This window comes from Trichogramma pretiosum, unplaced genomic scaffold, assembly GCF_000599845.2.
Source record: "Trichogramma pretiosum strain Unisexual culture from Peru unplaced genomic scaffold, Tpre_2.0 scaffold25, whole genome shotgun sequence".
Classification (NCBI taxonomy): domain Eukaryota; kingdom Metazoa; phylum Arthropoda; class Insecta; order Hymenoptera; family Trichogrammatidae; genus Trichogramma; species Trichogramma pretiosum.
Genome location: NW_019641621.1, coordinates 55,138 through 199,316, shown reverse-complemented (window position 1 = coordinate 199,316; position 144,179 = coordinate 55,138). Strand labels below are relative to the sequence as shown.

At 42.4% G+C, this 144,179-nt stretch overlaps 3 protein-coding genes across 5 annotated transcripts; 2 read left to right on the top strand and 1 right to left on the bottom strand.

Moving 5' to 3' along the window:
* Positions 1–27,175: 27,175 nt before the first annotated feature.
* LOC106654035 lies at positions 27,176–31,670 on the top strand. The gene is made up of 5 exons (XM_023458872.1): positions 27,176–27,354; positions 27,524–27,677; positions 27,840–30,492; positions 30,625–30,909; positions 31,294–31,670. Exons 1-5 carry the CDS (start codon positions 27,176–27,178, stop codon positions 31,668–31,670), a joined length of 3,648 nt encoding a protein of 1,215 aa, XP_023314640.1.
* A 13,085-nt stretch (positions 31,671–44,755) lies between these two features.
* LOC106654170 (eye-specific diacylglycerol kinase) lies at positions 44,756–70,178 on the top strand. 3 transcript variants are annotated; one of them, XM_014373901.2, is made up of 11 exons: positions 44,756–48,686; positions 50,563–50,704; positions 50,775–51,418; positions 53,856–54,253; positions 58,285–58,664; positions 59,651–59,966; positions 60,497–60,683; positions 61,852–62,166; positions 62,897–63,169; positions 64,228–64,391; positions 64,624–70,178. In XM_014373901.2, exons 1-11 carry the CDS (start codon positions 46,906–46,908, stop codon positions 64,671–64,673), a joined length of 4,650 nt encoding a protein of 1,549 aa, XP_014229387.1. In that variant the 5' UTR covers positions 44,756–46,905; the 3' UTR covers positions 64,674–70,178. The 3 variants fall into 3 exon arrangements, with proteins under 3 accessions (XP_014229387.1, XP_023314616.1, XP_014229388.1); XM_023458848.1 differs by lacking the exons at positions 64,228–64,391; positions 64,624–70,178 and having other exon boundaries at positions 62,830–62,918; XM_014373902.2 differs by lacking the exons at positions 62,897–63,169; positions 64,228–64,391; positions 64,624–70,178 and having other exon boundaries at positions 61,857–61,941.
* Positions 70,179–71,383: 1,205 nt separating this feature from the next.
* On the bottom strand, positions 71,384–97,267 carry LOC106654034 (cytoplasmic dynein 2 heavy chain 1). The gene is made up of 35 exons (XM_023458849.1): positions 97,019–97,267; positions 96,567–96,925; positions 95,310–95,472; positions 95,045–95,223; positions 94,837–94,949; positions 92,764–93,006; positions 92,460–92,680; positions 91,306–91,707; positions 90,985–91,226; positions 90,563–90,895; positions 90,351–90,417; positions 89,906–90,242; positions 88,099–89,345; positions 87,421–88,032; positions 87,110–87,353; positions 85,787–86,705; positions 85,534–85,713; positions 84,086–84,899; positions 83,859–84,007; positions 83,511–83,786; positions 83,113–83,387; positions 82,203–82,331; positions 81,842–82,090; positions 81,294–81,778; positions 81,039–81,173; positions 80,255–80,694; positions 79,110–79,935; positions 77,100–77,560; positions 76,340–76,583; positions 76,103–76,256; positions 75,593–75,830; positions 75,186–75,500; positions 73,721–74,178; positions 73,334–73,629; positions 71,384–73,241 (listed from the first exon to the last, which is right to left on the bottom strand). The coding sequence occupies exons 1-35, from the start codon at positions 97,265–97,267 to the stop codon at positions 72,588–72,590; spliced, it is 12,708 nt and encodes a 4,235-aa protein (XP_023314617.1). The 3' UTR covers positions 71,384–72,587.
* Between the last annotated feature and the right edge of the window lie 46,912 nt (positions 97,268–144,179).

The following is a 144,179-nucleotide window of genomic DNA, read 5'->3' as shown; positions in this document are numbered from 1 at the left end:
CTTGAGAAGTTCTTTTAACAGTGTATCCATAAAGTTTGCAATCCTCCCTCAGCTTGATCGAGCAAGCGCCCACGCAATTGTAAACGCTGAGAAGGTGCTATTTTAAAGGGCTTTTTTTCCATTGAAACGCGGTACAGTAGTTTACATCGCGTTTACCAAAATTTCATTATTATTTTTTTTAGCTTTGGATAATCCATCAGTTCATTACGATATAAGCATTTCTTACCGAAGAATCCTAGCCAATGAGGAAAGTGAGAAAGATACTGAGCGATAAGGAGCCACTATAAGCGCATTATATGGGAGGCTATAGGCAGGTAAAGACTGCGTGCGAAAATAAATAATTGGACGAGTATCGATTTGTTAATCGATATCGTATACCGCGAGTCAGATCGCGATTATATATATACGCATCCATTCATGCGTCGCGAGATTATCGCAATCGGCGCCCTGCTGTACCATACATAATAAACAAAGGCAAACGAAATTGAAACGAATCGCGGTATATAAAGGGATACAGTGACAACAGCAGCATCCGCATATACATACACGCCATCGCCGAGAAGTGAGAGTTTGACGCGCTGACGAGATTCATTACATGGCTCATGTCGTATGGTGTATAAGGAATACATACGCACCCGTTGTATGTATATGCGTTATGTGTATAATGTAGGTGAGCGTGGGAGAGCTGGACAGGTGGTGCTGCTGTTGCCGCTGTAGTAGCTGTATATATACGCAACAAGGAGTGTTGCGCTAGTACAGGAGCCCTTACAGTCGTCCTTTTCCTCCAAGGAATATCTCTCCCTGTTTACGCGTAGCAGTAGCAGCAGCTCTCTCTCTTTCGAGCAAGGTGCTGCTGCTGCTGTCGGGGTCTATACAGAGCTACAATGCGTTACACAGAGGCGCGGGGGCGCGAGAGAACCTGTGGGAAAAGACGCGCGCGACGACTCGACGTAGACTTACATAAACTCGCAATATACACGTATGTATGTGCGCATACGTTTACATATACGTGCACCAGGGAAATGACGCTCGGATGTACACGTATATTAGTGTACGTGCGGTGGTGGTATATATGTACCCGAAGAAAAAGAGACAACAATGGAGAGGATTCCTCGAGCAAATGGCGATGAATTTCACATTCGCGGTTTTTCATTCCGTACTTAAAAAGTAGCGAGTTTCTTCTTCTTCTTCTTTATTTCCACTCGGAGTTGTGTATGCACCTCCACCAGACAAGAGGACTATCTACCGAAGTTCGCACGCCACGTTCAAAATGACGTAAAAATCGTTGGAACTTCGATGAGAGAGAGAAAGAGCGACATGTGTCGGGGAGCTGGGAGCGCTAGAGAGCTTTGAGCAATACAACACTTCTATCGAATTCTGCAATACTGCCAGCGATATAAATAGGATATCTTGTACGCATAGAGTCGAGCTTTCGTTTCGATTTACGCGTAATCGATAAGTTCTTCGGACGTCGATGTACAAAAGCCAATTAACGATTTTCACGCGCTCGACACCACTCTTTTATTACACGTGTTTCTGGCATTGACGTAACGCGAGATATATTTACAATAATATTTTTTGCATCGAAACTTGCGCAGCACGATTATCCAGTTCGGAGCGGAAGATTAATCGCGAGACGGGACAGTACGACCACACGTCGTTTTCTTTCGCGCGCAGGGCGCACATATAATACTATGTTATATTGGCAATTCTCTCTGTGGCGTCGTGTGAATGCAACGACGACGACGACGAAAACCCGACACAGTGCACAATGTAATGCAAAAAGTTGAAAAAAAAGAAACGAAAATCGCGAGCATATAACGCAATATTTCTTAACGGCAGGAGCAGCAGCAGCAGCAGACCGGGCAACGGCATTGGAAAAAAGGTCTACCTTGATTTACTCTATATAGCTGAGGGAACCGGAGAGGAACCTTTTACTTTTGTGCATGTGCATGTGTGCTATGTACGTCGTGTGTTGCGACACATACACACACACAGACAGACAGACATTGGGGCCCCGGCGCGAAGCGATCGCAAAACTGGTCTTTGTGTGGACCGTTGAGAGAGAGAGAGAAGGCGGACGCGAGGAACAGCACAGAGCACTGCTGCAAAGAGGAAAGAAAAAGAGAAACTACTGTAAGGCTCTCTTTTCATGTACATATATAAACAGCATCGAGCAGTATAAGCTTTTTTTTTTTTTAGGCAACCCCGCTTGCGCAAGGTCACCCTTTTACCCAGTTACGAGTATATACGCGTCCTGCGCGCAAGAGACCAGACAAATGGATTACGTACGACCCACACACGCGCGTCTTGAAATCACCCACACGAATGCATACGTGGGCCCCTGCGAAAGTGCAAAAAAAACGTAGACATACGAAGCAGTGGTTACATGGGGCTGGGCCTTGTATGTATATATAGGGCCCGTAACGTTAATTGTTGTCGTGATTTCGGCAACCTGTCTCGGCGTAACGCGCACCCATGAGTATTATTATAATGTATGCACGTATCGTAGCCCCGGGTATTCTAATTTCTACTCGCTACTCGCGATGAAACTCGATGAAGTTTACTATAATACGCTGTTACCTATATAGGAATATGTATGATAGGGAGGGTGGAGGGGGAGTCCTTTTGTATACACACGCTACGAGAGACAAACGATCCGCTGCTGCTTCTAGTAAGAGTGAATACATAAAAACTCGGAGGGAGAGAGCAAGGACATGAAAAGGGAATTATTATTTTCTCGCTCTTGTGTGTACTACTACTACTACTAACACCTACGCACACGCACACGCACGCGCACGCTTAGTACAGAGTAATAGTAGTGGAGTCCGTCAAGCTCGGCAGACAGCTACACTTTAAAAACGGGACTCGCGCGCTGTAGTTCGCATAGTGTATATAGGTACACGTATGTTAAAGTTGCTCGCGCACGCACGCCGCGGAGATATGGGAACGTAACTATACATGGGATGCGTTTATATAGCGCGAGAGAGAAACGACGAGGACGGCGAGCAAGAGGCACTCAAGGCTCACGCAGAGAGAGAGAGAGCGAGGCGTATTATGTCTGCGCGCGGATGCGTACGTGCAGAGCGCAATATACATATAATAATATGGGTCCTGGATTTTTCTATATATAATATATATAAGAGATGCCATTGAACAGGTCTTTGTTCTGATGGGGGTTTACGTATGTACTCGATGATACGTCGTCGTAGCGCCTGCGACACCTCGGCCGTTTCAGCAGAGAAATTGATTATAATCGAAATTACATAAGATATATACGAAATTATTATACGTCAGAAGGAAAACATTCTATTATCCATTTGTATCACGAATACGACTTTTTAACTCTTATACATTTTCTGCGATACTTTACATTCGGGTTGCGAACTTTTCGCAAGCTCGCCATCTAGGTATTTTATCACGAAGCTTTGAGACAGCGTCGAATGTGAGCCGCTGCCCTAACACGACTCACGAATCTATATAGGTGAGTACGTAAAATGCAACGAAGTAAACGCAGTGATATCGTGCCTAAATGACTTTTCAGAGCCCCGCAAAGCTTTTAGAATGCCGCTACTGCGACGTGCCTCGACGCTGCTCGCACACACATATGCACGTTACACGCACTCAAGTTCCAATATATATATAGGTGCACTTGCTAACCTGTTTCGCGACGTCTGCGTTTCGAGCCGCGCGGCATACGGCACTTCGGAGTTAAGCTCGCTTTTACGACGACGTCCTATATTATAATACCGATTCTATACAAGTACGGCCGTCGACGCGTGCGCCATCGATCATTTGATTCTTGGCCGCAATATTTTTAGATATGATATTGAACCGAGGGTTGACGGTTGCGACGAATTTTTCGTGCCATATTCGTTGCTATTACAATAATTGCAGATCGTCGATTTTTGCGCTTTGTTACACACTCGTTTGCTCTGTCGGATGGCGGACATGCTTATATCCACCTCAGGTGTTACGTATACACCATATACTATAGCTCGTGGTGAAAAAATGTCTCTCTCGAATCATGGCAAGTGCACTCGCGTATAATACGGCTGCACGCCGTCGACACAAGTTTTGAGGATTCGATCCGATGGCATAATATAGACAATATCAAAGAGTCATTTGACTATATATTACGCACCGATATAACGTAGGAAATCTGCCGGCGCAAGTATAAATGAAACTGCTGCTGCTGCAGCGAAATCACTCGCAATCAGCGCATACATACACGAAACGAGTTACGAGAGAGGAAAAAAAAGAAGAGAACCAGAGAGAGAGAGAGAGAGACAAGGAGGCCCTGTTACCAAGTGCCCGCAGTGCGCAGGAATAATACACGTTATAAGGCACACTGCAGAGCGAGTCTCGCCCTTGGTCGCGCGCGCTGCGCTAACAGTCCTTTGCTCGAATTGCCGTTCCGCAGAAGGACGGCCTCGTCGAGTCGGGCCTCGTTTTACTCTCCAAGGCGGCGGCGGCCTTCTCTCTCTCTCTCTCTCTCTCTCTCTTTTCCTCTCGTTCTCTCTACGCCACGGGGCGACTTGTATCCCCGATCTCGCGCATCTTCTCGTGCGTATCCTTGCACGCAACGCACGCAACGCACAGGCAGGCAGGCAGGCAAATATAGGTATCATCATCATCGTCGTGTACGTATGCGTGCATCGATGCATATAGAGTACCATAATATCGTGTGTGGTGTACATAATAATAATCACAATGATAATCATAATAATATAAGTGCAGTTCTCGAGCTCTCGAGCGAAAGATGCGAAGGATATCGCGCGTATAGTGGCGCTGCTGCTGCTGCTTCTCTCTCGAAGCTCTCGAGCGATCGGTATATATAAACCTTTGGCTGTGCTGCGAGCTGCATGAAACACGGCGGTACTTTATCGCTGTTATAATACCTACTATACTACTACTACTACCACTACGAAGCTCTGCTCTCTCTCTCTCTCTCTCTTGCAAAGCTGTGCAGTTGCGCTGCTGCTCTTGAGAGCTGCTCTGCCTGGCTGCGCTGCGCTGCGCTGCACTGCACGAAGGGGAGCTGGTTGTCCTTGGACTCCCGCTCTCGCGAATCGTACGTCGGCCTCTCAGTCAATGACCGGCGCATTCCAGCGACGATCGCAGCAGCAGCAGCAGCAGCAAGAGCAGCAGAGCAGCTCCTTCTCTCGCTCGCTCGCTTCGCCGTTGCATCCGAGGCTATGGAGAGGCTCCGGTACTTGCACACCGCCGCGTTCTCTCTCTCTCTCTCTCTCTCTTGCTTCTTCTTCTTCTTCTCCTTCGCTGCTATATACCAGTGTGCCTTTATAAGAGCAGCGGAGTCTCTTGCTGCACACAGCCTTCGCGGCAACTTTTCTTATCCGAGTCTCTCTCTCAGCTCGCCCGTTCCTCGAGCAGCGGTGGTGAGGTCGGCTGGCTGCCTGGCTGACTGTACTCTCTGCACACACATACATACATACACAGCTAACAAAACGAGAGAAAGGATTCGCGCCGTGCCGCGCGCGGATCCAGAGCGGTACACTGCGCTCGAGTTATGCGTTCCAGTCGCCGTCCACTGTAAATACGAGAGCGCGAGCCGAAGCTCGTTTTTTTCTCTTTCTCTCTCTCTCTCTTTTTTACACAAACGTATTACATGTACGAGATATATACCAGCGACGTCCAGACAGCAGTACAATGCGTGGATGTGTGCACGCGTCGAACGATCGACGATCGCGGTCGTATCGTCCTTTAAACACGCATCGTTATAAAGGCGATTCGAAGCTGCCGCGAAGGTTTTCGCTTTCGCGGGTCTTTTTTAAATTCGCGCTTTATGTTCTGATCGATCGATTTTCAATTTCTGATATGCGTATGCGTTACATAACGAGAAATACCGACGATTGTCGATTGTAAAAATGGTTATCGAGGAGCGAGATACCTCTGAAATGAAAAAGCAGAGGTTCGATTTCGAAATTCTCGATTTTATTTGCACGTGAATAACTTTGGTACCAGTCCATCTACAGAGTTAAATTTAGCCGCAGAGATTACAGCTCGCGCATGCCATAATAAGCATACACCTATATACGCGAACGAACAAACGAGAAGAAAATCCAGGATCTATTTTTAGAAGCCGAAGAACAAAAGAGAGGCGCGAATCGCGTCGATTTACATACGCGCGTCTAAATTCATAAATACAAAACTGCATGCGCCGATCTTGCGTACTACAGACACCCAGAGCTCAATAAGAATCGACATCGGTACGGCGTGTCTCGAGTCACGGGGTACATCATCGCGCGAGCCGCAACTGTACCATATCGTACCCTCGTCGACTATTATTTTCTCGCTACTGCTACGGCGATAATAATATTTTTCTATATAAAAACGTCGTTGTTGCTCGCAGCACCACTCGGAATCGGAGGAAAAACCGCAAAGCCCATAAAACGTTGCTCTGGTTTTTTAGCTTGAGGTTAACTCTGTACTATGCTTCCTTCTCTTTTTCTTTTCCTCCTCGTCGTCGTAGTCGTCTTTAAATTTAATTCGCTGCAAGAAAAGTCATCAAGCTCGATCAAGCGCGCGCACACAGCTCGACTTTGCTATAACGTCGGTCGGCCGGGGAGGCTTGTGGTACTGCAGCAGCAGAGGCTCATTGCAGTCTTGCTGTATATATACGAGCCAGCCTCTGACTTCTGCGAAAAACCGGCTCTCTTCCCTTATATCCACTCTCTCTCGCAGCTATACTCCAGCACTCGTCGAGTCCATCCGTCCGTCCGTTTCGTTTCGTTCGATCTTCTTTGATTACGGACATTCCACCGCTGTATATAAGTTTGTACACGGCTCGCACGCAGTTGCGTTCATGCGCCCGTCGTCCTTACTATATATAATATATATAAAATACCCGATCGGTTGACTCGTCCGAGAGACTTTATCATCGTCGTCGTCTCGCAGTTTCAGCTTTAAAAAAATGGACGGATACGACGACGAGGACGGCTATTATCGCTGCGGTTCCGGGCGTAAACTCACGGAGTCGTTGATATTTTCGGATATATACCTTCGACGCGAGATACTTATCGTCGTCGTCGTCGTTGTGTATACCTCGAGTATACATCCTCTCTCTTTCTGTATCGTTGCGATACACTACTACTATAGCTGCAACGATGCCGCTGCCGTTCCGAGAAACAATTGCGTCAACGAAAGGCGCGTACTATACCCCCAGCTCCGTTAATGACATCCTAATAACTTTCTGCGATATAAGCCTTTTATAATATACTTGGGACGGGGCAATCGTCGAGCTTTAATTATCGTTACGAAGCGAAATTCATTGCTGTCTCGAGTTTTATATACATACTGGTCGCGAACAATCGGCAAGACACTATAGTTGCAGCGGGGGGAATGCACAAAAAATCGAACTAGGCTGCACCGAGATGCCATACGCGGATGTTATATCGAACTATAATATCGTGGAAGACATAATGAGCCGATCTCTCGGCATGTATTATACTATATACAGGTACAGTCGGTATGTATCTTATTATATTATATATATAATATCGTCGTCGCGCTACGGAGATCGACTATCGAGATACATGCACGGCGCGTGTTATATACAGTACACGCTGGCACGCATATGCATTTATAGGTATGTACGTAGCACGGGGCAATTAAGAGACGATCCGCCGCGCATGCCATGCCAACCTATATATCGAGTATAGGTCGATTTGTTACGGGAGCAGGGGGAAAAAAGGGAGTCCTGCCGAGATTACCGTATGCGTATGTATATACGTATACGCGAGCGAGTTTCTGCTCGCCCTGCGGTATATGTATGCGCTTGCACGCACTCACACACACACACACACACACATACACACACACACACGAATATATAGTTGGTGTGCAAGTATATACAAGTCCGTAGGCGTTGCATCTCTTAAGCGCGTATATACCCACACACCCATATAATATAACGATGCGCGTGCGTGTGAGGGGCTCTGTATATATAGAGCTGGTTCCGCAAGTCGCGAGCTCGCTTTTTAAAACGCTTGACTCTTTTACACACATATCTTCTTCTTCTTCTTCTTCTCGCTCTCTCGTATAGCTCCGTTGATTCGCACAAGTTTCAGCGCCAAAAAAAAAGAAAGAAGAGAGACAGAGGATATAGAGAGCACAGCAAGCGGTTGCGATTCGGGGCCTTTTATTTGTGCTGCTGCTGATGCTTCTGCTACGTGTAGAGCGAAAAACCTCGCGGTATATATAATACGCATGGCCTTGACCGTCCTGCGCGCCGCCCGCCCGCCGCCGCCGCCGACAACACATAGCTGCTCTCGCTCCGAATGTATATAAAGCGACTATGTGGCGTTATAATACACCTTCGCTTTAACGCAGCGCTCGTGTGAGCTCCGCACAAAGTCAGCTCGCTCATATTGTATGTGTTTGTGTGTGTGCGCCTCGCACTCACCTCACGCCCCCATCTCGTTCGAGAATCTCGCGCAGAGTCTCGCTGGTATGGACTCTCGGGATATAATGTAGCGATGATGTCGAGAAATTCGCGATCGCAGGACCCGAGATTCCAAAAACTCTATGACGAAATCTCGCTAATACAACATTAGCTCGACACAGGTATCTTTTTGCAAAGATCGAGTCTTGCTTCTTGCTGTATACTCGGGGGATATGCTCCAAGTCGACTCTCGCGTCTATCTCACGCCTTCGAGCTCCGTCCGTATATTATATACATACATTTCGTGGAGAAACAACCTGTTACCTCTTTTATAATATTACGAGGCTTTCGCGCGCGTTAGAAATTTGGGCGCGCTTCGATATACAGCAGCAGCAGCTTTGTAAACTCCAAAACTAGTTTTTGCGCGCGGATCCCGCGTAGAGCGCAGACAGGTACCTCGTTACGTCACGTGTGCGGTGTGGCGGGCGTCTCAGACTGTATTACATTATATTGTACACTGACACAAAGAGGACCTGCCCGATATATATTTATCTATATAACGTAACGTGTGTGTCTAAACTCGGAATGGCTGTTTGGAAATTAATACACGCGCGTGTATGTTTGAGCTTGTGCCATCTTTTCGGGTAAATTTGCAAAAAAGCTCGTAAAAATCAGGGGGGGGGGGGGCTTGGACAAAATGAAGTTTCGCAAAGGTTTGCTTGGGTTAGCTCCTGATTTCAATGTCAAAAATCATTCGAGCCAACAGAGTTATTTAATTTCTTACCAGTGGGCTGAAAATTTATTTTTAATAACGTTTCATTTTTATAAACTGCTCCTTTCTAGTATTATCAGAGTAAAACATGGAAGAAAAAACCACACAAATCTCAGGTATTCGCGCTTACACGCCATACCGATCCCTCGAAGTTCATATAATTTTGCGCAAGCGCGGTGCAGCTGTTGTTGCTGCTGCTGCTGCCTCAGTATATAAAACATGCTTCGAGTATAAAAGCTTTGTAGCTGCAGCAAACGTGCGATTAGATTTTCATGGTCAAAGCCACTACTACGCTCGCTGCGCTATAGCACGAAGGCTCACTGTATACTACTTGGCTGTGGCGGTGGTGGTAGCGCGGTGGTCTTTGCTGCATTTCTCAGCCGTTGCGTTGCAGCGCTCGAGATATTCCGCGAGCTCGGCTGGCTGCGCTCGGCTGACTGTGTGCGCGCAGGTATATACAGCAGTTACGTGGTTGGTTCAACGTATAGGCCAAGTGCACACACAACTGCAGCTATGTAATATAGGCAGGCACTTCGTGTGCCAGCGCAGCAGCAGCAGCAGCAGCTCGGGCTTCGAGAAAGAACAGCGCGAGGAGAAAGGCACGACGCTCGCGGAGCCGCAGCTCTCGGAGGACGGCGACGACGACGAGGAGGAGGAGAAGGAGGAGAAGAGAAAGAAGATGCGGAGCGAGGAGAAGAAGAAGAAGAAGAAGAAAAGAGAGAGAGAGACAGAGAGGCAAAGTAGGTAGGTAGGTATATACACACCATAGCGAGGAGAGAGGAAGCCGCGCGAAGCACACGCACACACACACTCGAACCAACACACAGGAAAGAGACGACGAGGACTATATGGGTATATACCTCGGCTAGATGCATCCGAGCTATGTAATAACGAGTTGTGCATACGAGTTGCCTATAGGCTCTTTCTACGAGTCGAGCTTATATAGCTATAGGCTCCACGATGCGGCTTTATGTATACCTGTGCGCCGCTGCAGCACGAGCTTGTGTGAGCTGTGTGTGCAGCGCACCTATTACACGGGGGAATATCATACAAGTTCTTCGCCCGAGAGATGTTATAGAACTGAGTCGTGGTGGTAGTAGAGTATATAGTTGCCTATTTCGTTCTCTCTAGCTCGTTTATAACTCCGCGAGGCAGCAGCAGCAGCAGACTCGCGGTGTACGATACACGTACACAGCAGAGCTGAGCCTGGACGAACTCAACTGGCCTCATTTTCGGTCATGCACCTTCCTTCTTCTTTACCTCTTCGTCGTCGTCGTCGTCGTCGTCGTCGTATTCTGCTTCTCTGCTTCTTATACGCCAAGAGCTGCTCTGTGTATCCGCGCGTGCAAAACCGACTCGATACAAAAACAACTCGCGATTCCGCGACTCTAATAGTAATATCGCCAGCTCACTTCCTCATATTTATTTTCTTCGTATTCGCGTTATTATATTTATTTGTATATTTAGCCGACTGCACTAGCGATCTCGGCCGGCTTTCGTCGATCGGTGTGCAGCTCACGCGCATCGTCATTTTTTTATTATTATTATTATAATATTACGACGTATACGATACGTGTGCCTCGAGCGCGCGTGCTTTCGAGCGCGAGCTTTCGGGTTATAATACGTATTAACAACGGCCCGTGATCATCGTCGCGCTGCATGATTCAAAAATTTCCAGCTTATCTTAGTTAAATCGATCAATATAAATATCGTTCGTTATCGATCCTCGATCTATGCGCTATTTTTATTGCACGCACATCGTGAATTCTTCGGAGGCCATCGAGCGTATTTGTTGATATTTATATACGCCGCATTAAAAAAATATATATTTGAGTGCGTCCAGCGTACACAAGGTAAATATACGCGAATGTTAATTTTACTGGCATGCAAATTTCAATTTGAAAGTATGATGACATTTTTGTTTAATGTATAATAAGCTATAAATCCTTAACTACTTCGTGCCTGCCTCGCAAAAGGATACTTTAATATGATAATATTTTTATTTTCTTCCACGACGCTTCTAATCTTAACGTGTTGAGAAGAAGAAAAAAAGTCGTGTATGAGATTTGCTTATTCATCGACTCGCCGCGATTAAAGCTCGCGAACAATAGTCAACGCAACCGACAGATAAACATTGTTCTCGCGCGATAATGCGTATATATAGCCAAAGTACACGTACTCACGCACGCATGCAACAACCCCCTTATAGAAGTAATTCAAGTACTACGCGTTATATCGAAGGAGCTGCATATACATGTATGCGCAGTTGAGAAAACGATATTATATACCCGCACCGCGCACGGCTCGGGTAATCGTTCATCTTCTCTCTCTCGGCTCTCATAGAAAAACGAAGAGGAATAGAAGTGCACTACGCGCACGGGGGAAAAAAATAACGCGCGCGAGCTCGTGTGCGTGAGTGCATTGCGATTCGAGCGAACATCGCGCAGAGAGTGTGTACGCAAATCGCCAATCGATCTCCCCCTTTGCGCCTATGTCACGGGGCTCTCTGCGCCAATGCGCATATATATACGTATGCGTGCGTGCACAGTGCATTATAGAGAAATATGCGCGTATAATGGCAGCAGTATATAAATGCACGGGCGCGCGCGCGCGCGCATACATACATCGGCTCTTAATATATAGGAATATCGAATGGCGATCGGTAAGCGCGCGGAGGCTAGTATTTATACATACGCGTAGTATCCTTTCGAGAGAGAGAGAGAAGAGGAAGAAGAAAAAAAAGGGAACGTACATAGAGTTCGATAAAATTACCCAAGAGGCGAGGAGGCAGGCAGGCAGAGTAGAGAGAGGAAGCTCGCGATACATAAACAAGCGTGCGCGCATATACGATACATTACGCAGGATCTATGCGCAGCAGCGAGTCGCCTGCGAGCTTTTATGGCCATTAGATCTTATAATAGTCCTGTACGCGTATAGACACGCACGTATAAAAGGCAGAGAGTCCCCCTTACAGCTTTCATATACATACAGCGAATGTATTACAGATATTTATATATGAGCGATGCGCACCATACGTGCGCTATATATGTATATTGTATACGGTTGTAAGTTAAGATGGCGGCCCCGTGCACGCTGCGCTGCCGTAGCTGCGTGGCACGGAATTCGATATTACCTCACCGCTTATAATACTTGCGCACGCCAAGAGAGAGAGAGTACATAACGCAGCGCAGCGCAGAGAGGGCCCGAGTTATTCGCCGAGCAAGCGCGGAGTGCAGCTTGGAGAGGAGGAAACTGACTTTTTTGCATCGTGCCGGAGTAGAGAGAGAAAGAGAGGGAGCGAGACCGTGGCAGTGACAGTGGCTTTTACATGTACGTGTGTGTATGCACTCACACATACACACAGACACGCAGACAATCGAGCTGAGCCCGAGCCGCAGCGAGCGCGCTTACGTGAGTGCGCCGGAGCTCGGCGCTTGTTACATCGTCGTCGTCGTCGCAAGTTCCTTTTTGCCCGCGCAGTTTCGCTGGACTGGACTTTTAATTCTCCTCTCTGCTGCGACGCGATATATATCCTTTCTCTCGCTGCTGCTGCTACTGCAGCCGATCTCTTTTTATATACAGCAGCAGCAGCAGTATGCTCGCAGAAACGATCGCGGATCGATTATAATAGGCTATTGCTCTAGTAGTAGTAGTAGTTCGTTCGTATTCTCTGTATGTATAAGAGATAAAACGCGAAGGAGAGGAAATGGATGTAGAAAGAGAGCCAAATTGGACATTTTTTCCTAGCCTCCTTTGTATTTTTTACCCCATAATAATAATACTATGTTTTGTTTCTGCTATACCAATACGAACGCGAGCGACATTGTTTAATGCAAATCGCAAGCCGCATGGAAAGAATCCAATTACGGATCAATTAAGTTTAAAGCTCGCGATCGGAGCAGCAGCAACAAATGAGGATCCCCCTTTGATATCTGCACTCGCGTGCGCACAAATGCACATGCCACAACAATGCGCGCGGCGCGATCATGACGAAGCGATAACGTTTCGCTATAAATATATTTGCGCTAGCTTGTGCACGGTGCGCAGCAGCTGCTGCTCTCACGACGCGCTAGGGCACAATTCAATTCACAGCTCGTCGTCGTCGTCGTCTCGGTGCACGCTATCTCTCTGCTGCGGCAGATTTTCTCGCTACTTACGTACATATATACCCCACAGCACGTCGCTCCTCGCTTTGTGTCAATTAAATCAAAATTGCACTTGCGCGTATTATATATATACGAGGTTTAATCCTCGTAGCGTTGTATACACACATTCTCGTAAACGCGCGCTGCCGCCGCTGATCTTTTTCTGGAAATTCATCCTGCCGAGCTTCAATGCGCGTCGTAATAACATAAAGCGAAGTGCGATCGAGGAAACCGCGCGCGTGCAGGGCTATTATGGACTAGAGAGAGAAAGAGAGAGATCGGTATATTGCGGCAGGGATTTCCTGTCGAATTGTTTTACCGCCAGGTGGCAGCCGTCGTATTATTTATCTACAGCTCTCTTATGGAGCTTTAATAAAAACATCGAGCAAAAGAGTATAAGCTTTTATAATAAATAATAATATTTTGCGGCCGCGAAGCTAGACGATGCATTGTTTTCCAGCGTATTATATATACGGCGCATTGTGTTACACAGAAACTCGACGCCTTTTTTACGATAAGGACCCAGCTCTGTGTGAACGCGACTCGCGAGAAAGAATTATTGTTACTCGTTCGATGTAACATAAAAAATACTTTTTGAAGATTATCAAAGATGAACACCGCGACGATGGTGTATACTACGCTTTAAAAACGAGATTTAGATCGAGCGGAAAATTGAAATTTCACGCTGTATCGGCCCGTAAACGAGTTTATATTATTATATTACAGCTCCGGAGGCGAGTTCAAGTTCAGCGCCACGAGAGAATCGTAAAACGATCCGAGAACCGGACACACTAAAACTAATTATTTTCGTCTACTTGTGTACTGCACGCGTTTGTAAAATTCAACGCGAACTCAACTCTTTTCCGCGGAATATTCGCTCTGACTCGAATTGAAACGAAACACGCACACACACCGAGAGCGTGTATACAATGATATTTTTCCGTCCTTTCTCCGTTTCTTATACGTTCGTCGAATAGAGCCAGCCGCGAGGCCTAGAGAGAAACACGAAAATGGCTGAGAGAATTGAGATAATACAGAAGGAAGTGCTCCACGAGTAGTAGACAAAGAGAGACAGAGAAACGAGTAAAATGTACAAAAGGACATTCACCTTTTTCCCGACAAAGCACACACATATACTACGAGAGTCGCTGCGAGAGGCCGCCACGTTTGTGTATGTGTGTGCCATTACACAATCGCAGCCGCGCGATCCAACTCGTTCAAAGAGAGCAAGAGTCACGAAGTCGGATCTAGAGAAAGAGAGAGAAAGAGAAGTGAAGCGAATATTTCGCGTTGAAGAATTTAGAATCAGCGTACTCTTTTTTTCATCTAATATATGTAATGCACATCAGTATAAAGAAAGTTGAGAAATACATATTATGGAATTTCGTTGTTGTTATACCTGCCCGTGACCCCGAAAACTCGATGCTAGTCGTATATTTTAGGATCGGCTAAAGGCATTTGAAAAATTAACATGATTCAAGCTAGCGTCTAATACGACGCCAAACTCACAAAACGTGTTAATTCTTCGTGTACAAAATTTATACGTATTACGATCGTAATTTATGCGCGCGCAAAGAGTAAACTCGAATGCGAACACACATAGAAACGATCATAAATGCGCTAAAAACGACTCTACGTTAAAAAGGACTTTGATTTGCATGCATATGTTTCTTTTTCTCGCCGTTCGCCGCCGCCGGTCAAATGCACGTTATTACATACTTTGCCCATAAAAAAATAAAGTAGTCACTCATTAAAAGGTCTGCGCGAGCAAAAAAGCAGATGGCAAGCGAGCGACTATGCGGCGGAGACTTTAACGCGTGTAAATAAAAGGCGTGCTCTACTACTACTATGTGCGACGCGTAATGTGTTTCAGCTGGTGCACGCAGCGATTTATTCGCGCTCTTTAATTCGCGATGATTCTAAACAATAATAAAGTAACGGATCGTTGCTGCCGCGCCGCCGCAGCGGGGCAAGTTCAAGTTTACGAATGTCATCAATTACGTGGCAAAATAATGAGTATACGCCAAGGTGACGCAAGCGTTTATATTTTTCTTGCCTTCGACATAAAAATCATAATAATCTCTGCGCGTACAAGTGCCAGTCGCTTGTGCGAGCGCTAAGACGTTTACCGACGCGCAAAAAAAGTGTCTGTACACTCTATACAGGTACATACATAATATATATCACGTAGGTATACCTCGTATACTCGAGACACACACACTCGGCTCGTTTTTTTTCTTCTTCTTCTTCTTCGCACGCACGAGGCTCGTTGTCGCGCACGTGGATGTCATAACGAAGCGGGCAAATATAATTTCGGCTAGGCCTAATAAGTCACGAGGTCGATGAACCTGCGTGCCGCGCGGGTCGAGACTCGCTTTTTTTTGCCTCGCCTAGTTATTCGTGTTTTTTTTTTTCTTTCGTCTAGTTATGTGTGTATAGCCGAGATGGAAGAGCAATGATTGAAGCCTCCGATCGTGTCTGACAATTATCGCCGACGAGAGGATATAATGATTATGATCTGATAATCATGCGTGCGATTATTCAAAGATTTATTCATGATTTACCTCCCGCGCAAGTATAATTACTAGAAGCTTTTGAATATTTTTTGTATTGATTCGTCTCTTTGAAAAGATTTTCCCATGAGATTCGTAGCTCGAAGATTGCATTTTTCATAATTAAAACGGAAACTACGCTTAAATTAAATTATTTATCTAACAAACATAAATAACGAGCTCGAGTCATCGAAAGAATCGATCAAGCAAATTAAGCTTCCCTCGTGAAAATGAGCCGCACGAATGCGACGATGGATTACGCGATCGACATAATTCATGCTCGCGCGAACGAGTCGCATGGTGTTAACACTTTTCACGCATTTTAATGCTGCATCGAGGAATTTCGGTTCGGAAATTCCAAAGCGACGCGGGCACGCAAATCCATCCTCTTGCGTATTATACATATACTTGTAATGTGTGTGTGTGTCTGGTGAATTTGCGGGCGCTGATCGTGCTTCAGCGAACTGCAGTGCGTACGTGTGTGTGTGTGCACGCGGACGTAAGTACACGTAAATTTATTCTCTACATCTCTCTCGCAAAGACTCAAAAGTTCCGAGGCAGACTCGAACGACGACGACGACGACTCGCGCGCGTGTGTATACGCAATATGTGTGTATGTACGCATTATCACTGCGCTTATATACTCGGTGCTGCGTTCATGTATGTAAGTAGGCCGCAGCCGTCTTGTACCGTTATTAGCCCGGCGCGCATACAGCTCGGCTCTCGGCTCGTTCGCTGCATATAGCATGTATGAAATAACTACGCGCCGAGTGTACCCAAGTACCACATATACACATGTTGTTGTACACACATAGAGCAAAAGAGCAGCAGCAGCAGCAGCAGCTTTGCTGCGGTATATAGAGGATACGTATCGAGCATTGGCGCATTCCTCCTCGCACTACTAGGTGGAACTCGAGTCTATATTATATAGTCTCTCTCTCTCTTTCCGAGTGTGTGTGTGTGTATGTGTCTGTGCGCCAAACCCCTTTCGGAGTCAGCTATATATACGCAGTGTGCTTTAACTTGGCCGCACTGCGATGCACATACTGACCCATACGCATACAAAACGCGTACTAACATATGCATATGTACGCGAGAGAGCTTAATCATTCCGCGGACGTTTTTGTCCGCGGCGAGCCTAATTCCGCATGAAAGAGAGAGACGAATTCAGGCTCGTCTTATGTGTGTATGTTGGCGTGGCTCGAACGAGCGAGCGAGTATAAGTACGAGAGGCTGTTTAATATGTGATTCAGCGCGGCAGGGAAACCTGATTTTTCGCATTACTTTTTGACGCGCGGGCAAACACACACACGCATTTCGTCGAAATTGTCTCTCTCGTGCTTACACTGGGAGAAAGAGGTGGAATCGTTTTTTCCTTTCTCTCTTTCTCTGCTCGATGACGAATCGCGCGCGTGAATACGTGACACTTAACTTCGACAGGTTCAAATTCAAATTGGCTCAAATTTTTTAATTATTATGCTCACCAGTCACGATGGTGGGTTATTCAGAAAAAAAACTCTGCCGCGGGGATTTTATGATTTTCTTGCTCGGCTTGGTAAGAGCCTTTACTCTCATTTTACATTATTATACATTTGGCATAATATAATGCCTCGATAGTTCTCGAGCGAAGCAGCTTCCATCTGTATTCTTTACGTATACAGCTCCCACGAGCACAAACTCGACGCTTAATGAGTCGCTCTATGCCGATAAATTCTTTTATGTCTAAACATTATAGAATATATCTAATGAATGCGAAATTCGGACCTGTCTCTATTTGACCTAAGCAGATTTACTAATGACTCTTCTGTTAGCTGACCCAATGTTGAGTGCTTTATGTATTAGATGCTAACACGGATTACATCAGGCGAACACAAATAGTCACGTAAGACTTAAAATTTGAAACTTTCACTTCACAGGTATTTTCGATGATTCCACGGTGATGTACGTGAGATCGTGTATTACATTTACATGTCAATAAATCGACCAACACCAATAGAAATTCGCATGGTCCCGCGACAAGTGCAAATCACTCGAATATGAATAGGTACTACACAGCGCCTATTGAATGATCATCAAGGGTTAAGTCAATCTGATAAATTTGAAAATTAAGTGTGAACTCTGTCGACACTCGGGCGAGAGCAAGTCGAAGCGACCGTACGAGCGCGCGGTATATACATTGTGCGAGGAGAAATTCTTTCATCTTGCTTTCGTCGATGCGTGTATACATATGCGGCAAGCGAGCGTGCGCGTGCCCGTTTGCACCGGAACACTTTTGCACACCTTTAAAAGTTACGCATTAGCTCGAGATTGCGCAACGCGAAAACGAGAGAAAAATTATCCATACGTAATCGTTAGAGTGCGAGTCTACCCCCAGTTTATGTACGCGAAGGCTAGTGTTGATTAATTTTTCGTCTGATCGCGTGGATGCGATGATTTCGGAAAAAGAATAATTCGTCGATGTCTTTATCACAGCAGCGGAAGCAGATTAGGGATATTTCATTCTAATCACTTGCATGAGCATGAGTAATACTCATTGAGTATCGATCGCATCGAATTTTGCGTTCTGTGACGAGTAGAAAAAAGTTTTGTCTATTTATTGTACAATCGATTTTGAGTTTCTTGAAATTTTTTCAACTGCTTTTTGACCAATTAGTCTAGTTCTAGAACTTTCAAAAGAATGAACTCAACCGTGCAACATCTTAAGAGTAATTATTTCCATTGCATTTTCTTTTAATTTATACAATTTTATTTTTACTTTGCTACTTGCAGATTTAACAATAAGGATACTCGCCATCTATTGGTAAAGACTTGAAACAATACTATCCTATTCGAAGTGGTTGAAAACTTGTCGGAATTAATGTTAATGATAGTACAAAATATTTAAAATGATTATCTTTTGTTCATTAGGACATTGTTAATATTGAGTATTTCTACTAGGGTAAGTTTTTAAACGTGTATTTAAAAATACGCATTATTTTATAAAACATCACAATATACATTCAGTGTGCATTTAGTAGGGCTTACAATTACAAATAAAAACTGACGTTAAAATGAATCTTTTCGTAAACTGAATTTTTCATAATAATCGAACTTTTCACGATTACAGGTATTAGAAATATCATTAGTACTAGTGAAAATAATTGTTCTTTTTTTTCAAAGCTAAGAAAGTGTTTTCAACAAGTTTGCTCGACAATTGATAGTAAAACTAATCTGAATGCGGGTTCGTGCACTTTACAGGCCAAACGATACGGTTACCCCATTCGGCATTTCGATCGAAATTTTTCATTTCCGCCGCGTGTAAAGATAGACCCCGCACGTTGCGTCAAACTAATATAGAAAGATCGCGCAAAAAATTGCGAGCATACATATTCGTTAAATATCCAATCAATATAAGAAGCAATATTTCTTTCAGCTGCATTTATTATAATAAGCAAAAATGAAAGTAATTCAAAGTCGAATGGAAAATTTTCAAGAATCCTGTGCCTCGCGAATCGTCGCAAAAGTCTAGCCAACTCCTTTATACCTCGGGATAAAGCACCAAGCAGCAGAGAGAGAGCCTGTCATTGCCGCACACGTAGGTACCAAACACAATGTATCCGCTCTTGGCAGAAAGAGAGAGAATAGAGAAAGGGTTAGGAAAAGGAAAAAAGGGAGGGGTGGGGAAGGCGAGAGAGGGATAAGTCAAGCCGCGAGTCTAAAAAAGAGAGCAAGACCTTCTATACGCGAATAGCGGGGGGGAGAGAGAGAGGGAGAGTGAGCGAAAGAGAGAGAGAGAAGAGGGAGGGAAAGATTTGCCTTGACCTCGAGTAAAAGGCCAAGATCGGCCAAGCGTGGCCTATGCCTAGAGCTCTGCTTTGTAACATTGCTACATGCAGCAAGCAGTCTTGGCGTAGAAAAGAGATTCTCGCTGTGCGAGCTAGCTAGCAGCAGCGAGAGAGAGAAAGAACTCCGTAAGGCCACCACCACCACCACTGCGAAACTCTCAAAGTCAGAGCCGTGGCAGTGAAGCGGCTGTGTGTGTGTGCAGAGAGCTTTAAATGCAACATACACATGCACGTAGTATATAGCCCCTAGTATAATGCACAGCAGTGAACGCGCGCCTTCAACGGTATTCCCGCACACTATTATAGCAATCTCTCGCTCGTGCGAGGCGGCATAGGCAGCAGCAGGTAGGTAGGTAGTAGGTAGGTAGGTATAGGATATGGTCTATAGGCTTAAAGAAGAAGAAGAAGAAGGAGAGGAGAGCGCAAAGCTTGCCCGACGAAGAGATTCGCGAGAAGCGCCTCGCTCGCAGAGAGGTAAGAAGTATAGAGTAGAGTATAAGGGAGAGAGGAATCGCAGACTTTATAAGTAGGCGAACGTAACTGTTTTATTTAACCGTCATGGAAAAAGCCGCTCTTGGCTTGCGCCTTCTACTACTATCCTATCCTGCAGAACGTGGCATAATGCAGGCGCAGCGGCGATCTCTTTCTATATGCACTGCGACTGCGACTGCTGCTGCTGACGCTTCTCTCAACTCGTTACGTAACGTATACACGTCGAGTAAGAAAGAGAGAGAGAGAGAAAAACACAGAGAGTGAAAATTTTAAAGCCCCGCTGCTGCAGCGACGGCGGCATCAGTCGCTTATATTCCTATTTACCTATAATAGCGCGATAGCCCACATACATCAAGCACAACGGTGTGTGTGCGTTAAGCTGCGCTGTACACCGGTAATACAAGACAAGACATAAGGCAAGCACGAGTAATTTAATTCAACGCGCTTACCCTTTCGTATAAGTGCGGGATTTTTAATCGTCGTGAATTTGTAAAAAAACTTTCGAGTTCCTTATCAGCGCGATCCACATATAAGTAAGTTTTGAATGAAACAGCAGATTTGGTATGATTTTTGGCAAAGACAAATACTTCCGGCGTGGGTTTCTTACGACGAGTAAAAGTGCAAATAGCTCCGACTAACTATTCTCCTTTTTATTTTTTAATGCTTCGTTGAAGGATGATTAACGGGTATATAATATACAAAATATATATAATCACCGCGTATTTTGAGGCCATTGAACTCGTAAAAATATATTATGTGTATATAGACGGCGAGAAAAAGTCATCGCACCTGAAATCACGAGTGAGCGAGCGAGAGAGAAAGGATTTTTTAAAAATAGACCGAGTCATCTAAAATGAGTCTCAAGGTTTGTTATTGATGACGAAGACGACGACGACGATTTTATTCGCACGAAATGATTGTACGTATTTTTATTTACGCGCGATTTCATTGAACTTGCTATTTTTTGATTCGTATTTGTAGCAATCGAAACTCTGTTTTAGTAATATACTTTTTGTTCATATAGATTTCATTTCAAAGCGAGAGTCGATTAAAGGGAGAAGGACAACTTCTGTCACATTGTGCACCTGTACTTCATAACTGCGTGCGTCAAAACCATCAAAGGGATACTCCAGTCTAGTCTAAATTAAAAAATTGTCGATCACTTGTTTGATGGTGCAAAGGCTTGCCTGAGAACAACACAACGAAAAATAAAGGAATGCCGCCCAGATTGTACACGAGAAAATATTTATTCGGAATTCTGCAACCGCTCCGACACCTTTCAACAATTTTATTACGTTCTCTCGGTTTAAAATTTCTTTTGATCCGTCTCTCTACCTCTCTTCGATAGAAGAGTACACTTCTACACAGTCGGTAGTGTGTTATTGTTTTATTTCGCGCATAGTTTACGCGAGGCACGTATACCGTTTTTTTGAATATTGCCTCGGTTGCAATTTTGCGAATAGCGTATATATATTCGCGCGAGGAAAAAAGATATGTAGGTAAAGCTCCGGTGAACTGCAGCATGCGGGCGCAAAAGTAATTTGCACTCCTCGCGCGAGCAGCAAAGGAACTCGAGCTGCTGCTGCTGCTGCTACTGCTACTGTGGGAATCGCGTTTAAAAAGCGTAAATTAGTTTTTAGATACGTATACGCGAAAACGCTTCACATCGAACCTCGAGCGTTGGATGTACACAGACACATATATAACGAACCAAAGGAGGGGCGGGTAGGACGAGACAAAATTAATTATCGTCCGTGTCTGTGTGCGTGTACGCGCTCGCGTTACGCAATTACTCATTGATTCGGGCCGATCGATATAATCTTCGGTTCTTTTAAAATTGCAGGCTCCGCGGGTGCAGTGCGTACTTCGAGTTTTTTTTTTAAATAACCCGTGGCGGCTGTGACCCACTTCGAGGCCAGAAAGCGTGCACATTCTTACGTAGCTTTGTACAACTCCGGGCGCTGAGAGAGACGGTAGATTTTTCACATGACGCGCGAGCGCGGGGTGTTCGTCGTTACATCACCCGTGTGTGTGCGCCAACACATTGCGGTATAAACATTTTCTCACAGAGCAGCAGCGCACAACACAATGTCAATGGTAAAATTGAGACCATTAAATTTTAATGAAGGAATACGTCGTCGTCGTCGTCGTCGTCGTGCGCCTCGACGAGCTATAAGAGAGAGATATTATGACGTTAAGCGCGTAATTTTATGCAGTTGACATGAAAAATAATAATCTCGAATAATTAAATCCTTTTCGATCGCTGCGATCGAGAGATGTTGTAAACAAACGAGCGAAAAAAAAGGAAGGAAACCGAGCGAGCGAGGCAAAAAAAGAGAGCCGATCGCGAATGACTCGTAAACGCTTTTATAGTCACAACGAGACGCGGTATTTGTCGTGCTACATAAACGCATTAAAAATTTATTTTAGTTCAAAAGTACCTGAAATCCCGTAAGCTCGTATATACACAATTCATCAAGCTTCTTTCGCACGCAATTACGACTTCCTCTTCATACGTATGCGCGCGCGTACGTAAAGACGCGCGATCGTTTATTCTTTTTTTCTTCTTCTTCTTTACTCAATTATAGCAGTATAATGGCAAACGCGCGAAGCTCCGCGCACGGTGCAGCAGCGGCTCTATCAATCCAAGAGTGGAAAGACGACTAATTATGCATAATTCGCAAGGGAATAATTAATTGCCGTATATATAAGCAAGCGTAGCAGCAGCAGTGATTTTCTCAATAAAACGTAATCAACGGAGGGGGGAGGACGGAGACGAGACAGACAGACAATGCTTCGCTAAACAGAGGATGTATTATACGCGAGGCGCGAGGTAAAATCGGGAGAAGCTCGATCGAGGGAAAAATTGCGCGCGATACACAATGCGAACGGCACCTGAAGGAGCGAAGAGCGCGATATTATTAAGTAACACGTCTCTAGATGAGCTCGACGCCAGGCCAACAGCGGTGCGTATATATTTACGAGTACAAAACTTGGTTGTCTGCGATGTATGCACTATGGACGATTGAACGCAACCGTACGAATAAAAATATATCAACGAGTTACTTTAGAATTTATGAATTCAAATATCAATTTCCCAGACTGTTTCGCACATGGAGAAAACCTTTCTGAGGACAAGTTGAATGAAGTTCACCAGGAATATTTTAAAAGTTCTGCTTCGAACAGAGGCAAATGCTGTACAACATCAGATGTCTATAAGATACTTTCAGAAACAAAAAACGTTTTCTATGCATTTTTCAAAAAAAATGTGGTTGATGATAAAAGGAAGCCACGCTTTGACTTATACATGTATTATCACTTTGCCACTTGCAGTTTCGCAGATAAGAGACCTAGCCATCTAGCGGTCGAGACTTGAAATGACATCATTGTATTTAAAGTGACTGAAACTTGGTATTCTTTTTATGGAAAAAATTGAACTATCATTTCAACATTATTTAAAATGCGCTTCTATTTGTTGCATAATTGTAACAGACAAATCGCTAAAAATAAGCCAACGAACGGTAATACATCTTGAATCCCTTTTCGATTTTAGGACATGAAACGAATAATGTTGGGTATTTCTATCAGTGATATAAATTCAGAAAAGTCAAGCAAGCCGATATAAATCGCTCTCGCTCTTTTTGTCCTTGTATTGCTACACGAGAAACGCAGTAAAGTGAAAAATTATCCCTATTTTTCTTTTATCTTCCGTCGCAATTAGATGATTCCGCGCATAGCGCTTACGCTCGCTCGGGAGGAATTAAATCGAAGGAAAAAGTATAAAGCGCTCCTATCTATCCATCCTTTTTTTTTGTCAAACAAAACTGCGCGAGCGGACACACAACGAGACGCGAAAACGCCGGAGGATCTACGGGCTACGGCTCGCGGCATCGTCATCATCGCAGCACTACACGGGCAAGTGCATCAAAGGTACATACAGCGCGATGGTGGCTAGAGTTCACCTAGCCGTGAATTTTGCAGCGTCGAGGCAGCAGCACACGAGCAAAGCTCGCAGCAACGACCAACCTAACCGCGGCTCGCGTCGACTCGGCGAAGGAGAAAAAGAAAATGTTGAAGGCACGAAGAGAGAGAGAGAGAGAGGAGAGAGAAGTACAGACTCGCGCGCACAATAACTATACAATGCAGTTCGCAGACACACTTATATGTGTATATAGATAGATAGCTGCAGCTTTGTGCAGCTCTATAAACGCGAAGGAGAAGAAAAAGGAATAGAAGAGAGAGAAGAGAAGAGAAGGGTATATTATGTACTATGTATATGGTGGCTGTTGTAGAGTTGTGCAGTTTCTCTCTCTCTCTCTCTTTCTTTGGCAGCGCATAGATATTATACATGTGCACGTGCATAGAGAGAGATGCCTTATACGAGTGTGTGTGTTTGTGCGCGTACTATACACACAGGCATACAACACACACACTGCAGCGTGATCATCGCGCGCTTCGCGGGCTCTTCGTCCGGGCAATGCTCTCACAAGCTGCTGGGGCCAACTAACGGTCCTCACCTCCACTCTCTCTCTCTCTCTCTCGCGAACGCGCGCAAACATCGCTATATATGCGCTACTACCCAGGTATATGATATACCTGCGTGCGTGTGTGACTGTGTGTGTATATGCAGACTCTTGGACTTTAGCTTGACCAACAACAAGTAGCAGGCAGTAAGAAGTGTCCAAGTGCCCGCGCGCACTGGAACCTTCCTTTTCGTCGTCGTCGTCACTGCTTCCAGCTTTATTTTCTCGCGTTTCTTTTCGTCCGCATACATCTCCTGCCTGTAGTGCCATTATACGGCACCCCGCAGCTATGCCGCAGAGAAGAGCATTATTGATGTCGCGAGGTATACACATGACACAACGCTCGCCGCCGTACCGCCATCGTCACACAATGAGAGTGAAACATTATGTAATTTTGCATAATTTTGTGTGGGGGATTACGCGATCGACTTTGCATCGATCGAGCATCGATTTTTTGCCCTTGACGCGATGGATGGGAATGAAACGAATACGCGGAGAAGAGTTACTGGTAATTTATATAGGTCTGATGGCATAAAAACATTTTGTGATAATTTGTTATAATTATATACTTTCGAGTTTTCCCAAAATTTAGAAAAATTTTACGAAAAAATGTATTTTTACCTGAATCAAATATATCTCTCGAACTTAATCTTTACCACAAAAGCAAAAATTTGAAATGCAACTATTTCAATTATTTTGACAAGTTGATTTACTTGCATTACTAGGGTGCTATACCCTCTTTTATTCTTTTGTATTAAGTAACTTATAATGTGAACAGAATCAAAGCGAAGAATCATGCGTGGCAGTGCCCCTGTGTAAACGAGAAAACCGCTCTGCACTCAATCGTTAAGTATTCGAGGGATAAAACTGCTCGAGAAATTAAAATTTATCCGAGCAAGTCGCAACGAACCAGTTTTTGATTTTAGGGCGTGATAAAAATATAGCTTTTAATTGCATGGAATAAAAATTATATCGTAGCACATTGACGGAGATTCGTTTTTCGAGTTTTTCCGTAACGCACAAATGCGTAGTTAATGCACAAAGAATGTTAAACTCGAATTACCTGTATCGACTAAAAATTGTTTAAAAGAGGTATCGAACGCGTTTCGAGATTCGAGGTATCGAACGTATTTCGAGATTCGAGGTATCGAACGCCTCCACAGGGGGCGTACTCTACAACGAGACGTAATTCAAAATTCACCGAATTTTGGACGTACCGAAAAAATGGCCTAAGCAAATTCTCTTTGAAAGATTCAATTCATATTCAAAAGGTCAATTACGAAATTCGAGCTACCTCAAGCAAGAGGATGGTGGTTGAAAAACTCGTTCGAATGCAACTTCGATCAAAATGCCTGACCGTTGTATTATTTACGTTGGAAAGGAGATAGGGTTGATACTGACTGTTAACTATCGATATTCATCGTAAACTCTTTGAATGTCGAAATCGTTCTATCCTAAATGATTAAATTCGACGAATTCGCGTTAAAGGCGGGGGGAATACAGGCTTTTCCAGCAAAACGAACGGATCACTGCGAGGGTCTCTCCAGCGACTACCGAGCGGCCATATTGCCGCTTTTTTACTAGTTGCATATCTGACTTAACTTACTTCATGAACGCAGTGATTCGCATACATCGAACACATAGTGACATGGTTGAATCAAGTCCGATGTACATCTACAGCCCGTTGCGTCCTAAAATCCAGGAAATCACGGAGTTGCTGCTGTGCTGCGCGCTCGAAAGGTAAACACTACACAGTCTCTCTCTGAGAAGCACAACAATATCACCCTTTACTCGCGCGGGAGTCTGTCTCTCTCTCTCTCTTGAAACAAAACAACATATTGGTCACTGCACTACACCGCCACAACGTACGTAACTCGTAAGTAAGCACATTTCGTCAGTGGTCAAGTTCTTTATTCAGCATAATATGCGTATGCGACGCACGCGAATATATCGATAGGTTCACATTACCAATACTTCCACCGAGATAAATCAGTACAACGTTCGACGACGCATATGCAATATTATAACGACACTTCAGCATCACTGCACACGATTTCTTTCGTGCGTGTATGCGTCTACACTCGTTATTGCCGGCCGGCACGGCACGCACTGGTCAGTCCCTCGCACTCGCCGCTGCTAACCGTCGTCTTATCGAACGCTCGGTGATTTCAAATTCGCGTTCTTTTTGATCGATCGTTAGAAGTGTTTTAGTGAAGTTATTTTATCCTTTCTCGTTCGTTAGAAGTATCGAGTGTTTCGAACATCATCGTTTCAAAAAAAAAGACGTGTGTGTAACGTGTCTGTGCCCGTCGATCGACGTTCGTCGCATCGACGATTTAGCGGGAAAGTCGCTCGCTCGCTCGTTTGTTCTCGAGCGGTTTCATTTCGAAAATTCGAACGTGCCTGCAGTGACCCGTTGATACTGCAAGATTTGAGACGATTTTTTCAATCATCCTGGACACGATGGCGATGAGATTGCTGAGGACCTATTCGACGGGTTCGTCGTCCTCGTCGCTGGATTCGTGCAGTACTTGCAGTACCTGCAGCAGTAGCAGCTCCTCGAGCGCGTCCTCTACGAGTTCGTCCGAGGCGAGTTTCAGCTCGCAGAGCACCATCGTCAATGATCCAGCGGATATTAGAAGGTGAGTATTTTGAGTTTTGAAGCACATTCTGAAGTGATCGAACAATGTTCTTTTTGCAGAGACAAATTTGTGACTAAATTTTAGTTTATCGATACAAATATTGAAATGGTAAAATTACAAACCAAATGAACGAATACACTCTAATATAGTTTTTATGCACTTTCAACAGATTTGGAAACACCAAATACAACTACTTCTGGATTGAAATGAGAGCCAGATCCAATCCTAGACTTCCGTATTACTACAATAGCAAAAGTCAAGCAGTGGTCTGGAACCGACCTGTACCGAAGAGCGTCAGACTACCTGTTTTCATTGATAAATGGGTAATAAAATTGTATCTAATTTAATCTAATATATCTTGTATCTATAATATCTTGTATAATATCTTGTATCTATAATATCTTGTATAATATCTTGTATCTAATTTAATAGAGTAACATATAAATGTATATAAAAAACTATATTTATTTGATATTTTTTGGCAGGGTGGATCTCAACGATTATCATCAGAAAACGAGGAAGATCTCAATTTATCAGACGTAGAAGCTGCTCATCGTAAACGTCTAATTCATAAGAAAAAAGAAAAGCGACTTCTCAAAAAAGGAATGACTGGAATTCTTACAGTCAAACAAGTAACGAAAAATACAAAAATGATGAATACTCTGTGGAAATTATATAGAATTCCAGGAGAAAACATTAAAGAAACTACCCAGAGATTATTTCCTACTGAAGATTCAGAAACCAATCCAATGAATGAGAACGAAAAAAATGAGCCATTGAGTAGATACAAGGCTGCTTTTGAAAATGGTTGCGAAGGTGATAAAATTGATGGTAATGATTCTGACTCTGATGATCCTGATGGCGTTTGTAGAATTATTAGACAAGAATTTTTCACAAAACATCATCACTCGGACTCTGACAATGAAGAAAAAAAAGATGAAGATGAAGAGTCTGAATCTGAAGAATATGAAGGTTTTAGTTCTGGAGAAAGTGAATATTCAGAAAGTTCAGAGTTTGATGAAGAATTAAATTGCAACAATGTTTTAAATACTCAAAATGAAATTTTTAATGACTTAGACACCATAGAAACACAAAATAATGATGATGATTTTGATCATGACTATGAAGTACAATGTGAATTGTTAAATATGTTAGATATTGAAATCACTGAAAACAATGAAAGTATACCTCTAGTAGAGAATCTTACGCATACTCCAGATAACACTGTGTCAAATAGTGATACAAAAAATAATTCAACTTTCGATAATGTCACATTAACTAAAGAATTGTTAAATTCATTTTATCATAAGCCTAAAAGTGCTAAAAGAAAACGTCAATTATTATTGAAAAAAAAGAAACGAAGAGAAGAAGCGCTGGCTAAAAAATTACAATTGTTAAACCAACACAAAAATGAAGTAGAAACAGCTCCTACAAATAATGTCACCGACGAAAGACCAATTATATGTGAAATTAATGGAATTCGTACCATTAATTATAATTATTTACCATCATCTAAAATAAATGTACCTGAGGGGCAAAAAATTTCAAGATTAAGTGATAGTAGTGATGACTCTGAAGATGGGGAATGCAAAACCGCTGATGCTGAAAACAAAGAACAATCAAATGAAAATAGTACCTCTAAAGATGAATGTAACAATAAAGGAAAAGAAAAGAAAGATTTAGAGCTACGGAATTGGTTTCCTAAAAAACGCAGAAAAGTAAGAAGGAGAAGTCAAAGTAAATCTGAAAGTTCATGGCATGAATCAAATTCTTCAGCAAACTCTGGAAGTGATGACTCTGACAGACCAAAGGCACAAATGAAAAGAAAAAAGTTCAATGATGAAACAAACAATAGTCCAGCAGTAAATGTAATTAAAAAAGAGAAATCGTCAAGAATCCCACTACATGAGTGTGTAAATGTGAATGTTAATGGGGTAAACCATAAGACATTATCTGAAAGTGATGACTCAGATGAACCAACAGTGAGTATGAAAAGAAAAAGGTTTAATGAAGAAACAGACGATGGTCCAGCTAAGAAGGTAATGAAAAAAGAGCAACCTCCAACAATTGCACAAAATGAGTGTGCAAATTTGACTGTTGATGATGCAAACCCTAAAGAAGTTTCTATGGAAATGCCACTTTTAAAATCTCAATCGTGTAATGATGAAACTTTTGATAAAACAGAAGTTTCAAAAACAGTTGAAACTTCAATTCAAGCGGAACCCAAAAATTCAGTTGAGTCTGATATGGAAAATTTATTTAAAACTGTTGTTGATGATTCAATTGAAGCTGCTCTTGCAGTTGAAAATTTAATTGAAGCTGAACCTTCAATTGAGTATGATATTGAAGATTTAGCTAAAACTCTTGCTAATGATTCAATCGAAGCTGCTCTTGCAGTTGAAAATTTAATTGAAGCTGAACCTATAAATTCTGTTGAGTATAATATTGAAGATTTAGCTAAAACTCTTGCTAATGATTCAATCGAAGCTGCTCTTGCAGTTGAAAATTTAATTGAAGCTGAACCTATAAATTCTGTTGAGTATAATATTGAAGATTTAGCTAAAACTCTCGCTAACGATTCAATCAAAGCTGCTGTTGCAGTTGAAAATTTAATTGAAGCTGAACCTAAGAATTCAGTAGAGTATGATATTGAAGATTTAGTTAAAACTCTTGCTAATGATTCGATCGAAGCTGCTCTTGCAGTTGAAAATTTAATTGAAGCTGAACCTAAGAATTCAGTAGAGTATGATATTGAAGATTTAGTTAAAATTCTTGCTAATGATTCAATCGAAGCTGCTCTTGCAGCTGAAAATTTAATTGAAGCTCAACCTAAGAATTCAGTAGAATATGATATTGAAGATTTAGTTAAAACTCTTGCTAATGATTCAATCGAAGCTGCTCTTGCAGTTGAAAATTTAACTGAAGCTGATTCTGGTCTGGAAAATTTAGAAAATGCTTTTACTCAAAATGAAATTGAAGCTGCTGTTGCAGTCGAAAATTTAATTGAAGCTGAGCCTGATTATGCAATCAATTCTCAAATTAAAGATTCAGTAGAACCTTCTGCTAAAAACTTAATTAAAACTGCTTTTGATCTTGCTCTTGCAGACAAAGACTTAGATTCAAATGATTCTGATTCAAGTTCAACTTGTTCAAGAGCATCATGTTCATGTAAAAATTCATGCTCATCATCTGCAGAAGATTCACCTGATGAAGAAGTTTCTTTGAAAGAAAATGATGATAAAATTCTGCATGATGATAATGATGCAAAAGAAAATGAAATGGTAAAAGAGAACAATATTGAAATGAATCAAAAAAAAGAAAATTTGGAAAGTATAAATAATGATCTCTGGTCAGAAAATAAAAATATTAATGATAAAAGTAGTGAAATATGCGTAGAGAATAAAAATGTAAATACTGAAAACAATGAAAGAACTGCAGAAAATGGAAATTTGAATGACATAACTAAGGGAATACACGCAGAGAATGAAAACTTTGATAAAGTAGATAAAATGTGTACAGAAAATCCTAATTTAGATGATGAAAATGCTGAAATGAGTATAGAAAATAGAAATTTGGATGATGAAAATGATAAAAATAATGAATTAAGTGCAGAAAATAAAAATTTTCATGATAAAAATAGTGAAATATGTGTAGAGAATAAAAATGTGATTGCTGAAAATGATGAAAGGAGTGCAGAAAAAGAAATTTTGAATGACATTAATAATGGAATAAACACAGAGAATAAATATTGTAATGAAGAGGATAAAATGTGTACAGAAAATGAAAATTCAGATGATGAAAATGGTAAAATGAGTTCAGAAAATGAAAATTCAGATGAAGAAAATGATAAAATGAGTACAGAAAATGAAAATTCAGATGATGAAAATGATGAAAATAAAGAGATGAGTGCAGAAAATAAAAATGAAGAGATTCTCACAGATGATGAACATTCGGTAGATAGTAAGTCAGAAAGTGAAAACGATGAAATACTTACAGATGATGAATATTTGGTAGATAAAAAGTCAGAAATTGGAAACGATGAAATACTTACAGATGATGAATATTTTGTAGATAAAAAGTCAGAAAATGAAGAAGATGAAATACTCACAGACGATGAATATGTGGTAGATAGAAATAAAGAATTTAGTCCAGGAAAAGAAAATGTCAAGGAAGGAAAAGATAATGTCGTTATAGAAAATGATGAAGCGTGTGATAGGAACAATGGTTTGAAAGAAGAAAATGGTGAACCAAGTGCCTCGATAAAAAATAAACTTTTCAAAGGTCTGAAGAAATTGATAAGTAGTATAAATAAATGAGATTATTGTTATATTGTAATTGTATTTTATTTTAATAAGTTAATTCTAATAGTTAATACATTAAGAATTTGTTTTAATCAATTGACATTGTATGTTGATTAAATTTGTAAGTTTGAAAATGTGTACAAATTACCTGTTCCGTTCTGTAGTTAAACCTTGTTATTTAAAATAAGTTAAATAAATTTAATTTTTGTAAATGAGCATTTTTTATCTTAATATAAAGGTCCTTTTGTAATCCAAATGTTTTCTAACAGAATGTAATTTCACACAAAGATATCGCAATTATTAAAGTATCAGTCGAATTTTTTCATTATTCAATACGAATTACGGGTGCATAGTTTGATTGCAAACGATCAATACTGATCTAGTTCTCTCATTGTCAAAATACAGCTCTCGAGAAATCGCATGTTACATTTCAAGTAGATTTATCGCGTGCATACGACCACGCGCTATCGTCAATTTCTCTCTCTCTCTCTCTATGCGTTACGCGCTCGAGTGAGCTCTCGGGGCTGTGGGGCTCTTGGACGCGCAATTGAACGTGTCATCTCTCTCTCTTCCTCTCCGGTATCAGGGTCGCCGTCGAGCGGAATCTAATTAATAATTACATCACACGCGCGGTCAGAGCTGCGTAGAGAAGCTCTGAAGGATCTCTCTGTCTCTCGCGCGAGAATGTCGCGTAACGATCATCAATCGCGCAAAAGGGCAGGACACAGCGATTAGAGATGGATTTTGTATTTCGTAATTATTATCGCATCAGCGATAGTAAAAAAAAGACAAATCCTTCGTCTAGATTTGTTTTATATGCGCCCCTAAGTATTGCATCAGAGAGAGGAAGAGAGGATGAAGTATAATATAATATATATAAAGAATTATACGTAATAACGTGAGGTAATTACGCGAGACATATGGCAGACGTTACCTCTCTCTCTCTTTAATATGCTACTATGCGAAGAGAGAAAGAGAGCGATGCGTCGTCGTCGTTGATCTATACTGCAACAGACTCGCGCAAATCAGACAATATGCGGGAATGCACGTGCGCACGTATACGTATACGTATCCTACATATAAAAAAAAAAGTTATAATATTATGCAATGCATGCGGCATCGGACGCCGGTTATTGGCCTCTCTCTCTCTCTATATCGCGAGGGGCCTCCTTTTTGCTTCTTTCTCTCTTTATGTACACATAATGTATTTGACGATGCGGATATGTAATATACATACACACACACATGACGACCACCGACCCCTTGATCGTGATTTTCTTTTACTTCCGAGGGACAGAGAGAGACTGACTGCGTTCGAGCATTATAAACGCGGAAGCTCGAGGTATGCATTTTATTATATGCAGTGTGTGTACTCAAAAACCGATATCATCGCGATGATCCCAGCGCGCACATATTGGTATGTTATATTTGTGCTTTTCGGATGTGGCTTTTTCGGTGGCGGGTGAAATTATCAACCGGCCATTGGGCGGCGCTCTCTCGAAATTTTTTTTCTTCACGGAAGTTCCGTGTGTGCATGCGGCTACTGCTGCTGCTCTTTCTCTCTCACCGGGCGTGGGAGGACTACTCCCTGCTCACCACTGCATGTTTGACTTACACATATGGTCATCTCTCGCTCTTTCTCTCTCCTGATTGAGGATTGATTCGTGGTATATGCATATGCCCGCTGGTGGTGGTTGTAGTACGTACGTCAGTCCTGCTGCGTTACACAACTGCGCCAATCGGCGCGGACAATCATTGCTCGCCGCCGCCGCTGCCGATTCGACATGCTGCTGAGGTTTTCGCTGAACTTATTAATGCCGTATGCGTATATGCGTATAAAGGGTTGAGAAAATATTATAAATCGCACACAGGTCGGGCCAATCTCTCGGCATGTCCGATTTCGGCCTCATTACGTGCAGATTCGCCGGCTCGAGGAGAGCGCGTTATTATTATATGCACATATACACACCGCAGAGAGTTCTGGCCAGCATATGCTCTTTCGTACAAAATTATTCACAGAAATCATACTTGTGTACGATGATCGGGTGCGCGCTTCTTTTTATAACTCGATTGAGAATAGGATGTATATTTTTCCACGGGTTACGAGAGTTCATAAGTTTTATACGCCTTTTATGTGGGGTGTATACTTCGTGATTAGGAATATTTTTTGGATGAAATTATGAATTTAGCTGTCGTTTTAGCTAAGAGTTTTCCAGCTTTTCCTGTAAAATCTAAAGTTCTATTTGTCACAATTTTCTATGAAAAAAAATTTGATTTTATCTGAAACAAGCGTAAGTGATTTGGATATAATAGAATGTAATTGTCAAATTTGATGTTGCATCAGTGATCACACAGAAGCTCGGGAAATTTCTTCTAGTGTAATGTTTTCGTGAAAAAGTCTGTTTCGGAATCATCGGTGATACCAACGCCACCTACGTAGCTCCAAAGTCAAGCTGTAACTAACTAAAATACCATTTGATTTTTCAGTCCAATTTTCACGCCAACTTTCGTCAAAATACCGTTTAACACATCAACTTCTCGTACACATTTACACGAAAGTTTTTCTCCACGAATTCGTTCATTTTCACGACGGGTTTACCCACGATATCGATTCTACGTACGATAAATAGCCTCAAGTTGGTACGGATAGTTTCTACGTTATCCTACCACGATACACGCCGCGACGCCGCGAGCACCGATCATCGATCCACTACGGGCTGGACGTATATACCCACACTCGCACACGCGCGATGCGTTGCACACACGCTCGCATAATATCGTTTAGTTAATTATATGCCATCCTAATTACTCGACGTCGATGCGACGACGATTGTTACCTAATCGATGTAACTGGATTTTATGTAATTTAATTAAAACAAACAAACAATCCGGAAACCGATATGAAGTAATCTATAGAACTCGTGATTAGTTTTAGCAATTATAAACGCAGCAGCAGCATCCAATGCAACGAGATCCGACGCGTTAAATAATCAAAATTTATTTTTCGAGTTCGAAAGTATTTTCTTGATTAAAATTGAATTAATCTTCGAAGAGGATCACCACCACCGAGTATCGTTTTTGTCGATGCTGCTGCTGCGTACTTGGCTGACCGAAAATTCATTCCTCTCGTCGCCAACGACGCTGCAGCTCTTGAGAAATCTCTTTTGAGCGCCCACTTTACGCGGCGTTAATTGCTCATTACCACGGGTTTAGACGTTATTATTGTTCGATGGAAATTATCTTGAGAATAATTTTATTGTTACCTTAGATTTATAATACAATTAAGAGTTGAGAGCTTCTTCGTATATAGCGTCAAAATTGAATTTTTGAAGTGCAATATGGGACATTTATTTCTGAAAAGTCGAACGTGAAACGTATACCTTGCAGATCTCGAGTACTTTTTAGGGACATTTTTCCAAAAAAGTACTCCGTTCGCAATAATAACTACACCCCAATCTGAAAATTATTAGGCTCGTACCTACGAGATTTCTACACAAGGGTTTTGTGCTTTGCTGAAAATATGCTGATCATTAACCCTGTGTGCAGCTCTCTATACGTCGGTTTTGTTTATACTCTTGTGCTGCTGCTGCTGCTGCAATGCAACGTACGTCTCGCGGAAAAAACGCACACACATGCACACAGGGTGGTAGTGGCCTAATACCTTTACGAAGCATTAAAGTAAAATAGAATTGTATACCAGGCTAGGCTTCAGTGAAACCCTAGGAAAATCGCGAGCTCGTCGTCGTCGCGCGCGAGAGAGCCACACGACACTTACACAGTGTGTAGTACCACCTGGCCCCGGTCGACACATGGAGCCATTCGTCGATAACGCGAAATATCGCTCGCATCCGTCCAAACTGTTGTTGCCAATTTTGTCGTTTTTTATTACTGTTGTTGTTGGTTTTTAGTTGTTACTGTTATTACTGTTGTTGTTGTTGTTGTTGTTGTTGATTGTGTTTGAAGGAAGACAAGCATGGCTGGGGAGAACGAGCGCGACGAGGACGAGGACGTCGTCGACGATGCCGATGGGTAGGAAGCAGAAGTTTTTTTTTTTCATACGACTTTTCGTATTCACCCACTTTTTTATTTTTACTATCCTGTATACACGTCCCGTCGATATATATTTTGGCACCGAAAGTATATTCCCGTGTTTCCGAGTAAATTCCTAGTAAATAACACGATATACATAAATCAATTCCATTTATTTGTAAATAAATTGATTAAATAATCTATATAAAATCGTAAATCCGACTGTCGTCGACGCCATCGTCACCCTCACCTCATAATTTTTTAAAGAAAATCTCTCCCAATCCTTGGTTGAATTCATCTTGCAATTCATACACTTGTAAATTACAACGATACATCAATCACACGTACAGTGTAATTACGATCGTCACTATACGTTTTTTTTATCTCGATATTCAAAAACGATTACACACACACGTGCACAAATTCCCAAAAGCATACATTAATAGTTACGATACGCGAAATAAAAAAAAACAACAACGAGGCTGAATCATATCCATGCATTGTGGCATTATAGTTTTCACCGCACTAAAGGCGACGGTCTTCTTTTATCAATATTTCTTTTTTTTTTTAGTAAATACATACATATATTACCTGTACATATATGTATATATTCTGTATATTATTATTATAATCATGTACATAAGGTTATAAGCGAAGGCTACTTACTCTCTCTCTCTCTCGCGTGCGATGATATACTCATTAAAAACGCGAGATTAAAGAGCCGAAGAAGGATGTTTTTCTTTCTTACGTTACGCGCGCAGTCCGCGTTGATGAGAGGATATCTCTCTGCTATCCCCCTACTCTTTTTTCTTCTCGTCGTCGTCGTCGTCGCTCGCGTTATTACATAGCTTTTCATGAATTATTTACACGTTTATATCCATAATATTCAGCAAAATGTTTGTTGTGCGCGCGAGAGAGGGAATTTAAATCGCAAAAAAGCTTGGCGTTTTTTTTTGTCATCGTTGCCTCGCGCGACTTCTAAAGCTGCATTATACGCTCCGCGCGTGGAAAATTATCTACATTAGGTCATAGGGAGTTGCTGCTGCTGCTGCCGCTGCCGTTGTCAACTTATACGCACACGGACGAATTCTAAACTCGGACAATGCGCGCAACAATTGCCACGCTCGCGTTGGCTCTCGGTTGCTATATACCGCTGCTGTATATATGTGTGTATTATATTATTACATAAGCGCTGCATTGTTTGCAATACGTAAAAAAAATTACTACGAATACTGCTATTTTTCAACTATAGTAGAGTATCTATATATATTTAGTCGAGGTCGTAATCAGACAGACGCAGAAGTGGCAGCGACAACGCACTCGTGTATATATAATGCACACATTTATAGTGCGCCTCGACGACGACGACGGTCAGCGACGTTCGCGCGATATGTCTATAGCAGACTGCAAAAAACCGGTTGTCTTGTCATCCTGCAGTCCAGCTGCATATATACATATATGTTATTGCTCTCCTACTACTACTGCTCGGCGCTGCACTGCGCTCGGCAAAATATACGCGATGCACGTGTGAATATCGCGAGGAGCGCAGCACTCCGTATAGTAGCCGTGTGTAGAGCCTACGTAGGTGTTTTTAGTTTCTGTCGTGTTGCACCGCGTCGTTCCTTCCTCTCTATATGTACGTCTCTCTGCGCGACACGCATTCTTGCCAAGTCAGTGCGTCGACGTCGATATTGTACTCGTTTTCGCGTAAGTGCATCGCGTAAATAATAATTGGGAACTTTGGAATTAGGTAGATTCGAGACACCATGAATTATTATCGTTGCTTCTTTTGATCTTGTAAAATCAACGACGTTTTTGTCAACGATAGTGTGTGTAATTTCTGTGCGCAACGCTATTATACATCGCTTCCTTCGTTGTTTCGTGCATGCAAGTGTGTATGAGTATGTGTGTGTGTGTGCCTTGTACTTCTTCAAAGGACGACGTGTGCCTTGGCTTGTGATATAAAGCCGGGGGAACGTATAACCTTCAGCAGCCGCCGCTGCTGTATAGTAATGCACGCTCCGAGTATTATAGTGCGCCAGCTTTGTAGCGGAACAGAACTGTATCATTTTAATTTTATAATAACGCGCGCAGACGACGACGACGACGAGGCTCTGTGTGTGTGCTGCTTAACTTACCTACTCTGCACTACGTTAATTTAAAATGTAATTTCAAATTCTTACATTAGGTCCTTGTGAGCTGCTGCTATACATGATACGCGCGTGGTGTGTTCATTCGATTTTTCGATTCAACGGGGATACATTTATTTTTTACGAAATCGCAATGATTACACGTATACGTGTCTTTTAATAGAAGCATTACTCTCGATGAGCGTATTTACGCGCGAATTCAAAGTGGTCGGCGGTCGATGAATTAATTATCAATTACAAATAATGTAATGCCATTTCGGATTTAATTGAACTACAAGCGCACGCGAGCGCGTACTTTATTTAAAATTAAATATTTATGCATCCGATAAATGGACAGCTCTCGAGTTTGCGTTGTTTGAAAATGGATTTTAACGCACGAGAAACAAAAAAAAGTACACCCCGAGTGCTCTGCATCGCGTTGTTTATCCGCGTGTCGAACTATAATGAATCGACTTCCAAAGAGGAGTATACAGAAATAATCGAAAGAACGTAAATAAAAAAAAACAATTTCGAAATACATCGATGCAGTCAATCTCTCTCTATCTCTCGATAAAAAAAAAACTTTCCATCCAGCGTTGGAAATATATTTACTCGTGCGCGCGAGAAGATTTTGAGTGATTGACCATTTTTTTCGATTACACGAAATTTCATTCCGCAACAGTTTTCTCTGTGATGTATACGAAGCGTGAACGATGTTGGGTGGTGCATAGTATTCCGTGAGATTTTTTTTTTGTCGTTATTACATTGACCCATTTTGTTGATACGCTTGGCGTAATTTTATAAAATTTCAATATGTAAACGATATTCGAGTTGCAGTATGTACTCCGCACTCGATAGAAACTCGGTATTACGTGTGTACCTACTTGAACGAGGAAAAATCAAAATACACAATGATTTATCTTGCATGATCCGTAATACAAATGTACATAATGCTGCGCGCAGAGCTACTTCTATATACGTGCAGCGGAATAATTAATTGACTATAATTGCTGGATGATGTTAGGATCGGGAATCGGTATACAATACTAAAACACGAAACGAAGCTTCGATAATAATTCAAAATCACGAGCGCGCGGGTGTACTCGATAGATTTTATATTTACACACAAATTCGATACAGCACAGTTTATTGCCGAAGCTCCCGATTACGAGGAAAAAAAAAGAAAAGAAGACGAAGGAAAATTAGCCGCCACGTATAATATGTTTAGTAGTAACGAACGAGCAGTGACTATAATAATAACAATGAGTTCGGTGCATCGGTGCTGTGAAAAGAAAAGTGTGGGTGCCGCCGTATCGTCGTAGCACAGATGCGCTGCTTCGATTGTTTTCGGCGCGGAAGCCGCCGCTCCTGCGTACGAATTTCCGAATCGACGCAGCCGTCGGCTTATGGCTCGTGGAGACCACTGTCGTTGGACTATCATCAATTTAAGTGAGTGAAGCCAAAAAAAAGCAACGAATTTTCCATGCCTCGAATTTTCGCAAAAAAATTTCACCGGGTAATTGCGACACTTGATAAAATTTAATCCGATGAAATTCGACGGTTTTTTTTTCTCGCGCGTCAGAAAGAGCGTGTGCGTTTCGAAAGAAACGCGCGCAATTCTCTCTATTAAGGCGACAACAAGTGGCGCCCGGCGGTGTGTGTACGCCGAGGAAAAATCAAGCGAATTAAAAATAGATTAGCTCATATACCGACTCCTTGAAAAGAAGAAAAAATGCCGTTGCCCGTGAGAGTCGAATGAAATAAAAATTGCATTCGTATGTATCTAGCTATCTCCTTTTAAAGCGTTCTCTTCTTGGCTAAAAAGCTGCGCCGCGCGCTCATGATCATTTTAACTTAGTGCGCGAGTATGTGTGCATGTTTCTCAGTCCAAAGTAGGGCACGTTCATTTGAAACTCGGCGAGTGAGAGAGAGCAAAAAAAAAGGAAAAAAAGTGCAACTCGATACAGGGAACAGCGAAACGTTGTAAAGACGTGTCTATGCCGCGTGTACTACGGAACGTACTTACTGCTCGTCTTCTCTCTCTCTATACATGTATATCATCTGGGGGGTATATCCTGCACGTGGGTCATTTACACACCCACTTGGGCTGGCTTCTTTCACACACAAAAAAAAAGTAGAAGAAGAGGAGAGAATAGAACGAAAGAAAAAACTTCTTTCTGGCGTGAGCGATATATAGACGTGTAGTATATACGCCTTCGCGCATTGACACATACCTATACGGACACCGAGAAAGAAACTCATCCGCTTCTTCTTCGTTTTTTTTTCTTCTTTTTTTTTGGGCGCTTTAAACTTCAACTCTCAATAGCTTGCAATTGACGCTCAAGTTGTGCGAGCTTAGGTATCCATATATANAAATGTGTATCCAAGTTGAAGGAAAATGTACAAACTGTACTATCGTTTAGCTTTTCATTTTCTCTCTTTTTCCTCGAGTATTTTTTACTTTTTTTGCTACACGAACGTACAGTACAAGTGCAAAAAAAGTATCCTTGATTTTTTTTTTCGGTAGAAAGAATGCGGTTGTTTATTATTAAAAATAATTAGAAAAAAAACCGTTTGATGTAAAGTAAACTTTTATTCCTCCCGTCTGTGTGTGTGAGTGTATTCGTGCATGCACGAGCACAAGGTAGAAGCACAAAACTTACGCAATGTCTTTTGCCAAGAAATTAGTTACCTGATAACAAAAAAAAGTTCTTTGTAAATGTTGCTCTTTTTTTTTTTTTTTTAATCTCTTCAAGTTTATGTTTAAGACTATGTGCGCTCGTGAAAACTTTTAAACGAGCACCAGCGAGACAAAAAAATTATGCTTTATGGAACAAAAACGATAATGAAAAAAAAAAAGAAAAAGTAAAAGAGCGGAAAATATTCCTATTAAGAAAGTAAAGTTTTTTTATCTTTGGAATTATATTCGACGTTGAAGCCGTGAAAATGATTAAATTAGTATAGCGATGGTTATCCCCGACTGGATGAGGCCAAGTCGAAGATTGATTTCGGAACTCTGTGCATTATTGTCCGAATTCATCGACGAGAGAATCGCTGCGATATATCAGCCGCAATGACTGTGTGTGCGTGTGGTCGAGCTCGAGATTAATTGCAATTTTTGGATACGTATATAATACGGAACCGCATTATGATACGATCTCTCCCCCCCGGGCCAAGCGTGCCAAGCACGTCCAGGCAATATCCTCGTTTCGCTCATATAGTTGACCAATATTATCTCTATCTTCTCGTCGTGATTCACGATCGCACCCGCTTCAAAATTTATACTACCATTTTATCAAAAACGCGCGAGTAATTATCTGAAAATTGACTCTCTAGCCCTCCCTTTGAGAAGAGCTGTTGCGAACACCAACAAAAGTTTTTGGGGCCAAGAAACAAAACAGGACACACGACACGACCAAGAAACACGTCAAACATACAATTAATTTCAACACCCCCCCTTCAAACGACTACCAAAGACTCGACGTGATTTTTTGTCATGTTGTGTGTGTGCTTTATAGGTTGATGGGCATGTCACCGGGGATCGGCTACAAGGTGCAGTTCGAGCCCGGCACAAATTTGCGCTGTCGCGAAGATAAAAAACCCGAACCCGAGCCGGAACCCGAGGACAGGTTGGCCGCCTTCATTCCACAATTATGATCTTTTAATTCTTCCACCATCTCACTTCTTCTGATAACCTCGAGCGCGCGCACACACACGCACGCACACGGTCGTTTATATATATAATATTTTCACCGCGACGCGCCGCAAGGCCATCTCCTTTTGACGTCTTTAAACGAAACGAGAGTTTGAACTCTTCCGAGTGTATAGTATAGTGGCAGATTGAGATCGAACACGTTTTCACGGTTCCAATTTTCGGCGGGTTTTTCAATCTTGCGAGCACGAGAAAGAGAAATAAGAAAAAAAGAAAAGGAAACGGACTCGGGGAGAACGAGTTTCTTTGCTTGTAACTCGGAGAAACTATCTTTTCTCGGCAAAAGTCCGAAGCTCTTTCATTGGTCGATGTTTTGACACTCGTAAGCAAAAAAAAAAAAAAAAAACAATTTTTCCATTTAGAAAAAAAAGTGGATTGCAAACAGCAGCGCACAGCTTTATCCGCGATGTAATAGAAAAAAACCTTTTACGCGCGCTTGCTCTCTCTCTCTCCATCGCTATATCTATCCGTCGACCGAAAAAGGTTTTCTTTTTTTTTACATCGAAAACGCAAAAATCGGGTCGTTTCGTCGCTGTGTGCCGTACACAACAACGTGCATACGTCGCTCACGCGCGTAGCAATTTTACACGCAACACGCAGAAGCTTTAAGTTAATTTGCGCCGGGCGTTGTAACGCGACACTCATTGAACGTGGCGTTTTCACGTCCGTCGCGTATGGCGTATATACAGCAGCAGCGCACCTATTGTATCGCGCGCGATTTATCCATTAATTAAAAATTAACGCGTCGTGCATTATGAGTTACTTCATTAACGATCGCGCGCGAATTATGGATGAGTTTTTTTTACGTTTATTTAAAAATTGAAGCTACGTAATTGATGAAAACGCATCGATTCTTTCGACGCCATCTACGTTTTCCCCTTTACAGACGAGAAAAACGTGCACACACACACACACACACATACATACAAATTCGTCCCGATTTATAAATGCATACTCGATCGCGCCGCAGCGAAATTGAATTTCATTATAAACACTCGCCGCGATCTTCTTTGCCCCGCAAGCCCAAAGGCTTTATACCGCTGCTGCTGTATGTATACATAATACTACGTGCCGTAAATTCTAAGCTTGCAAAAAATTCATCGTTGACTTTAAACACACAACTTCTTGAAACCTTAAAAAAATTCGTACACGTATCGCCGTTCAATTTTTGATGATACGCGCGTACATAATATACGCAGCGTGGCGTAAAAGGAGAGCCTCTCGGCTCGTATTCGCTCTTCTCGAGGCGCAACGGGGCTAGCTACAACGATATACGAAAAAAAAGCTCGCGAGAATTCCACGCAGGTAGTAGTAGTAGTAGTGGTGGTATCATTTTTCGCAAACTACGGGCGGCGCGTTATAAATTTTTAATTAGCCAACGAACGCGCGATTAAAACGACACATGCGTACGTGTTTCGTTCCCGATGCGTTTCGGTTGTATTATATCCTCAGCCGCGTGCTGTGCAGCAGAGAGCGAGCGAGTGAGTAGTATAGTAGTTGGGAGAGAGAGAGAGAGAAGCCGTATTAGAGTAGAGCAGCAGCAGCCGCTCTCGAGCTCGTCTCGTCGTCTGTACTCTCGCTCGCTCGTTCGCTCGCAGCGTTGAAAAATTGATCGAGCACACACGTGGGTGGACGAGTGCGCGCTCGAGCGTGTTATACCGTATATATATACACACAGCGCCGCAGCGAAAGCATCGATTCATCAGTCGGCTCGTTTAGCGACTCGTACGTAGACGAGTTGCTGCTGCTGAAGCCAGTCCCAAGGGGGGAAAAAGGAGAGAGCGAGCTTGCAGCAGCACATGCCTGGTACAGGTAAAAGACGTAAAATATATCTTGTGTGTGCGTACACGCGTGCATAACTGCTACTACTGCTGCGTAATGCAGCTTCTATTATACCTTAACGTCTCTGTCTTTACCTTCGCGCGGTGCTACTATATATCCCTGAACTCGACACTATGTGCTCCCGAAGCGGCTTTTATATATATTACACATGCGTGTGCTGTTATACCGAGAAGCTATTTCATATACGTATATATCGCGAGCCAAAAGCACAGCGAGAAAGTTCGACTTCTTATAATGCGCGCGCGTACACACGAGAGAGCCCGCCTTTTTTTCCACATCGTTCAAAAAGCTCGAGTCTAGATAGCGAGCGAGCTTTTAATTTCTCTCTCGCTCGCTCTCTTTGGTTGTGGAAGGGCTCGGAGCTTTCGCATAATATATTATATCCCAACTTTGGGATAAGTAGCTAGCTACCTACTACTACTACACAGCTGACTTTGGCAGTTAGTTCGGCAGAATTTTGCCGCGCGCACAGCCTAGAGTATATTATAAACTCGACTGTGCTTCTGCTGCTGCTGCTGCTGCACGAGTCTCGAGACTCGAGCTTGCGACGACTACGACGAGCTTTCGACGGCGTGCATAACAATTACGCCAGCAGCTATATACGGTGTATTATGGTATATGCACACGAAGTGCAGCGCACGCGTCACGTGCACACACGTGCATGAGCAGTAGCAGCCGCGAGCTCCCGCGATATTTCGTGTTTTCTATAAATGTATATAATGTATACCTCGATGGAATAAAACAACGAGGCGATACATTTCGTTATATCCTTTTTTTTCCCCTGCTTTCGAACAAAAGATTCATCGTCGCGCGCGCCCACGTGATTTATTCAATTGATAATTCGCCTCATTTTTTTTTAGCTCTCGTCGCGCGCGCGCACGGTTCGCCGCTCTCTCTCGAGCTAGCTCGCATATAGTATTATATATTATGTAAAATACGCATCGCGCATCGCATTTACCAGCCTCGATGCCGTGAAAACGGGCGTGTATATGTATACGGGCAAATATGCGCTGTATTATACGCTGCTGCTGCGCTTTCTCTCTATATTATGATCAATGTGGTTACATATCGCGTACGCGGCTCTCAAGCTCGCTCCTGTGTGTACACATCGCACGTACACATAAGCGTATATTCCATATATCTACGGAAACGTAAGCTCGTACAGTCAGCTCGCAGCGCATATGTAGCTTGTAGCATCAGCAGCAGGTATAAGGTACACATAGACGTACACGTATTACGTATATACGTACAGTTTGTGCCGTTGCTGTTCGCTGCACCCCCGTGTGGCCCCAGCAGCAGCAGCAGCAGCAACAGCAGCATGGATGGAGGGATTGGGTATATATACAGAGAGAGAGAGAGAGAGAGAGAGAGAGAGAGAGAGAGAGAGAGCGGATCCACGAAACGGCGCATGCCTGACCGAACGACCGACGTCGACGGCGCCCTTACTTTTCCCTCCTCCTCCTCCCAACTTTCCTCCTCCTCCTCTCGCCGTCGCGCAGCTGTCTCTTTCTAGCTCGTTGCTCGCGCGAGCTTTTGGCCATGCTCGCACACATACACACAGGGAGAATTGAGAGATGAGCACACGAGCAGCAGATCTGTGTGTGTGTATACGAAGGTCCTGTGGGTGTATGTGTGAACGAGCGTAGATTGAGGCCACGCGAAAGCGAAACCGTGTGGAGGGAGGGAGGACTCCTCTACACACTCGCATATACACGACTCTCCGATGGAGTAAAGACTGACTGAAGCGAGCGTCGTCGTATGCTGCACGTCGCTTCGCTCGCGCCAGGCTCGACTCGCCTCGCTTTTAGCGGTATGTCAGTCGCCTCCTTGCGCTCTGACCCCCCGCATCGTCGTCGTCACACGGGGGTTGCTGCTGCTGCTTTCGCCGCCACCGCGTTGCTGCTGCCGCGCCTCCTAATAACAACAACGTGTGCAACGATATAAAAAAAAAATAAAAAACAAAAAAAAACAACACGACGACTCGTGACACACAACGCAAGTTCGCGAGAGCTGTCGCCGTTGTAAAGAAAGAAAGAAAGTAAATAAAGAAGAAGACGACGACGACGTGTTTACAACGGGGGGGTTGTTGCATTTTTTGTGCAGCGACGAGGCGCCGCGTGATGTGAGTCGAAACTCCCTCCTGTGTGTCGCTGTGCACGCGCGCGCCACGAGATATTATTCATATATACACACATAGAGAGCAGAGCAGTCAGTAGCGCAGCGGAGCAGTAGTACGAGTCCGCGTACTCGTCGTCGAGGGGTCTGCTGCTCTTGCTTTCTCTCTCTCTCTCCCTCGACGATTCATGCGTCAGCCAACAAAACACACGTTGAGCAGCAGTAGCAGACGAAGCGGAGCTACGTGTGTTTATACTACTTGCACTCTACTTGCCACAACGTACATATATATATATATAAAATTCGATCGATCGATTTTCTTCTTCTGCACACCGACCGACCGACCGACCGACCGACCGACCGACTCACGCGCGCCCGTCTACAACCCGACGATATATAACCCTTGTGTATACATTTAGAGCAAAAAAAAAAAAGGAATGGAGCGTGGACAAGTAGCAGCAGTCAGTATATAGTCGACGAGTGTCTACGGAGTGCATTTATATACATATGTGTTTGTTTTTTTTCTATCCATCGCTCGACAGTGCAACAGAAGCAGCGAATAAATAAAATAAAATAAAAATCCACTCGACGATGTGTTAACGGGCGAGAGGGTTTCGTCGTCGTGTCGCCGATGTAACGAGCGCGCGCACAGCTGTTATTGTCAGCTGTACCGTTATGGATAAAAAAATATACATATAACGACGTACGGAGGAAACAAAGGAAAAACAAATCAGTTTTGGATAGACGACGACTTCTCTGCCACTTATCTATGTGTGTTAGCTGCTATACCACTACTTTATATATCATATACGACGACGACGACGACGAGTGCAATCGATCTGACACGACCACGACACACGACGCTCTCGTCTAGTGCTGCGAATGTGTCTCGCTATTATATATACGTAAAGTGTGGCAGAGTGTTTCTGTGCTTCTCGCGTTATATATAGAGACGGCGCGGCAGTGTGCTCGCGCTCACCTGTTCGCTTGGAGTGGCCTGTGTGTGTCTGTGCGCGTGAGAAATATCAGTCACGTGCGCGGCTGCTACGACGGGCCAATGCCTTCTAGGAAGTCAGACGCGCCATCGCGACCAACCGGTCTGATTCTCGGTCAGGATCGTCGTCGCACCGAGAGCAACAACGACGATTCGCCGCCGAGCTTTGTACGAGCTTGAGATTCCTCCTCACCCACGTGTCCGAGGCGAAACGATGACTCGGTGTCCCGGACCGAGTAGCCCCGACGAGGCCTGCCGCTGTTCCCGGGCCCTCCTGCCACCTGCGTACAGCCGCCTGCAGACCAACACAAATTTCCAAAGTAGCAGAAGAAGAAGCAGCTCAGCCACGTGGAGCCGGAGCAGCAGCAGCAGGAGACGCTCGGCGGCGGCACCGAGGTAGTCGGCTGGAGGAGGCTGCTGGCAGCTGTGATGCAGAGGCTGCGCTCGACCTTCAAAAGGTCGCGCACGCCGACCGGCAACGAGATGAAGTCCCAGTCGAGCCTCGAGGTGCCCAAGCAGGTGCGCTCGGCCTCCTTCGACGAGATACAGCTCGAGGCCCAGCGCCAAGAGTCCTCGTCGTCATTGTCGTCGTCGTCCGCCACCAACGCCGAGCTTCGCTCCATCGCCAGCATTGCCATGGCCACGAGCAGCAGTCTCGCGGTCTCGTCCGCCCTGTCGTCGTCGTCGTCGGCGACTGCTGCTGCTGCTGCTTCTTCCTCTTCGTCCTCCTCCTGGTCGAACCAGTATCAAGGATGGGGACAGCAGCAGCAGCAGCAGCCACCTCCGTCGCCGACGCCGACGATGACGTCGTCGGGCCAGACCTCGCAGTCACCGCTGCCCTCGTGGTCCGAGCACTTTGCCCAACTGCATGGAGCTGGAGCATCGGCCGCTGCCGCCGCTTCCGCCAGTACCGGTACTCTGCTGCGGCGATCGGCCAACACACTGAGACCTCCTCCGGGCGGGGGTCAGCGCTCCAAGAGCTTCGACGTCGCTTCGGTGGGTGAGCATCGTCATCATCACGGCCACGGTAGCCACGGCCAAGGTCCTTCGCTGCTGGATCGCTCGGCCTCGACGACGAGCTCGATCGCCATCGACCGCGCAGGCGGCGGAAGCAGTCCCAGCCACACGGGCTACGGCTACTCGCGCTGGAAGAGCAGCGCCGAGCGCGACAATCCACCGGCCCAGGCCTACAGCTGCTGGCATTGCGCCTGCGTCGACGAGTACCGGGCCAGTCTGCAGCAGCAGCAGCAGCAGACCCATTTGACCGTTGGTGATTCTGCCTGGGGCGACACTGACGAGCCCGACAATTACTCGTACGACGACGACTACTACGACAACGACGCGGACGAGGAGTGCGACAGCTTCAGCGGCGGCGGTGGAGGCGGCATCGGGAGCAGCGGCGAGCTCGCCGACTTCGAGCCGGGACCGCTGCAGCTGGAGCGCGACGCCAGCGACAACAGCTACTACTTCGTCGTGGTGCGCAAGGCCTACGAGGACTCGTGCCTGGGCTCGGCCGATGACGGCTCCGAGCTGGGCCTCGAGGCTGGAGAAACCAGCGGTGGTAGACGCGAGGGAAGCCCCGAGATCCGAGTCACCCTCACCCCGAGCACCAGTCTGCCGGAATCCGAGCCTGGTGGTGCTGGTGGCTGCGGCTTCGAGTCCGAGGAGGCTATCGGCGGCGGAGGAGGAGGAGCCTTCGACCTGGGCCCGGCGACCAGCAGCGGTGGTAGCAGTGCCGCCTCGAGGCAGCGGCGACGCTCCCTGTCGCGACAGGAGGCCCTCGAGCTGCCGATACTGCTGCAGGTGGCCGCCGCCGAGAGCAGTGGACCCGGTGACAGCAGTCCCGACGAAGACGAGCAACAAGCCTCGCCACGAGAAATCTCCACAACGCCAACTACCACCACTACCACCACTACTGATCAGGACGACGGCTCGGGCGGAACGCCGAGGGAGCGCGCGGCGAGCGCCGAGAATCCGGCGGCCGGCCTCGTGGTGCGCGACATCTTTCTCACGGTGCCGGATCTGAAGCGCGATCGCGCCGCCTCCGTGGACTCGTGCTTCAACAACAACAAGAACGGCAAGATCGAGACCTGCTACTCGCTCCAAGTGCCCCAGCAGAGTCCGCGATCGAAGAGCGTCGACATCGTGCTGCCCACCGACGTGCAGACCCGCTACACGGCTCTGCTGCCCGAGGACGCGAGATTCTTGGGGTATATTACGAATCTCGGTTGTTCATTTCTGTGTTGTTGTTTTTTTATTATTCTCCGCATGTTTTCCTATTATTATTGTCGTCATGATTTTTGCCTCGATGGAGTTCTCCAGTTTCTTTTCTCCGCACACAATATCATTTTGTTTTCTTTTTTTGCGGCACGACAAACACGTAGCGTTCTCTCCCTCTCTCGCGATATATTATATACCCGCCGCCGCACACAACAGTAGTAGTTACCGTTTGACCTGTTGGCCTGCGTGCGTTGTGGCGTCATGCGCACATGTTACGTTACGCGTTGTGCCAATTGAGCTTACACGTATATATATTTGTACCATTACTTTTCTTTCGCATCGGAAAACTCGTGTACACGTATACCCGCGTATTTCATCGAAAAGGAAATATTTACGCGTTAAAAAAAAAAAGAAAAGGGAGCGCGGAAAAAAGGGCCCTTTGTAAATAAAAATTTAAGGTAAACATGGTGCACCGTATGAATTTTGCCTCCTCTTTTTTTCCATCCCCATCCGTTTTTCGATATTAAAAATGTTGTTCGGCTACCTCAAATAGATTTTCGAACGAGCTTAAGGGCATTCGTGCACATGTATTTTTTTTAATAAAAAAAAGAAAAAATAGAAGAAGAGATTACGCGTATAGAGAGAGTTTGATCTGCTGAACATGAAATTTACAGTTGGAAAGTTCTTTGAATTTTTTCAAGTATAAACATTTTCGAAACGTTTAAAATTCAACCGGCCGAGAGTATAAACGCGTTGGAATAGCCGAGACCAACCATTATTGCGAACATTATATACGAGGAGAAAAAACTATTTACGACGAATGCTCGGCAGCTGCTGCTGCTATTTTTTTCTTTTTTTATTTCTAGGGTAAACTGATAAATTTTAGCTATAAAAATTTCCCGCGCAATTGAAATAAGTTTAAGTTTTTTTTTATACATATATCAACGTGTACACGTAGGATACAATACGACTTGGGCCGCGTTTATGACGCGTCGTTTATGTGTATGTGTGTGTGATCCGATACATATATCTATACGGAATAGCTAATAAACTTTATCTCGCGGACGAGTCGTCTGGTACAATTTATAGTAGTGTATCACGATGAAAGACGTCATTGGTTATGGATGAGAGAGAGAGAGAGAGAGAGAGAGATCTACTCCGTATGTCCTCGATCAAAAATTCGAATATTCGCTCTCCTCGTAATGGAAATGAAAATCCTTAATTAAAAATTTAGCGCTTCGGATGGAGATGATATAAGTCCTTCGACACCTGCGAATACTTGAATATTGCACGAGAGCACGTCCCTTTGTGGCGCGGTGGCGTAGCGATTCCCACCTGATAATCTACTAATTAAAATTTAAAAAAGATCGTCTCTCTCTCTCTCTCTCTCTCTCTCTCTGTCGAATCAAGAGGATTCTCGTATTATATACTGTATAAAAAAAAATCGCGGCGCGATGTAATGTACCTTTTAAAATGCAGCTCGAGTAGCCGTGGAAAAAATGTTCGATTAAAAAAAGATTTATCGAGCCAAGTCGAGAGTGAGTTTATACATATGTACGTATAGAAAACTTTGGAAATAGGCGTTATAAGGAATTAGCATTCATGAAGTGTCACTCGTTCGATTTATATCCTTACATTGAAAATTAACTAATCGAAACTTTGAGACGACGCGTAACGAGTATCATTTTTCACCCGGAATCTCTCGAACAGGAAATTGGACGGGAAATTTTATTTGCATGTTTCCCATTACTATGATTATTACTGCAATAATTTTATGCATGTCGTTGCATGATTAAATGTTACATTATTTTATTGTTTACCTATTCTAATTCGTCCTTTGTTCTGTCGTTCTCTCTCCCTGTGCAGCGAAAAAGACGACGGAGGAGCGGGAGCTGGCCAACGCGAGCTCAGATCGACGCCCGACTGGAGCAGCACTTCGCTGAACGGCGAACATCTGTGGGTGCCGACCGCGGCTTCCGGTGAATTCTGCTACATCAATGACTGCTCGGTTAGTTTCTCGAATCTCTTCCTTCAAATTTCATTGATATTTTAACTTACATCGATACGTCTGCTCGCAGAAACACGGGGCACGTCTCAAGTGCTCGGCCTGCCGAGTCGTCGTGCACACGGCCTGCACCTCGGCCCTCAACTTCGCCTGCAAGCCCTCGTTTCGCGACGTCGGCGTGCGCCAGTATCGCGAGCAGAAGGTCACCCAGCACCACTGGGTCCATCGTCGCTCCCAGAAGGGCAAGTGCACGAATTGCGCCAAGAGCTTCCAGTCCAAGCTGTCGTTCAGCAGCAAGGAGATCGTCGCTGTGGGCTGCAGCTGGTGCAAGCAGGCCTATCACAATCGCGAGTCGTGCTTCAACGCCGAGCGCATCGGCGAGGAGTGTCGTTTGGGCCTGCACTCGTCCATCATGGTGCCGCCCTCGTGGATCGTCAAGCTGCCCAAGCGAGGCGCCTTCAAGAGCAGCCTGCGCAAATCCCCGAAGAAGAAGCGCGGACCCAAATCCAAGGAGGCCAAAGGTGGAGAGGAGGAGAAGGAGGATCCGCTGAAGCTGTGGGTGGTGAAGCCCATACCGACGAGCAGCGTCACGCCCGTCCTCGTGTTCATCAATCCGCGCTCGGGCGGCAATCAGGGCGCCAAGCTGCTGCAAAAGTTCCAGTGGCTGCTGAATCCCCGACAGGTGTTCGACTTGACGCAGGGCGGGCCGAAAATGGGGTCAGTATATTTCGTAATGATCGTTAATAATTTTCATTCGTTATTTTGTGTACATTTATTTGCGGCTAGAGACAGCTTTGAATTTCGCGAAATTTTCATTAAAATATTGTTTACCGCCTGCAACGTAGTTACAATACACCGACTCATTACATTTACATGCGTATGTACAAAGCCACGTTTCATTGCGTAATTAGCAAACTCACAACGGATATTAATTTCCACCTTGTCAATTGTACGTTGTTACATTTAAAAAAGAAAGCAAAATGTAAAACATTGTTTTTTTTCCTATTTTTTTTGCTTTTATAAAAAAGCACAAATGTTGTAACCAACGCGTAATACTACTACTACTACTACTCCGCCGCGTCCCGTGCTAAATGACTTTGAAGCAGCAGACAGAGCTTACAAGAGTACGGCAGCGACGGCAGTTTCCTGTACAAATATACACGACTCGTTTGAGGGAGAGAGAGAGAGAGCCGCGAGGATTTTAACGGGCACGGCTTTTACCCAATTAAGTTTTCAAAGTTTTTATTCGCGCGCTTGCTAGCTAGCTCAGCTCAGCTCGTTTGCTCGTGCAGCAGTAGAGCCAGCCGCCAGGCAGCGCACACATAGTTAACATATATAAGCAATATTGTGCCGCCGCGGTCCTTTGCGGGGACGAGAGAGAGAGAGAGAGAGAATGAGAGAGAAGGCATTTTAATTAAGACGACGACGACTCGATGCTCGATTGCTTAATCAAAAGTTGAAAATTATTTCGGTCACGAATCGCAGCGGCGGCAGCGGTTGTAGTAAGTAGTATAGGCAAGAAATGTATATGTACTTACTTGCTACTATCGAGGTTTCTTTCTTTCTTCTTTTTTTTTTACTTCTGCTACAAGTGCTTTTCTTTTTTTCAGCATATATGTATATAAGCGTGGTACGAATCGTTTCAGCTCAGTTTCACGTATGCCTTTGTCTATATGTACACACACACACACGTGCATACCTTTTTTTTTATATATCTCACGTACTCGCCGCCGGGGGTATTTGCTTGAATTTTATTTAGAAAAGATAGCCTCGGTGCGAGTATACACACACGTATATAGTTAAAGTGGATATCGAAGCAATACGTGATGATGATGATGATGATATATATAGACGATCGATGCCGAGTTAGAATTTCAAGAGTTATTTCGAGAAATGGTTCGAGTATCTTGGAAACTCACCTTTTCTTTTTCTTCTACTTCTTCTTCTGCTTCTCCCTCTATTCTTTCGACGTGTGTGTTTGTGTTTGTGTGTGCTCGCGGTGGCAGCGGCATGCTCGCTCGCTACCGCGATCGATCTACTTCGAGCTAATAATTTTTTTTTTTTTCATAAAAGGTAGCCGTGACGCGCGCGGGGGTGGCACGCGCGCGCGAACAAAAAAGACCCGCTGAAACACCTTGTTTTCATCTCGTTAATGCGCGCCTATACACATCTATCCAACCCTCCCCCACCCACCCGTCGCCGCCGCCGCTTATTCAGTGTATATAAGGCTCTCGCGTTATATACACATGCATATGAAAGACTGTGATCTATTTTCGCTCTCTGCCGTCTGAATTATTAAATAGGTTTGTCCGACTTTCTCGCGAGCTTTCTTTCTCTGTCTCCTCCTCCACCGCTGCTGTACTGTCTCTCGCGCTTACCTTGCTTGCTCAATTGCTTTTTTATCGTCTCGAGGGGGTGAAGAAATAAAAAAAAAGTACGTATATATATTATAAACAAGGAAGACTCGAGACTCTGCTGCTGCCTTGGGACGTAGCCGCGAGATAAAAGAGCTTTAGCCAACTTTATGGATTTTCGCGATGAATGCCTCGATATATATTTATACTTCATCTTGAAATAGCTACGCGCGCGCGGCGCCTCGGCACGCGGAAAAGTAGTCGGTATAACGATATTCGAATTAGCCAAATAATAAAACTTTCTCCGCTCGCTCGCTCGCTAATGCTTAATGCCTCATTTCCGCCCTTTTTCCAGCCCTTTTTCTCTCTCTATCTATCCCGTGTACCTGCGCGCGAGCGCCATTCTCTCTTTTTCTTTCTCTCTCTTTGACCCTTTCTCCTCTTCCGTGTAAGCTAATTTATACACGTCGAACATGAAAGAAATAAAAGAGCGAGGAATAGTAGTAAGGCAGCCCTGTGTACCGCCGGGGATGGGCTTTGATGAGCTCGGTACATGCGGGGGCTATATTCATCAGCGAATGAAATGCTCTCTCTGTGAGCTGCGCTTTTAGCTATAGACAAAAAATTCATGAGACAGCAGCTGCTGCTGCCTCTTCTTTTACATTTTACAATATGAGCTTTACGACAAAAAAGGATTCAAATGCTTCTACGCGGATGTAATCAAAAAAGCTCGAACGAAAAAAAGGGAAAAGATTAAAATTTGTCATTTTATATTTTAATATCATTTTTCGTCTTTTCAGGCTGGAGCTGTTCAAGAAAGTGCCAAATCTACGAATACTGGCGTGCGGCGGCGACGGCACCGTCGGCTGGGTCCTCTCGGTGCTCGATCAGATCGGGGCGAATCCGGCCCCGGCCGTAGGCACGCTGCCCCTCGGCACGGGCAACGATCTCGCCCGCGCCCTGGGCTGGGGCGGCGGCTACACCGACGAGCCCATCGGCAAGATCCTGGTGAGCATGGCCGAGAGCGAGATCTCGATACTGGACAGGTGGCAGCTGCTGGTGGAGCGCAACCCGGACGCCTCGGGCCAGGACGAGGACGCGGCCAAGGGCAAGGAGAATCTCCCCCTCAACGTCGTCAACAATTACTTCTCGCTGGGCGTCGACGCCCACATCGCGCTGGAGTTTCACGAGGCCAGAGGTTGGTGTGGTTTGGACGCGGCATTTTTTTTTTTCGTTTGCGATATCGCCCCCGGTGGTAGAGACGCTGAATATTAGCGATGACTCGATCACGGGAAAGTGAATAATTCGAGATGTTTAAATTGAATTGCATTACCATCGATTGACTTTTTCTGTTACATATTTCAGTTACAGTTAAAAATATGAAGTACATTTTAAATGACCTAAAAATGGTAATTGATACTACTTCAAGTCTCCACCACTAGATGGCGAGTAGCTTTATCTGTAAACCTGCAAGTAGCAAAGTAAAAACATTTGTATAAGGCAAAGCACGTTTTGAAAAAATGATAAGCTTCAATCTTGACTTGTAGTTACTGACCGGCAAAAAAAACGCGGAGCATTATGAGGCCATAAAATATTGAGAAAAACGTTACATTCGTGCGTTTCTAGCTCTAATAGCCATTTCGTGTCCAAGAAACTTTTATCGTCGGCCAAAAACAAGCCATCGAATATCGAGCACTTCTACCATTTCATCCCGCGGATTGATTCGTTTTTGTCGAAACAAGCGCGCAACTCTCCTCTGCCCTCGAAATAACTCCGTATCTTCGTCACGCTTACCCGCGCGTACAAAACTTTTATAGGGTACAAAAAGCCCGGCCCGATAAACTTCAAAAATCTAGATCAATTATAGGAGATAAATCACGAGTATTATCTAATCTGCCTGTACACGGTCGATTGCTTGCATCAATTCTCGCGCCTGATTGTTCCCTATAATAGCTCCACGGAGTGCAGTGCGCCGCTCGATCGCCTATCTCTCAGGCAGTAGTAGTGGAAAAACAAAATAAAAAAAAAAGCTCAAAGTACTACGAGATAATAATCGAATCAGCGTGTAACGATCGGATTACCTACTACAACTACTACAACTGCCTATCCTCGTCGATGGTTGTGTTCTCTCTCTCTCTCTTGCTCTTGTTGCCCCGTTGCCGCGGCCTTAAAGTTCATGCCTCGGAACTTAATGCTCTATTAGAGGCTGGCGCTGGTAGTGTGCGCGCGCGCTCGGGGTTGCGCTTTCGCGTGCCGCCGCTGCCGTTACTGACCTAGTAAACGATATATATAAAATTTTTTTTTTGTTCTCGCTCGAAAATCATCCAATCTCACCCGGTGCAATTTTGATATTGTAATAATGCTGCGTTCGCGATATACGGTGCACATCGTATATACGCACGTAATAATCATTTTCTCATTAATCAAAGTTTTAGAAACTAATTTAGATGTTCTTAATCGTGTTTATACTTAATTATAGCATTGTGAGATTTAACTTTCGGAGCTAAAGTAATTGTTAATTATAATTTTCCCTACGCGCATTTTGTCTCACGCGATATATCGCTGAAAATAAGTAGGCTGACGTATAGGGAATATCGCGCAGTCGTTCCTTTCCTTCTTCCTTCCTTCCTTCCTTCGTTTTTTGTCCGGAATATAAAATGTGCAGATGTGCGGGGGTAATCGCAAAGTGATAATTTCATCGCCGCGAGTATCCCCGAAGCGAGCCAGGAAGTGTTGCAGTAGCAGCGTTACGTATACGCTCGTGACAGCGTCGGCACTTAAGAGGCGAAACATAATATAGCTTTTACGACGGAAGCGAGAGAGAGGGAGGGAGAGAAAGAGATGTAATACACAAGCTTGAGCTTTCAGACTTTTGACTATACCATCGTTGTCTTGAGAGGAGGAGGACGAAAGGTGATGAAATATACATAGATATATTATGCGGAGTAGGAGAAAGTGTGACTGTAGCGTTTAATTCAATTTGTCATTAAGAATACATTACACCGACGTGAGCGCGCGCCCCAGTCCTAGCCCCAGCAGCAGCAGCTAGCCTTTGAATCGCTTTGGCTGACAGGCTTTTAAAGGTGCGGCGTCGGTGGAAGCAGCAGCTTTTTACAGCGAATATCTATCTCATTTATTATGACAGAAATTCGTGTACATCCGCGCGCGAGTAGAATTCAGGAAAACTCTTTTAACGTTTTCTCTTTTTTTTCGCCAAAGGGGCAAAATGTAAGCTTTTCGGAATTCTCCCCCCTAGTAGTTTGCCTTTGATTTTTCTCTTTTCCGCCCCCTTTTGCTACTACCACTACTACTAGTGTAGTAGTAGGGTATATCCTTTTGATAGTGTAGCTGTAGCGTAGAGCGAAAACTCAATGGTTCAAGTAATCTGAATTGCAAGTCTTGTGTATACGTGTGCGATATTAGAGCGGGGTACTATATAGGGTTTCCTCTCAACTACTACTACTACTACCACTACTCTGTGCTGCTGTTGCTGTTACTGTTGCTGCGCCATGTGTATCAGAAATAAACGCGCGAGAAGAGAGAAAAAGAAGCAAAAAGAAAAAAAACACACACACAACTTTGTCTGGGCATGTTTAATCTTCCATGTTCCATTTACCGTATCGATTTCCAAAGTAAATGACTTTATTCGCCTGACCGAATGCAAGGAAATTTTTGCATTTCGCGCGCGCGCCGCGGCGCGCTTATATACCCGGGAAATAAACTACGTAAAAGCTCGGCGGAGCTTTTTTTCGCTTTTAACTTTTCGCGGAGATAAAAAATAAAAAAAAAACATTTTTTTTTCGTTTCGTATATCTGGGGGGCGGCGCGGGGGAGAAGCTGGGATAAAAATCTCGCAATTTCATCGCTAAAAGCATAGATCGGTTGGTTCGTTGGGCGCAGTGGTGCATTATATAGCCATAGTAGTAGTAGTAGTAGTAGCAAAACCAAACGCGTCATCGACAACGTCGTCGTCGTTGCGCCAATTGCATATTCATATTGCATCTCGCTCGCCTATATATAAAGGCGCCGCAGCAGCAGCAACGAGCATATCGTATTCATCCCATCTACGACTATTCTAGATAATAAAGTTTATATAAAAGCCCGGCGAGTATGTATAGTTGCTGCTGCTGCTGCTTCTTCTTCTTCGTCGTTTTCAGGTACAGCTACAAGAGAGAGAGAGATACGATATTTGCATGTAAATTGGCAGCGATTTTCGCGCGACCATACCGCGCCGATTTTGAATTTTCATTATTACACAAACCTCGTTTTATCCTATGTACAGCGCGTATATCCACTTTTCTTCGGCAGCCCATCTCGCGAGCCCTCGCGAGAAAAAGTTTTTTTCGTCGTCGTCGTCGTCGAGGTCTCAGTGCATGTGTCAAAACTTCGGGCGAGCGAGGAAAAACTCGGGATGAGAATACAATTTCACACTCGTCGCGGATGTAAAAATCATAATAATACAGTCGTACAAAAGCTCGGCTGCGGGAGGGGGATAAATAAGCAATCGAGAGTCGAAACTATTGTCTCTCTTCGCACATATATATGTTCGCCCGGCCGTCCTTCGTTATCAAGGTTCGATGAAAAAAAAAGAGAGAATTTTCCACTTCGTCGGTATATTTTTCCTTTTCATTATATCCACACACACACACACAGTATACTCCTCTCATCCTTCTCTCTTTTGTTAAAAACTTAATCCATATAAATTGATGTTGAAACAAAGTTTTTCAATTAAAGTTTACATCTGCTTACGCATACTTTCTCGCATAACGTTCGTTAAATAACGGAATAATAATTCTCGCTCGATCTTGAAATATTTTTTGCGCGCGCTCGAGAGAGAGAAGATCACGCGCGTACGGTAATGTAATGAAAAAATTTTTCAACGATTCTTAGCTCAAATATTATTCCAGAGCCGACGCGTTTATTCAGGCGTTTTTTTCTTTCTTCGTTAAACTCATCTCGCTCGCGAGTACGAAACCGAAAAATGCCCTAGCAACAAGTTCGTGGCGCATATAATGGATTTTCTAAGCCAATTTCAATTAAACGATAAGAGCTATGGTTGCTAGTAGTAGTAAGTTGATGTTTAGGAAATGCGTCGGCACTTTTCGCGAGGTCACGCCCCCCCTCGCAATTTGTCAACTTTGATCGATTCAAGAACAACACGAACATTAATTACTTCGACAACCCTCGTATATATATCGAAACGCAAACACGTCAACTTCTTCTTCACAGAGGCACATCCCGAGCGCTTCAACTCGCGCCTACGCAACAAGATGTTCTACGGCCAGATGGGCGGCAAGGATCTGGTGGTGCGCCGCTGGAAGGATTTGTCCGAATACGTGACCCTCGAGTGCGACGGCCAGGACGTCACGGCCAAACTGAAGGAGCACCGGGTGCACGCCATACTCTTTCTCAACATCGACTCGTACGGCGGCGGCACTCATCCCTGGGGCGGTGGCATGGGCCGACCGCCGACCACCGAGGACGGCTTGATCGAGGTCGTCGGACTGACCACGTATCAGCTGCCGCTGCTGCAGGCCGGCGGCCACGGCACCAGCATAGCACAGTGCAGCACGGCCAAGCTCGTCACCTCCAAGACCATACCCATGCAGGTAAAAGAAAAAATAAAAAAAAATTACGATGATAGTACGGCGTTGCGAGTATTACTACTATCTCTCCCACCCACCCCCGCAAGCGCCTAGTCGCCCATGGGGGAGTTGAAACTTTTAGTTAATATCGCTTAACCGCCGCGCCGAGAGCGCGTAATTAGCTTGCTCTCTCAAATGAACTCTAGGATGGGAAAGAGATAGAGATAGATAGAGAGAGAGAGAGAGAGATCGGCGAGTTGAAAATTTCAATTACCCGAAAGTTAAATGAATTGGGGCGACGACTATGAGCAGCTACTGAATAATCAAAGCTCTCTCTCTCGGTTGCGTACGCGCGCGGGGAGGGATGAAATTTTATAACGCATATATATAAACATGTATCGTGTACGTACGACGACGATGTGTGTGTTTACCGATCTGTGCTTTGTTTTCAATATATATACTCGCATTCGCGGCAATAAAAGCGCAGAGAGAATAAATATAAAAATGCACACGGCATACGTACGACGATGAAATGCAGAGTGGGTCCTCGGGGCTCTCTCTCTCTCTCCCTCCCTCTCTCTTATTCGCTTCGATATCGCAGCTCGTGTAATTCGATTATCCGAGGTTTCGTTTCGCTCGATCTCGAATTCTCGTTTCTACTCGGGTTGTTGTTGGTTTTTTTTTCTTTCTCTCTATCTCTCTTTTTTTTTATCCATCCAAAGCTGCGCGTCGAGGCTAACGCGCCAAGCCAGAGCTAGAACAGAGCCAGAGAGAGAGAAAATCTCATAAACGCCGGTCAAGCCTCTCTCTCTCTCTCTCTCTCATCATTCGATATTTGCCCCTCTGTCGCAGAGTAGCCGCTTCTGCTGCAGAGAGCTGTCTGTCTCTTTGACGCGCGTATAACATGCAGTCCGTGCAGTTTGCTCATTGAAATAAGAGCCCCCCGTCGGTTAGATCGTCGCGATTTATTCGTGCGTGCGTGTGTATTTATTTTGTGTATCGTATCACAGGTGGACGGCGAGGCGTGCCGACTGCTGCCCTCGATCATCAACATGAACCTGCTGAACAAGGCGACGATGCTGGCCAAGAGGCGCAATCAGGGCAAGCCCAGGCAGAAGGCCGCGGAGGTCGAGCGTCTGAAGCTGCCGCTGATGAAGATACGCATGCACGACTACGAGACCTTCCACTCGGACAAGGAGCGACTGATCAAGACCGCCCAGACGTGGCAGTCGGAGCCGCTGGAGCTCGACGCCGGCATGGATCTCGAGTCGCTGAGGAATCAGCTGTCCAAGACTCTGCCCATGGACAATTGCTGCTTCCTCGATTGTGAGTATATGATATACATATTTTTGACTCTCCGTTCGGTAGTTATACATATCGTGTGCGATAGTCCCACACACACACACACAAAACCGGATCCTTTGAGACTTGCAGTACCGCAGCGGCGGCAGCAGCAGCACGAAATGAATTCTAATAATCCGACCACATTGTAACGTAACTGACAGCCTATCTATAGGCGTCGTTCACCGCAACCAGCACTGCTGCTGCTACTGCTGCGCTGTGCACTATCAATGCAATAGCCCAACAGCAGCAGCAGCAGCAGCAGCAGCAGCAGCAGCAACAACAATAGCAACGTTGATAAATGTAGTTAATGGTCGAAGCTCCGCTCCCCGTGTTTGACCCTATTGTATACATACACATACATACTGTAATTCTCTACCGTGCGCGAAGGGCCACGATCCGCGTGTAATTACTCTACTATATGTATATGGCTGCGCGACCAAAACACACACACACATGTGCACATGGATATACGCAGCAGCTCGACTTAATTATATTTTCCGCGTTGTTTCCAGCGTGCACGGCCGAGCGATTTTTCCGAATCGATCGCGCCCAGGAGCAATTGCATTACGTCGCGGACGTCGTGAGCGAGGCCATCTACATACTGCAGGAGGGCCCGGCCGGATCGTCGTCGTCGCAGGCGGCCAACAACAGCCAGCAACAATCCCAGCAGAGTCACGGCGACAACGCCAATATGTCCAGGTATGTGTTGTGTAGTAGTACACAATATCCCTTGTACGCGATGATGATAATAATAATAATAATAGGACGCGATATCGAATGTACTCACGCGTGATCAGCAGCAGCAGCGGAAATGTGTGCCACATTCGAATTTCGGGGCTTGGTATAGTGTGGTAGTTAGAGTAGCTAACAAAGTTTCCGCGTTATGTAACAATACGCTTCTATAAATACGCGTACATGTAGCTGCGCGCTTGACCAATTTTCGGTGCAAAATGAACGAGCGGGCAATAATTTATACCCTCCGCGCGCGCGGCGACACACACATACACGTTCGTTACCTAGTATACCGAAATACGTATATGTGTGTAGCAGTGCGCACCGCATTCGAATTATAAATTATCGAGTTTCTCGCGCGCGTTTCCTCCTACGGAGTGTTTTGTGTGTTTGTTTGTGCTAATTGCGACGAGGACAACCGGGCCACTTGTCGCGGCAAAAAGCTTATGTAGATCTTGTATCTCTCCCTCTCTCTGTTGATAACACCGGGACCGAGACTATTATAACATTAAAGCCCCCTAAAAAGACATCTCTGCTTGAATGTGCTTTTGAGTATAGAAAGAGAGAGAGAGAGGGAGAGGGAGAGACAAGCTCTAATTTACATGCAAATATAATGAGACGAGCGAGCGAGCTTGCGAGCGCCACGGCTGAATGCCCTTTCGCTGCCTGCGACTTTTTCCTTGTCTTCTTACTCACCCCCTTGTTATATTATTATACGGTATATATATATATATATAGTTCATTAATTAAATCGAAATTGGTCGGGCGCGAGAAAAAAAAACACATTTGAATAAAACATCATTAGTCCGGGTGTTCTAAAAGCATCGCTCGCGCGTGCCCCGGTGTTTCGGATATAATTCACGAAGAAAAATGCGCAACGTAGAGAGAGAGAGAGCTTGCGACGGTGCATTTTTTTGCCCGTAAGTTCGTGTAAATACACGGATCTCTCGAGTTCGCTCGCTCGCAAGCTCATTGAATATTCATGAAAAGTACAGCTCACCGATGACGATATTATTATTATATATTATACATTTAAGCAGGTTTAATATGCAACAATGACGAGAGAGATATTTTGTTATTTTTTGTTCGTTCTTGTGTTCGTTTGTTTTTGTTCTGCTGCTGTTTATTTGTAAAGAGAAGAGCGTCGTAAAATGCCATCCGGCGAGCGAAAATCACGCGGCAGCGACACGAATCGCCATCAATCGGACAACAACAATTACGACGGTGGCGGTGGCTCGTACTCGGCGCGCTCGAGACAGGGAAGCAACCAAGCCGGCGGCAGTCGTGGCAGCTTGACGGCCGATCAGCAGCGGGAGGAGCGACGCCGACCGGGAGCCAGCGAAGGTGGTGCCTACTACGACGGACCGTCCAAATTATCGAGCAACAAGTCGCATCATAGTCAGAGCAGTCATCATTTCGTGCAACACACGCCCGGCTCGGCCTACATTTCGTGAGTATATGTATCTGGGCAAATTATTCTCGCGTAATTGAAGCCTCTCCGTGGACCTCAAAATAGTCGGACGATGCGCGCACACGTACCACTGAACGCGCGCCGAGAAAGCCTGATGTTTGCTCGCCGCTGCTCGGCTTATCACGGAAATTTGCGCGATGTGTGTTCCCAGCCACACGGCTCTTTATTTTAATTAACTGCCGTCGAATTAAATGTCCATTAAAAATAATTAAATAATTTTTTAGTTGCGACTTGATCTTTTTTTTTTATTTCGTAACACAAAAGTGTCGGAAGAATGGCAGAGCGGGAAAATGAATAATGATTTTACTTTTCACGGATCAGCTGACGTGTAAAAATTACGCGAGTAAGTGAAAAAAAAATTAATCCGCGCCTGAAACAAAATGCTCAACGTTAATAATAATGGTCCAATGACCAAAAAATGACCATTTAAAATCGATTCGTTTGTTTTTGGCAATTTCCCGCTTGCATTTGTGTCGAAAGTATTGAGCTTATTTTTCATTGTCTCAAAATGACGAGTTCACTGTTTTCAAAAATTTACTTAAATACGATAATACCACTTCGAGCCTCCGCCACTAGATGGCTCACGGACCTTTTTCGGTAAATCTGCAAGTGGTCAAGTGAAAATATTTGTATAAGTTACAGCATAGGCATATCAAATTTTGAATGAATATATTTTATGGTATGTCACCGCACGCACGCACGCACACAGACCCCGGGACAGACTGTTCGGCCTGAGCTCGGAAGTGCACACCTTCAGTCACGAGCTGCTCGAGCGCACGTCCGACGGCATCCTCAAGGTGGCCAAGTCCGGCGACATCGTGGGCCTCAAGGATCTCCATCAGCGCGGCTACTCGCTGCTGTCGATCGACGCCCAGGGCCAGACGGCCCTGCATCTGGCCTCGGCGGCCGGCCACAAGGACATCGTGCGCTATCTCATCGCCTGCGCGCCACCCATCATCCTCAACATGGTCGACAACGACAAGTAAGCGTCCCGCTTCTCCGTATACGCAGCTCTATCTCCTCCTCTCTGCCACTCGCTTAATCGTAATTTCTCTCCCGCGCTGGATATATTCATTGGACCGCGAAGCTGCTGCCCACTTCAATTCCTCGGCGCATTTCAAGTGTATACTGAGAGAGGGAGCTCTGATCAATAGTCATTCATAATGGACGATCAATGGAAATTGATATTAGAGAAGAGAGAAAAAAAAGCAGAGCTCTATTTCCGTCGCTCGAGTCGATTTTTTTTCCTTTTTTTTCACTAGATTAAATCGGTGCAAATCGCGCAGCCGTATTTATGTGCATTATGTTTCGTCGGTTTTTATAGATTTATCGAGCCGCGCCGTTTGTGAATTTATGCATCGAGCGAGAGATACAATGCAGCGGCGCGCGATGTAAAACGTTGGCGCGCGCGCGGACTTAACGTATTATATACGCGATACTAAATACATATACAGCTCTCGATGGGTAATGGGGGGTGGGGGATTGCGCGCGTCGATCGATTAATATAAAAGATTGATATTCTCTGCGCCCCCGTGTCGCGCGAGTCGAGCGCAATCTCCATTAAAAAGCTCGACACCGAAACGGATGCAGTGTAGCAGCAGCAGCGGCAGTTCTTTTATTTGCTATATCGTATCGAAAAGCTTTTCTCTCTCTCGGGGCGCGCGAGCAAGCAAGCAAAGCACACGATATATAGTAGTGTAGTATATAATAACAACGCACCGAGAGAGAGCTCAGTTATGCTTTTTACACATCAAGCTCCTTTTTTTTTTCTCTCTTTTCGTATAATGCAGGCACACGCGTGCTTTATATTCTCTCCGGCTCGTGTGTGTATATTTATATATGCATGAGCGTAATCAATCATGCATCATAATATAAGAAATGGGTGCAGTGGCAGGAGGGGAGGAGTGAGGGAGGCTAATTAAAAAAGCGACCCTCGTGTGCGTTATTTTTCACTCGCTCACTCTCTGCTTTCTTTCTTTCTTTCTCTCTGTCTATGCCACACACACACACACACATATCTCTCTCTGTACGCACGCGAAGGGGTCAGACGGCGCTGCACAAGGCGGCCCAGCAGAAGAAGCGATCGATCTGCTGTATGCTCGTCGCTGGCGGCGCTCGGCTAACCGTCCGCGACCTGGCCGGAAACACGCCGCGCGAGCTCGCCCTCGCTGCCGAGGACCACGAACTCGCCGCCTACCTTCAGAGTGAGTATACGTACATTTTTTGTTGTTGTTGTTGTTGTTTTTTTTTTACGCGTTTTGATATCTAATTTTGCGAGGCGCGTTCTTAAAATATTATATAATTACATTAAAATCTAGAGCATCGAGTCAAACGGGAAGCCTCGAGTCCGATCGAATTCGATCGTTAAAAATATGCATTTATATATACGCGTGTCAACGAGCAAATTGTGATTTATTCACCGTTAATCCCGCACAGGTCAAGAACAATTTCAATTAATGACCGAAGAAGGGGGATATATGTCATAAATACGCTTTAGTACGAGTCGAGAGAGCGAAGATGAGAGACGAATCGAGAATAACGAAGAACAAAGCGGCAGCACACAGCCTTTGGCCTTTGACACGGACACACACAGACACGGACGTTACTGCTGTGTCATAATCTACGATTTTTTCACACGTACTTGCTGCTAAAACTTCGTCGTCGTCGTCGTCGTCGTCCGAGGCCACGTTATAATGTATATAATAGAGAAGAAGAGCCTCCGATCAACACAGCTGCGAGAGCCGTAGTAGTTTCTTCTCTCTACGAGCGACAAAAAAATGTCGTCGTCGTTTGCGCGCGAGCATTCGAGAGATAGAGAGAGAGGGCATTTCTCTCTGTGTCCCGGGAAAATTTCTCTCTGCGCGCGCGGGATAATAACAATCGATGCGACTCGATCGACGATAAAGAAAAAGCTGCGATGCGCGCTGCAGCGACGAATCAAAAATGGAAAATAGAAAAAAAGTACGTAAAAAAAAAAATAGTACGTTACGCACCTCGAGGGTTGAAAAAAAAAGAAGAACAGAAGAAGAATTTCTAAGCAGAAATGCCAACTCTCCGCGACGAGAAAGAGTGGCGTGTGTATTCCTCGTGCGCGGCCCCCGCAGGCTCGAACGAAAAAACTGCTCATGCCGCTGCTGCCGCTGCTGCTGCTTCTGAATGGGAGGCAGTGCGCGGTAGAAAAAAAAGAACATTTTATCAAATTGAAGTAAAATTAAAAAAAAAAAAAGAAACTAAAATAATGATAAAACTGTACCACTCACTGCGCGTTTACTTACGTGGAATATATAATATAATTCGTTATATTAAATGAATGTGGCGCCGGAGCGGAACGAGCGAAATTCATTTAAAGTAAAATAAAATAAAAAATAAAATCTCTCTCGCCACGGATTTTTAAATATTCTGCATTAATCGTATAATTCTTCGAAACTAACGAAATGATTAAATCGAATGCATTTCTATAAAGCGTTTACACACTTCATAATTATTATAAAGTATAAAACGATAATTGAAATTAATGATTAATGATAAACATTAACTTAGATAATTAACGGAGAAGTAACAGATTAACAGCCAATTCGTTTTCAACGTCTTCGACGACACGTATATTCATATCACTGGACTTTTAGTCGATAAATAAACGGGTGGAGAATTTTTCCGAACGAACACGTGTGCGTGATGAAAAAAAAAATGATTCGTCGAGATGAGCCCTAAAAGATCCTCGGGGGTACGGTCAAAGTTACGGTTACCCACTTTCTGATCGGCGTTTTTTTACATAATCGATCGCTTTTTTCAATACAATTCAAAAATCAATGTCGTATCGTAATTTCTACCTCCAAAAGTTTAAAAAACAAAAATATTATCCTCGTAAAATTTGTGATTTTTTGTATAATACATGTAAATGAACGGGTGATCCTACACGACGGGTTAGAGTTTGGTAAAACGTAAAAGACAAAACAAACACCGGTATTATTTGCATCGATCGATCGAGTTGATACAATATTATCAAACGACACCGTAACGGACGTTTTTTAATAAAAAGTCGCGACGCAACCGTAACGAAACAACAGCAACAAAAAAAGCAGGGAAGAAGAAGCAACAAATAAAGAACAAGGCAAGCACGACTAGCGGGTATTCGATTCAGTACCAATTATGTAAAAGAGGGATCAACGTACGAACACCAATTAGCTATTAGAGGCGGTCTATCGCTGAACCATTTAAAAAACAAACTGTTATTATTACAAAAAATAATACTGAAAATACATTGTTAAATAATATTTAAAAAAAAAAAAAACGATTACGTATTATTAATAATAATAATAGTATAAATAATTACGAATAGATTATTTGTGATAAACAAAATAAAATTTAAAAAAGTCTTGGATCTTGATGTGTGTGTATCATAATATCGAACGTTGCGGTACTATATTATCGCGTGTGCGCGCATTCACGACCCGCAGATCGAAATATCGTTGTAAATTGTAATATAGATAGGCGTAATAATGTATATTTATGAGGAGAGCGACTCCTTGCTCTCGGCCCACCCTCGTCTCTTTGTTCTGATTGTTTTGTCTTATCATATAATATAAAAATAGGCATAATATAAATATAAATATGAAATATCGTAACGAATTGTTATAGCACTGTACACGTTGAAAAAATTCGAATTCTTCGGTATAACGAGATATCGAGTTGTAAATATAAAATTATTATTATTATGATATGAATTAATAATGAAGTATTTCGAGAAAGTGCTGAAACCCACTTGGGCAGTAGAGTAATATAGTAGCCGACGCGTAATGTAAGTCGCCTCTAACCTCGTTCCGAGAATATGTACTTGTCGTTTTGTCAAGATCAATCCGTGTTCTTTTTCGAAAAAACTTGTCCGAACGATAATTTTTATAGATCAAATATACTTATTATTTTTAATTTCTCTTTCTATCCGTCGCGACTATCGCTCATAACTACTGTACGTGTATTTATAATTCGTGAGTAAAATTTTTCAAAGATCGCGTAATTGACGTATATAATATTTGTACCGTAAAAAAAAAGAGAAAGAAAAGTATTTCAATGAAATCTCCAACGATTCAATAATTCGCGGATAAACCGAAATCGCACATTTTTACGTATTCAAACTGCAAACTCGTGGTCCAGATATTTAAAATATTTAATCTTAATTCCAATAACTGCACCAAATATTCCTAAACGATAGATTAATTCAATTCGTGTATTTATAAACTAAATGTATATTTTGACCTAAATTTATACACCAACATAGATTTAGATAAAATATTATTTAAATGTTTACAATACGTACGTTTCTTATACGACTATTAGTTTTAACGAACAAAAAACAAACTGCTCATGTACTAATCCTGTTCTCGTCCAATTTTTCCGAGTATTTGCAATGTGTCAATAAGTTGAAAGTCGAAGCACACCAAAAAAAAAGCTAACTCTTTGATCGGCGTTTGACACGAGCGCTAGAAATAAAAAAAAAAGCGGAGAGTGTTTGATAACCAATCGAAAAACAATCGTACTAAAAAAAAAAAAGATATTAACACAACATTGCCTTCCTCTATCATGAGATTATTAAGAGAAAACAAAAAAAGTTCGATCAGCGTGTGTGTGTGTTCCTCGTATCCTCTTTTTAGGTTTTGAAAGCAATAAAAGTCGCGACAATCAATGAGTAAAAAAAAAATATGTATATAACGTACACACACGCCGGCCGAAAAGCTATACGACACACAAGAGTTAATTATATACACCTTCGGGACGACGCGTTCGCGAACTCTGAGCGCGTCTGTGTCATTGATTTTACTATTTCGACAAATTGCCACCGCCACTACACACGTAATTATGCGTCGTTAAATTATAAAAACAGTCCCACCGGTTGACCGAATTCCATTTTTTCTCCTTCTGCATTTTGTTTTTATTTTTGTTTTTGTTTTGTTTCGCTACTGTTAAAGATGGTGCGGCGTCGTTATTTGTTGAATCTTTTACTTTTAGAAGATTAAAAGTATAAAAATGTATTGTTCTTGTTGTCGAGTGTGTGCGGGAGAGTGTAATGTTTGCCTCTGGTCACTAGAAATTAACTTTTCATTTTGACATTTTTGTACGGACCAATGGTTGAATTAAAATTGACTGTTTTGATTGTTAGTCAATGTGCCCGTTCTTTAGAAAATCGACCCCAACTGTGCGCGCAAATAAAACAATTGCCCCGATCCGATTGGTTTATAATTTATTTATCTATGTATTATTCACGATAGCTTGAGTTGGGTTCACTCGAGCCCACACTCCGTTGCTGTAAGACGTAGCGAATGTTATGTATTGTGCAAAGAAAGATTTTTTAAATCACGACAATTCGTCCGTCCCCAAATGTAAAAAACAAACATCGAAATCGAGTCTATATACGAAATCATGATTTTCTATTTTATCGACTTGAAAAAAAAATAAAATAAATAAAAACAAGAGTCTTTGTAATACACACGGAATAAACCGACGGCGTGTGCAAGTACGGCAGAATGGGGATGACGATTACAACTTTTATGAATTAGAACCAATGTTTCACGAGTTATCAAGTGCACGGATACGTAAAACTTTCATCAAACTGAAAACTTGACGTTTTTTCAAATGATCCAAATTTTATACTGGCATTATTAATACGTATGAAAAGGGGAAAAAAACAAACAAACTATAATGCAATTATATACTCATTGAGCATTGCATCGTCAACTTGGAAAATCCACTGTGATATCTACTCTCTTCTCCATTATATAATTATATCTATTAGCTATGTATTTCTCGGGACTCGCTCGGTTTTACGCGCGCGGTTTTTCACGTCTAGTCCTCTCCGCTGCTCGTTTCGACAGCTCGCAAGTTTCAGTTATAATAATTTTCTCTCCTACGCGAGTATATATCTAACTAAAAAAGGTTGTGAAAAAATTTCGAGCAAAAGTTGTAAAACACACACTCACCCGCCCCCCTGTTCGGAAAGGAATATCGTTTCAAACTTTGGTGGCAAAAACGTGTACCTCGATCCTTGGGCCTTTTTTGCCTCTAGTCAGTTTCAAACTATATCTATTTTTTGCCCTCCGCGGGAATAATATGTACTTACTTACTTACTTACTGGCGGGCACGCGTCGTGTGTCCCCCCTTCCGCCCGCGCACCACCTCACCCTCCCGAGACATGTAGGTCGAGTCGAGCGAGTTCCTATTGTAAAATTGTATAACTTAAGGAAATTATAGCAATTTCTACAAATACATAAAAGCGCGTATGCATATATGCATGACATGTTAAAATCCTTTCAGCAAACACCAAAGTATTAAAGCGAGTGTGCGTGTGTGTGTGTGGGAAAATTCAAACAAAGTACGTAAAAACGACCGAGCGAGCATGAATTAACTGCTAATATAGTACTTTTAATAATTACATTAATATATTGAATAATAAAGTCGAACGAATCGCTATAAATATCGTTGTTACGCAGTTGTACATTTCGTCGTTTGATTTCTTATCGTATATTAGAACAAAAAAGAAAGAAGAAGAAGGGTATGCTTGTGCGTGTACATAATGTTGTTGTGCGTATGATAAATCGAAACCTCCTACATATACGAAACCTCGAGAGATCACTACCTTAGTAAGTTTATCGACTATATAGAGAGTAACGTAGAGGAAGGAAAAATAACGAAACCATTATATATATTATTAACGAGAGAGTTACTTTCATCGTAAAAAAAATCTTTGTTCTTCCACACGTCCAAGGTTGCGTTTTTTGTAAAAGGAGTGTATATCGAGTAATTTAGAAGAAGAAAAGAGAAGATAAATAAATAGCGCCTCGGCTCCACTGCTCGCAGGATAATATGATACGAGGGACGATGCGCTTTTTTTCTTACGACATGTACCGCACGTTGTTGTTTTACACGCGTGACGACGCTGTTGCGTACGATATGTATATGTATTTGGGAGCACGTCGCCAAGGCGCTTTTATATATAAAAAGTTAAATCTTGTAATACATAGATAAGAGTCGATATATATTATTTTTTTTACCCACTTTGTAACGTTTAAGTCTCGGAGTTGACGAGCGATGATCTTGAAAACGATGTAAAAATTTTCGTCTTCTACATTTAATTAGAGTTTACTACTTATACTACCACTACTACGCGAGACGTGCGCGTCGACGGATTTACAATTGTTAAATTATATATCGTTGTTACGGCTATTATTATTGTATTTTTCGTACGATACATGAAAAAAATTACGTTGAAAAATGTATAACCCAAGAGTGAGTTTGATTTCGTTCGCCTCGTGCTTGTATTTATAGCTATAAATCTGCAACTTGGACTTGAAAAAAAAATCTGTCTCGTTTACGAACTCTACTTTTCTCGTCCTGATACGTTTTCCATTATACAGCGCGATGCATTTATCAGAGGAGAGCTGCTGCTGCCAAGCTGCAGCCAGAGCGCGAAGCGAATTAACTCGAAAAGTCGGGGGTAAAGCCAGTTACGAATAAATCCTCGGACAATTATATTTTATTTTCCCCGAGAAATCCTATTGTGTATCGCTGATCGATGGAGTCTAACTTTTCGTATTTACGTACAGGTATATTACCCACGGACGGGCTCGTCATCAACGCGGCAATTTAGCTTTTCACTCGGTTATATTATTATTACGTAAATCTGGGGAGCTCCGAGACTTCCTGTGAATTCAATCCTCCGAATCGTCGTCGCTCTGTACGTAAGACACGCGTCGTTTTCCAAAGTAATATTATATACACATGTACAACGACGAGAACTCGTGATATAAATATATATCGAATTAAACGCGGAGCGACTGCCTCGAACTTGAGAGTTGTTCTTTGGCTCCGCGTCAGTCGCTTGTATAGCAGCCCCTCAATCTTCTCTCTCACTGCGCCGTGGCTGCTGCAGCACTACTCTACACTGCGCGTATATATAATATAACTTCTCTCTGTTGCTGGTATATAACGGCGAAATCCATTTAAATGAATGAAAAGATATTGCATTGCCGCTTGGGCGTCGTTTTGTTTATCTTTCCGGAATCGTGGAGACTTTTACCCCTAATTTTCAATCGCGAATTCGTATAAACGCCGCAATATGAACCGAAATTTTTCATTTGATTATACGAATATATACGATCCTTACCGCATGAAAAAAAGGAAAATGATTTACATTTTAGCGTATTACTTTTTTTTGCGCGCGAAATTAGCATGAAGCCGAGTTATATCCCAATCGTTATCAACTTCGGTAGTCGCGAACAGAGACTACCGGATGACCCAAAATACAGGACCAATTTTTAAATTGAAAGACGAGCGAGGCTATGGTTTTTTCAGCACCGACAAAAAAAGGATAACACGATATTGATTATGGATCAGCCATGAGTCGGAGCAAGACAAAAAATGAATCAATAGTCGCACTCAAATTATTGACAAATCCAAATGAACAAATATTATATCATATAACATAGGTGCATCTCCACAAACCTCTAGCATCCCAGACTGTATAAATTTGTATATCGTGAATATGTATAATTTTGACGATGCTATGTTGTATTATCATGTAAGGAATGCGAGTGTGCGCGGTATATATGTGTCTCTGGCATGATTTTTAATTAATCCAATATTGTATTTTACAACGTGTGTCTTGACTAAACATATATTTTATTATATAAAAGAAAATAAATAAAACAACATTAGCGTAGTTTAGAAAGACTTATTCTATACTAAAAAAAAAAAGAAAACTCGATACAATGAAATTACGGCGTATAGACAATTATTAGAAAGAAGAAAAAACAAACAAGATACAACTATAATGAACTAATTATTATTATATAAATATTAAGTATGAATAATAATAATAATAATAATAGTAATGAAAAACACTTACGAGAAAAAAAAGATACGTGCGCAGGTAGCATATAAGTGTGATTTTGCGAAAATGTAGTCACGATTCAAGACGACAAAAAACTGTAACGAAATCATAATAAACAAAATGAAACCTTTCTGCGAAGATAAGTACGAGTATGTAGAATACGAGAAAAAAATTTTAATTAATACTACAAAGTATATAGTTATTATATTTCGAATCACGAGAAAAAAAAACAATCGTTCAACGCAACTATATTTTCCTCGACAACATGTCAAAAAAAAAAACGGTTTTACTTCTTATAGTCATTATATTTATTAAATTTTACGAAAAATAAAGCACTTTACTACTGTAAAAAAAATTCTCAGTGTTGTTGATTCAATCCTCGAACCCCTTATACGCCTCTCTTGAATTTATATATTCCATCTAGAAAAAATATTTGATTTTCAGCGATGCATACACCACTCGCGCTTTAATTGAAAACAGATGCCGCCACTGCGCTGCGAGAGACTTCGCACGTTGCGCTTCAATTGGATCTCAAGTGGAAATTGACACCCCTTTGATGCCAGATATCCTTCTGGTCTTTGATGTAGGGCACGGGCAGCGATACGACCAGTCGACTCTTGAACGCGTCCGTGTAGACGGGCACCTCGAGGGCGTTGAGATCGTTTCCTAGTTCTCGATCGTCGTCGCTCCACGGATCGTAATCGTCGCGACTCTCCGCCGACTCGTTATCCTTGACGGCCACAAAGGCGATCGAGCAGTTCTGCACCAGTAGGCTCGAGCTCGCGCTCGCCGTCACCTCCTCGAGGACCCCGGCCTCGATCCTTGCCCCGGTTAGTAGGAGCCCATCCAACTGTACGGCTCGTTTCCAAGCGTCGGTAGTAGTGTCCTCCTCCTCCTGCGACTCGTTGTCGTTGTCGGTCCATCTGGCTCTCAGACGCAAATTTTCCGGAGCCACCGCCTGCTCGCGAGCCGTGTGCTGCTTCAGTACCGAGAGGAAGGCGTCGGGTCGAGAGAACCAGGCGAGCTCGACTCTATCGGGTAGACGATTACCACCACCACCAGCACTGCCGACGAGAGATACGAGGCTACGATAGCGCGAGATAAGCTGGTTAACGAAAGCCAGCGTGTCTTTGGGACCCGCAGGCCAGGCTACGAGCCAGCTCTTGGGTGTCGTCTGCGAATATATACGTATGTCGTGAGCTTTTGCGACCCTATATGTTTGATTTTCAGCTTACCACGAGATTTAAATTTCACACGTATACGTACCGTGAGGTCGTCGCGAGCCGCGCGCAAAGTTTCCAGATCCGCGCGTACCAGTTGCAGCAGTCGCCTGGCGGTGTCGATTTCGTCGCTGAAAAAGCAGCTCAGCGGGTCGTTAGTCGCTGCCGCTCCTCTTTTATCATGTCTGCTGCTTTGGACGCGTTGCTGCTGCTGCTGCTGCAGCTGCTGGTCGACGGCTGCCACGAGATCCTTGATAGTTTTTGCCAGGGACGAGCTGGATGATGACTCGCCTGCTCTGTTGTTGCTGCTTCGCTTCGTTTTTGTATTCTGCTTCATGATGTCTGCGAGCGATACAATGTAACGATGTTATTTATTAAAATTAATTAATCATCGTCGGAGCTGCGCTTGATACATCGTTTTATATATACGTACCCTTGAGATAAGCCAGAGACATTTCTGCAGCCGACTTTTCCCAGGCGCGATGCGCGTTCGCGGGCAGTCCGAAGTACGCCTGTATCGAGTCCGCCTCGTCCAGCCTGTCGACGATCAGTATCGGATTCTCCTGCACGGCGCGCGGCACACCGATGACGCTGCCGAGTTTGCGCCTGCCCGAGTACGTGTCGCGGCACCACAACGAGCGCAGCAGGGCCCTCAGCATGCGCATGTCGTGCTGGTCCTGCAGCTGACCGCCGTACACGGCGACGTCGAGCAGACCCCGATCCGACTCCCAGTCCGTGTAGTCGGCGTCGGCGGAGCCGCGCAAGCTCTCCTTGCGGCGTGTCGTGGAGGAGGAGGCCGTGCCGGAGGAGCGCACGACGACCAGCTCGCAGGCGGCCTCGAGGTCGGCCTCGCTCCAGGCGTACGACTTTATCCAGCCTTGAGGCACGAATCTGTATAGCGTGTAGAAACAACAACGAGGTAAGGTATAAGGTAAGGAGAAATAGTGCCAGTCATTTACCCCGAGGCTTTGCTCGTGTATTATATATACGCTGATGCTGCTGCAAGGAGCCGCATTAAGGTAAGTTTGTGCTTTTATCTGGATAAGCCGATGTGTAGTAAGAGCAGAGAGAAGCAGTTAGATCGCGGAGGAGAAGGAGGGTGGGAGGGCACGAGTAATCGTCTTTTACGAGGACTTATCCCTCGTGCAGTATTCAATGGAGGATTAGACGGGCGAAACATACGCGAAACGGAAATGAATTGCAGTACTCGTTTGCAAAAATGTAATAAAAACATTAAAGGGGGAGGGGCGTATGGTATCATTGATTTTTTTATGTATTTTATTTTACTATCTTATTTTTTTTATGTATTTCATGATTTTATTACTTTGCCGGATCAATCAACACTAAATCTTGTTTATGCATTGATCGAGGAATATGCCTTATTTTCATTCAAGACTTGAAAATTTGACCACGGCTTATTTTCGGTAAAACAGGATAGTATGAAAAAAATCTTGATAAAAGCACACGATCTCAAGAGCATTCTGTGAAAATTTCATCCAAAAATTTGCATATTTTTACCTTCGAGAGATAATCTACGGACGAGATATGAAAATTCTGGTGAGACACGTAACTTACAGCAGGATCATCCGATACGAAAAATTCAAAATGACATCGTTAGTTAATCAGTTTTTTAAAGTGCCGAGATATTTTGATTGATTCAAAAATTGGTTTCTTTATAACAGATATCGAAACGAACAGTTCAATATTTACGTCAATTTGGCTTTGATCGAACTTGGAATATAAAATTAAATAAAACAATCGAAATTATTCAATTCATAAATTACAACGACTTTCGCGGTCCACTCCTTCCATAATATATCACGCGAAGTTAATTCCCTCGGCAGTAGCAGCATCATTTCCATTGAATTTATCCATTATATAGCTCTTCTCGCTCTTACTTGCGCCTCTCCTGCAGCACGGCGTGCAGCCAGGCAACCAGGAGGGATTTGCAGGGATCTCGGAGCGCGGGCTGTCGCTGCTGCAGCTGCTGCAGCGAGCGCCTGACGTTGCGCTTGACACCCTCGGGCGGCTCGTAAGCCAGTTTCAGGCATAAGCCCGCGAGGCCGGGATAAAAGCCACCCACTCCGCATTCCTCCGTGGTCAGCCAGATCCTCGTGCGGGGCTGCTTGTCGAGGGAGCGCAGCAGTGCGTCGAGACGCGGCAGCCAGCTCTTGGCCAGCTGCAGATTGCTCAGCAGGATCCAGCTGCCGTTTCTGTGGATATAATAAGTGTACGTATATACAAAAAGTAAATAAATCTTCTATTTTTCTTTTCTTTTTTGTTCACGGACACGAGTACTACTCACTTGCAGGCGGATTCAAGGGCCGCCTCGGCTTGGCCGACGTGGCCTTGACTTAGCGACACCTCCGCGAAGCCGCCGCCGCCCGCCTCGCGCGTGACCGCCGCCTGCGTCGCGACCAGAGCCCGCAACTCAGGCTCGGGATCCGCTCCAGGCGACAGCAGCAGTAGCACCGGCCGACAAGCCGTGTTTTCCTCGGCTATCCTCTTCAAAGTCCACGCCGGAGGCGTCAGACTCTTTACTCCTGTATATCGTATACGTGTATATATAGTAGGGGGCAGGGCAAGGCAGAAAAAAAGAGGAAGAAAAAGAAACATTTTATCTTTAACTACTGTGAATACTTTCTTCTCTTTTCGCGTGTAGGTGTGTGTGTGTGTGGGCGCTTTGGGCGTTATTTTTCTTTCTTTTTTGTGCTCGGACTGTGCTGTGCGGTGAATTATACAAACTAGGAGGAGAAGAGAGAAAGAAAATGTTTTCCCAAGTGGAAAATTACACTTGCTGTAAGATGTATAGTACCTAATTGTTGGGCCGCCCACTTGGCCAGGGCCGTGTGCAGATGCTCCGGGTGAAGGGCTTGCACGATCAGCAGCTTTTCGAACTGCGTCAGATCGTCGTCCGCGTAGATGCTCACGATGTTGTTCGTCCAGCTGGGCTTCAGTTTATTAGCCATCTAAAAAAAAAAAAATAATAAATAAAGCACAATGTCGAATGTATCATACAGCGATTATTTTAAAAAAAAAGTGCACTACCCACCTCGGGCAAAGCGCCTATCAGAGCTTTAACGGCCGTCCTCTGCTCCGGCAAAACGAAATTGGGCACGTTCCGATCCGTCGCTGGTCCACCCGCAGCGTTCGCGGACGCCGCTTTGCCGCTCAACAGCAGGGCCCGCTGCTCGTCCGGCACCGAGCTCAGCGACACGGCCAGATGCAGAGCGAGCGCGAGTCGATGCTTCCTGTACACGGCGTTCGTGCAGTGATGAAGCACCAGAGTTATCAAGCTGCGGAGCAGAAAAAAAATTCAGTATTTTCATTATTTTCTCTCTTTCGGGGAAAAATGTTGCTCGTTGCGGTGAATATTTTATAAATGTAATCTCGGGAGGTAACTCTATCGAGCTTGCAAGCACACACAGAGAGACTGACAAAATATGCTAAACACGGAGAAAAAAAGAACTGTATACGTTTCGCCGTGTAACGTATAATACTGAAAATTTGAGTAACGTGTAAAAAATTTACACGATATTTTCTCCTGTGATATAAAATTTCATTTCGGTTTTCGCGTTATATATCCCGAGCGTACATGTGTGTGTGTGTGTGTGTGTGTGTGTGTGTGTGACAAAAAATATGCATGCGTGGCATGAATTTTTAATGTTCGCCGTTACATAATGCATTTTTCACTCCGGCTCTATATACGGCGCGCTGCTTGACATATTTAATTTCAGTCGCGTATGATATTTTTCTACAGCTAGAAAATAAAGGCGGCGCAAAAACGACCACCACCACCGTGCTGCACCCACGTTTTTTCCAGGCTCTTCTCGCGCTCGTCCTTGGCAAGTGCCCTCAGGCCCGGCCGGGCCCGCTCCGCCTCCAGAAACATCTCGGCGAGCTGCTCGGCCGTGAACACGTAGAGCGAGCTCAGCGCCGAGAACGCGCGCACGAACTTGTGCAGCACCGCGCCGTACTTGGCCAGACGCTCGTGCTCCCTGCTGCGCTTGGCGATGTCCTCGAGGTCGCGTCTGCTCTGCTCGAGGGCCCGATGGATCTCGCGGGCCTTGGACTGGGTGAGCTCGAGGGTCGCGAGCAGACCCGGACCGCCGCTGCCGTTCGTTGATTCCTGAAGAAGATCTTGGCCGCGAGCCGCGCCCAGCTGAAGCAGCAGTTCCTGGCGAGCGGCGTCGATCTCGCCCGAGAGCTTCTCCTCGCGCTGCAGAGCCTCGCGACGACGCTGCTCGATCTCCGGCGTCTCTTGCAGTATCGCCTATGGGCAATTGAAGTACATATTGAAGATACTCAAAGATGAAATTTTACAAGGAGAGTCTAGTTTTCTCTCCGGGTCACTAAATGTTTTGAAAATTTTTGTGTGGTCTCCTGATACCTAATGATAAAGTTCTCTGTAGTTAGTTTAATCCAATGGGTCCTTTATTCAATTTTAATAAATAATCCATCTAATAGTGTCATATTATTAAACACTAGTTCATACTATTAAACTGACTGTTTCTTAATTTTCACCCATTTTCGACACTCAATTTAAGTAATTTCTATATGTTTTGAGAGTCACATTATTTCATCATAAAATGCTGCATCAAAGTATTCAAGGCTTGGAAAGATCAAAGTGCCAATATTTTTCAGTCAGTTGGACTTGCCTTTTTTAGCCTGATACCATGACGCATTATCATATGGTATTTATTAACATTAAATAATGTTGAAAACTTCAACATGCTTAAAAATGTTGTTACGGGGCCCAATGGACCAAACTAACTATAAGGTATTAAGAGACCACGCAAAAATTAGATTCAAAATTCAAATTTAAACATTTTGATTTCCGTATAAATTGAAGCCAGCATTCGCCACTAGATGGCGAGTATATCTCTATCTGTAAATCTACAAGTGGCAAAGTCAAATTAATCGCATAAATCAAAGCTATTATAGGAATGGCAGTAGTTGCAGGCGGGCGATGTTCCATAAGTCGTCGCAAATTGTTGAGTGTTAGGCAGGCCGCGAGAGCCAGTGAGCCGGAGAGGAAAGCGAGAAAGGTAGCCGAAAGAAATAAACAGCGGCAACAAATACCGCTGAACTATAAGGCAATATTTATTGCGATGACCAAGTGTGTGAGCGGCTGCAAAGATTATAGCGCGGACTGTCGCGAGCGGCTATGCTTACAGTTGCGTTCGGGGCTGCGGGGCAAACAAGAGCGACGAGTGAGTCGTGCTGCGGCTATGGCTCGACTTTCGGCCTATACACACAGCAGCGACGCGAACACCGCAGCTATATTTTGGAAATGAAAGTTTAATCGATAGGATCGTTTTGAAACAAATCCGAACAAATTCAATCATAATTGGAGCCAGGATTCGCCACTAGATGTCGGGCATCTCTATCTGTAAATGTGCAAGTGGCAAAGTCACAATAATCGTATAAATCAAGGCTGAATTTTGAAAAAAAAACGTAATGAGTTGCGGCTGATTTAAAACCTAATCAAAATTAATTCCCATCGCTAGATGGCAAGTACCTGCACCTGTAAACCCGAAAGTGTCAAAGTGGAAATAATTGTATAAGTCATCAATGCGGGCGACTGGATTTATTCAACGGTGTTTCTTGCTCCTTTTTGTTTGACGTTAAAAAAACATGTATGAAAATTCAATCAGAATTAAATCCAGTCTCCACCAATAGATGGCTTTGGCTGTACGTCCGCAAGTGGTAAAGTATGGTTATACTCGAATAAAGTGAATATAATTACATGAGTCAAATGATTTGACTTTGTTATGATTTCTCAGAAAGGGAATCCAAACATTGCACGACTTAAAAATCACCTTATCCACGAGTCTCTCGACCAGGCTTCGGCTACCGGCGCCCAGGGCGACCTTCGTGAGCAGCGCGTCGGCCTCGCTGGGCAGCTCCTCGGCCAGATTCTCCCTCCTCGTGGCCAAAAACAGACGAAAGCCCTCCTGTACGGGCAGCTGCTTGTCGGCGATCTTGAGGGGTCCGCCTCGCAGCAGAGGCAGCAGCACGTCGGGCAGTCGCTCGTTCATCTCCTCGACGAGCAGTGGCTTGCCGAATCGCACGGCGAGCTCGACGCTGGTCAGGAAACGAGGATCGCCCGGCCGAGTGGTCTCGAGTCCTCCGCTGACGCCTTGATTGGACTTCAGCCAGGAGACAGCGACCCCCGATGGGTCGAGAAACAGGGGGGTGAGCACACCCCTCAGACTTCGACAGGCCCCGACGAAGCTCTCCGTGTCGGCGGGCAGACCCTGGGCTCGCCACTGCAGCTTGTCGCGCTCGCTTATCAGCAGCTCGATGGCACGGGCGCGCTCCTCCTCCTTTGGCTTGCTGCTCGAGCCAGCGGGCTGCTCGTAGACCAGCAGAGCAGCCGCCTGGGCCGCCTCGAGGCCGACTCTGCGGCGACGCTCCGTAAGCCGCTGCAGCTGAGCCTGCCAGTCGGCGTGCTCGGCGTCGAGCTTGGCCAGCAGCGCCCGGGCCGTGGCGAGGCTCGACTCGGTCGCCTGACTGCGTAGCTCGAGCTCGGCGGCGCCCCGAGAGTGAGCGGCGAGCTCCTCCTGCAGCTGGGCGACTTTGCTCTCGACGCTGTCGAGGCCGCTCTGCAGCTTGCCGATCTCGGCCTCGGCGGCGTTCAAGCGACTGTAGAGCGATGTTGCGAAAAGTAATAGAAATTTTAAAAAAATACACGAAACAAATTACTGTCTAATTATTATTATTTTAAGAAAAAGTCCTATTCAATTTTTCAATATTACTGTGTTCATTGTAAAAGACTTTATATTTTCAGCGAAACGTTGGATGAAAATCGATAAATTGCCAATAGATGGCGAACGATGACTTTTTGGTAAAACTCTTAAGTTCAATGACAATGTGTTACGCTTATAAAGCCAATGGCAATGTTACGCTTATTCGTTCTTTTATTTTTTTAAAATTTTCTCATCTCCGGGTTATATATACTCACTCGGCCAGTACTCGCTGCTCCTTCTCCAGCGGGGCGACCTGCAGCACGATCTTGCCGTACTGCAGATTGGCCAGCACCCAGGCGGCCAGCGGCGCCGCGGCGACCGACGCCCTCCTCGCAGTCTTCTCCTCGAAGCTGTCGGGTCGCTCGCGCACCAGCCGCTCCACGGCGTCGAGGCCCTGGGCCGTGCTGCGTCGCGCGTCCCAGCCCCTGATCTCCTCCTTCACGCCGCGCTTGGCCAGGAACGTCTTCATGCTGTTCCACGAGGTGTCCTTGATGCCCATCAGCCGCAGCACGCCCTCGAGTACGTCGCGCACCGCGGCGGGCGGGGCACGCAGCGAGCGCACCTCCGACAGGGCGTCCGAGCTGATGCCCGCGACGGCTTGCGAGGCCTGATCCACCAGTGGTTTGACTTTGCCGAGCTCGAGCTCGATGTCGGCCTGTATGTGTAGGGAGGAAATATTTTTTAGTATACGAAGCAAGGTATAGTTGGGTAAATTTATGATAATGTCTGTCGGGTGCAGCAGCAGCTCGGTTCCCAATTAGGCTCTCTCTCTCGCATCATCGTCATCGTCGTCGTCGTCGTCGTATAATATACATAATGCGCGCCTCAGCTCGAGCGCGTCATATAATACATTAAAAAACATTACAAGAGGCAGCAACAGCAGTGCACTATACGCTTTATAATCGTATAAACATCGCCTTATAGTGCGCCGTATAACGTATTATAATACACGTGTATATTATATTTATATATATGTCGCACACAGAGAGAGACACTTACCTTGCGTCGCGCCAGCTCGACACTCTCGCGCTCGGTCTCGGCTTTCAAAGAGGCCATCTCGCCCCTTTGTCCCGTGGCACCTCGCATCGTCGCCGTTATCTGCTCCAGCGCCGCGTTCGCCCTCCCACGCTCCAACTGCAAACACACATAGCATACGCAAGTTTGAGCATAAATTTGCATACCAATTACGCAGCAGCGCACTTGAAAATTTCGCAGCTTTAAAGTCGATATCGTGTGTGTATTATAATATAATACCTCGAGCTCGTGCCTGTGCTTGCTCGCGTCCTCCTCGAGCTTGGCCACGCGCTCGCCGGCCTCCTTCAGCCGATCGATGCCCGCCCGCAGATGCCTCAGTTTGGCCGCGGTCTGGCGCGACCAGGCCTCGCGCAGCTCGCGCCACTTGCGCAGCAGAGCGCAGAACCGAGCGGGGGCCTGTTGACGCGAGGCCGCGCCGAGCTGACACTCGATCAGCTCCTTCGTGCCCGACGATCCTTCGTCCTTTTGCTCGTCGTCGATATCGTCGTCGGCGATATCGTCGTCTTTGCTCGTCGTGCTTTGGCTTCGTTTCTGGTAGAGCTTGACGAGCTCGCGCAGATAGCTCTCGGTGAGCCACCAGTCCCTGCCCTGACTCTGGCCCTGAGTCTCGGCGCAGCAGCGCGACAGATTCGAGCGCTGCAGCAGATCGCCCCGAAGATCGTTGGCGTCCACGACGATGGCGACTCTTAGGAATTTCCTCAGGCCTGAATGCATCGAAAGTTTCGATGTCGTTTTCTTCGATTGATTTTCAAAAATATTCTACTCACGATGATAGAGAAATTGTTCCAAGTTCTTGGAGAACTCTTCCCGGGCTGCCAAGTCGACCAGCGGCACCACCAAGCCATCCAACTCCTCGGTACTGTACAGACCGGGCAGTTCGCCGTGCGACACTATCGCCCCGATCAAAACGGCTATGCCCTCCTCGCGCAGGTGATTCTCCTCGATCAGCAGGATCGTTCGCTCGCCGTCGATGCCGGCCGACTGAACGGCATTTTTTATCGCAATCTTGGCTCTACCTGAAAAGCGATATAATATATAATGCGTGTATGTTATCGCAATTATTCTAATATAATTTAGCACGATGAGAGCGGATTAGATGGAGAATTATGTCGGGCGTATAATATTAACCTGGTCCGGAGCTTATTAGCTTCACGTTGGAGATGACGGACACGACTTTGACGGCCCACTTCCTGCCGGCTCCCGGTCGTCCGCTCAGCAGAATTCCACGGCGCTCGCAGCCCCACATCCAGCTGATGTCTGCGATCAAAGTCACACAACACTTGCGTCAGTCTCGTCGAATTTCATCGAGATGCAACGTGAAATATTTATATATAGTAATTAAACCGTAACTCGAGGTATTTTTCAAGTTTTAAAGTAATCTACCTATATATATATACCATTTTTAGTTTAGTTTAATACAAAATTTACAACATAACAATTTGTTTTTAAACTTTAACAGAGAATTTGTATTATAATAGCAATTTAGTTTTTCTTATTTGGAATCGATCATGACATCTATCGGTCAATTCTGAAAATCGTCGTCAACTAGTGCGTCAATGGGCTTTCTCTTGTTCCACAACAATACTTGCTTTATACTATACGTACAAATAGTCTTAAAATTAGTAAAAAAAATACGTGTGAAGTTTTAAAGAAATTTTTCAGGACTTTTCGTAATTTCGTAAACGATAATTTTTTTGGTCAGTTTCAACGCGAAACTATAACAAGAGCTTGTACGATTGTACAAGATTTTTCAATGAACAGAACAAGCATTAACGAAAAAAATGAGATCTGAGAACTGATCTGTGACAATTTGAAAAATACGTAAAAGTGGCAACTTTTATACCTTCACTTTACACCTTCACTTTCAAACTCACCAAAAAATAATTACTTTCGTAAGAACGATCATTACAAGAAAAAAAAATGAATATTAATTCACCGTACCGTTCGATACACCACAGCTGTATCCCCATACTATCGTAATTTCAACCACGCGCACACAGCGAGATGTATATATATAAATTAACGGCTCTCGTATTACCAGCGGCAATCTCTAATAGATACGAAGTCACAGTCGCAGAAATTGAGTCGCCCTCGCGGATGCATCGCATGACTGCGTTATCGGTTTCGCTCTTCCACTCGGATTCCGATAAGCCGGCCAGGCCCGCTGCGTGATTGCTTTTCCAAACGTATAACGTAGCTGCGTCGTTGGCGGTGGTGGTGGTGGTGGTGCGTCGGTGTGTAGCAGCCCCCTCGCCGCTACCCGCCTGAGCCGAGACGATCGTCTCTAATCGCTTCTGCTCTTTCGCAATCAATCTGTGTACAGATAGCAGAGAGAGAGAGAAACGTAATTAATATTGGATCGATTATTAATTAAATTCAATTAATATTGCGTTAATTTTATTTGTATTTTTATAAATTGTACAATAATTAATATACTTGGGTCGGAAAATTCGCCGGGAAGCGTCGATGAGGTAGCCCGTTAAATCACCCTCTCTGTCGGCCGGTGGATAATACTTCAGAGATTCGATCCACGTGATAACGTCTCGCGGTGTCCACTTGTTGTTGCTCTTGTCCGAGGACATCTCGAAGTAAGCCTGCACGACGGCCGTCGACACTCTCGATATCCACGATTTGAATTGCTTCTCGTTCGCTTTCAGATGCTCGCTCAGATTCAACTCCACGATTACTTTCAAATCTTTCGGTTGTATTTTCCTGCAATCACGAGATTACGTATTAATTTTGTTATATTTAATTAATGATAACGAGATGCGAAACGATTCGTACGGCAAATAATGCGTAGCCAATAAAGAATCGAGCCTAGGATGAAACTTGGCTCCGGTATCGCTGGTGCACAACAAGCTCAGCGACACTTTGGCGAATTCCAAGTCGTCCTCGTAAAATCCTCCCTCTTGTATCAATTGCCTCAAGAGCTCCTGCGAATTTGGACAACGAAAAATTCCTCGATACTCGACATTCAAACAATGTAATATCTATTATTTAATTTATCACACCTGAAAATCTTTCGAAGCCAGATGCAGATCCTCGACGACGAGTATCAAGTTCGCGCCGTTCTTCGGCTTGTAGCTGCGGCCCGCCGAGGAGTCTAGCTTGACGCAGGCACGCTTGAGCCTCGACAGCAGATCCCTCGGACCGTACAGTGACGAGGCTCTGACCAGGGCCAAGACTCGGCCGTCGGATTCCTCGCGGCAGAGAGCGACGATGGCCGAGACGAGGGCCGTCTTGCCACAGCCCGGCTCGCCTCGCAGCACCGTCGCTCGGCCGGACTTGAGCCAGGGTAAGGTGGCGTTGACGCCGCGCTGCATCGGCCCCGAGAGATACACGGGTCCGTCGTCGGTCTGCTGAGTCTTGGCGTCGAACGCGAACGGATCGAGGGTGTCCTTCTTCTCGTTGTACAGGGCGTCGTAGGGATTGTGCGAGTCCGGACACCAGACGTCGGTCTGCTGATACAACCACCGAACGAGCTCGTCGCGAGCCGACTGATCCTCGATCTGACCGCAGAGCGCAGTCACGTAGGCGTAGGTGCATCTGGCCTGAGTCGTGGCCCGGCCGAAATGCGGCAGAGCCGCCGAGAGCAGACCCGCCGCGGACTTCTGGCCCTGGGTGGCTTTGGCGACTCGATCGACCACGGCGGGAAAGTAATTCTGCAGCGCTTGGCTGGCCGAGCTCGGTAAATCTTGGGACGCGGACGGCGGCGGCAGGTGCTGGATCAGAGATTTGGCCGACAAGGCGCCCAGATGAACGATGCCGAGACGCGACACGGTGGCCGGACTCGCGCCGGATAATTTGTGAGTTTCGAAGATGAATCTGCAGGATAACGAAACGATGCGTGAGTGTGCGCGGGCTTCGCGCTTGGAATATAGTTTTAAATAGGCAGGGTAGTTGAAGTTAGTTGAAGTTACGGCAAATGACCATTTAAACCCGGTACTGATTGGGGCACGAAATACTAAGTAATTTAGTGATGTTAATAATTTTTCGAAATACGATGCTTTGACTTATACAAATATTTTGACTTTGCCACTTGCAAGTTTACGGATCGAAGTACATCGCCACCTAGTGGTGGAGACTCAAAGTCGTACTATGTTATTCAAAGAAAATAAGACTTGGTTTTTTCAAATTTCTCTAAGCAACAACTTATATAACTTTAATAATAAAATTTAACCCACTTATACTCTACTGTTAATTTCTATTATTGTATTGCAGCGAGCGCCAATTGGGCCATTCTGTATTCTATGCTTAATTATAATGAGTTTTTATTATATTTATACTACATTTGTGAGAAAAATCTGTACTTATGATAAAACAACTATATATACGACTAAAAAAACTGTTATGTAAAGTACTTGAAAATCGTCATTTTCAGGTCTTTTAAAATACGCCTAATATTCGTGATTTGGTCATTGACCCGCTATGTTGAGCATTTTCACCAGGGCCCATTTACCTCGTTTCGTTGCCCAATTTAATTCCAACGCCGTTCGGTAGAGTCAGAATACGATTGTCGTCCAGAGCCGAATTCAAAGACTCGGCCCAGTCGGGCTCTACGTCGCCGTCGAGAACGAGCCACAGAGGCTGATCGCCGAAATTAGTGATGACGTACGACAAAATGCCCTCCTTGTACTCTCTGAAAATCAAGCATATGGTAATTAATTTTTCTCTAACTTATTGTACATCGATCGACAAATGTACACAATTACCTCGTCTGCGAATCCACCGTACCGAGCAATCTCGTTTTCGGTATAGCTCCGGGATAAACGACGAACTTTTTGACGGCGCTTCCGATCTTCTTCAGCGCCCGAGCCAGAGTATCGACGATCAGAGTTTTTCCGCTGCCCGCCGGGCCGACCACCGCCACGCCGCTTCTGCTCTGCAGCTGATCGTTCAGCTGTATGCATCGGTTGACGATCGTCTTGGAGTAACCCTTGGCCTCGCATATATCCGCGAGCGCCGCCTGCAGCTCCTTGTTCGTGCGCAACGACGACTCCAGTATCGAGCTCTCCACCAGAAATATATCGGCCAGCAGCTGCAAAAACTTGGACGCGTCTCTCTCCACGAGTTTCGGCATGATCGATATCTTGATGCCGTGCAGCAGCCTCGAGCTTTCGTCGCGATCGTCGTCCTCGTCGTCGATCGAAAATTGTATCGCGTTCAGCACCGATCTGAGGGCCCGCAATCCCCAGTCGTAGTGGGGCTGCTGCGACAGCAGCTTTTCCGCCGCGTCAAACGTCTCGATGAGCTTGTTCGACAGACTCGCGACGTTCTCGAAGCCGTAGCACTCGAGCAGCGAGCGAACGATGTACTCCTTGTTCGGATGGGCCATGCCGATGGGTCGGAACAGTCTCGCCAGCGAGTCGGGCAGTTTGCGGCGTCCGCCGTAGTCGTCGCCCGCCGGATTCATCGTGACGAAGAGGCAGCAGTGCGGATCGACGCCGATCTCGAGGCCGCCGAGGCTCGCGCGTTTCTCGCCGTCCCTGATGGCCTCCTGCAGCGGCCTTATGAGCATGGCCACGGCGCTCATCGTGCCCTCCTCGAGGCGATTGAACTCGTCGAAGCAGCCCCAGGCGCCGGCTTGAGCCAGGCCGCTGAGTATGCGACGCATGCTGCCCGCGTCCATGCCTGTACGGTATCCGAGCGATGAGGGGAAAAAGGATTAAAATGTTAATAATCATCTTACTCGGAAACCCTGATAGATATTTTCAATATTTCATTGCTTCTTTTTTGGTACGTAAATGGGCCATTGAAACTATTTAAAAGGCAATTTTAAATTTCAATTTAACTTTGAAAATTAATGTTGTACTTTTGATGATATTGAAATCGTGCTCTGACTTATACAATTACTTCTACTTCGCCACTTGCAGATTTCTAGAAAAAGTTAATCGCCATCTATTGGTCATTTTTAGGTCTTTTAAAATGCACTTGATATTACAACGGTCACTCTTTTAATCGTTTATTCATAATTAATATTGAAAATTTCTTGCAGGGGTAATTTCGATTGGAAAAAAAATTTGCTCATTCCTGACCTTCGTCGCAATTGAAGACCAGCACCCGCCGACCGAGAATACTCCCGAGGGCCTTGACGCTCTCGGTCTTTCCGGTGCCGGCCGGACCCGTCGGACTGCCGCCCAGTCCCAGTCTCATGGCCTGCGTCAGCGCCAGATAACACTTCTCCGTCAGGGGCGTCCTCACGAGGCCCACGGCCGCTCCCTGGTACTCGAAGCGATAGGCGAACTCCGCCTTGGAGCAGCGTATCAACGCGTCGCCACCCTGGATCAAAACCCATTTCTCAAAAATTCTCAAATTAATCGTTCGGTAATGGCGACGAGTGTATTACGCTCTTGTAAGTCCTCAACTGACGCTGCCACGTCCAGCCGAGTTTCTCCTTGTCGCCGGCCACCCTCAGCAAGCTGCGCACGATCGACAGATGATGCACCGTCTCGAGCAGCAAATTCTTCGCCTTCAACGAGCCGATCGGATCCTCGCTGCTCTCCAGACTCCTGTAGCGCGAGCGCAGATTCTCCAGGTGCTTGAGCAGATTCCTCAGATCCGCGACGCCCTTGTCGTCGTCCAGAGCCGCCTCGCATCTCTCGGTGAAGCGGATTCGCTCGCACAGCAGCAGTATCTGCGTGGGATACAGCGCGATGTCCGGCTGTTGCTCCAGCAGGCAGGTGTTGAGGCTCTGGCGCAAGGCGTTGCGCATGCCCTTCTCCAGGCTGACCAGCCAAATCGGGAACGCGTCCGTGCAGTCGACTTTTTCCGTGAGCTTGAGTTCCTCGCCTTCGGGCGAGACGATGCTGGATATCTTGTTGTTTTCCATCTTGACCGAACCCAAGCTCTGGAACAGCTTGGACAGGTGCACGTCGAATCCTTTGCCCTTGCCGGATATGAGCTCGAGCAGATCTTCGTCGCTCAGGAAGTACAATCGCGGGTAGGCGGATCTCTTCTCCTGAAGCAATAAAAAATTTAAAATAGTATATTTTTTAATTCACTACTTTTAAAGTAAAAAACTTACCTCTAAGAAATCATCCAAGCCTCTCTGGCACCTATCCATCAGATCCTTGAGACTCGTCAGGGCGTGAAAGGGCAGCTTTTTCAACGACGGTATCCTCGGGTCCTTGTAGATCTCCGCCATGAAGTACCTGAACTCCTTGTCGACGCGGCTCCATCTGCCCTGGTCGCTGGGCGCCGCGCCGCTGCTCAGCACGGGCTCGAGATAGACCCACTTGCGCTGCACGACGCTCAGGCACTTGAGCCGGTCCTCGAGCTCGGTCAGGGCCGACTCGCATCGAGCCGCCCTCGAGGCGAATCTCTCGTAGCCCGCGGCGCCCCGCGCGCCCTCCATGATCAATCTCAATTCCCCTGCTCTGGTCAATAAAGTGCTGTAGTCGCCTACCAGGTGGATGGAATTGTTACGGCTGTCCTTGGTCGGCTGAAGCGGCAGTACGGTGTAGCTCTCCCAGGCCTCCAACTCGCTGAGGGCCTGGCGGATTCCGCTCTCGGCGCCGGCTCGTTTCGTCACCTCCTTGATCCTGTCGTAATTCGTCCTGATCGACTGGACGTTGCTCAGCAAGTGCTTGAGGGTGATTTCGTTGGTGCGCCTGACGTCGAGTCCCAGTATGTCCTTGAGCTCGTTCCAGTGCTCCTCGGCCAGCTCGTCGCTTCGCAGCACCTGTATCAGATCAATGTCCTCGCTCAGGGACTCGATCTTCTTCTCGATGAACGAGTGAAACTGCTTGGTCGTTCCTTTCTCGTTTTGTCCGTCGCTCCGACGCTGCTGCTTCTCGTTCGACTTGATCTGCGCGCGCCAAGAGTCCAGCCAGTCGTACAGCTTGGGAATTCTCTTCTTCACGATCGACCACTCCTCCTCCTCCTGCTTTCTCAGCTCGTCCATGAAGTCGCTCTGGAGCTTGCAATTGATCTCCTCGGAATTGAGCTCCTGCTCCATCTGCTCGACGATCGCCTCGTCGCTCGCGAACACCTCCTCGATGTCGATGTTGAGCTTCTTGCAGTCGTTTATCAGCGTCTGGCGCTGCTCCGCGATGCCGGTCCACTTCTCGCGCATGTTTTCCAGCCAGTCGGGCGTGATGGCCTCGGGTCGCTCGAGCCACTTCGACACCCATCTCTCTTGCTCGTCCCGAACCGCCAACACCTGATGGTTCAGATTCACCTTGGCCTCCTCCAGCTGACGGACCATCACGTTCTGATAGGTGTCCAGTCTCTCCTTGAGACTCTCCCAAGCTATGTGAGCATTGTTCAGACCTGAAATTCGCCCGTAAACAGAGCTAATTTTATATCGATCTTGAAAATAATACATTCATTTGAAAATGAACTCTGGTTGAAATGCTCAACATTGTATCAAAATTCGAAGCATTGAAAACAATGCCTCAACTTATAAAATTGTTTAGACTATACCAATTACAGATTTGCAGATAAAGGTGTTCACGTTTATACAATTATTTTTACTTTGCCACTTGTAGGTTCATAGATTAACATACTCGCCATCTAGTGGTAGAATCTCCACGTGGAACGATCGTATCTGAAGTGATTAAAAACTGGTCTAAAGTCTCTCTTGTTGTGTAATATTGAAATTGTGTTTTGATATACACTAATATTTTTACTTTTTCACTTGTAGATTTATAGATAAAAGTACCTGTTATCTAGCGGTAGAGACCTGAACTGGTATTATCGTATTCAAAGTGGTTAAAAAATTGTTTGAAATTCTCTATAACTATCAAATCGTCATTTTCAAGTCATTTTTCGGATATTGAGCAACTGCCAATGCTGAGCATTTATGATCAAGAATAATTTTCCCAACGAACCGTCTAATTTTTCCTTCGTCCACGCGGCCAAGACTCGGCTCAAGCCCGTGACGTCCTCCAGTTCGCGAATGATCTCGTCCGTTTGCGACTGAATCTGCGTGTAGGCGTCGAAGGCCTCGCCGATCTCTTCGATGGTACGAGATCTCTGCTGTAATTTTTTCGACGAGGTCGACAAAAAGTCCACTATGGAAATGAGCCGCGACGACGCCTCGGCTCTCAAGTCCAACGACAATTGCTCCCAATAACGTCGCGACAACAATTCCAGATCGTTTCTGATCGTCGCCGTGTCAATTACGATGCACGATAGCTTGACTTCGTTCGCTCTCAGTTTTCCTACCTAATTAAGAAAAAAACAAACGTCGAATAAAAGTCAGGTAGATATATAATGCAGAAGAGTAAAAAAGAAAGAAAAAAATATATAGAAATACTGATTAAGCTCGACAACCTCTTGAGCCCATTGTTTAGCCTCTTTGAATGCCTTTTCCCAATCCTGTGCTTGTTTACCCTTCAACCTATCGACGAAATGAAAAAGAAAAAGAAAGAAAAAGATATAAAACACATTTTATCGATTAACCTCGGGCGTTATATGGAAGAAATCAAATATAGTATACGCGCCAACAATGCAATACAAAAAGAAAAAACCTCAACGCAACGTACGTGTGGCCTATATCAATTTTCGCCGGAGCCACAAGAGGAAGCCACTTGAGGCGAAATATCTCGAGCGCGTCGAGGAGAATTTCCGCCTCTCTGTACACGGCGCCGAACAAGTGCGCCGAGCGCGGCACCAGTCGCGGAAATTGCGCCTGGTCCGCATGGTCGTTGCCGCCGACGCCGCGAAAGTTGGTCGGGATGACGAGGAAGCGTCGGATGCCCGTGTAGAGCTTCATGCGCACGTCCTCGAGTGGCGGCCGCCACTGCAGCGACTCGTCGCGATACGTCAGATCCAGCCGCAGCTCGGGCAGCTTCTTCAGTAGAGTCGGTAGCGCCGCTCTGCGAAAAGATTTTTTTTTTTAATGTTTTTAATTATTATTTCCTAGGTATTACGAAATAATCCGCAGCTTCGTGCATCTTACGTATACCTGTAAGCTATAGCGAGAGCTTTCAAAAGTTGTCGATCCCAGTGCAACTTCCAAGCCCCGGTATTACCGTAGCGAGACTCGACCGAGCTCACGATCTCTCGCATGTGACGCAGCGTCTCCTTCCACGTGTTCTGATTAGCGACGAGATTGATCGCGTCTCCCTTGAGCAAATTGCAAACCAAGTTCCTGAGCGCTGCGTGCCTCGACGCCAGCTCGGCGTTTTGCAGGGCGAATTTCTTTACCTTGATTTTATGAAAATTTGAAAGATATATAATATCACACGCTCGTAAGTAATTGATATAATTTGATTCTTGATAGTACCAAGTCTCGCAGTCTCTCGGTGAACCTGTCAACGGCGCGGGGATCGGACCAGGCGACGCCCACCTGGTCACGCACCGCCGCCGCCAGCTCCAGGGCGCTGGCCTGCATCAGCGGACGCTGCGACGGGGTCTGACGATCGCCCACGGTGTTGTAAAAGTTGGCGATCTGCTGTAGAGCCCGGGCGCGGCCGGTGAGCGCGGAGGCACGCGACACCAGCTCCCTGAGCTCGCGCGGCAGTTCGACGCCTTGGCCGGCGAGGCCGCGCGCCTCGCGTATCAGGCCGGTCAGGCGCGGATTGTAATTCACACGCATGAGATTCGACGACTCGCCGAGCTCGACGACGGACGTCTCCCGGCCCAGGGTGATCTCGTTGTTCAGTATCGAGTCGCGCATCTCGTTTATCTGCAAAGAAATAGGAAATTTTAGTGTAGACCCTTGGTAGGATACTCGATTTTTTTTATCGTTAACGATTTGTTATTGTTAGCAATGAAACGGACAATTTCTTCATAGCAATGCTTGAACTTATACAAATGTTTTTACTTTGCTACTTGCAAGTTTATAGACAAATTGGCTCTCGCCATCTAGTGATATGGGCTTAAAGTAGTATTATCGTATTTCAAAAAGTGCTCGAAATTTTTTGAAACAGTTATTTGCCATTTCTAGGTCATTTCCAACGCACTTGATAATAATAATATAATTTTAACAGAAAAAGTTATTTTCATTATTCATGTTGATCATCTCTACCACGGATATCTTTTTTGCGTTACAATTTTGCTTCTTTGTATACATTTCATAAGGAATCTTTTGAGAAATCATCTTTGTGCTATCTTTATCAAAATATTGAATTATTATTCTCTCTCTCTCTCTCTCTGCCTAAAACATTATAATATACCGAAAAGTTTGTTGCGCAAGTAACGCTGAATGAATTTCACTTTTCCCAAGTTAACATTTACAAATGTATAAGAGCCTTTCGAAGATCGGGGAGCCTCTCTCTCTCTCTCTCTAGCAGAGAGTGACACACAGCGCGACAGTCTATAATATAACTCGAGGAGAGAAAGAAGAAGAAGAAGAAAGTTTGCGAAGATGAAATGTGAAAAAGGATGGATAATAAATAGACTGTGTGACAACGATATATAATATACTATATACCTTACCCATGACTCGGTAAGTTCCTGTCTCTGCTTTTCCACTTCTTTAGAGGCAGTCGCGAGCTTTTGTGCAACTTCGTCGTAACCCGGCAGATCGGCGAGTAATTGTTTCCCGAGTTTCTGCAAACTTTCCAGCCTGAGCTCCGATACCCGAGCGGTCTGCACGCTGCGCAGTATCTCGGGACTGTCGAGCAGCTCGTTAGTATCCGGACCGCCGAGACACGCGTCTGCATCGAACGAAAATCAGTGATTTTTTTTTCTCTTTTTTTCTTTCGATAATCAATGAAAATCATCGTCGTCCCGCACTCACAGATGAGATCCGAGTAGGTGGCCAGCAGTTGCTGCCTCTCCGAGCGCAGCAGCTGCTTGATGGTGTCGCGCTTCACGAGGTCGCCGTAGCGCCGAAACTCCGTCTCGAGGGCCAGCGGGGTGCGCGCCTCGACCAGCAGCGACTTGAGCTTGGCGGCCACTCGTTCCTCGATCGGCGCCAGGCTGCCGTACACCTCGTTGCGTACCCGGTCCCACTCGGCGTTGTTCTCCTCTCCCAGCAGCTCTGTAAATACAAACGGTAGAATTAGTTTCGATGCTCGAAACGGATTCGGAGCTGTGTAATGTGCGATGCGCTCGTCGTTCGATCGACTCGAACCGCACTGCACACACAACTATGCACACACGTACACAGACACGCGCGCATATACGAGAGTCGGTAGCTGCGTATATAGAAAGACGGCACACATTCGATACTAATGCAATACATCTGTAAACTAATAATGCACAAATACGAGCACGAGCAGTCGATGGCTGCTTCGACGCACTTGATATACACGCACGAATCGACTCGCGACTTGTCGAACACATTACATGCTACATATTGATACACTCACGGACACGTATAAACGTATGAATACGTTCGTCGCTGCACGCACAAACAAACGCGACTGATCACACACTGACTCGAATGTGAACGACGACGCTCCGCGCCTAACCGTTACTCGATGGAACGCACAGTGCACACACACGCACGCACACACACATACACGAAGCAACGCGCGCTCGAACAGCCGAGTGGCCGGCACGTCGGTCGTTACTCCCATAATGCAGCAGCAGTTTTGACTATGTTGTTCGACTTTTTGCACTAGGTCACGAGCGCGTGAGTGTTGCTTCGTGTATGTGTGTGCGTACGTGTGTGTGCGTCCCTTAGCGGAGCGACGCCGTTTGCGTTCGTTCGTGCGGTTTGGCGCCGTGTTCGATTTGACGAAGGCGCGTTTGAACGCACATTCGAACCGTTCACATTCGTACGAGTATGTGATCAGTCGCATATGCATACCAGTGCATCTCGGCACTTGAGTTGCGAGTTGTTTTAACTCATGTATTATGCAACGGCTGTTGATATCTGTGTGTGCAGTAACGAAAGCAGTTTGGTTTTACAGTTTGTTCCGAAAAACCGTTCAAACGGCCAGCAATGCGAACGATGTGCTTTTCGTATATGCATACCAGTGCATCTACAACACTCGAGTTGCGAGTTGTTTCAACTCATTCATTTTGCAACGGTTGTTGATATGTGTGTGTGCAGTAACGAAAGCGGTTTTACAGTTTGTTCTGAAAAGCTGTTCAAACGGCCAAAATGCGACGCTGTGCGTTTCGTATATGCATACCAGTGCATCTAAAACACTCGAGTTGCGAGTTGTTTCAATTCATGTAGGATATTATGCAACGGGTGTTCGTTATTTGTGTGTGCCGTAACGAAAACGGTGTGGTTTTAGAGATTGTACCGATAAGCCGTTAGAACGGCCAGCAATGCTGCGCTGTGCTTTTCTTATATGCATACGTGTGCCATGTAAGGCTCACGAGTTGAGATTTTTCATCTCGTGCATTGTGCAACGTGTGTTTGTGTGTGCAGCGACGAACGTATTCGTACGTGTATACGTGTGTGCGTGAGTGTATTAATACGTAGCATTGTGATATGGTCGACAAGTAGTGAGTCGATTCGTGAGTGTGTGCGTCGTAGCAGCCATAATTCGTTAATTATCAAAGACAATTAAGGCTAAAATTTATTTTAAAATATTTGAAATTGCCGTTCGTTTGATCAATAGGCCATTATTAACGTTCGAGCATCTCTATTAAGTCCGTCAATTGTTCAAAAAATATATCCGTCTCTGCCGACTACCGTTGAGCTTCCAATCTCGCACTAACGGCTATCGATTTTTATTAAACTTTCAGACGCGCCGCGACGCATCAGTTTTATTACTTGAAAATTGGGTAGTGCATATTACACACACACACAGCAGCAGCTGCAGCCAAGATGCTGTGTATAGTGCACGAAGGCGGCAGAAGGAGGAAGACGGAGAGCCTCGAGTAAGTTGAATTACGCTTTAATACTCGCCTTCTATATTGTCAAACTTGCTGAATTGAGCATCAGTTCCCAAACTATGCCTCTCGTTGGAGTTGAGCAATCTTGTTAGCTGCCGATTTTGCGCCCGTATATCAGCGATTTCTCTACGGGGGAGAGCAGCGATGATATTATTAATGCAATTATCGTCCGTGTATACTCGCGAGCGAATCAAAGTTTATCATTATGTCGCTGTACTAACTTGAGCTTGGCCTCGAAGTCGCTGCATCTTTGCGGCTTGTAAGGCTTGCCCTTCCAGGCGTGGGCGGAATTGTAGGGCCAGAACAGTCCCGTCAGCCTGGCCGACATGGCTGTCCACTTCTCGCAGGTCAGGGCCCCCCGAGAGATCGCCTCGTCCTTGGCGCGGGCGTCCGTTCGTACCTTCGTAACGGGCCGTGCATAAACGGTTTTTTTCATGCGATGAAAAAAAATTTGGCCTTATAGCTAGAAGCTAGTACGGAACTTACTTTGCATACGAGGGCTTTGACGACGCGAGCCACCTCGCTGCCGATGATCTCGAGGAGAGATCTCATTCTCTGCTCCGAATAGACGGGACCTTTGAGCTTCCACAGATCGTCCAGGTGGCCCGATATGGAGTCGAACGTCTCCTCTACCATGATTAGTCCTTCCCTATTTTCGTCATCGACCTCTTTTATTATATGCATGGGTTAAATCATTAAAGAGTCGATCAGTTCAAAAACAGAAATTGAACCAATGAAAATCCTAAACATTTCATGAATTCCTAAACATTCATCATTATTTGCACACGCGTGCACCGGTTTGGGCGGATCTCGTCGGCCATTTCTCGTCGGATTCGTGCGTGTGCTCCGCGCGGGTGGCATCGGGACTCGCATGCGTGTATCGGCGTGCATCGTCGTATACGTGTTTGTGTGTGTGTGTGTTGAGCTGTGCTGCGGCACACGTGCGATAGATTTCGGCGCGGCGAGAGATCGCATTACGTGGCATTCGAGCCCTGTCTTTGACCTCGGTCGCGATAATTTTCGAGTTAAGTGATTGCTGCCGAGAGCACTTCACGGGCCCTTAAATTAAAACCGACCCATTAAATCAGAAATTGAACAATAGTAATTAATCGTAAAAATCCCCGTCGTATTATTTCGAATCTTGGACTCTCTGTTATCCCGAAGCCCGTTCTTTCAGGTAGTTGCATCTGACGGTAAGTGGATATTTATTAAATCTAATAAAATTAAAATCTTTAGCTAGAATATTTATTACAATTTTTGTAGGAATTATTTTTACTTCATTTCAATGTATTGAATATCAAGAAGCAATATTTACAATTACTGATTCAGTTTATGATTCTATTTTTTTTTTATGGCTACAGAAAATCTCTGATTTTCAACCGATGACTTGAAATTGAAATTGATCAAAAGTTGTGTTTTCATATATCGATGAACATATTACAATTATCAAAAAAATTTTTTTTTTTTGATTTTTATGTTTTTTTCACTTTTTAACGGAGCACGAAGCTTGTAAAAATGATTTTTGGTCATGACAAATTTTACATAAAAAATCATATTTCAACAATTTTTTTATATTCACCCTAGAATATGAGAATAAAATTTGATAAATCAAATTTCGACTTTGAGACCCTGTAGATTGATAAACTACATACTTTGTTTCGATTCAATTTTTTTTTTGAACTATCAACTCTTTCACGATATGACCCACGTACAGCGACAAAAAAATCTCCAAAAAATCCATACCTCGACGTCGACGCCGACTCGAGCTCGCGTCTTATGCTCTTCAAGCACAGCGCGGCGTGCTCGTAAAGTTTCGTCTCCTCGCTGGAGAACGAGCCGCCGGAGTTTTTCAGATTTTCCAGCATGGCCCGCTCCTCGTCGAGGATCGTGGCCGTTCTCGTCGAGTCATTATTGCCGTGGCGCAGCTCGTTGGCGAGCTTCTTGAGGGATAACGAGTCGTAGCCGGCGTCCTCGAGGGCCGGACACCAGACTTGGCGTATCGACTCGGCGAGGGCCTCCCGAGTCGCCGCCGCCCGACCCCCGATCGAAGTAATTTGTACGACGTCGCGAAAGTTGTCCTCGGTCACGGCGGTCTCCGATATCTATTTTTTATACGGGTCGCAGGTGGAATGATTTTTCCCTTCTTTTTTTTTTTTTTTTTGCCAAAACTACTTATAAAGTATAGGATAACTTACTTTGAAAAAGACGAGGGTATTTTGTCCATTGGGCAATCGATCGCTGAGCTCGATCTTCGAATTTCTCGGCGATGAATCAGCGAGCCGGACAGTGGCGTACAAACTTCGACACTTTGGCCGATCGAAAAAGTTGTCCAGTAATGCGAGCTCGGGCCTCCCCAGTGACGACTCTTCGCCGGCGACGACGAGTCCGAAGAATTGTCGGGCCGTTTCGATGATGTAACTCTTGCGATTTTCCGTTGCCACCATTGTATTACGTTAATTTATCAATCTTCGAAGCCCGAGAAAGACAATTTCGCATTTTTTTTACTTTGAATGTTGTATTCGACGGGGCAACGACAGGTATGCTACAGGTAAACGCGCACAGTGAATATTTTGACGATGGCACACGGGTCGTCATGGTGACGGCAACGCTACCAACACTGTAAATAGCGCCTTGACGCGCGAGAACCAAGTAAGTAATCAAAGTCTTAGATTTATAATTAAAAAAATTTTGCCTTCAAAATGAATGCATAATAAATAATTATAAAAATAAATAAACTTTTATTTTTGATGATGTGAAAAATTATTACGGCCCTCGTAATTCATTTTTCATAAATAAAAAATTAAAATATGAAGTAAATATTTTTACCCCACGGCTATACATTACCCTCTTTACGGCAAAATTATTCTTTACCGCGGCTAAAAATGAAGTTAAAGTCTGGAGATCCTTCAACCGAGTTTCCCGCAACTATTTTACATTTGGAATTAATTCGCATTACTAGAACAGAACATCGCTCGTAGCGAGGAAAATAATTAAACTTTATAATTGACTATGTAAAACAATAAGTTAAAGTTTAAAAAACATTAATAAATTAATAAATGCAAATATCCTTAATAACAAAAGAAACTGCTGACAATTCATTGACAAAGATCTTTCTCCCATTTTTATGTATCAATGGCAAATTTGTAATAAATTTTTTGACACATATTCAGACGCATACTTTACGATAACATAACTCGTATGGTCGAAATTAAAATACTCTTTAAATTTAAAATATTCGTAAATTAAAATTAAAATGATTGTTAGACAGTAAATCTATCGAAAATTCTACCGAAAAATAAGCCGTGGTCGAATTTTTAAGTATCAAAAGAATATAGGGCAAATTCCTAAAATAAGGCGTACTCGTCAACTTGTTTTCTGATCAGTACGTAAACAAGATTTAGTATTAACGGCGCAATCATAGAATCAAATACCAAGTTAAGAAAATCTTGTACCGTTGATTTTTAGAAGACAATCGTTAAAGAATCAAAAGGAAAAAATGCTAAGTATATTTTATCAATTATTATAATCAATTATTTCATCAATTATTATAATACCATTATTTAATTTTAAGATAAGCGTAAGCTTTCATTTACTGATATACTTTCAATAACTGGTCAGGTGACTCTAAGATATATATGGGTAAGGCTCAGAATTTTTTAAATGAACCTGCGCTCGTATGTCACCGATCTTGACGCGCTTTTGGTATGGTATAGTACATGGTAAAAAGGTCCCAAAACCAAAATTTTAGACCCCCTCCCCCCTCTTACCCCCCTCCACCCCTATAAACGTTCCCTCAGCGCTGACACCGAGAAGATGTAGGGCTGAGAGATTATTGAGCTCAGGCTGATGCTGAGGAACGTAGGCCCTGAGGTTGAATCCCGCCCTTCCCCCGGGCCCCTGTTTGCCGTGCGGCGAACATGGGACTGGGTACTCAAGTGGCGGGTGACAATTATGAAATAATGAAGATCAAAGGATGTAAACTGCCCCCTGAACCCCTAATCACCGTTTGGTGGATGGGGGATGTATGGACTAGGCAGATGAAGATGCAAGCGTAACGCTGTTATAGGGGCACCCACCGAAGTAATGTCTAACGACGGTTCCGGTGGGATGTCTGATTTCGCAGGGGCCACTGGCTGCAGAGTTTACTCTGCCCACGTCCGACAAAAAAAAAAAAAAAAAAAAACCCTATAAACGTCCATTTTCTATCTATATTTTTTCTGAAGGCCTGAAGCAATTAAAAAATCTGAAAAAATTCACAAAAATACTTTTCAATAAATTAAACAACCTTGAATTTTTTCAGATTTTTGGAGTGCTTCAGGCCTTCAGAAAAAATCATTGAAAATTTTGAAAATTCATGTCCGGCGCTACGATGCAATACAAAGCCCGATCTTTTTTTCACTCATTTTTGGCATCAAAATACATAACCTCAAATTTTTTCAGATTTTTTCAGAGAGAACTCTGACGTCTAGAGTCGAAAAACCCCATTTGTTAAAGAAAATAATTTTTTTAGAACGATACGAAGCCTTGAAAAATCTGAAAAAAATTTTTTTCTCGTTTTCTTCATCGAAATACATTACCTTGAATTTTTTCAAATTTTTTCATTGAAAGCGATAGCATCTATGGCTGAAAAACGCTTTTTTTATGAAAACGGTTCGTGGAACCCAGGGGTTCCGGTAAAAAAATTTGAAAATTTTTTTTTCGAATTCCTTGTCAAATTTTAATAAATTTTGACCGTCGCAAAATTCGATTGGAGCTTCCTAGCTCATTCTAGAGCATAACAAAGATTCGAGCGAAATTCTGAAGAAATTTGAAAAATAATGTAATTGTGATGAATGTCTGCACTTAACAATTTATTTTTAAAAATTATCAATCTTACATTTTCGGTTTTAGACAAAGCGTAGTATAGTGTTATATACCGTTTGCTATGAGTAATAACTTTATTATTGAATTGAATTGAAAGTGTATTTATTGGCGTTCATTTTATACATTGCCACGAGTAACGATACAACTTTATTATTTTGAATTAATTGTCACTGTTGCCGTCTGAGGGGAGGAACATGAAATAAGTGTATAATGCTCGAGTGAGGTTCACACACAAGACTTTATTACAAATATAATAACTTAATACTATTTTCACAAGGCTTACAAGCTATGTCGGCAGATGATCGTCGATCTTGATGCTGGATGCGGCTGTCGGTCTGTTGAGTTAAATGGCTGGTGTAGTCTGCTGCTTGGCTGCTGCTAGGTTGTTGCTTGGCTGCGGCTAGGCTGCTGCTTGGCCGACGGTCACGGCTGCCGGGCTGATGGCCATGGCGGCTTGACTAGTGAAAGCTCGAATGCACCCTCACGAGCTTTACCGTTCGCGTTAAACAATACATTTTTCAGCTTTTATTCAATAATTTTATTATTATAATAATACTTTTATTAAATAAATCAATTTACACTAAGAAATACACCGATATTAGTTACTATGTTAGCAGAAGCAGAGACCTCAAGGATTTCATACCGGACAATGTAATCTTTCACTCTGATAATTCGTAGCCAAATTTTCATTTAATGATTTTCTCTGCCATAACTGATATAAACCATACCAAGTTCGAGAATATACAAAATCTAAGCAATTGTATTTATTGATTAAGTAATCAATCACACTGTCCAAATTACGCTCCGGAGTTTTTTCGTAGCCTAATTGTATGCCGTCCGTTTGATAGTCAGCCCGCGCGTAGTATCGATCGAGCTGATCGTTGCACACCTCTGGACGGTTCAAGACGAGGTATTTTCCTGTACCCTCGAGCACCAAATCGATAATTTCGCCCGCGTACTCTGATACTTCATCAAAACGGTCGGCTGGGATATTCAATTTCATCTGCCACGTGGCATAAGGACTGAGAACAGGTTCATTTTTAGCGATCTTATCGTAAACTGAATTGGTAGTAGTTGGGTCTATGCATCCGACGTACTGGTCCAGTGATAGTAGGATGGTCTGATTCGCACTCGGAATCATGTAAATTCTATCGTCGCACTTGTAAAACGACTGGCCCAAATGGATCAGAGTAACGGTAGAGCCTCGCAACAAATCGTTCAATTTGCGTTCGATTGTTTTATTTGCCGATGCAAAGTAGATACCGATTCTGTTGAATTTCACGGCGTTGCCCTCGAAGCCGTGCCTTATATCGGCTTTCAGCACCACTTCTTGTCCGTTCAACAGCTTCGCTATCTTGCTTTTGTGGTCGTTGTATTTCCACGTGTAGAATGGCTTGGACGTTCCGTTTCTACCGCCGAAAATCGTGCGATGAACGTAGATATCCCGCTCGTTGGTTGTCGAATCGGAAAGTGTTAGCTGATTTTTCAATGCGCCAAGTTCCTTGGAAACTGCATTTCCTGTCTCATCGGTGCGGTTAACCTTCAGAGCCTCTGGTAAATTATAAGAACCGAAAAAGTCGTGTGCGTACGGAAAGACTCGTTGCTTGACGACGTCGGTGGCTATCTTGTAATTCTGTATTGCAATATTTTGTTGAATCACGAGCATCAATTTATTGACTTCGTCGTTGAGATCGTTATTTTTCGTCACATCTACTTCGGAAGGATGACTGTTGATATTTGCGATATACGCCCCGAGCTCGGCTCTGTAACTGTACTCGTCTATCATGTCGTACAATTTAATCATGACGTTTATACCTACCTCGACCTTATCGAAAATGTCCACAAATTCATCCTGCACTTGGAAACCTGTGGTCATTTTTTTTATCTCCTTTTTGACGTCACCCAAGACGCCCTGGATCTTCCACTTGCTGACGACGAGAGCTGCCGCGGATTTGCCCTCCAACTGTTCGTGCAACTGATTGACATTAGCTTCGATGTTTTTGCAAACGGGAATAATGGTATCGTAAATTTTGCTCTCGTATTGCTTCAGTTGTTGAAATTTCTGCTCGGCGCTTTGAATGAGATCGCCGACCTCGTCGATTTTATTCTGCTGTGAACTGATTTTCTGATAGACGTCTACAGACGCTTCGACAAAGCTCATTCCAGTCTGAATGTGGTCTATTGCTTTTAATGTTTTCGACATCTTGGCATCGCGCTGGGGCTTTTCTTCCTTCAATGCTTTTTTCGAGTCCGAGGCTAAGTCTTTAATCTCTTTTCTCAAAGTATGCATTCTATCGACGGAAGCTGGATCGTATGTTTTGCCTTTGTCCTCTTCAAGCTTCAACTCTTTTATCTTCTCTTTGATTTTACTGTCAATTTTTTTGGCATCGGAGATTTTAGCATTTTTCTTTTCCAACTTTAAACGTTCGATCTCTTTTCTCAAAGTATTCTTTTTATCGACGGACGCTGGATCGTATGTGTTGCCTTTGCCCATTTCCTTTTTTAATTCTTGTTTCGTATCTTTGATTTTACTTCTTAATCTTTCTACTTCGGGATCGGACTTTTCTTTATCCGGTAAGTCTTTGAGCAATTCTTCGGCGCGATCCAGTTGGACCTTGAATAATTTCTGCTTGTCTCCAATATATTTTTTCACGTGACCAACGGATTTTGAGATCGCGTTCGGCAACTTGAGTAAGGCATTTTTATCGACTCCTGAAGTATCGGTGAGCAAAGAGTCGGACACAGAAGCGACTTCACCAATGATCCCACCCACTGCCGTACCGACTGGACCCAAAAAATTCAAAAACATACTCGCCACCTTTATTCCGTTGAATATCCCGCTCAAAATCAACGAAGTTTTCAAACTTTCTCGTTTCTTGATTAAATCCCTTTTTTCTTTTTGAGCCTCCCTTTGAAGCGCAACAGTTTCATTCACCAATTTAAGCACTAAATTGTCCAATTTATGCATAGTATTATCTATTTCCTTGGTGACGACGTCGCTCACGTAACGCCGAGCTTCTTCAATTTTTCCATTCAAATCGCGAAGATAATCTTTTCTGTAGCCTTTGATACTTTTCATTTGTCTCAAATCTTCTAACTTCTTGGCTTCGGACGTGATTATTTTCCAAAATCCTTCCAAGTCGACAACCAAATTAGCTTGGACGTTATTTTCTAAGTTGACAATTTTACTCACTGCAGCGGTGTACAGGTAGCGAAGCACATTTTTTTTGTCTCGGGACAGCTGCTCGGACTTCTTGAGTTTTTCTGTATAATTTATGATGTGGCCCAACAAGGATCGATAAGCTGGTAAAAGCGACATCTTGGGGTTTAGCTTCCAGAATTGATTCTCAAGCCCGTGAAACTCATCTATCAATCCCATGACGTCGTACAAATCGAGGACGGCTTGGTTATCAGCTAAATAGTCGGACCATTTTTTCAACAAAAAACTGCGCGAATTTTCGACCTGATTTTCTCTGAGAAAGCATTGGTAGCTATTGATGGATCGATCAAACGAAATCGGCTTCAGTATCTCTGGTGATTTCCTTCCTTCGGGATGCATATTGGTATTTTTAGTTTCAGGACAAATCTTAGTTACATCTTCTTTGCCTTCCCAGATGGTCTCGTTTCTTCTTTCACAAAATCTTACTGACAAACCTATAATGTGTGTGTATCCAATGATCGCCACGTCACCCTGCTTTCCATAGAGGCCTGGCATTCCATACTTTCTTGCGGGGCCGCCTTTACCGCCCATGGCCCATATAGTGATTTTGTTCCAACTTCTAGCAAATCTGACAATGCCTAGAAAATTACCAGCTGGTCCGCCGGGAAGTTCGGGTCCTCCGGTGGCATCTAGTCCGTTGATATTGACATCTGGAATTGGCCTTTGCGCGGCACTTACATCCCAATATGGGGCCATGATCGCCAAATGCACCTTCTTACCACTTTTGTTCAAAGTGGTATCGAAAAATACTCTGTACAAAGCGAAGACTTCGATGAAATTTGCGTTATCGCATTTGTATTTATATACGTCGCTAATTTTGACATACGGCCCGCTGATTGTTAATTTTTTAGACTTCTGATCGCACTCTTCGTTCACACCATTATGCATCAATGTTGCAGATAATAATTTTTTTAATACTTCTAACTTTGGTTCTTCCAATTGATTCATTTTCAAGTTGTCGAGATCTTGACAGTAAGGTTCCATACAAACAATCCGTCTCGGCAATGAGTTCAATAAGTTGTTCAAACTCTGGGTAATGTCATTATTGTTTTCAGTCTTGACTCTCTCGATATCTTCGAGAAGTTGCAACGCTACCTCTTTGTATGGACTAATATCTTGCTGTACCTGAAAGCTGGATAAAATTTGATTATCTAAATCAAGTAAGAATTTGTACCACTGGGTCGATGATTCCAAGTACTCGCTCACGAGGCGTAAATGCCATGGAATATTATCTGCGTAGAACGTTAAACCAGGTCGGAGAAAAACCAAGTATTTTGCATAGTTTGTGGGTAACTGGAAATTCACCGAAGAAAAATCGACCGTTGCCTCTCTCAAGTATACGGAGATTTTTTCGGTATATTCTTCAGGTGCGTAAATCTTTTGCTCCCGTGCTCGATTTTCGAAGGACAAGAGAAGTTCGGTTGCACGTGTCAAGTAAAACCAAGCCTTGTCGAAGTCGAGGAGTTGTTTTTCGACCGATACGTAAGAGTCGATGAGATTTTGAGCGGTTCGATTGATTCCTTCGTCGTATTTATTATACAATACTTGGATCAAACTGTCGCATATTGACCTTCTCGACTCCTCGCACGGCCTGTAAACGAAATCATCGCCATTGTGGTTTTCAAAGTCCATCGTCTCATAGATCATGCGTTCCAGATCTTCACGACTCTTCAACGAGCTAGCTTTTGAACTAAAGACGAATCCCAATCTACTCCAATCGTCTCCTCCTTTGTATATAACTCGTAACGTGTCGACGATCGCTTCGGTCTCTGCCGATTGTATGGGCGAATTGACCAGATTTTTCAAACGAACCTTGACTTCTTCGATTTGCTGCTTGTTCTGCACTTGCGTCACGACGAGACCGACGCTGTCCGCAAATTTCTTCGCGTTTTTCATGAACTTGCCGGCTTTTCGCAGGAGAGCGTCGATCTGCTTATCGAACGAGGGAAAATCAACCAGAAGGAGCAGCTTTACTTCACTCACCGAGCTGACGATTTTTTTCGTAAAGTAAACTCTTGGAATGAATAGAGCTGATTCGTCTTCCTCGTCCGAAATGAAAAAGTCCAAAAATTTAGAGTTCGTTCTAGTATTCAGCGTCAAGCGCGGCAGGATTTCCAAATTGCTGGTAACGTTGACGATCTCGGAGGAACGATTGAAAAAGTCCTCCCTTGCTTTGGAGCTCCCCATAAGCAGTACCAAATCTCGACGTAAATCGCCATTTTTCACGAGATCGTTGAATTCGTTTTGACCCTTGTCAAATTTAGCCAATATTTCTTTAGCTAAAATATCTCTCTCCGTTGCGGAATTTACCTGTTGGTTACTAAATAAATTCAACAGTAAGGTCGAAAAAATTATCGCGAGACGCATGGTGATGGTCTGATTATATTTTGTAAAAATAAAAAATATTTTTGCCTCGACGTTCTTTGCCCGAAATTACGCGAATCTATTGTCAGGAAAACTGTGCCACTAAAATTTGGGATTCGATATTTTAAAGCCTGCTGTTAGTAAGTAAAAGTATGATTTTAGCACGTGAAAGTGATTATTCGACACGATATTTTGTGCACGACCCAATGACGCACGATAATTTTCGATACTAATATAGTGTGCACACATTGATGTACTCCAGCAAAATCGTGACAAATTAATACAATTTATTGCGACCTAATTTTGTAAACATTCTTTTGGAACACTTCCCTTATAGCCATCAGCAAGAAATATTTTCAAAGATTTTAATATTTTTAAATATTGTATCTAATTGATATAACTTTTTTAGGAAAGAAGCATAAGAAAATTAAAATCGTAATATTTAATCCGTTTGTATAATAATAATAATAAAAAGTTTAATCTCATTACACACAACTAATATAAGCTTCAACAAAATTATCGCATCAAACATTTTCATTATAATTTTGTTATCCTGTAACGAATTGTTTCTCTTAACTTGAAAATTGTCTCAAGTATAAGGCAATATATAAATTTTTTGAATAGATTTGTTCAGGAGTTACATAGGGTAAATGTACCTATTACCGTAGATTTATTTTAAACTCACCTTAGTTAGGGCATACAATTGAAAGAAACGATATAATTATAATTTTTTTTTTAAATGTAAGAATAAATATTTCTGTATATAGTGATGCATCAATAATCCTTTTTCTTTATAAAACATTGGTATGAAAAGTCAATTCATAAAATAAAGCCGAGTGTGAGAAATTCCGTAGGTTTGCATTACCGTGTGTGTGTGTGTGTGTGTGTGTGTGTGTGTGTGTGTGTGCGTGTGTTATCGCATATGTATGTATTACCGCGTGTGTATTATCGTGGATTTAAAATGGTATCTTAAAAAAGAATCTACAAAAGTCGTGTTTTTTCGTATAGTTTTTTGAGTTCTTTCCCTGTTTAAAAAAAATCACTGGATTTCCAATTGGAAAATCTAGCAGGATTGGACTGGAAATCGAACTCGATTCGACTAGAAATCGAGCTGTATTTGACTAGAAATCTAGCTCGATTTTTTTTTGGAAATCCAGCTCGATTTTCGATCCGAACTCCAGCTCGATTTTTAAACTGAAATCTAGCTTGATTTTTGACTAGAAATTTTACTCAGTTTTGGACTGGAAATCGATCGATTTCAGATCAAAAATCAAACTAGATTTAAGGCCAAAATTCGAGCTGGATTTTCAAAACTCGATCTAGATTTCAGATTGAAAATCGAGCTAAATTTCCAGTCAAATACAGCTCGATTTCTAGTCAAATCTAGTTCGATTTCCAGTCATATCCTGCTCGAATTTTCAACTGGAAATCCAGCGATTTTTTTTAAACAGGGTTGCTAAGTTATTTCAGTAACTTTTTTCATTTTGTATTAAAATAACAACACTGGAATCGCACCAACAATACTCAATGCTAAACGCACACCTAGCCTCAAAAAGGTTATGTTAACGTGACATCAGATCCACGGTAATAGGCGCGGGTGCAAAAAGTTGTGCGTGTACTACCGTGGGTGCATTTGAAATTATATTAAGTGAATTAATTGATTTTCGACAGTTGTAATACAATATTTCAAGTATTTACTAGCTGTAAATATCATTTTAAGATAGCTTCTCTGTCAAAAATCGTTAAAATGAGGTCTGAACGTAAACTGCGTTTTACAACTTTTTCTACTTTTCTGCATCAATCGACACTGAATGTTATTAAATGAATTAAAAGTGAAATTGTCCTCCATAAAACACCTAGTTTTTTCTCTAGATAATTAAGTTCCATCAGATGAACAAACAGAAATATTTTGGGGATGATTTGACGTGACAATTTAATATACGGGGAAACCGAATATAATCCACGGTAATTCGCATATCCGCGGTAAAGGGTACATTTACCCTAGCTTTGTAAGATAAAAATGATTTTTTGTTGGAAAATAAAGTTTCAAAAACCAAAATTTTAATCATTTTGAAAATAATTATGAAAACTACTATATTTTATGTTTTGAAAAAAGCTCTTTCTAATCATAGTGTTTTAAATTGTCTAAAATAACAATTTACCAATAAAAATTTCACATTCATCAAAAAAAAAAAAAAATTTCTACAGTGAATTTTTTTTCAATCCGAATTTTCCGATTCTTCATCATATTTGTACCGGGTTCATATACATAGAGTATTTGTCCCGAAAATGAAATCTATCCAATTAAGTACTGACAAGGAGAGCTTTTCAGGTGCGGGTCATGGATTTGCTCCAAAATTTTTTTGCGGTCTCCTGGTAACCAATACTGAAGCTGCCTGTGCTTAGTTTGATCCAATGGGCCTTAGGGCCCATTTTGTAGAGGATTTTCCACATTATAAAAAAATCTTTTTTCCATCCTTCCGGCTAAAGTATTTACTTTCGCCGTAGGCGTAGCGTAGAAAAAGAAGAACTTTTGCCAACTTCTGCGTGTCCGACAGATGCAGTGGTTGCTGTGGCCAGCTCAGCCTAGCAACGTAATATTTATAATTTTATCGCCCGTATTACTTAGTCTACAACTTGTCGAAGACACATCAATACGTAGAGGCGTTATACTAATTACGTGATAAAAATTAGGCAGAGTCCTGAATTATCATTCGCGCATGATGGTATGTCTACGGACGAGAAAGAATGTTGTGTGTAACTTGTTACACACAAATCAAAATAAAAATAATGTTTTTTATATTAATGTTATTGATGCTCGCCCCCCCGACCAGCATCAAAATTCGAAGCTTAATTAGAGTCGTATTTTAAATTTTAGTATGATCGCTACGCTCACAATGCTAAAAATGAAGAAAAATAATTCGTTGCGAGTATAACTGATTTTACGTAAAAGTCAATAATAACCATAACCGCTTTGTTTTCTGCACAACCGGACGGCAAATCAAGACCTCGATGCGATAGAAAAAACAAATGCAAGTCCGTATGTGCATTGAAATTTTGAAATTATTTTTTCATTTTGAATTTATTTGGATAATTTTATGAAAACTTTTGCGCGGGGATGGAAAAAAATACTATTTCTTACATGGGTGAAAAATGAAACTTCCGCATGCTCGTGATAATGGCGCCGAGGCGAAGCCGAGAAAATCTACTATGTTATTTTCTATATCGAAAAAGAAGTACTTAAACGAAAAAATGAGACGATCAAAAGTTTTAAAATTTTTCGAAGAATCTGCTTGAATTATTTCTGAATTTTTGGGACCATCTACCAAACTTTACGAAAATCTAAAATCTACTCAAAAAGCGTCAAATTTGGGTCTCTTGAATTAAGTGATGAATGGTCCCAAAAATTCTGAAAAAATTCAAGCGGATTCTTTGAAAAATTTTAAAACTTTTGATCGTCCCATTTTTTCGTTTAAGTACTTCTATTTCAATATAGAAAATAACAAAGATTATTTTATAATGTGGGAAATCCTCTAAAAAATGGGCCCTGAGGCCCATTGGATCAAACTAAGCACAGGGAGCTTTAGTATTGGGTACCAAGAGACCGCAAAAAAATTTTGCAGCAAATCCATGACCCGCACCTGAAAAGTTCTTCTTGTGAGATTAAGGGGGAAATTTTACAAAACAAAAAGTATGCTCAAGGGCATGCTCGAGACCATGCGCAAGTTTGTTGTAGAATTTTGGGTAACCCGATTTAGCTTTTTTCTAAATATTGAAAATTGTCGGAACCCGCAAAGCTACTTTACGCCCAAGTAACTCGAGCATTGTTTATAAAATAAGTTTTTTGAAACTTTTTCGAACAAAAAATAATGGATTTTGCCTGAGTACTCTTTACTTTTTACAGCTCATTATCATTAAAAATTTTTCGTTTTTGGATGAAAAATCCGACTGCACAATATACATCACTTTTTGACTATACGATTCCTGGAACGTAGACGTAATTGCAGGCTTATCTCATATATATTGCGACCGACGGCTGACCCTGGGTAGGGGAAAGAAAATAACCCCTAGTGTAAACGAGAGAATTGGGTTTTAGTTCCCTCGCGTGCGTTTGTCTTCAATAGAAATTCAGAAGTTCATTTTAATAATTATAAGAACATCAGTATTTATTTGTAAGACCAATTTGCATGAAGAACGTGCCTGGCTGTTGCTAAAAGGTGTTAAACTTAGCCACGACTTCATGCCACAAGATCGTTACCAGGGCACACTAAGGGCCTGTAGTAAATCAAGGTCAATGACATGTGCCAGTGAAGATAAATCTTAACATAGCCTTGCATGGCGGACCAGCCTCGCCACCAAGCAGAACACCCATAGGAAACTAAAAAAAAAAAGGAAAATGATTATCGGTTTTATTTATTTGATTCAAGTTTAAGTAAGACTATATGTCTAATTTAAGTTTGAGATGGCACGCGAACGACCACGAAAATCTCTTGCAACGATGCGAAAAAACTTGAGTTTGACTACCTAAGAACGGCATATATCGGCGACGAAACATATTTGGTCGAGCGGAGATCAAAGAAACATCTCGCGGTCTCACCAACGCCGTATTGAAAGAAAATAAACGTTGCAATGTATGTGTAATGCGTGTAAGTCTATAGTGACTACGTGTCAATTCTAATTCAGTATAAAATACCGTGTGTGGCGAATTCGAATTTGTGTAGCCCTTATGTGACGTGTTTTACTGCGTGAAAAAACCGTTGTTTGCATCGCTGCGTGCAACGACTCAAAATGTGTAAAAATTTGTAACGACTGTTACTGTATAAAAAAAACGTACTTTTTAACAAGCTGTGTGTAGCAACATTAAATCCTGAAGTGTTTTGTGACCTGTGTGAATGCGTAAAATACCTTTTTTGCATCAATGTGTGCAGCGACTCAAAATTTATTGAGATTTTTGCAACGTCAAAGTGAAAAAAAACGAATATTTAAACGTGCTGTGCGTAAGGGATTTAAATTGAGAAAAATCTTGAGCGATGTGTGTTACTTAAAAGAATAGATGTTACAGATAAAAAATCATTTTTTTCAAACGGTCTGTGTCTTGAAAAATCCGGCACGGTCTCCTGCGCAGCTCTTTTGCGCAGAAAATTTACTATATAAGACTGAAGTTTCAAGGCGACGAGTCAGTTTGTGTCGAGCAGCCGTCGAGATAACATCTCTCTCCCGACGGCAAGTGAAAGTGATCTTTTTGTAATAAAGTGACTTGTGATTAAGTGCATTAAGTGACGTGTGTGATATTTAAAAAAAAACCGTTTTTTTTAAACGGTTTGTGTCTTGAAATATCGGCCGCGGTCTCCTGCGCAGCTCTTTTGCGCAGGAAATTTACTACATAAGACTGAAGTTTCAAGTCGACGAACCAGTTTGTGTCGAGCAGCCGTCGAGGTAACATCTCTCCTGACGGCAAGTGAAAGTGATTATTGTGTAATAAAGTTACTTGTAATTAAGTGAATTAAGTGACGTGTNCGATAATGATCACCGCGACTCTTAAGCCGTCGTCGCACGGCCGCGTATGTTATCAAAATTCGAGGTAACCCGGGGTTACGAATAAGCCGCGCTTTGATGCACGATGACCGCGCGTAACCCGCTGAAGAGGGCCATAAATTCCGTAGGGCATCGGGAAAAATAAATGACGTAACGGCACCCGCGGTGTTGCTCGAGAACAACAAAGTCCTCAAGTGACACAGATACGGCGGGGTATATAAGCGCGGAGCAATTCAGCCTCCGGAGCATTCTTTAAGTCTTCGTCTTTCGTCTATAGTCATCGTGCTCGAGATAGCCTCCGTCGATAGCCAGTGATAACGCGGATAGCCCTCGACCAGTTCAACCAGTGACCACCAAGTTTCAGCCCAGCGGAAGATCCAGAGTGTGTATTGCGTGAGAGAGAGAGTGCGAATATTAATAGTGCAGTGTGTGCATCTCGTCAAGCAGTGTACCAACATACAAAAAGTAAGAAATAAATGTTATATTTAATTGTAAGTCCAATATCAACTCATTCAACCTTCCACCAGCAGTATCGGCAAATAAACTATTAAACTTATAAGGGCGTATGTATAACGTTCAGTAGTAGAGCCGTAACAAAGTATCTCCTCGCGTGGTGCCGGTGTACGGGCTGCCCTCGTTCAGGCGCGACGTTTGAGTTCACTCACGTGTGCTTCGTCACAATATGTTTTAGGTTTTAGCGATTTATTTGGCTAGGTGTTGCCGTAAGCCGCAAGCATTACAAATTGATTACAAATTTTTACAAAAACGTTTACAAAAAAGCGAGAATGTAATATAATTATGAAATAAATAATTAAAAATGTACATCATATTGTAATGAAATTCGTTTTTACTGAATATGAATAAATTTTCTGAAAACTAGTTATACAGAGTAGTATAGTGTTTACAATATAGTAATAAAAAAGCATAGCAGGAAAAATATGGCTAAGATGCCTAATCAGCAAGCCATCAGAATTACGACCACGCGATCTCGATAAACATTCGTTAAAAGCACCCCACACATTGATTTCAGCAACACGAGAGAATCGAAACTCGTCCGCCGTCCCCGGAGTGACCGTCTCAAAAATACTCTGCAAGCGAGCCAGAGAGCAAGGGGGTGAACACCAGCCACCACTGCATAATGCTGATTAAGCACGTCAGGGGAAAACCGATCGCAGACTACTCCACGTGAGGACAGCAAAACTCCCTCGCGCCTCAGTAAGCTCCAAACCGATGCACAGTGGTCGGAACAGTATTGTAAATGCACTAAACCTCAGTGTCAAGCGTATGAGGAACCAATCGAAAATCTAGACATAGTTTTCGATTCGGAAAACCATGACGAATCTAAAACCGTTTCCCTTTTTTATTTAGCTATAACCATCCGTACTCTACGAACAATGAAAGGAGCGTAAAAATGATGATTTTATTTAAAATTAGTTTATGAAAATTAGTCGCTGAAATAGATCCCTCTGATTATATTCAATAATAATTATCTTTATGATGGGTTTTACGTGCCACTGGATGAACACTTGTCAAAATAAGTGTTAGAAGAAGTTCACGCATATAAAAAAATAAATTTTAATTGTTTATAAAATATTATTAACATAAATTAATAAAATATAACTGAATTTATGGATATTCCTCATTGGATCGATGATTAACGTCAGTTTTTCTCATCGAGAAAATGAATGAAATGTTTTGAAAAAATCAAATTGTTTGAATAAATTTTTTATAAAAATTCCTTAATTTGATTTTGTCAAAACATTTCATTCGTTTTCTTAAATTAAGTTTTCGCCAAATAGGGGGTTGAGCCACGTCTTCGTCAGTGCGAGCAAATGCAAACGTTCACGGTACAGTAAGTCACCGACAAAGTTAAGCTTTTTTTGTATTGAATTTATATGTATATGAGCGGCGCTGAACTCGCAAGATGAGAGGGGCTGAACATCGGCCAAAACGCCAGGAATACGGGAGTTGTTGTGATGGACAAGAGTTACATCAAGTCATAAGATTTTTGCAATATCATGGCGCGTATTAATTGTAATATGTTCAGCTCCGGCTGTTTTCCGAACGTATATAACTCCGCTCCTGACCCAAATTCACCCAAATTTTTGCTGTTTAGCCTTAGCATGAACTTCCTGCAATAGCTTATATTTCTGTGGTGACAACCACTCTGTAAAACAGCTTCATGACCGGGGAAAAAATCCGCAGCTAGTAGATCACTTTTGGCGATTTTTAAACGAATAATCTCATCTCTGGTATGGCTCGATTTGGTCTTGACTATAAGAGTACAGAGAGTTGAGCTGTTGTCAGTGAGCAAACGGCGTACATTGATGAGATCGGGAATAAAGCACTGAGCACCCACCGCCCTCAAAACACCAGAGACAACACCAGTATCAGCGGCCGCTGACGAAGCATTAGGGACGCCAGAGATAGTGAACTCAGGTGTCGGTGGTGCACTGGAGGCAATCTCATCTCGCATCCTATCGATTTCGATGTAAGCTCGAGCCAAACTATCCCAACCTCCTTGATTCGAGTCTCGTGGTTTTTGAGCATAGATGTAATACCAACTAGATTGCTCTGAAGACAGTTGTTGATTGAGTAAAATAAATCAAAGAGTTTATTAAGTTTGTCATCATAGGACAGCGCAGCAAAAGCGTCACGACTAAAAGCATTGGGCCCAGGCTGCGCAGACACAGATGTTGGGGCTCGAGCCGAAAATGATGAATCATGCATCGAAACATCATGAAGCGCAGAGTTGATTAAACTAGTATTACTAATAAGATTTGTGGGGTCCGAATTGGAGGTGGTGACGCCAAAAAAGCAAATGAAAATGATAACGTATTGGTTGAGTTTGTAGCAGCACTTGTAGTAGTCATGATGCGAGCGTTCTGATTAGTACTAAAAAAACTAGCTCTACAGCAATCTTTGAACGTGAAAAGCTTTGCAAGGCTTTTGGTACCGTCTGGATGATAAGAGAAATTGCAGTTACTACAAATGACAAAATTTGTTACCGCTTTGTTACACTCAGATGTCCGATAAAGTCTGACAGAAGCAGGCGGAAGCAAAATGAGGCTGAGTTAATGGAGCAGTCCTGGGCAAAAAGCGACTGAAAAAACAGAAGACAGTGCAACGAAAACTTGCGACCCAGGGCGGCTTACACTCAGCAGTGAAGAAGACGAAACGTAGATTTAGTAAGTCAGCGTAAATAATACGCAGGTAACGTAACGAGTAAATATAGGTGTTTACTACTCACCGGTCAACTCAAGACGTTTAAGGGGGGTATGGTGCTGATTTATCGATTTTTTTTAATTTGTTCAATTTTTTTTCTACTAGTGAAAAAAAAAAATTTATTTCTACAATGTACATGTGAAAGTACATGACTTCGAGAGTATTTTGTGAAAATTTCATAAAAAAATTTTCATTTTTGGACCTTTGATAGCAAATCTACGGAAAAGTCGTGAAAATTCTGGTGAGGAACTTAACTTTTCACAGAATCATCTGAAACAAAAAATACAAAATTACCTCATTAGTTTATTAGTTTTATCAGGTACTGACGTAGAGTTTTTTTCATTATAGTGATTTTTCGAATTTTGACGTAATTTTGAAGTTGAAAAAAAACGTTAAAATTGCGTCCAGACATGAAAAATCGACCTTTTTTTCGAAAAAGTTGTTATAAACAAAAAAACCATAGAATGTATACGTAAGATGCCTCACATCGCGACGACTTCAGAAAATCGCGTCGATTTTAGCTAAACGCGGCATTTGGTTAATGGTATCTTCAAAACGACCTACAGATCGCTAAAATGATCGTAGAGACCTCTTTATTTTTTAATTTCTCGTTGAAAAGAGTACTTTTAGACGATGCACTTTTTATTGAGATAACACAATAAATAAACTGCAGGCACACGTTGAAACGATCCATTTTTTTAAGAAATTCATAAAAATCCGGTTTTCTTCGAGCGTGCCAAATTTTTCCTGCTTTAAAAATCACCTCAGTGGGCATTTTTCTTGTTAGTACTTGTCTCAAAGAAAAGAAAGAGACCGCGGGCGATGGTGTTGAATTTAAAAATCGACCTCGACCATGTAGTCGAAAATCGGGTAAAATGTGCAAAAAACAGCCAAAATCCAGGCTTTGTACGCATTACGTGGTTCCATATCTTAATTCTGAGCTCAGGTGGTGGTTAAAACATGTTTTTTAGCCTATAAGTTGATGAATCGCGTGGTTTAGAATCGCAAAACATCATTTTTCCATTTTTGGTGCGTGGTAGATTGAAAAAAGGCGAATTTGAGCAAAAAACAGCGAAAAAAATATTGATCGACGTTAAGGAGACAGAAAGAATCATTTGTACGCACCTGCCTTGAACGAGCTTTCATTTTATACATAAAACTAACAGAAAATCACTATTACAAATCGATTCTAGAAAAAAGCCTGAAAACGGCCCACCCTACTGTGTAAACCTGATATTATTATACGTTAATAAATGGTATTTTATACATTATATTATATTATATAATTTATGGTGCTTTATAGTTGTTTCCAGTGCCCATTGGAATAAAGTAACCGTAGGGGGCTTCATTATTATGTACAAGAAGATCCCTAAACAAGTTTGGTAAGGATACGTGACCCGCAGATGAAAGGCTCTCCTCGTTAGCTTTAAAAAGTTACCGGAAATTCATTATTTTCTTACCTTCATACAAAAAAAAATTTTTTCCATCCTTCCGGCAAAAGTATTTACTTTCGCCGTACGCGTAGCGTAGAAAAAGAAGAACTTTTGCCAACTTCTGCGTGTCCGGCAGATGCAGTGGTTGCTGTGGCCAGCTCAGCCTAGCAACGTAATATTTATAATTTTATCGCCCGTATTACTTAGCCTACAACTTGTCGAAGACACATCAATACGTAGAGGCGTTATACTAATTACGTGATAAAAATTAGGCAGAGTCCTGAATTATCATTCGCGCATGATGGTATGTCTACGGACGAGAAAGAATGTTGTGTGTAACTTGTTACACACAAATCAAAATAAAAATAATGTTTTTTATATTAATGTTATTGATGCTCGCCCCCCCGACCAGCATCACTCGCTTCGCTCGTGATGCTAATGTCGGGGCGAGCATCAAAATTCGAAGCTTAATTACAGAGTCGTATTTTAAATTTTAGTATGATCGCTACGCTCACAATGCTAAAAATGAAGAAAAATAATTCGTTGCGAGTATAACTGATTTTACGTAAAAGTCAATAATAACCATAACCGCTTTGTTTTCTGCACAACCAGACGGCAAATCAAGACCTCGATGCGAAAGAAAAAACAAATGCAAGTCCGTATGTGCATTGAAATTTTGAATTTATTTTTTCATTTTGAATTTATTTGGATAATTTTATGAAAACTTTTGCGCGGGGATGGAAAAAAATACTATTTCTTACACGGGTGAAAAATGAAACACCCTCACACACGTGATATGACGCCTCGGCTTCGCCTCGGCGCCATTATCACGTGCATGCGGAAGTTTCATTTCTCCCCCTTGTAAGAAAATCTACTAATTCTCATAACCTTTCAATTTTTTTCACACTACCACTTTCTAGCATTAACCATTTAAATTTATTGTTACGGATAATCATAAGATTAAGTCCATTAAATAAGGAATTTTTTCCCCTTAAAATTGGTATATTTACTTTTGTCAAACACTTTTCGCAAACCAAAAATCTAATGTTTACGCTTAATATGAAACGTTCTGTACTAAATATTGTGTTATAAATCACTTGTTTCATAATCTTGGAAGGAGTTTTTTATTAACATTGATCTATGGGGTGTAAAAATCTTCAGAAAAGTACCCCCATCCACTTATGTGGAGCAGAATTATAAAAAAAAAATTTCTTCTGTTTCAAGAACTTAAATATGGCATTTAGTGTTAATAAAATATCTATGTTCTTAAAAATGGTCACATTTTGATGTGTACATAAAGTTGTACACACTTTTTCTAACTTCTGCTCTGCTTAAGTAAACGAGGGTACTTTACTACAGATTTTCACACCCCATAGATCAATATTGATGAAAAACTCCTTTCAAGATCATACGGCAAGTAATTTATAACCCAATATTTAGTATTGTGAAAGAAGTGATCTTGGGTAGAACTTTTTCATTGGTCAACCAGGTATAAAATGAGCATATTTTACTATAACATATAAAATTTCCACGATTTTGATTTATATGGCCATTTGAAGCTGAAACTGAATTTGAGTTTATAACACAGGTCGGTTCCCTAAAATAAATTGACTTGTTTGTTAAATTATAAATCTGACACCGGATTCGGAAAGATAATTCAATTTTGCGGAGAATATGCTTACTTACAAGTTCTCCAGACCACATTTTAAGAAAAAGTACAACGGTTCAAAAAAGTATCGAAAATGTGTCCACTCCGGATTTTCATGGGTTAAGTAATCCTAAAATTTTACAAATAACAAAATTTTTTTTTTTTACAGATAAACCTAGAAGTTTATTCAATCCAGACTTTAATATCATTATATGAATTTCCAGACTTTTATATCATTATATGAATATGGACTTTATTTTACTAATTCAGTTATCCAATTTTTTTTTTCCTAAAGATTTTATGAATTCACGTTTACTGCTTTTAGGATGAATCTTCAAAAAGCTCTTCAACGGCAAGTGAACTGGGACTAGCTAATGTTGGAGGAGTATTCGTGGTTTTAATGGGTGGAATGGGAATAGCTTGTGTCATTGCTGTATGTGAATTTTTATGGAAAAGTAGAAAAATCGCCGTTGACGAAAAGGTTTGTATTTGTTTTTTCAATATACGTTACATTATTATGATAAAGGTTTTTTGAGCACTTTGTTTCCTTATTGGAAATGAACTTTTTTATTATTTTGAGTATTTCATGAATACTAAAACATCTTTTGGTGAATTCGACAAGGAAGTCTTCTCTCAAAAGCTAACTTTTAGGGCTACCATAAATGATGTCATCACCTCAAGGTGGGGACGGATTCATTAGTTAAGGCATTTTATGACAGTAGGGGAGTAGGGGGTCAGTAAAGTATGATGACATTAATATTCATTTCTGATTACCAGGATAATTACATATAAATATATTTGAAATTTTTTGAATGTGTACTGAGGCATGGCGCCACGACGATGAAACCGATACCACTGAGAAGGAGAGCTTTTCAGGTCCGGGTCAAATCCGAGGTCATCATTGGATTCCCCGTGAAAAAATACGTCGGGTGTAGGGTTATCGATTTTTTTTCCGCTTATTTTGGCCGCTTTTCAGAGGTTTCCATACTTTTGGGACACCCTGTATGTAAAGAGATACATGTGATAAGTGGGATATATCAACTCAAACAGACATATACGTTAATATAGAAGTAATAAAAAGAGTAAATAATAAGATATTCAAAAATAAAATGTGCGCTACAGATCCTGTACTTTTTGTTGATGCTGGTGTTAGGTGTAAACTATTAGTGAAAGAAGAGAAAGGCAAATACTTTCAAGGATTATCATCAATAAAATCTGATGAACAACTTCTTGATGTAGCTGGAGTATATTTTGAAACTTTCAATTTTCTTTTGGAAATAATCAAAAAAATGAAGACTGATAAGTACAAAGTACCAGTAGAACAGAGATTGTTAATTTTTTTAGTAGAAATGAAAAGTGGATTGACCTTTTCATCATTGGGTATATTTTTCTCCATCCATCGTACAACAGTTTCAAAGATTTTTTTTTAAATTTCAATATATTTGGAAAGCGCAACTAAAAATTTAGTTTATTGGCCCAGCTAGGATGTAGCACAAGCAACAATGACAGATTGTTTAAAACCTAAGTATAAGAATACTCGTGTCATTATTGATAGATTGCACAGAATTCAACGTTGATACTCCTCAAGCAGTAGATAACAAAGTATTTTGTTATTCTTCATATAAAAAGGCTTTTACATCAAAAGTTCTCATTGGTATCACTCCAAATGGCTTCATAAGCTTCAAGTCAAAAGTAGCAGGAGGTAAAAAAAGTGATTTACAAATCACTATAGAATCAGGCCTGTTGAATTGGTTGGAAGATGATGATATTGTTATGAGCGAAAAAGGATTTCCAAAATTTATAACAAAAGTGAAGAACAGTAGAAAAAGAAGTGTATTCGTAATGCTTCCTTTTTTAGAGGCAAAGGAGAATTTTGAAAAGAAGAAACAGAAGAAACGTATTCAATAGCTAGTGTTCGAATCCACGTTGAACGCATAATGCAAAGGCTAAAAACTTATGGTATTTTAGATAAGTTACACAGTAATTTATTCTCTTACATTTGTATGCAATTGTGCATGTGTGCTGCTGTTTGGTAAATCTTCAACGTCTAATCATAGCTGAAAAGAACACAAATGGTATGGAAGAGGATATATAAAATCAAATATAACATCTTTTGAAAACAATTTATTTAAGGGCTCAAAGGGGGCTTAAAATCAATAAATGTTTAAATTAATGGTATTCTTGATTAATTTTTTTATACATCAAAAACAAGTTCACAAGTGTTTTTTGACCTTTTTTAGAACATGTTTCCACCCTGACATATGCAAAATCTGCCCCCAGAACTTGTATAATGCTGAAAAGTCAGAGCACTTGACTCTCAGATCTCATCTTGCATTATCGTAAGATTCAGATTGAACCGATGAGAATAATCAGACCTGGGTGGTCTCATTTTGTTCGTTGGAGTGTTGTCTATGGTCGCAACCTCTGGCTAAGTGATAGGTGCACCTTACACATTCCTTTATCAAGTTAAAGAGTCTTATCAGACATTTTTAAGCTATATTTCATTATTATTGTGGTACAAATTTACATGTAGCACTTTAAAATAGTCCAATCACTTAGCTGGAGGTTGCGACCATGCCTATTGATGTCCTGAAGAAGCTCCCATGACCTAGACACTGTAGCTCAAACGGTTCTCCTGGAATCTTACGATAAGTAGCTTAAAATATGGGAATTTATCAACTCTCCAGAATTGATAAAAGAAAGAAAAAGACTAAAATTTCCTATTTATTTTCAATAAATCTCTGAACTTGTCACAAATTTTTTTCTACATATACTATATCAAGTGTGATCCAAAAACACACTAAAAAACTGATAAGCACTTAAGTAAAACCAATGCAAAGTTCTTGAAAATCATCACAAAACTGAATCATAAATTTTTTTTATACACTGTTTCCTCACTTAAAATAATTATTTTAAAATACTCTTGTTAATAAAAATGAAATCTCCTCATTGAGATTGGTAATTATTGAATTACCAACATATTTACATTACTTTTTATAACAGTATGTAACAACAATGTAAGTGCCAATTACATGACTCTATACATTGTAACAAACAAATGTCTAGACAGCAGAAGTCAAAATTAGCAGCTGAGCAGCAGCCGGCGGACTGACCTATTTTCTGTCTCTCTTTCTCGCTCAGCTGCTGTACACATAACCTGGTGTAACGTGTATGCAGTAGGAAGTACAATCGCGTTCGGTGTGTACTTGTAATACGTTTATTAGGTGTTTTATTTATATATTTTTATAAATATAAATGTACAGCAAATGTATATATGGACGCAAATGAACTTATCACACAAACACAGCTACAACAGAACTATCAGATAAGTATTTTGAGTATATTTTTAAGGAGAAAAACTTAGTCGAATTATGAGTACTTTGTGTTTTTATTTTCATTTACAGGTTAAACGTACAGCAAAAATAACAAAAACAACAAGTCCATGGATACAATCAGAGCCAAGTCAAGAATATTCATTCATTTTTTGAAGAAGAATCCATCTGTAAGTAGTTTATTATTACTATCATAAATTCCACATCAAATTCTTTGATGCATACTAATCACTTACATATTTACAGTTGACTAGAATTCAATGACCACCTGGAATGTAGCTGTCATCGTTGGGACTATGAAGCCTTTTACGTCTTTCTGTTCTTGCTTCCTTTGAAGATGATGCTTGCTGATAATCAGAAAAGTACGTTCTTTTTCTATCAGCTTCAATGGCAAAATTGATGGCTTGGACACCAGGATGCACGTCAAATTCCTTCATTATCTGTAATAATGATAGCTTTCCTCCATTCCAATTGGATGCAGCCATGTAGGATCCCATTTCTAGGATAGTGCCACCGCTCCAAAGCTTTTTTGGTACAACTTTCCAAAGAGTGTGGTTTAGTGACTCGTTGGCGTTTTGAGAGTATGTACCAATACACCTCTTTAGAAGTTCTTGCTCACTCAGATTTACATAAATGCTTTTGATAGCATCCATTACTGCTACTGGAAGTGAACTTTGTTGATTGTGGTGAAAAGTGTGAAGTGTACCAGCAAATTTGGCTTTCTGCCAAGCACACCAAGAACTTGGACCAAGTGGGCAAAGTTCGTGGTCAGGCTCATCATCACTGGATCGTTTATGCCTCCAAGTGGCCCATATGGCTTTGTACATGTCAGTGACAGTTTTATTTTCTCGGATGGCTTTGGTATAATATGAAGAAAGCTGGTCAATTACTTTGGCAGTAAGTCGTCCTCTTCCACCTATAGTTTTACTATCTGTGAGTAATGTTTTTCCCAGTTGTTTTTTTTTTGTTGCGTAGTTGAGTACCCATTCTTTTGCCAACATGATTTATATCTTCTTTCTTTTCTACAATGTAATCTTCTCCATAAGGTTTCTTTGCACACATTTTTGCATGAACTTTAGCATCACCATCTCCTATGTAATTTTTGTATTTCACTTTATATTTGTCTTCTGATCTCTGAAACATTTCCACAATTCCATTTACTTCCATAGAGCCAGAACTTCCTACGTGATTGACTGTACAGATTTCTTGATGTTCCTCCCACCATTCTATATATTCTGCTGAATCTTTGTCTTTTTGTTGCCAGACTAGACATGCCTTGCAAAAAGTATTTTTAGTGATGACGTCCAGGACCTTGCCAGTTTTATGTCCAATAAGAATAGCAGCGCCTTGCAGTGATGTGAATCCTGGAGTACGCCATGTGCCATCTCCAGAGACAGTGAGTTCTGGGCCTTTGCTGAGATGTATTTCTTCTTCCACTGCTTGTCTCATCGATTCTTCAGCTACACTTTTGCTTGCATTTTTAAGAGTTGACACTATTGAATCATAGGTCTTCTGCTCCATGGCTTTAGATAAATCTAAGTATCCACACAAAGTTTGTATACCAGCCAGACCAAGACCTAAGAGTCGCGTTGCCAATACTATTCTACGATTATTTTCATAAACATTCTTTTTAGGTCCCACTTTTTTACATGATGGAGTAGTTGGCGAGTTGTTGCACGAATCATACTTGATGGACAGACAGAATCCAAGCCCACCGACAGAAGATTCTTCAAAATTTATTTTTCCACCACATTTACACAATAAATTTTCTTCCAGGAATGGTAGAAGCAGAGAAAAATCAACTATTCGATTCTGGGTAGAACTTGCTTCAAAATTAATTGTTGGTGTTTGCAATTTTGATTTTGAAGCAGATTTAGAATAAATTTTGGCTTCAGTAACAGATCTTAGTTGAGCATTCAGCACCTTCTGCGTTTCAGGAGCTTTTGTATGCTGATTGCCTTTAAAAATTTTATTTCTAACTCTCCCAATCGAATTTTTTCTCTGTGGATCACTACGTAATCTCTTACTTTCCGGTTCCATTGTATTACAAAACAATTCTAAATCTAATTTCTAAGTTTTAATCAAAAATCAATACTAATCTAAATAATAATTATTCAAAAATGATCTGATGTTTTAAAAGTAAAAAAATTGCTAAATCTGTATCTATATAACTATTATATTCTAATGTCATCTAATTTTAACTAATTCTAATGTTAAGTATTATTATCTAAAATCTTATCTAATTCTAATAATGAATAATGTTAAACTATATTTAATTTATATAACCTAAGTAATTTAAAATTTAAACTAATATTTATACTAACTAAACTAAACTACGCTTTTTGATTGCAATACTATGAATAAAATTACTTGAATCTCGTTATAAATAGTGATAATCAATAATTAAAAACTAATTCAAAACTAAACTAACCAATAAATACTATAAACAATTAAACTATAAACAATTAAACTATTGAAATATGAAAGTTAATAATATGAAGTTAAAATCAATATTCTAATCTATTCTAATTCTATTACTAAAACTAATTATTTTAAAAAACCTGAGTGTTATATAAATACTTTGAAACTTGGAAAAAGAGAGCTTTTCTACTTGAGAAATCGTAGGATATACTAAACGTATTTCGTGATAACGGGAAAACAACGCGAAGCTCGAAAGCCAACCGTAGAAAAAAGAACAAAAATTCAAAATTTTTCAATTATAACTAGCTAGGGGAAAATGCTGAAGCTTGAAGTAGCATTCGAATTTTCAAATTTCGTAAGCAGTTTCGAAAAGTTGGTAAAATTTCCTATCAAATAAGAAAATAAAAAAAAAATTGATTTTTTTAAAAATTAAGCCCCCTTTGAGCCCTTAAGGTACTATTACAAATTAAAACGCTAAAAATCACGCTATTTTTGCGAATTTTTTTTTCGCATCTCATGTATCATATATGTATTTGAAACTTTTTAAGCATACATATGTATCAAAAAACTACACAAAAAAATTTTTTTTATTTTTTTTCAACCCTTTTTCTTGCATGTACTGGGCGTCAATGTATGGTCTCTAAAAAAAAGCGTTGTCCATGGCGGACAGTTAATCTCAGGATTGAGAAGTCTGAAACAAAAAATTGAACATGGGCTAGTTTAAGGAAGAGGTCTGACACACGAATCCACCATAAAATTGAATAATTTGAAAAAAAAAAAATGGCGGCTTTTTGAAAAAAAAGTTCAAAAATCGTCTCTTTTTTCTACTTTCTTCATCGCGTATAAATGAGAAAAAAAAAAAATTCCGGTCTAATTGTGGTGGTTTCGTGTGTCTGATACACACACAAAGTTCTGTTCAAAATTTGGTAAAGATCGGTTCGGTAGATTCGAAGATTAACTGTCCGCCGTTTTAAAAATTATCATTCCGAGAAAAACGCGTTCAAAGTTTTTTTTTGTAGATAAGTGTTAATAATTTTGAAAAAATCAAGTTCTAACACTTACAATCGATTAATCAGCAATGCCTGCACCATATAATAAAAGACCACTACGCTCATATTCCATCTGTTCGTCCTGCTGCCTTTCTTTATGTTATTAAATGGCCTTCCTTTGTGGCGGCTTTGGTCGCTTTTTCGGCTATAGCGATACGCTCGTCGTCCTTCCTCAACGCATAATCATATGCATATCGTCCAATCGTGCAGCCCATTATTTCCATCATTTTTAAGAGTGTAATCCGTCCTTCGTTGAAAGTTGCGAGTGAAATTTGCACGACTATTTCAGTAACACTCAAACCAACAAACGTTGATTTGGGTACGAGAGCCCAGAGAGTCTTGTTGTAACACTCGTTGTTATTTTGAGTATTCTTGCCCAAACAACGTCGCAATAATTTTTCATCTGTTAGCTGTTTAAACACTGGTTTAACGAGCTCCTGAACCTCTGCACTAAGTGCTGGCTTATGCTTGAAAACAACATTGCCATCTCTGAGCCTTCAAGTACTTGCACCAATCTGAATTGCAATACGTATGCTGCGGTTCAGCGTCAGTTGAAATCATGTGGTAAAATCCAGCCCATATTTCCCTTTTCATTTCGGCTAAGGAATCTGGATATCTTTGAATAGCTAATGAATAATTTATTGACATTTGCTTCATGACTTTACCCGTTAAATCTGTTGTTTTGTCAGTTGGAGTAACTGGAGTGGCTGCTTTGCAATTTCTTTTATTTCGAGGCTTTCTAGCTGCTTTTTTTGGTTTCTTTTCTTCTTCCGTTTTTTTTTTCTTTTCCTCAGCTTTTTTTATCTTTCGCATCTCAACTAATGTTTTTTTTACATCTTTCAAATGTCAATACATGCGCTTGCCTACGTGCAAGACACACTCAAGTTTTTGTACGACAAAATCACCGTACGGTTTAGCGGCGGAAAGGTTTGTAAAAGTCTTCGAATCTCCATCACCAATGTAGTATGCGTACTTTGCATGATGTAGCTCCTCAGAATTTTTAAACATTTCGATAATCCCTTGAACTTCCATCCCTCCTGAGCTACCTTCGTAATTTGCTGAGCATTCTTCTCTGTGCTCGCTCTCATAAAATATCTCAAATTCAACCGGATTCAATTTTTTGTGCATTACTTCACATGTTTTACACGTTTTAGATGAGACAAAATAGTCTAATATTTTAGAAGAATATTTTCCAATTAAAGTTGTTACGCCAATCAAAGAGCTGTACCCACGTTTAGACCAAGTACCATCCCCTGATACTGTTAGTTCGTCTTCGGGCATATTGTTTTCTTTATTTTCTTCCTTTTCTTCTTCGCCCGCTTTTTTTAAACAAGCTTCAGATACTGCGTGAGTTGCTATTTTAATATTCTCCAAAATATAATAATACCTTGTAACATTAAAATTTGAAGATAATTCCATGAGCGAGCAGAACAATCTTACACCGTGTATACCAACACCGAGCAACCGCAGTACGAAAACGATTCGTCGGTTAATTTCATTGCCTGTATTTATCATAGGACATGAATTTATTGTTTTATCTCCACATTGACACTCAATATTTATTTTAAATCCTAATCCACGAACATTAGTTTGAGTAAACTTCACATCACTATTACATATTTTACATTTAAGCAATTCCGCCAAGGCCGAAAAAACGAGATTGAACGCCGAAATGCAATAAGAAAAAGTTTCTGAAATACATGTTCATGCAATAAAAAAATAGTACTGAAATACATGTTTATGATAAAATAATTTTCAATTAATTAGCATACTTTTAGCTGAACTTTGTATGGTGCATCATTGATTGAAGTTTGTGAAATCACGTCAGTAGTTATTTTGTAACTAATACCATTACTTCTCAGTTCGTTGAAGTTTTTGACATGCCCTGCCTTGGCCACATTTTTTCCTTTGAATTCAGTATTTGGTTGAAAAATAATATTTTGCGAGATATTTTGAAATCCTGTTCTTATTTCCACTTCCATTATGTATAGAAAATATCCCTGCGTATAATGATACAATAAGCATTAAAAATAATCTCATCTTATTTACTACATTCTCATATCATAACAAAATTTTGACATATGTTACATTGTGTTTACATGCGCGAATGTAAACTTACTTCATTGTATTAGTTCTATTTATTTGAAATATTACATTTTTTATACTTACTCTGCTTATGTATGTGTACCCCAATAAATAAATTGATTTCCATGAGAGTTTTGTTCGACCATTGTTACTCTTCCCATAATAAACACGATGACAGCGAGAACCACCATTAGTAGCGTATTTACACCACTAGATGTCTCTCTGGTATCGCTCGTAGTAAATTGCCGCCCCATTTTCTTACCTCTATTTCTTTTCCTACTGTAGCAGTGACTTTGTCTGCTACAAGGGCTCGTAGCCCTTTCATAATGCCCTGGCTCGGCGATGTTCCTTCTAGCTCTCCAAGAAGCCCTAGAAGACATCACCAACAACAACAAGCAGACGCAACAACAAATCATATCGGCCTGCGCAAGAGCACACGACGCTTGACACACATACGACATATGTACACTTGTGACAGACGAGGCTACACCGACGCTGTACGACACCTGGCGACGGGCCCAAGCATCACAACTTGTGCCGCGTGCTTCAAAAGGCACTGGCTCGCACGCGGCGCAGAGAATACAGAGATACAGATTACTCCGGGCTACGAGAGATAACACTCGCTTCATCGTGAATCTCGTGCTCTCGACTCTTTGCCATTGCTCGCCATTAAAGAAAGTCGTGTTTGCCGAGTAATTGTGAGTTCTGCAGAACTCGAACAGCCTCGCGATTACCTTTACAACGACCCAATAATTTCCGTCGTTATTGTGATACGTGAACTCGTGAGTGCCACCCTTCGCCACCCGAGTTCCCGTCGACAAATCCAGTTAACTGGTCAAGCTGCTCTTGAGGACGTCTGTGCCACGGCCAACCATCACCAGGCAACATCAGTCAACATCAGCCGGCGAAGACAGAAGAACGCACTAGATAAGTTATATAATAAGTTAGTTTAAGTATCGTCGAGCCAGTCGTATTTCGCAAATTCCAATCTTATTTCCCTCTTTCGACCTCGTGTACTGAACTCGCACCCTGAGTGAGCCTCGTGGCCGTACAATTGTACAAATAACCAGTGAGGAATAGAGTGTAAGCCGAATTGCGCATTTATCGATTATAATTCATTATTATTTATTATTTCCGCTTTAGCGGTGGCGCCCATTATTATACAATACACAGTTTTTATTTTATTTAATCATTGATCATATTTTATTTTATTTCATTTGCCCCTTCCTTCCTCACACTACGTACACTGAGTTAACGTCTCTGGTTTCAAACCGTGTCAGTACGGCTGACACTCCCTGTGCCTACTGGCGCATCGGTGCATAGTTCACTCCGTACAGCCTCTTCCCGGATATGCCACCCTGTACACTGGCAGCAGTCCTCGCTGGTAAAGCTGACGCTCTCTGCTGCAGCATCGGATGGAGGCAATTAGTTTCCTCGAGCGGCCCCTTGGGGTCAGCTCTGCGCTGGTAAGGCTGACGTTCCCTGCCAATGGCAACGGGTCCGCTAATCCACTACCTAGCTTCTTTTAATCCCTACCTGCTACTGTCTCGCATTTGCCCAGGCCCGAAGATCTGTTGTGCAAGGAAAAAGCTGGATGTGTATACCAGTGGGTTCGCACTAGATGTACACCCTGGGAAAAACTCGCCCCAAGACAGCTTGAGCTCTTAGGGTACTTATCCCGCCGCATGACACTCGGAAAAAAAACCAAATGTCCTCACCAAGATTCCAACCCAAGGCTCCTCGAGCGGCCCATTGTTTCCAAAGCTAGCACGCTAACCACTGGGCCAACGACCGCTCCTTATTTATTAGATAAATAAAAAAAAAAAAATAAAAATATGAAATTTACAAAAATGTTCACATATTTGTTAATTTTAGTTGATACATGATACATTACATCAAATTTTACATTTAAAACCATGATTTAACAAATTTTTCATATTAACCCCAGAAAATCAGAATTGCAAGCAGAATATCACCAGAAAAAGAAAATTCAACTTTGAGACCCTGAAAATCCAATAGGGTTGGACCTAGAGGGCTGAAACTTTCCGGATTTTCACTTTTCAATATACTCTTCAAAAGTACATAATTTGAAAAAAAAAATTTTTTTACCATCACGCTAACTACGGCTTAGCCCATACATTTTTGATTTATTTCAAATTTTGGTAGTGAGTACCGAGGCTGCCGCCACTTCCTTTATTTACACATTACATTGCAAGTGATTTTGATTCCATTCAACATTTCCCAGTAAATTATAAATAGATACTTTTCGATTCATTTTAAATTTCGGTAGTGAGTACCGACGATACGAGGACGGCTCGTCGGGAGGTTTGCCTGGCTTTGGGAGCAGGACGAGTCTTTGGCGCTTCCAGCTAGACGGGAAGACGCCGGTCTCCAGGCATGTCGTGTAGACCCGCAGAAAGACGTCGGGACGCGCGGCAATAGCGAGCTTGAGCGCCATGTTGGGCACGCCATCCGGGCCGGGCGCCGAGCGCTCCTTGATCCTCGACTGAGCAGCCTTGAGCTCCTCCAAGGTGACGGCTGGGACCAGCTCTCCCACCCGACGCGGCAGCTGCAGGGCGGGCCCGCTCGGCACTCGCGGAAACAGAGCCGCCACCGCGCCGCGCACCAGGAGAGGGGAGCTAGGCTGTGCGGTCTGCGGGCATCGCAGACGCGCCATGGCAATCCTGTACGGTTTGCCCCATATGTCGCTGTTGACCTCGTCGCAAAGCTGTCTCCAGCACCGGCGCTTGCTGGTCTTGATCGCCACGCGCAGTAGACGCCTCGCGGAGGCGATGTCACTGTACTTTATGTATGTGTATATGACTGTATCATATATATTATTGTATGTTGCATGTGATGAACAAGATTAGTGATAATTGATCAACTTGTAGTGATTTATTTCCTAGTATCTAGTGATAAATGTTTTATGAATGTTAGTGAATAGGTAGAAGACTGGGTTCAAGTTCTAATGTGAGATTGTGTATATTTGTGTGAAAAGTTGATTTGGACATAATCAACTTAGTTACCAATTTCCACATAAAACCCATATTAGCGTATACTAACATTTTAGTACAACTTATAAAATGTAGTAATGAAATTGGCGTATTTGGCTTTGTGTGGCTGTCTGGGATAATTGAACATTGTCCTTGTGGGTCCAATATGTTGAAAATTCAAATTGAATTACTGTTCTTTATCGTCAAAAAAGTTTTAAGCAGCCTCAGTGACATAAGAGTATCATTATGACATATATTGATGTATTTTGGTTTTTTTCAACTCTTGGGCAGTTACGTTTTATCTCAAAATTGCTTGCATGACGTAACTTTTAATGAGAACCGTTTGAGCAATTGAGCTGAAACTTTCAGGGGTTGTTCTACATGTGAATGGCTACAAACGCAAGCACTTTAAAAGGTATTGGACAAAATTTGCACTTTTTTCAGGCTACATCCCTAGCATAATTGTATTTTATTATATAGTATTAATGAATAAATGTGCATATGGGGCTGGCAAATTGTGTATAACTAATTAAAAAATCTGAAAGTGCTTGCGTTCGTTACCACACATCTACTGATCAAAATGAGACCCCAAGGACCATGATTGAACCATCGGTTCTAGCTGGATCCTACGGCACAGGGGTACCTGTCAGGACTGTGGGCTTGCTTCATCGAGGAGAGTTCTATGGTGACTGGGACCTCAATTTTCATATTCCAGAGAGAACAACTTTGAAAAAAGAGTGAAGAAAACAGAGTTTTCTCTGTATATTCCAAAAAAAATTTTTTTCTTCATAATTAATAAATTTTTCATAAATGTAGGTTTAAGGTACCTTTCCCCCTTTAATGGTCATGAAGGATACAAGCGATATCGGAGTCTAATATCCTAGCTTCAGGAATATCCTATGTACTAAAACATACCAAATTTTCAGGAAAATCTGTGGATCTCGACAGCAGATTTATTAAAAAAAATTTGAATCTTACCCATACATCAGTTTATAAATAAAAATGATTAAAAAACTAACAAGGAGACCCTTTCATTTCCGGGTCTCCAAATGTCCTGAAAATTTTCGTGCGGTCTCCTGATACCTTATGATGCAGCCCCCTATAGTGAGTTTGATGCAATGGTCCCTTTAAAAACATTTTCAAGCATGATGAAGTTTTTAATATTATGTCACGTCACCCTTATTTTATTATAAACAATTATAATATTCATAAAAATAATATATCTTCAAATAACGGTAAACATGAAAGTTCGCTCTGTGAGCGGAAGCCCCAGCTTCGACGGGATCTGATGACATCAAGCTTAGTGAAAAACAAACGAAAAAAATTGGTAAAAACATCGAATTCTACGAAAAAAAACATCGAAACCAACACCTCTTACAAAGGTGTAAAATAGACACGCCATACAAGTCATAGATTGAACTTGGGGCGATGTCAGTTTAGCAGGAAGATCAATGAATTCGTAAACAATTAGCGAAAGCTGTCGTCAGGTTCTCACGGATGAGCAGGTGCTGACAGGTACTTTCTTCCGTAAGTCCAATGAGGAGTGTAATTTGTAATCGAGACTAATGAAGCTAGCGCAGTGCAGCCAACCAGGAACGCCAGCCAATCAGATGCAGAGTGAGCCACGATCTACACCGAGTATCGTTCACCAGGCTTATGCATATTATTTTTAATTAGTTTAGTAAGCCTAGGTGTGAGTTAAACTTTTGTATTTGAATGGGTGAATAAAATTGCATTGTAATTAATTATAACAAATGATAACGACTACTCCACACATATAACTCACATTATATATGGTTGATTGTCCAGTTTCATCGATATTTCGAATCGAAAAAGTGAGCAAAAAAAATTAATTTTTTTTGGAGCTAGGATATGAAATTCATTATTAACATGTAATTTGCCTATGCTGAAACCAAGTACTACTAACGGAGCGGACAGCAACAGAGCGGAAAAATAGTTGTTTTGTGTGCCGTATATGCAGAGTTTAACTGCGTGGAATTTCGCCGACAACTAGGACTTAGAGTTTTTAAAAACGAACATTTCTACGTATTCTACGTTGAAAACGGACTTTTTGTACATGCGCGTTCTTTGCAATCGGACCGGACAGATTTTTTTTCCCCTTGATTTTGCCGATACGTCTGACGCTTTTGCGAAGTCATCGTCCAATGTTTCAATTTTTAAGCGCTGAAAATAGAACACATGAACTTTTTTGAGAAAGTTAGTGCAGCTTAGGGGCTTCAAAGTAACCATACCATTCTAATGTAGTAAATTTAAAGTACAAAAAAATATGACCAAAACTAAGGACACTTTTGTAAAAGCTGTACGAAGTTCAAAAACGATTCCTGAAGTACGGGTGGCACATAAAAATCATCTATTAGAAGTATAGAATATAGTCTGTATTTCAAGGTAACTACCTTTTTTTAACGTCCGCTGATAAGGCAGCGAACACCTAGACGCGTTTATCACGCAGGTACTTGCGCAAGCGTCTGAGCGCGCATCGGCAGGGATAACGAGAATCCCCACCTTAACTCGCGCCCCACCTGTTTCTTTCGCGACCGTATGCTGGGCTCGCGAAAAAAAGAGACAGAAATAGGAATTTCGACGCGAACAAGGAAACGCGAGGATGCAGTGTCGGCGCTGCATTGAGCGCGGATCGAGCGGTTGGAGAGGGCGGTCGCCTCCTTTTTCGTTTAGCCTCGACGAGAGATAACGCTGCGACGAGAAATCACCTGATAAAAACCATCGCATGTGATTTAAGAGGGGAAAGGTACCTCAAACCTACATTTATGAAAAATTTATTAATTATGAAGAAAAAAATTTTTTTTGGAATATACAGAGAAAACTCTGTTTTCTTCACTCTTTTTTCAAAGTTTTTCTCTCTGGAATATGAAAATTGAGGTCCCAGTCACCATAGAACCCTCCTCGATGAAGCAAGCCCACAGTCCTGACAGGTACCCCTGTGCCGTAGGATCCAGCTAGAACCGATGGTTCAATCATGGTCCTTGGGGTCTCATTTTGATCAGTAGATGTGTGGTTACAAACGCAAGCACTTTCAGATTTTTTAATTAGTTATACACAATTTGCCAGCCACATATGCACATTTATTCATTAATACTATATAATAAAATACAATTATGCTAGGGATGTAGCCTGAAAAAAGTGCAAATTTTGTCCAATACCTTTTAAAGTGCTTGCGTTTGTAGCCATTCACATGTAGAACAACCCCTGAAAGTTTCAGCTCAATTGCTCAAACGGTTCTCATTAAAAGTTACGGCATGCAAGCAATTTTGAGATTAAACGTAACTGCCCAAGAGTTGAAAAAAACCAAAATACATCAATATGTGTCATAATGATACTCTCATGTCACTGAGGCTGCTTAAAACTTTTTGGACGATAAAGAACAGTAATTCAATTTGAATTTTCAACATATTTGACCCACAAGGACAATGTTTAATTATCCCAGACAGCCACACAAAGCCAAATGCGCCAATTTCATTACTACATTTTATAAGTTGTACTAAAATATTAGTATACGCTAATATGGGTTTTATGTGGAAACTGGTAACTAAGTTGATTATGTCCAAATCAACTTTTCACACAAATATACCCAATCTCACATTAGAACTTGAACCCAGTCTTCTACCTATTCACTAACATTCATAAAACATTTATCACTAGATACTTGGAAATAAATCACTACAAGTTGATCAATTGTCACTAATCTTGTTCATCACATGCAACATACAATAATATATATGATACAGTCATATACACATACATAAAGTACAGTGACATACATATACACTGATGTATATATGTCAATTTACATATGTACTTCTGTATTTCTTGAATTAGAACTGCTAAAAATGTCACATTTTTATAACAAGCTATTGAAACTTCTTCATAGCTTTATTATGAAACACTATGTTGAGTTGCAAAGATATAATTGCACTCTACATATACTTTTTTCACTTTAAAAAAAAAGGAATTTTTAGCCATTGGAAAATCAAGAAGCAGTCAGCAGACTGTTGTTGACATTTGATCAGGGCTCGTGCACGAAACAGAGAGAGACAGAAGATATGCCGAAACCCACGTGCTGCGAGTGGTGGCGTTACTGTACACCTATAGCCATGTAAACAAACAAATTTCTGCTGGATGTACTCTAACCAAAGAATAAAACGAGTATCAATAGATGGCGCTACGGACTTATGAAAGTTTCGAGATTCATGAAAGATTGGCCACGATATATCTTTGAGTCGTTTCATTCATTTTTTCTAAATAATCGTAAAAGTATCGGTACTAAATAACCTGTACGTCACGGTACAGTTAACATTTTAAAATTTCGATCACGGCACTGGAAAGCCAAGGAAAAATCCTATCAAAAAAGTCAATGAAAAAAAATTTTTTTTTTTTAGATTTTAGGTGCCTTTCCCCCCTTAAGTGCAACCAGTTCATGGGTTTCCTTCTGTGTAGTGAACCAGGACATGAAGAATATTCCTACATTTGAAGCAGCTAAATTTGAAGCAGATAAATGCAAGTTTTCTTTCTTTTTGTCTCCTTTTCAAACTAACATAATTAGCGTGTACGCGGCCCTCTCAAAATACGTGCTCGATTGTTATCAACATCGTGAAATCCGATAAAATCTACACGTGTAGATTTTAACCTCGTGGAGCAGAAACATTGTCCATGTCATCGTGGACATACTCGTAAAAGAACGGGAAATATACGCGTGGAGAGAACGCCACACGTAGATCGGGCATCGGCTGAGTACGTGCGGCTCGCAAGTAAACAACGGGCCTCACAAGACCTCTCCACCACTGTACGCGGCCGTACCGCGTAACTGCGCAGTTACGATTGCAGTAGCGACACAGTGGTATATGGGTGAATCCGCGAAACTCACGTCGTCGCATCACCCTCCCCCAATTTCTTCGCAGGTTTTTCTTCGGCTATAGCAGACAATAGTGAAGCGATTCCTCGCGACTATTATACTATAGCAGACAAAGCAGGGATAAGCAGCCGCAAGCTGGAGAGCAGAAACACACACAAATATTGTTTCATATCTTTACGATTAGCAATTCTTTAAGAAATAAAAACGAATCGTCCATAAAAAATAACAGTTCTTTTAGCGTGTCTCCGAGCCCATTTACTCAATTAATAATAACAATAAAATTAAAATCACAAGGGAACTCAAGTTTATCTTTTCCGCCAAGGGACATCTTGCAATCGGTTACTGCCGAGCGAAGGCGATAAGGGGTCATATTTATACAAAATAAATCAAGTTCCTTTGAATTATACTATAAAATATCTAGGTATTCATTAAAAAACGCACGACGTGAAGAAAACAACGATTCTGACTTTAGGACAGCTAACGGAGCTGATATTTGGCATGTTTATACTATTGTTTGTACTGCATCACGAGATTTTCATTTTTTTTCATCATTGAGGACATGCATCACTAAGACACGTAATATTCATGAATCGTGAGAATCAACCATATACTTCCCTTCGTTGTCACTAGCCAGATAAAAATCAATATTATTATTAATAATAAAGTGGCCCTTCAGCTGTTACAATTATTTAATGTTAATAAATCACCAGTGCTCATGAAAAAAAATCTGTTTATGAAACGCTGTGAAGAAATACACGTCTCATCAAAACTCTGCAAAAAAATTGCTCAGTGAAACGCCATGAAGAAAAACTCATCTTTTCTAAACGCCTCCAAGAAAAAAATGTCTAACTAAAACGCTGTGAAATAAAAACCAACTGAATAGTGTTCTTCAGATTGAATAAAAAATAACCTGTCTTTTTCCTACAAATAATTATGGAAAAAATGTTTGTGGAGGTCTCACCCTCTTCTGTTCATTCGAACGCCGCAAAGAAAAGCTCTCTTACAAGGAGACCACCCCAGCTGCGGGTCATGGATCTGTTGCGGATTCTGCATGGATTCTGTGCGGGTCATGGATCTGTCATGCCCAAACTCACAGAGGGTACTTTGGGCACCTAGAAAACATGCCCAGTAGGTTTAGTTTGATCTCATAGGCCCCTGGAAGAAGTATAATGCACATGCAACACTTAAATAATAATAATATTCAATAAAACCTTTCTATCATCACTTAATGTCTCTACACGTATAAAATCAAGTCCAAGCTCCTTCAATATGCTTGAACTTATTCTTTTTCATGTCCTGAACACATTTAAAAAGGTTTCATACTCCAACTGTATTTATTATCTGTCAAAATCTGACAACAGCGAACAAATTGGAGCCAAAACAGGCGCCAATATGCGCTTATGTCTACAATATAATTAAAAATATTTGTTAAATACAATCTCTTGCTGTTGATCCTCCTTCACCCTCTCTTGACACTAAATTAGAGTAATTTTAATTAATCTTGAGTGATAGTGTGGCTCCATGATGATGCCACACCATAGCAACAAGAAAAAAATAAACAATTTCTCTACTTTTGAGCGACAATTTGGTTGAATGCACTATAAATTATCTTCAAACACTTTCTATTTTTCACAAGCAATTGATATTTTTACACTCACATTAATTATGCACAAACTATATCAACTACTATCAACACAGAAAATAAATAATTGTCCTATTTCACAGTTGATTACACTTTTATCACTTTGAAATGTTATGAAGTAAAAACACAGTCACATAATCTTCTATTTTTTATTGCAACTTGCTGCCGGAACAATATTCCCACAGACTGAAATTTGAAGTACAAAAGAAAACCTGCAATCAATCACAAAGCATCAATTTCTTAAATAACGATGCAATCTTGAATGAAAAGGTTATGAAAATACTTATCTGACAGCTGCTTTTTTTCAAGTTTTACATCATGAAAGTTGTAATTGCACGGAAAAAACTATACACACATAAACTTAAGACTATTTTGAAGCTGCACATGATATAAATATAACCTGAAATTAAGGAACTGTCAAAATTTATATTTGAACCTTGGGTCAGCTGAGTTTGTATAAATGACTATTTATGACAGATTTTAAGGTGAAATAATGATAAAGTTCTGCAAGACACTTACCCCGTCTAATACCAAGAGACCCTATTTTTGACTTATTTCTCCACGCGTTATTTTTTCATGAAAACATAGTCAAATTAATGTGAAAATATCATATTTTATGGGATTTTTATCGCTCTTTTCAAATCCGGCGTCAGATTTACGATATATGCAAACGTTTTAAAAATACATTCGTTTAAACAAAAAAAACGTGGTTTTTGAACATTTTTTCTCAAAATGATCGTTTTTTTCACCAAGATTACGCATTCGGATCGGCTTAGAACTCTGGATCTGGTGGCATACAGGCCTAAACTGAAAGTTAGCGGCGTTGGTTCATCCAGATTCAAGATGACAGCCACCAAAACAGCTGATTGTAGCCGAAAATTTAAAAAAAGCTTTGGTATTTTTTTATTCGGTAAGAATGGACTCTACGAAAAAATTTTATAGGACAAAAAGTGCTTAGAAGTGATAAAAAAACACGTGTAAATTTTTTCAGAATTTTTCGGATGATTTTGGAAATTTTTGGATATGGTTATTTTATAAAAATTTCCAAAATCATCCGAAAAATTCTGAAAAAATTTACACGTGATCTTTGATCAATTCTAAGCACTGTTTGTTTCATAACATTTTATCATTAGCAATTAAATTTGATTCATAAATTGATTGATAATATGTAATGAATGCAAATTAAACATAAATCTTAAGCTTAATCTAATTATTATTACTTATAACTACTTATATTTTAAATGTATAAAAAAAATGCGTGGAAGTAACAGACGAGAAAAGAGTTAATCGTAGGAGTGGTTGTGAATCGATGAAGACAAAGAAACGAATAAACAATAGTTCGTTTAGCATCGCATAAAAAAATTCGAATTTAATAACATTCGAATTCACCACCGATGTGCATGACATATTCAAACGGCAGCGCCGAATACGCATCTACCAACGTCTCTCGTTCTCTCTCTCTCTCTCTATTTCTATCTCTCCCATTCTATCGAATAGGTTTAAGTTTATGTGTGTATAGTTTTTTCTGTGCAATTACAAATGTCATGATGTAAAACTTGAAAAAAAGCAGCTGTCAGATAAGTATTTTCATAACCTTTATTCAAGATTGCATTGTTATTTAAGAAATTGATGCTTTGTGATTGATTACAGGTTTTCTTTTGTACTTCAAATTTCAGTCTGTGGGAATATTGTTTTGGCAGCAAGTTGCAATAAAAAATAGAAGATTATGTGACTGTGTTTTTACTTCATAACATTTCAAAGTGATAAAAGTGTAATCAACTGTGAAATAGGAAAATTATTTATTTTCTGTGTTGATACAGGATGATTCAGAAGGAAAGTCTTTCCTCTGAGATACAGATAGAGGAGATCAATCGACAAAAAAAACTCTTATGAAAAAAGTCTCGAAAATGTATGGTTGTAGAGTTATCTTTAATTAAAAATACCGACTTTCGGTCCTCAGAAGTGACGTCACGAGCGTTCGACTCATTGTTTCTACGCCGCGCTCGAATGTTCGAAAATAACATGCTTCAGCAGCTTTAACCTACGCAATTCGAAAGAAAAAACAATTCGATCAATTTTAACTGATTTATCTAATGAAATTATCTAACTTTTATACGCAAATCTGTCGATTGCTATTGTGAAGATCCTAGGACAATCAATTGCCGCAATCGAGGCAAAACGAGTCAGGTTATGATTGATAACTTGAATGAGACATGAAAAATGTAACTGCCAGCGTTGCAGGCCTAGAATCGAGCTGTTGAATCTTCTCGAATTTGTCGAATCTAATTCGACAAAAAGTTTGCAAGTCAAAAATAGAAAAAAATCAAATAAAAAATAATAACCCGCTTTTATTTACAAAATAAGACCGTCAGTCGACCTGAGCACACGGTACGTCAAAGCTCGTCTTCGGGGCAACGCCGAAATCTTAATATACTCCGCAAATTTGTCGAATGACTATCGACAAAAAAGTCACAGCTTAGAAGCAAGAAAAAAAAGCGTATAACCGAATTTTCACCTAGAGCTTGACGAGAGCAGCCCGTCGAGTCGACCTATGTAAGCCGAGCGACGAAGCTCGTCTTCGGGGCCATGCCGAGATCTTGAAATACTCCTCAAATTTGTCGAATAATTAACGACAAAAAAGTCACAGCTTAGAAGCAAGAAAAAAAGCGTATAACCGAATTTTCACCTAGAGCTTGACGAGAGCAGCCCGTCGAGTCGACCTATGTAAGCCGAGCGACGAAGCTCGTCTTCGGGGCCACGACGTGATCTTGAAATACTCCTCAAATTTGTCGAATATCGACAAAAATGTCACAGCTTAAAAGCAAGAAAAAATGCGAATAACCGGATTTTCTCCCAGAGCTCGACGAGAGCAGCCCGTCGAGTCGACCTATGTAAGCCGAGCGACGAAGCTCGTCTTCGGGGCCTCGCCGAGATCTTGTAATCCTCCTGAAATCCGTCGAATGACTATCGACAAAGAAGCTAGACTTTACAACTGCGTGTGTGAATTGCTTGTGTTGGAAATTTCAAAACGATCCGATTAAGATACGCAAATGTGTCAAATATAGTTTTATAGAAAGTTTACTAATTTGATTAAAATTTTCTATTTGAAACAAATATTTTTATTATTTTTTAAATTATTTTTTAATCTTTCTTGAGTATCTTGCGTGAACGTAGAGGATAATCGGATCTTCTACGCACCGGCGTATTATCACTCTTCCCTGGCCTGAAACAGTAAATTCATTATTTTTTTCATGAAATTTCCTTTTTTTTTTAAATTCTCTTACTTTGTTTTTTCTTTTTCTGTGATCGGATCTTCGTTGTGCGTTAAGCCAGAAGCATCAGAAGCAGATGCGTCAGAATCAGAGGTATTCGGTGTAACTGCAGTCATTTGAGGGACGTTTACGTCGTTGCTCGGTGCGTCATTGCGATTTTTACGATGAATTCTTAAAATTAATGATCACTGTTAGTAAAATTCACGTTATGATTTTTTATTATACAAAATCTTATACTTACAATAATGCTGAAACGTTTTTATGTGCCGCTAATTTTAATTCATCAATGTTATCCGAGTCAATGAGAGCCTGCGTGTATTCTGATTTGAAAAGTTCTGCTGCAGGTCGATTTGAGATGCTATTTTTTCTCAAGTGCGATCTCACTGTGCGAACTTTCGGATCGTCAAGATCTACTTCATGACCTACACAGAGACTCACGATGTCTCGGCACCTTTCCTGTGATATCGCGAGCAAGTTTGGGATCTCGTTTAAAGCTACGAGATCATATCTGTAAATTATTAATTTTTAAATATTTTTAGCTATCCGTAGTTTCGAGATTTTATATATTAAAACTGTACTTACAGTAAGCTGAAAAACAAAATCGAAAAAGTCGGAGATAATTCCCATATCTTCTTGTCCAAAAATCCATTAACTCCACCATATTCTTGAATAAAATTTTTAAGTTCACCTGCACCAGCATTTTCTTTAATATTTGTGCCTATCGCGTCTTCAGCCAAAATTAACGCATCACTGCTATTTTGCAATTCAAATTGCTTATTATCCGACAAATATTGTCTCAAAAGAAGCAATTTGTCCAATTTTTTTGAAAAATATAATTTGTTCAGTGGTACTGACTTCGGCATTTTGATCGTTAATGATGCAAGGTTAAAAGCTCAGCGTGAACTATGCAACATATCGTATAAAAGACGAGCTGATTGTATATATTAGAAAATATACAAGCTCAGTTGCGTTGATCATCTCGCCTAATAGCTTTTCATCGGCTCTGTTGTGAAAAATGGTAAAGGGCGCTCCTTATCGTGCTGAAGAGTATGCAGAAATGCTAATTATGTATGGAGAATGCAATAGAAATGCTGCTGCAACATCAAGGGCTTACATCGAGAAATACCCGAATCGTGAGAGACGCCCGAATCCACATGTCATCGAGGGAGTCGTGCAAAGAGCGACAGAAAGTGGAAATCTTATTCCACTCGCTCATCGAGGCAGAGGTCAAGGTGAGTATTTAACCTGTAAAGAAATTTCGACTTTCTCCTTCGAGTCACGTCATGTGGCGGTATCGGCGATTGCCACATCGACTTCTCGGTCAATCTCTCATATCAGTGCCAAACTGACTCGCGAGCCCTTTTCTACCCGGTCAAGCAAGCCTGACCCAAGTAACGTATGAATATGCTTTTGCAACGAAACTCAAAAAAGCACTTTTGGCTTGTTTTACATAATAAGCACATCATTATTCGTTGCATAAAGCAGTATTTACACGTTTTGTACATTTTTAACACATTAAACTTTTTATATTATTTAGGTATGGCTGGAGCTCCAAGAGTCGCGAGAAACGTTCGGAATGAAGAAAGAGTATTAGGACTTATTGAGAGAAATCCGAAAATAAGTATCAGAACAATCTCAAGGAGATTGAATATATCATTCTCCACAGTCCAGCGAATAATAAAGGATAACCATCTACGACCTTGGAAATTTACGAAACTGCAGGAATTGAAAGAGGCTGATCTGCCACGGCGCCTCGCATTTTGTCAATGGTTACTCGACTGTACCCGGGAGGACGAAAATTTTTCTCGACGAATCATTTTCACCGACGAGTGTTGCTTTGCCAGAGATGGCACTTTTAATATGCATAATAGCCATTATTACGGAGAAGAAAATCCGCACGCGAAAGTCGTCGTAAAACACCAACGCCGTTATTCGGTTCACGTGTGGGCTGGCCTTATCGGCAATCGACTGGTAAATCGATGAGACTCGTAAATTTATGTACTATTTATTACAGTGCCTTACAATACTATTACTTACAGATTGGACCGTACCGGATTCCTGACCGTTTGAACGGGGAAGGGTAATGCGAATTACTGAGAGATACGGTAATTCCAGAACTACGAGCTGTGTTCGGAAATGAGCCGATATGGTTTCAGCAGGACGGTGCGACGCAACACGCCACACAGTCGGTCCAGGATCTCTTAAATGCAAATTTTCCTAGGCGCTGGATTGGATTTAGAGGGCCGGTTGCATGGCCTCCAAGGTCACCCGATCTAACCCCCCCAGATTTCTTCTTGTGGGGTACGATGAAAGATTTTGTTTATCGCCAAGAGATACATAGCTTGCAGCAGCTAGAGCAAGCTATCGACAACGCCACGCGAATGATTCGGCCAATGGTGACAGACGCGATTTGTTTAAATTTATTGCGACGCGCAAGGTAATGCATAGAACAACAAGGCGGCCACATTGAGCATTTGCTCTAGTTAATATTTATGTTCAATTAAAAATAAGAAATTAGATCAATAAACTGTTATTTCTTTATTTCGAAAATGTTGGCATGCTCAATTATTTGAATACTTCAGTTAAACAAGAACAAATCCCACAGTTCAAACTCTTCACGCTGAGAATCAACGCCAGGCTTACTACGGTCGACTCGACGTGCACCTCTTGTCAAGCTCTAGGTAAAAATTCGGTTATTTGCATTTTTTCTTACTTTTAAGCCATGACTTTATTGTCGATAACCATTCGACATTTTCGTCGAGCTTTAATCGGTCGTCTCGAGGCCCACAAGACGAGCTTCGAGGTACAGCATACTCAGGTCGACTCGACGAGCTGTTTGGGTGTGATCAACCGCAGCTTTAATTTTTCTTAAGTTTTAAGCTCTAGCTTCTTTGTCGATAGTCATTCGACAAATTTGAGGAGTATTACAAGATCTCGGCATGGCCCCGAAGACGAGCTTCGTCGCTCGGTTTACATAGGTCGACTCGACGGGCTGCTCTCGTCCAGCTCTAGGTGAAAATTCGGTTATACGCTTTTTTTCTTGCTTCTAAGCTGTGACTTTTTTGTCGATAGTCATTCGACAAATTTGAGGAGTATTTCAAGATCTCGGCATGGCCCCGAAGACGAGCTTCGTCGCTCGGTTTACATAGGTCGACTCGACGGGCTGCTCTCGTCCAGCTCTAGGTGAAAATTCGGTTATACGCTTTTTTTCTTGCTTCTAAGCTGTGACTTTTTTGTCGATAGTCATTCGACAAATTTGAGGAGTATTTCAAGATCTCGGCATGGCCCCGAAGACGAGCTTCGTCGCTCGGTTTACATAGGTCGACTCGACGGGCTGCTCTCGTCCAGCTCTAGGTGAAAATTCGGTTATACGCTTTTTTTCTTGCTTCTAAGCTGTGACTTTCTTGTCGATAGTCTTTCGACAAATTTGAGGAGTATTACAAGATCTTGGCGTGGCCGCGAAGACGAGCCTCGACGTACAGCATACTCAGGTCGACTCGACGAGCTGTTTGGGTGTGATCAACCGCAGCTTTAATTTTTCTTAAGTTTTAAGCTCTAGCTTCTTTGTCGATAGTCATTCGACAAATTTGAGGAGTATTACAAGATCTCGGCATGGCCCCGAAGACGAGCTTCGTCGCTCGGCTTACATAGGTCGACTCGACGGGCTGCTCTCGTCAAGCTCTAGGTGAAAATTCGGTTATACGCTTTTTTTTTTGCTTCTAAGCTGTGACTTTTTTGTCGATAGTCATTCGACGAATTTGCGGATTATAACAAGACCTCGTCGTGGCCGCGAAGACGAGCCTCGACGTACGGCGTACTCAGATCGACTCGACGAGCTGTTTGAGTGTGATCAACCGCAGCTTAAATTTTTCTTAAGTTTTAAGCTCTAGCTTCTTTGTCAATAGTCGTTCGACAAATTTGAGGAGTATTTCAAAATCTCGTCGTGGCCCCGAAGACTAGCTTCGTCGCTCGGCTTACATAGGTCGACTCGACGGGCTGCTCTCGTCAAGCTCTAGGTGAAAATTCGGTTATACGCTTTTTTTCTTGCTTCTAAGCTGTGACTTTTTTGTCGATAGTCATTCGACGAATTTGCGGATTATAACAAGATCTCGTCGTGGCCGCGAAGACGAGCCTCGACGTACGGCATACTCAGGTCAACTCGACGAGCTGTTTGGGTGTGATCAACCGCAGCTTTAATTTTTCTTAAGTTTTAAGCTCTAGCTTCTTTGTCGATAGTCATTCGACCAATTTGAGGAGTATTACAAGATCTCGGCATGGCCCCGAAGACGAGCTTCGTCGCTCGGCTTACATAGGTCGACTCGACGGGCTGCTCTCGTCGAGCTCTGGGAGAAAATCCGGTTATTCGCATTTTTTCTTGCTTCTAAGCTGTAACTTTTTTGTCGATAGTCATTCGACAAATTTGAGGAGTATATTAAGATTTCGGCGTTGCTCCGAAGACGAGCTTTGACGTACCGTGTGCTTAGGTCGACTGACGGTCTTATTTTGTAAATAAAAGCGGGTTATTATTTTTTATTTGATTTTTTTCTATTTTTGACTTGCAAACTTTTTGTCGAATTAGATTCGACAAATTCGAGAAGATTCAACGGCTCGATTCTAGGCCTGCAACGCTGGCAGTTACATTTTTCATGTCTCATTCAAGTTATCAATCATAACCTGACTCGTTTTGCCTCGATTGCGGCAATTGATTGTCCTAGGATCTTCACAATAGCAATCGACAGATTTGCGTATAAAAGTTAGATAATTTCATTAGATAAATCAGTTAAAATTGATCGAATTGTTTTTTCTTTCGAATTGCGTAGGTTAAAGCTGCTGAAGCACGTTATTTTCGAACATTCGAGCGCGGCGTAGAAACAATGAGTCGAACGCTCGTGACGTCACTTCTGAGGACCGAAAGTCGGTATTTTTAATTAAAGATAACTCTACAACCATACATTTTCGAGACTTTTTTCATAAGAGTTTTTTTTGTCGATTGATCTCCTCTATCTGCATTTCAGAGGAAAGACTTTCCTTCTGAATCATCCTGTAGTAGTTGATATAGTTTGTGCATAATTAATGTGAGTGTAAAAATATCAATTGCTTGTGAAAAATGGAAAGTGTTTGAAGATATTTTATAGTGCATTCAACCAGATTGTCGCTCAAAAGTAGAGAAATTGTTTATTTTTTTCTTGTTGCTATGGTGTGGCATCATCATGGAGCCACACTATCACTCAAGATTAATTAAAATTACTCTAATTTAGTGTCAAGAGAGGGTGAAGGAGGATCAACAGCAAGAGATTGTATTTAACAAATATTTTTAATTATATTGTAGACATAAGTGCATATTGGCGCCTGTTTTGGCTCCAATTTGTTCGCTGTTGTCAGATTT

Excerpts from the sequence above, each read along its gene's own strand:
- LOC106654170 (XM_014373901.2), top strand. The coding sequence starts at position 46,906 with ATGCAGAGGCTGCGCTCGACCTTCAAAAGGTCGCGCACGCCGACCGGC. Across the intron at positions 58,665-59,650 it reads CCAAGACCATACCCATGCAG|GTGGACGGCGAGGCGTGCCG; the intron begins GTAAAAGAAAAA and ends ATCGTATCACAG. Across the intron at positions 59,967-60,496 it reads CAATTGCTGCTTCCTCGATT|CGTGCACGGCCGAGCGATTT; the intron begins GTGAGTATATGA and ends CGTTGTTTCCAG.
- LOC106654035 (XM_023458872.1), top strand. The coding sequence starts at position 27,176 with ATGGCGATGAGATTGCTGAGGACCTATTCGACGGGTTCGTCGTCCTCG. Across the intron at positions 27,355-27,523 it reads GATCCAGCGGATATTAGAAG|ATTTGGAAACACCAAATACA; the intron begins GTGAGTATTTTG and ends CACTTTCAACAG. Across the intron at positions 30,910-31,293 it reads TGATGAAAATGCTGAAATGA|ATGATGAACATTCGGTAGAT; the intron begins GTATAGAAAATA and ends AGATTCTCACAG.
- LOC106654034 (XM_023458849.1), bottom strand. The coding sequence starts at position 97,267 with ATGGTGGCAACGGAAAATCGCAAGAGTTACATCATCGAAACGGCCCGA. Across the intron at positions 84,900-85,533 it reads AAATTGGGCAACGAAACGAG|ATTCATCTTCGAAACTCACA; the intron begins GTAAATGGGCCC and ends GTTATCCTGCAG. Across the intron at positions 81,779-81,841 it reads GGAACAATTTCTCTATCATC|GCCTGAGGAAATTCCTAAGA; the intron begins GTGAGTAGAATA and ends CGATGCATTCAG.